Source organism: Suncus etruscus, chromosome 14, assembly GCF_024139225.1.
Source record: "Suncus etruscus isolate mSunEtr1 chromosome 14, mSunEtr1.pri.cur, whole genome shotgun sequence".
In the NCBI taxonomy this organism is placed as follows: Eukaryota; Metazoa; Chordata; class Mammalia; order Eulipotyphla; family Soricidae; genus Suncus; species Suncus etruscus.
Genome location: NC_064861.1, coordinates 7083846 through 7228024, shown reverse-complemented (window position 1 = coordinate 7228024; position 144179 = coordinate 7083846). Strand labels below are relative to the sequence as shown.

The 144179-nt window shown below is 45.5% G+C and overlaps 1 protein-coding gene and 1 non-coding gene across 2 annotated transcripts; both read left to right on the top strand.

Annotated features, from left to right (window-relative positions):
• Positions 1–33129: 33129 nt before the first annotated feature.
• LOC126029316 (small nucleolar RNA SNORA57) lies at positions 33130–33278 on the top strand. The gene has a single exon (XR_007502933.1). It is a non-coding gene; the product is annotated as a small nucleolar RNA SNORA57 (small nucleolar RNA).
• A 4957-nt stretch (positions 33279–38235) lies between these two features.
• Positions 38236–123891, top strand: ELOVL6 (ELOVL fatty acid elongase 6). Its single transcript, XM_049786954.1, has 5 exons — positions 38236–38243; positions 38685–38806; positions 100625–100756; positions 119354–119505; positions 121385–123891. The coding sequence occupies exons 2-5, from the start codon at positions 38718–38720 to the stop codon at positions 121807–121809; spliced, it is 798 nt and encodes a 265-aa protein (XP_049642911.1). The 5' UTR covers positions 38236–38243; positions 38685–38717; the 3' UTR covers positions 121810–123891.
• Positions 123892–144179: the final 20288 nt, after the last annotated feature.

The following is a 144179-nucleotide window of genomic DNA, read 5'->3' as shown; positions in this document are numbered from 1 at the left end:
CACATATTGTTGGGTAAAAATGAAATAATAATGAGGTATTATAAACACCTAAAAATAAATATATAAGGTTTTAAAAGGAAATAATCAAGAATTTAAAATATTAAGGTTCAGTTTAAAGGTGTTTAAAAAAAATAGTGATTGTTAATTGTAAATTTTTAAAAGTCTAAAGTCTGCCAGAAAATTTTGTAAAATATAAATTGCTGGTGTCTAATGTTTTCTACTTTAAGCTGAGTCCAGAAGAATAAGCAAACTTCTACTCTCTGTACGTAAATTTATTTGCTGCCAAAAATATTAATAAGTGTATCACAAGGAACTTTATGAATATAGTCATGGTTTAAAGAATTAATAATAATATGAAAAATCGTATTGTAAAAGCCTCCAGACAATAATCAGGTTTAAAATTTTCTGTGCAAAATTAAGTAACATTTGCTTTTTCTCTCTTCCTAGCACCTTTTAATATCATTTTTATGTCATGGCATCAGTTTACATTGCATAAAATACAAACAGATAAATTTCCTCTCTGCATGAGGAGTAATCCCCGTGCAAACAGGGAATCTTAAAATTAGTAAGGGAACCCCAAAGCCCTCTTTTGGGAAAATAATCAGGCTTAAGGTGGTGTGACAAGCAGGCACCTTTAGGCATCTGGCTAACAAAACCAGGAAAACATCAAGATAAATGGCCTGAAAAAGGAAATGGGAAATTTCCTAGAAGTTTCTGGACCTGCACTAACTGGCCACGGCCACTCTCACCTTCCACCCTCAGTCACAAGAAAAGAGGACTTGAGGTCAGAGTCTCTTCCAAGCCTGAAGAGGAGTGGAACAGGCTACCTCTAGGAAAATCCTGCAGTGGGTGAGAAGACAACAGCCATCCTCGAACCAACTCGTTCCTACATCAGCCTAGCCTAAGTGACTGTAACGTGACAAACCTGCTGTGTCCCCACCCTATCCTCAAAAATTCTCTGTGAGTATTGGGGGTGCCCCAAATGGAGATTTCTCCAGTAGTATTGTGTTTATGCAAAGAAAAGAGCCAAAATTTTTTCAAATATCTGGTAATGTGCAGGGTGGAGGTGGAGAGAAAAATAATTTTTATAGTTAAAGTAAAGTAACCTATGGGTGAAAGCATTCTCATTAATTGTACAGGAACAGATCATAAATTATAAATGCAAACATTAGTCTAACTAAAAATAATTCAAAGCTGTTTGTTAATAATGCTATGATGCTTTGATTTCTGTTGTTTAACTTGTGTTATCATTAATTGTTACACACTAGGTGTAAAAGACCTTAGATACAGAACAAGTGAAAAACCCCCCAGGAACCTCTTCATAAGTCTTTTTCAGATACTTCTCAGAAGCCCACAGCTCGGGTGGTCAGTGGCCTGGACAGACTATCTGGTGACCTCAAAGGACCCCCCCCCTGCATATCCATCTGACTCAACTTCCTGGACCAGGGCAAAATGAAGATCACCTACTGTACCAGACACAGTTTAAAAAATTAGAAAACAATCAACAAAATGAACCAAAAATAGGCAGATGAAAGAAATTAACAAAGCTCAGAGCAGAAATTAATGAACTGAAAACCCAAAAATCAGTCTGAAAGATCAATAAAAGCAAGAGTTGATTCTTTAAAAATAAAATAAAATAAATTGATAAACTACTTGCAAGACTCACAGAAAGAAACATAATATACCAAATTAGAAATGAGCAGAGGGAAATTACTACAGACACTACATAAATTCAAGATAATCAGAGATTACTTTGAGAAACTCTATGCCACAAAACAAGAGAACCTAGAAGAAATAAATAAAATCTTGGACTCCTATAATCTCCTAAGGTTGAATCAGGATGATATGGCATATCTTAACAGACCTATCACTAATGAGTAAACTAAAATGGTACCCAAAAGTCTTTCCACGGGCTTGAGCAATAGCACAGTGGCAGTGCGTTTGCCTTGCATTAGGTCAACCTGGTTGGATTTCCTGCATTCTATATGGTCTCCCAAGCCTGCCAGGAGCAATTTCTGATCCCAGAGCCAGAAGTAACCCCTGAGTCCCACCAGGTGTGGCCCAAAAATTAAACAAACAAAAAAAAGTCTTTCCAAGCCCAGGTTTGGCAAATTCTGCCAAACTTTTCAAGAGAACATATTGTCAATACTTTTCAGGAAATTGAAGAAATCAGAAACATTCCCAAATCGTTGTTACAAAGTTAATATCACTCTGAAGCCAAAAGCAGACAGAGATGCCATGAAAAAAGAGAACTACAAACCAATATCCTTGATGAACACAGATATAAAGATCCTCAACAAAATCCAAACAAATAGGATTCAACAGTTCATGAAGATCATACAATATGACCAAGTAGGTTTCATCCCAGATATTCAAAAATGATTTAACATATGTAAGTCAATCAATGTAATACATCATATCAACAAAAAAGAAAATAAAAACCATATGATTGTGAATAATGTGGGTATCCCCTCCCACAACTTCCTGTTTATCCCACCTAGATGGTCAGACCCACTCTGGGAGGGGTCTAGAGTTTGAAATAAAAGTGTTGCCTAGGGCAGTGGTCAGCGAGCCACATGAGGCTCTTTACACTTTTAATGTGGCTTTCTGTGTGCCGGGCGGCTGCTCCAGGAGTCAGGACTCTGCTCCTAGCCTCTGTCAGTGCGCGCCCTCTGTGCAGCCCCGGTGGCAGGCTCCAAGAGTGTAAGATGATACCCAGTATCAACCCCAAAAAAGGTGTTTGTCATCCTTTCTTAAACCTCTTCCTTTGATATGTAAAAGCCCACTGAATATGTACTTCTCTCTCTCTCTCTCTCTCTCTCTCTCTCTCTCTCTCTCTCTCTCTCTCTCTCTCTCTCTCTCTCTCTCTCTCTCCTTTCTTAAACCTCTTCCTTTGATATGTAAAAGCCCACTGAATATGTACTTCTCTCTCTCTCTCTCTCTCTCTCTCTCTCTCTCTCTCTCTCTCTCTCTCTCTCTCTCTCTCTCTTGATCTGAAGCCTCCTGGTATTGGGAATTGGTTTTAATAAAGAAAGAGGTGTTCTAGCTTTTTGGGCTGGAGGCAGAGAGTACAAGGTAAAAGGCCATGAACTCCATGATCATCCTTTCCTGGCTAGCTTGGTTTATTATTTCTTTCCTGCTACCCTGCTTCTTCAGACCAGATTAGATGAGGTTTAGAAATACAGTGCCTGGAGTGATCTTAAAACACATATTTTATTTTGCACTAGAGTGTGCATCTTCCATGAAGGGATTCTCAACCCAGAGTTTTCTTTTCCGTGGATTCTCATGTTCAGAGTACTCATGTTTAAAGTTGTGAGCTAATGCCCTTAAATGTTGTTTTTCATATTGATTATGACTTTCTGCATAAGTGCCAATCAGAAATTTTTTGCAAGAGTGGAAACATTTCAATATCTCCTTCTCAGACACAGCTATCCCAGAATCAGGTTCTTTTTTGAACACATCCATCTTATGTCTCACTGTAAAAACTACTTGTGAAACTCCCCTGAAGAGAAATATTAAGTTCACAGAGAAAATGAACAATGTCTGCCAAATACACAAGCTTAGCTACCCATTCCTTGTCCAACTGGGGCTGTACAAAGTCAGAGTTCTGCTCTCACAGGAACTGCACTGCTTCTTCCTGCTTGCCAACAAGACGAGAGAGCACCCTTCCCCTGAACAGCCACTACTTCACTTCTTCATGGAGAAGATGCTAGTAGTGGGTATCCATACTCTCACCCAGGGTGATGAATAGCCTGGATTTGATTGCAATTGTAAATTTCACAAATTATCTTTACTGTGTCATCTGTCACAGAGTTTAGTTCAGCAGGGAGTTTTTTTGAATCCAGTCTATCATACAATGAGTGGATACAATGTACGGGAGTGCAACTTCTGTTTTTTGTGACTACACAAAAACACTGAGTCATGCACAGTGCATCATCTGTACATACATCAACATATCAAATTATTATTCTGAGTGAAATGAGTCAGAAAGAGAGTTGTAGACACAGAATAATCATTTGTGGCATAAAATAATAATAAATGGCAATATGCTAATAATATCTAGAGAAAATAGGGATGAGGGACAGGAGGACTAGTCCATTATAGGAAGCTTGCCATAAAAAGTGGTGTGTTCAGTTAGAATAGAGAAAGGTACATTATGACATTGATAGTTGGAACTTATCACTCTGGACAAGAACTGAATGCTTAAAATGGATAAGTATGGTACCCTTTAATTAACAATATTGCAGACCACGGTGCCATAAAGGAAATTTTGCAAACCTCAGTGTCACAAAAGAAAAGAGAGATAGAGAGAAAAAAGCAAAATGCCTGCCCCTGACATAGGCAGAGGAGGGGAAAGGGGAAGGAAACAAGGGACATTGATGGTGGGGAAAGTGCACTGATGAAGGGTAGTGTACATTCTATGATTGAAACACAAGTATGAATAATTTTGTAACAAATATGCTTAAATAAAAAATTATTTTTAAAATGTTTCAGGCACTCTATCATAATTCCTTTATGGTATGATATCATATGCCTTTAACAAAGTGCCATTTTTGGTTTTGTGTGTATTTTAGTTTGGTTTCTTGCAGCACACACTAAAGTGTCAATAGATTTTTTTTTTTTTTTTTGGTTTTTGGGTTACACCAGGCAGTGCTCAGGGATTATTCCTGGCTCCAGGCTCAGAAATTGCTCCTGGCAGGCACGGGGGACCATATGGGACGCCGGGATTCGAACCGATGACCTCCTGCATGAAAGGCAAACGCTTTACCTCCATGCTATCTCTCCGGCCCCTAGATTTTTTTTTTAACATAGTTTTTATTTTGATCATAGTGGCTAGATTTTTTTTTCCTTTCAGTGAAATCACTACTTTTCTCTGTTCTTGCTTTTAAAGATTGTTAAAAGATTTTTCCTTTTACCTGTTTCATCTCCATATTGTAGGGTTTCAAATTTTCAGCACATTTTGGTTATCAAGAGGAAATGTTTTGAAACGTTTTGTTTTCTTATTATCAGAAATCAAAGCATTTTTCCTCGAGAAGGGTGTTCACTATCCAGAATTAACAAATTGGATTCAAAAACTGTATTTCATGGTGGATGTTACTTCACATCTAAATCAGCTTAATCATAAACTACAGAAAAAAGGAAACACATTTTTTTCTTTTTTTTTTTTCTTTTTTTTGGGCCACACCTGGCGGTACTCAGGGGTTACTCCTGGCTGTCTGCTCAGAAATAGCTCCTGGCAGGCACGGGGGACCATATGGGACACCGGGATTCAAACCAGCCACCTTTGGTCCTGGATCAGCTGCTTGCAAGGCAAACGCCGCTGTGCTATCTCTCCGGGCCCGAAACACAATTTTTTCAATGGTAGAAGAAGTTATTTCATTTGAAAACAAATTATCTGTTTTTGCTCAAGATTTTGACAGAGAAACTTTGATTCATTTTTTAAGCCTGTTGAAACATCACCAAGAAAATAATTCTGATATTGACATTACCTATTTTAAAACAGCACTTTTAAATATGAGGGAAGCTTTCCTCAAGAGGTTTCAGGATTTCAGAAACAGCAAAGCGACATTGGCCTTTGTTTAAAAAAAAAAAAAAACAACTCTGGATGCCACTGTAACAGAATTAAAATTTTCTCCCTTTAAAATCAACACTGGCAACTTTGAAATGCAATTGCTGGGTTTAAAAAACAAAGAACTGTGGAGCTCGAAATTTGAATGTCTTTGTGCTAATTTAGAAAGATTGAAGAAACACAAATGTGAACTTAGTTCACAGCACAAGTGGTCTGCTTTTAAAGACCTGAAGAAGGAAGATATGTTGATTTTTAACACCTAGAATAGTATTCCTGACTCATATAATCAACTAAAAAAGCTAGTGTTTGCTGTTCTTCACTTGTTCAGGTCTACATATTTATGCAAACAATCATTTTCAAGCATGAATCTTATCAAGAGTAAATTGAGAAATTGTCTTATCGACGAGAACCTGGAATCGTGCCTAAAATTAAAAACAACAACATACAAAGCTGACTTACTCAAATTATCCAAGGAAATGCAAGGCCAATGTTCACATTAGTGTTGTGACTTTGTCAGTCATTGTCAGGATGTAATTTTCTCTACATTGTAAGGCAAATTTTAAGGAATTTAACATTATCGATAAATAATATCATTCTAAAGTTTTTGTTTTATTAGTTGTGTTATTTGTATCCTCCTGACCTATGTGGATACTTGCATGCAGAATATTCTCAATAAAAACTTATTGAAACTAAAAACAGTGTACCATCCTATGTATTTTTGGTTTTAAAAATGTGGCTCTCAAAATAAATTTCAATCATGGTTTTGGCGAGATTTGGCTCAGTTTTTAAAAAAAAAAAAGGTGGGCCCAGAGAGATAGCACAGCAGTGTTTGCCTTGCAAGCAGCCGATCCAGGACCAAATCCCGGTGTCCCATATGATCCCCCATGCCTGCGAGGAGCTATTTCTGAGCAGTCAGCAAGGAGTAACCCCTGAGCACCACCGGGTGTGGCCCAAAAACCAAAAAAAAAAAAAAAAAAAAAAAAAAAAAGGTTGCCCACCACTGGCCTAGGGGGAAGGAGAGGCAGACAAAGGAGCAAGGGATCATGGAGGGCAGCAGGAAAAAGGCTGCATGAAAACTTAGCTTGGAAGTCATGCAGAGAAATGCAGATGGCAATTAGGCTCATGTAATAAAGCTGGCTTTCTCCTGAAACTTCATCTGACTGCTTGTGAATCTTTTTGCCATTATCCTGCAAACCTTCAGACCAGCCAGCCAAGGGACTAAAGGTGCCGTGCCAAGAAAGGCCTCACCCCAACACTAGGACTCTATATCTTCTATTTATACAATATATGATCATATAATGTAGATAAATCTTATATTTATACAACATATGATCATATGATGTAGATGTAGAGAAACCATTTGCAAGGTCCAACACCCACTCTTGATAAAAACTCTCAGCAAGATCAGAATTGAAGAAATTTTTCTCAATATAGTCAAGGCCATTTATGGCAAGCCCATGACAAATATCATACTTAATGGTATAATTGAGTATATAAATGAGTATAAAAGGGGCCCGGAGAGATAGCACAGCGGTGTTTGCCTTGCAAGCAGCCGATCCAGGACCAAAGGTGGTTGGTTCGAATCCCGGTGTCCCATATGGTCCCCCATGCCTGCCAGGAGATATTTCTGAGCAGACAGCCAGGAGTAACCCCTGAGCAATGCCGGGTGTGGCCCAAAAACAAAAACAAAAACAAAATAAATGAGTATAAAATTGAGAAACACTAAAAGCCTTTCCTCTAAGATCTGGCACAAGACATGGTTGCTCCCTCTCATCACTTCTATTCAACAATTACTGGAAGTACTTGCCATAGCAATTAGGCAAGAAAAAGATATCAAGGACATCCAGATTAAAAAAAAAAAAAAGAAAAAGTTAAACTCTCACTGTTTGCTGATGACAAAATACTATATTTAGAAAATTCTAACGACTCTACTAGAAAGCTTCTAGACACAATATATTTGTTTTTTATTTGTATGGTAAAGTAGCAAATTAAAAATTAACACTCAAGGGCCAGTGAGGTGGCGCTAGAGGTAAGGTGTCTGCCTTGCAAACGCTAGCCAAGGAAAGATCTCGACCGCGGTTCGATCCCCTGGCGTCCCATATGGTCTCCCCAAGTCAGGGGCAATTTCTGAGCGCTTAGCCAGGAGTTACCCCTGAGCATCAAATGGGTGTGACCCGAAAAACAAAAACAAAACAAATTAACACTCAAAAATCCATGGCACTTATATATACAAATAATGAAAGAGAAGAAAAGCACATTACAAAAACAACCCCATTCACAATTGTGCCTCAGAAAATCAAGTATCTTAGAGTCATCTTGAGTAAAGAGGCAGAAGACCTATACATAGAAAACTTTAAAACTGCTTCAAGAAATAAAAGAGGACACAAGAAAATAAAAATATATACCCTGCTCATGGATTGGGAGGATTAAAATTATTAAAACAGCAATACTTCCCAAAGTATTATACAGACTTAATGCAAACTCTCTAAGTATACCATAACATTTCTTTCAAAGAAGTGGATCAAACACTCATGAAATTCATTTGAAACAATAAATACCTATGACTAGCTAAAGCAATCCTTGGGAGAAAGAAGTTTGGAACATCACTTTCTCCAACTTTTAATTGTACTATAAAGCAATAGTAATTAAAACAGCATAATATCAAATAAAGACAGACATTCAGATCAATGGAATAGACTTGAGTATTCTGAGACTGACCCCAAGTATACAACCAATTGATCTTTGATAAAGATATCAAATACAAGATGGAGCAAGGAAAGCTTCAACAAGTGGTATTGCAAAAACTGATCAATTACATGCAAAAATGTAAACTCAGACCTTTCTTTAGAACAAAGGTCAAGTCAAAATTGATTAAACACCTAGATATCAGACCTGAAACCATAATGTACATAGAGGAAAACATAGGCAAAACACTCCATGACATTGAGACTAAAGGCATCTACAAGGAAGAATATCACTGTCCAAGCAAGGGGAAGCAGAGATACCAAATGGGACCACATTAAACTGAGAAGTTTCTGCACTACAAAGAAAACAATAACTAAGATACAAAGGCTATCTATGGAATGGGAGAAACTATTCACCAAATACCCATCTGAAAAAGGGCTAATATCTAAGATATATGAAGTACTGACAGATCTGAACAAGAAAAAAATCATCTAAAACATCAAAAAATGAGAAGAAATGAAAAGACATTTCCTCAAAGAAGAAATACAGATAGCCAAAAGGCACATAAAAATTGCTCCACATCACTAATCAAAGAGATTCGGGCCCGGAGAGATAGCACAGCGGTGTTTGCCTTGCAAGCAGCCGATCCAGGACCTAAGGTGGTTGGTTCGAATCCCGGTGTCCCATATGGTCCCCCGTGCCTGCCAGGAGCTATTTCTGAGCAGACAGCCAGGAGTAACCCCTGAGCACCGCCGGGTGAGGCCAAAAAAAAAAAAAAAGAGATTCAAATTAAAATAACAAAGAGGTATCACCTCACAACATAGAGAATGGTATGCATCACAAAGAACAAGAACAATTACAGTGATGGCATGCATGTGGAACAAAAGGACTCTCAATCATTGCTGGTGGGAATGCCAACTAGTCCAGACTTTCTGAAAAACAATATGGATATTCCTTTAAAAATTGGAAATTGGTGGGGCCGGATTTGTGGCGCAGTAGTAAGGTGTTTGTCTTGCACACATCTGACCTAGGACTGACCAGAGAGTAATTCAATTCCCCAGCATCCCATATGGTCCCCCAAGCCAGGAGCAACTTCTAATAGCATAGCCAGGAGTAACCCCTGAGCATCATAGGGTGTACCCCAAAAATAAAAAAATATATATATACATATATATCATGATTTTATATATATATATATTGGGACCAGAGTGATAGCACAGCGGTAGGGCATTTTTCCTGCACGTGGCTGACCCAGAACAGATCCGGGTTCAAATCCCGGCATCCCATATGGTCCACCAAGCCTGCCAGGAGCGATTTCTGAGCACAGAGCCAGGAATAACCCCTGAGTACTGCTGGTGTGGCCCAAAAACCAAAATTAAAAAAAAATGAAAATCGAGTTTATGGGGCCGGAGAGGTGGCGCTAGAGGTAAGGCATCTGCCTAGCCTGCACTAGCCTAGGATCGACCACGATTCGATCCCCCGGTGTCCTATATGGTACCCCCAAGCTAGGGGCGATTTCTGAGCTCATAGCCAGGAGTAACCCCTAAGTGTCAAATGGATGTGGCCCCAAAGAATGAGAACAGTGTTGGCGGGGATGTGGAGAGAAAGGAACTCTTTTTTTTTTTGGTTTTTGGTTTTTGGTTTTTGGGCCACACCCGGCGGTGCTCAGGGGTTACTCCTGGCTGTCTGCTCAGAAATAGCTCCTGGCAGGCACAGGGGACCATATGGGACACCGGGATTCGAACCAACCACTTTTGGTCCTGGATCGGCTGCTTGCAAGGCAAATACCGCTGTGCTATCTCTCCGGGCCCGAGAAAGGAACTCTTATTCACTGCTGGTGGGAATGCCATCTAGTTCAACCTTTATAGAAATGCTTTATGGAAAGCAATATGGAGATTCCTCCAAAAACTGGAAATCAAGCTCCCATATGACCCAGCTATACCACTCCTAGGAATATACCCTAGGAACACAAAAATACAATACAAAAACCCCTTCCTTACACCTATATTCATTGCAGCACTATTTACCATAGCAAGACTCTGGAAACAACCAAGATGCCCTTCAACAGACGAATGGCTAAAGAAACTGTGGTACATATATACAATGGAATATTATGCAGCTGTCAGGAGAGATGAAGTAATGAAATTTTCCTATACATGGATGTACATGGAATCTATTATGCTGAGTGAAATAAGTCAGAGAGAGAGAGAGAGAGTAATGCAGAATGGTCTCACTCATCTATGGGTTTTAAGAAAAATGAAAGACATTCTTGCAATAATAATTTTCAGACACAAAAGAGAGAAGGGCTGGAAGTTACAGCTCACCTCATGGAGCTCACCACAAACAGGGATGAGTTTAGTTAGAGAAATAACTACGTTTTGAACTATCCTAATAATGAGAATGTACGAGGGAAATAGAAAGCCTGTCAAGAGTACAGGCGGGGGTTGGGTGGGGAGGAGGGAGATTTGGGACATTGGTGATGGAAATGTTGCACTGGTGATGGGTGGTGTTCTTTACATGACTGAAACCTAAACACAATCATGTATGTAATCAAGGTGTTTAAATAAAACATATAAAAAAAAGAAAAGAAAAGAAAAATGGGTGTGGCCCAAAAAACAAAAACAAAACAAAAAAAGAAAGAAAGAAGGAAGGAAGGAAGGAAGGAAGGAAAGGAAAGGAAAGGAAAGGAAAGGAAAGGAAAGGAAAGGAAAGGAAAGGAAAGGAAAGGAAAGGAAAGGAAAGGAAAGGAAAGGAAAGGAAAGGAAAGGAAAGGAAAGGAAAGGAAAGGAAAGGAAAGGAAAGGAAAGGAAAGGAAAGAGAGAAAGAGAGAGAGAAAGAGAGAAAGAGAGAAAGAAAGAGAGAAAGAGAGAAAGAGAGAAAGAAAGAAAGTTGAGTTTATGATCCAGAAATACCACTGCTAAGGATATATCTCGGAACACAAAAACACATTCTAAACTTCTATGTACATCACAGCACTATTAACAATAGCCAGAATCTGGAAGCAGCCCAAGTGCCCAACAAGATATGAATAGCTAAAGAAACTATGGTATATTTAAACAATGGAATACTATGCAGCTATTAGAATTTTGCTTACACGTGGATAGACATGGAGCATATTATGCTGAGAGAAATGAGTCAGAGGGAGAGGAATAAACATAGAATAATTTCTTTCGGGGCCGGTGAGGTGGCGCTAGAGGTAAGGTATCTGCCTTGCAAGCGCTAGCCAAGGAAGGACCGCAGTTCGATCCCCCAGCGTCCCATATGGTCCCCCCAAGCCAGAGGCAATTTCTGAGTGCTTAGCCAGGAGTAAACAATGAGCATCAAATAGGTGTGGCCCGAAAAAAAAAAAACAAATAAAGAATAATTTGTTTCATCACTGGGTGCAAGGAAAATAAAAGACAGTGTGGGATGATATCCAGAGACAATACAGATGAAAATCAGGAGTGTCATTCCATAGCAGGTAGCTTGCTACAAAGAGCAGAGAGTGTAGTTAGAGTAAAGAAGTTCTAATATGGAAAGGACATTCATGGCACCCCTTCATTTGCAGTAGCACAAATCACAATGTCACAAAAGAAAAGAGGGAGGAGAGCAAGTGAGCAAAAGAGAGAGAGAGAGATAAAATGTCACCCCAGAGGCAGGCAGGGGAGGGTGGGTGAGAGGGAAGGAAGAGTGTCCCAGGGAAGGTGAGAGAAAAACTGATGACACTGTTGGTGGAAATGTGCACTGGTGAAAGTTGTACATTGTATAACTGTAACTCAGTCATGAACAACTTTATCTGTGGAGGGGTAAAGCTGTATTAAGAACAACCTTGTAAAAAAAAAAAAAAAGAACAACCTTGTAATCATGATGTTTACATTTAAAAATTTTTAAATAAAAAAAAGAAGGGCCAGGGGCCAAAGAGATAGCATGGAGGTAAGGCATTTGCCTTGCCTGCAGAAGGCCGGTGGTTCAAATCCTGGCACCCCATATGGTTCCCCAAGCCTGCCAGGATCAATTCTTGAGCGTAGAGCCAGGAGTAACTCCTGAGTGCTACCGGGTGTGACCCAAAAATCAAAAAAAAAAAAAAAAAGGGCCAGGGAGAGATAGCACAGCGGTATTGCTTTTGCCTTGCACATGGCCAACCCAGGACAGACCTAGGTTTGATTCCTGGCATACCATATGGTCCCCTAAGCCTACCAGGAGCGATTTCTGAGCACAGAGCCAGGAGTAACCCCTGAGCACTGCTGAATGTGACTCAAAAGCCAAAAAATAAGGGGGGGGTACTGATTACAAAACCAAATAAGAAAATTTGGATAAGTAAGTTTCTTTTTTAATTTTGATGTTACATCTAGTACTGCTTGAGAGTCACTCGTAGCTGTGTTGTGTTGTGTTGTGTTCAGAGGACTTTGGGTGCTGGGGCTCATATTCAGTCCTTTGAGTCATTTCCTGGCCCAAGATTAATGAGTATTTAATATGAAAATTGAAGTTTCAACATGGAATATTGGCTTGGAGCATGTATCACTAATCATACCTGGATCACACTTGGTCACACTTAGGAGATCCTAAGAAACACAAATTACAGAGCCTATGAACAGGTTTCAACTCTACCTAGTTTTTGTTTTTTGTTTTTGTTTGTTTGTTTGGAGGAGGAGTAGGAGGAGGAGGCACACCTAGTACTGCTCAGGAGTTACTCCTGGCTCTGCACTCTGCACTTATCACTCCTGGTGGGACTCAGGACCATATGAGATGCCGAGGATGGAAACTGGATTGGCTATGAGCAATGCAAGTGCCTTCCCTGAAATAATCTCTCCCTAATCCCCAGTTTAAAATCCTAAGAACAGTTCCCAGAATTCAGTTTTGGTAACCCCAAAGCACTGTGCTTGTGAAGGAACCAACTCATGTCCCCCTTCCAAACCCCACAGACAATGAAGGGGCAGCAAAAAAGCAAGGTTAGAATACCTTTCAAGTTTCAAAAATACTCTAAAACTCCCCCCAAGCCAGAGAGATTTCTGAGCCCATAGCCAGGAGTAACCCCTGAACATCATCAGGTGTGAACAAAAAAAAAAAAAAATTCTAACATTGTGTGTCCATTGATAAGGTGCAAATGGTCTGCAGGTAGAAAGGAAATAAAGAAGGAATTTGGGGGCATTGGATTGTGTTAAACTTATGCTTTATTTCTACCAAGAAAAAAATCAAGACAACATATACTTGATGAAACAATAATTCTCTAGCTACAGAAATATTTCAGAATCATATACACTGTATTAACAAAAGCAGATTAGTAAACTATATTGTCAAAGTCTATCCTTTAATCTTTTCCCTTTTTTGGTGTTTGGGCCATACCCAGTTATGCTCAGGACTTACTTCTGGCTCTGAATTTAGGGATCAATCCTGGTAGGGACTGGAGGACCATACACAGTGACCGGGATTGAACCTGGCCCAGCTGCATGCAAGGCAATCACCCTACCTGCTGTACTATCACTCCAGCATGTCATTTCTTTTTAAGTCAGCATTCGTGTGTGTGCTCACACACACATGCATGCTGCTGAACAGACCCCAAGCATAACTTATATAAGACACATGCTCCAGCTCAATTGGTTTTCTCACAAAACAGAAGGTTCTAGGGTGATAGCACAGCGATAGGACGTGTGCCTTGCATGCAGCTGATCCCATCTGGGGCAGATCCGGGTTTGATTCTTGGCATCCCATATGGTCCCCCAAGCCTGCCAGGAGCAATTTCTGAGTGAGCACCACCGGGTATGGCACAAACACACACACCCAAAAAGATCCAGAAGAAACTATTCTCTGGGTTGGCTCCATGACTAAGAACAATTGGACATGTGTTTTACGAAGAAGAAAAAAAAAACACTGGGTCTGGAGAGATAGCATGGAGGTTGGGCATTTGCCTTGCAAGCAGAAGGACAGTGGTTCAAATCCTGGCATCCCATATATTCCACCGAGCCTGCCAGGAGCGATTTTTGAGCGTATAGCCAGGAGTAACCCCTGAGCCCTGCCAGGTGTGACACACAAAAGAAAGTAAAGACATATTGTAATAATGACCAGAGACAATAGAAATGAATACCAGAAGGACCAGCTCACAATGTGAAGCTCACCACAAAGGGTGAAAAGGTGGTGAGTACAGTTAGGAAAATAAATACAGTAACAACTAGCATGACAACGTCAATGGGTGAGAGAAGTAGAATGCCTGTCTTGAGTACAGGCAGGGGTGGGAAAGCAGGGGAGAGTGGAGGGGGGATTGGTGGTGGGAATGTTGCACTGGTGAAGAGGTGGTGTTCTGTGTTCTGTTTATGACTAAAAACCAACTACAATCATGCTTGTAATTGTGGTGCTTAAATAAACATTTTATTTTAAAAAAGAAGAAAAAGAACCATTGGAAGCTGACTAGGAGAAAAATGGTGGGCATGCTGGAGCTGTGGGTGGCATCCCTGGCACCATAAAGTTCCTGGGTAGCACTGAATGTGTCCCAAAACAACAACAGTCCAAAGGCTCCCAGCCTCCTTTTTGGGTGGTATTGACTCATTTATCCTGAAGGTGGCTACAGAGAAGGCAGCTCCGGGTTGTTGTGATTTGTGATCTGGAGTCAAGCTCAGACCGAACCCAGTTCTCTGCAGTCAGTTCCCTTCTGCTTAAAAGGTTTTGAGAGACATAGTCAGAAGGGTCAGGATACTGGACAAAGGGTGATCTTATCTGTGGATTTTGTAAACAAATATTCTTACACAACAGGCTTTCCATTCCTCCTTGACTTCTTTTTTTTCTGTGGTTTTTGGGTCATACCCGGCAGTGCTCAGGGGAAACTCATTGGCTCCATGCTCAGAAATTGCTCCTGGCAGGCACGGGGGACCATATAGGAAGCCGGATTCGAACTGATGACCTTCTACATGAAAGGCAAACACCTTACCTCCATGCTGTCTCTCCGGCCCCTTCTTTTCCTTGTTTCATTTTACATCCTAGTGGAGAGCAGGGAGGAAGGGTAGGGCACTAGCCTGGCACCACAATACCCTCCCCCAGCCCTGCCAGGAGGGAGCCCTGAGTACAGAGCTAGGATTAAGCCCTGAGCATGCCCTGGGGGTGGCCCAATAAAACTCAAAGCAAAACAAAAAATACAATGCCAGAATTTTGCTTAGAAAACTCCAGTCAAGGTACTTAGCCAAGAAAAATACATGCCTATCAGGAAGAAACCAAGTCAGTCACTGGGCACAAATGCAAGGAGACTGGGCTGGGTAGAGAAAACATCTATCAAAGTGCATGTCCCTTTTAGAAAATGCCAGTGCCTGTTCAGTATCAGAGTAGTGTCAGCCCTGTAGGATCTAGGAAATCTGAAGGGAAAGTTCCATAAGAAACTCCCAAGCTCAGGGCCAGAGAGATAGCATGGAGGTAAGGCATTTGCCTTGCATGCAGAAGGACGGTGGTTCGAATCCGGCATCCCATAGAGCCAGGAGGAACCCCTGAGCGCTGCTGGGTGTGACCCAAAAAAAGAAATAAAGAAATTCCCAAGCTCAGTAAGCCTAACCAGTAATACAGAAGGCTCAGATAGCACCAACTGCAGTCAATAAAATCTCAAACACTGGCATTAGTAACACCATGGAGAGATAGAACAATCACTTCAAGTTGACCCTTACTGATCTAAGTTTTGATAATTCCATTTGCCTGGAGTTACAGCCAACAGTATGAAGGGGCTGGAGAGATAGTAGAGTACGTAGAACTCTTGCCTTGGATTTGATCCCTGAGACCCCAAAAGGTCTGCCAAGAATAAGCCCTAAGCAGCACCAGGTGTGACCCACAAACAAACTAAAATTAATTCCCTACTAGCTAACATAAGGTCTAGAAGCCTAGCATGGCATAAATGCCCCTTCATTTGCCTTTCAAGTGACTACACCAAGTTTGCCTGTTGGAGGGATTTGTTTATTTGTTTGGTTGTTGGTTGGCAGCACTCAGGGGTTACTTCTGTCTCTCTGCTCAGAAATCGCTCCTGGCATGTAAAATCACAATTGTCCCTTTTTGTTCAAAAAAATTGGGAGTACATAAACTATGTTCTATTGTTCTCTGCTAAAGGCAGAAATCCCAGATTATAATTTACAAAAGTGGTTATTTTGCATAGTCACAGTAAAAGTTGGCTGTAATAGCATCAAAGTTCAAACTGTATACATCATTCCCAAAACAATCAGCTTTTTCCATATCTTTATCTTATACATCTCTTTTTCTTTTTTTTTTTTTTTTGGATTTTGGTCTTTGGGTCACACCCAGCAGCGCTCAGGGACTACTCCTGGCTCTATGCTCAGAAATTGCCCCCAGCAGGCTCAGGGGACCATATGGGATGCTGAGATTCGAACCACCATCCTTCTGCATGCAAGGCAAATGCCTTACTTCCATGCTATCTCTTCGGCCCCTCACAACACTTTTTCATAGACTTCCCTGAACATAAATGTTAGAACATTTCTGCAGATATTAATTTGAAAATTCTTAAATCTTCTTACACCAAGCATTGTAATACAAGTCTAGAACATCTGAATTCCTTTCCATAAACTTCCTTAAAAAAAATCACAAAAACATTTTCACAGATATATACACAGTTTGAAAATAAGTTTGCTAAAATATTCTTATTATAAGCAATGTTAAGAAGAGTCTATAGTACCTAGTTCCTTTTCCATTGACTTCTGTGAACAAAAAGATTAGAACATTTTTGCAGACATAATTTGAGAATAAATTGCTACATACGATACACAATAAAAAATCCTAGCAATTGAGGAACATTTACAAGAATAGCTAAGAACTTTTTAAAATCTAACAACATGGAACCAGAGTGGTGGTGCAGGCGGTAGGGTGTTTGCCTTGCATGCGTTAACCAAGGATGGACTGTGGTTCGATCCCCAGAGTCCCATATGGTCCCCCAAGCCAGGAGTGATTTCTGAGCGCATAGCCAGGAGTAACCTCTGAATATCACCGGGTGTGACCCCCCCAAAAAAAGCTAACAACATTATGCATTTCTTCAGAATTGTGAAAACTAATATTAAAGCTAAATATCAAACTAAAGTTGGATACAAAATTTTCTGTTTGCAATGAGGCATAAAACAAAACAAATAGATCCACACAGATAAGACACATTTTAACTAACAATATAGTGATCTATGCAAACAGGATCTATGCAAGACAATTTAACCAGCAATTTAACACAATTTAACCTGCAATATATATATATGCAAATAAGATTTAATTAACTTGAAGAAAGTTAAATTTTTGGAGGTAACCCAGGTGCAGGAGGTTCTGAAAGCAGTTTCTCCTCAGCTGGTCTTGGATCCTCAATCTTCATCTTTGTGTTAGGCTCCTGGGGTTTCCTTGATAAGCTGCTGTAGGTCTGGGGGCCATGGTACTGGCAAAAAACCACTTCCGGTAGAGGAAAGATAGTAAGCATTGGCATCTGGGATGCTGCCTAGAGTCCTCAGTTCCCTCCTTTTCACTGCCTGCTTCTGTCCTTCCGGAGGGGGCCTCTGCCACCATAGATAATGGGACTGCTGAGTGAGGCCGGGGGAATCTATAGAACCTATCTCGATTTGGAGCATACCTGACACCTTTTACTGGCATTCTGCCAGGTCCAGATACATTAGCAGCTTTTGGACCCCTCTCTACTTTGACAACATCAAACTCCACAGTCTCTCCATCTCCAAAGCTAATAGAAACTTCCTGGGATTGTTTCTCTTAATAGCTGTCCAGTGAACAAAGACATCTTCTTTGGTGTCATTTCTGTTGATAAATTCATAACCATTCTGAACATTGAACCATTTGTCAGTGCCCAAGACTTGGATTGCCAGCACTGGTATGCCTACCTGACTCAGTGCTTGGGGCGCTGGGATTTCTCTGGTTGAACTGTTTTCAGACTCTGTCTACAGAGACAGTAACTAATTCATCGTTCTTCGGAGATGGGAGTCTCTCTGGTTTAGTGTCAGTATTCAATGATAAAGTTTCAGCCCTAAAAAAAATTTCATCTCTGGGAAGGCCTTTAGTTTGAAGACTCGTTACCACTGGAAAGGCACTCTTCCCCTCTTGTGGCATGTATGCAGGAGAATCTCTAGGGAGCCTGGCATGGGCAGTCCAGAGTAAGAAATGCAGGTGCAGGCGGCCAGACAAGGTGGGTGTCAGGGGGGTTCCCTCCTGGATGGGGTCCCGAGCTTTCCCCGCCCTTCCCTCAGCTCTAGGGTGGGAAGGGCACAGGGTGTAGGGCGTGCAGATCCTGGCTTCCGGCTCTCTCTCGATCCTCCCGAGCTGGAGGCTAGCTCTAGCCTGCATGGGGTGGGGGAGACCCCATGTGGAAGGCCTTCTCCCTAACTTGGGTGCGCTGGGAGCCCTGATGGGCTCCCAGCCTTCCCCTCTTCTGCCCCCGGCCTCCAGGCCTTCTGGGGTGGCAGCCCAGGCGGCCAGAAATGGTTGGTCCTAACTTGGGGTGTGCTGAAATTTGCTCGGTTGCGCTAAGTTTGTCACTGGCAATTTCTGACCACTCTGCATATGGAAAACCGCGCCCCACCCCCCACGCGCACTGCATGTATTGAGTATTCCTTATCTTTATGTTATGTTTTGTGTATCCAGAATGTCCATTTTGTATTCTGCCCTTTCCCACACCCCTACTAAGCTCATTTTTACTCCTTAACTCTCTCACCCCCCTCAAACATCACTAACCCACATTACTCTTTTTAACTTCAGTATTGCACAATCCTAATCACAGACCAAAGCCGTGCATTGTGTGTAACAACCCCAAACTATTTCAAAAGACATAAAATGGACACGTATTTCTTTAGAATATTTTGTGTTTTTTCTCTGACAACTATAAATCTTACTAAATATTCTCTTATACAGTGATGATTCTAACCACTTTTTATCTTCTCTTTATGAGCTGTTCAACAAGGAATTTTGGTGAAAGAGTCCCCCAGTTTAATGCTTATGATTGAACCATGTCATGGGGATTGTTGGACTTGTTCTTATGGCCCCCATATGCACCAATAACGCTCCTTTTTTGCAGAGGCACATTAAAATGGGAAAATACTATACATACAAATAAGATCCTATCTAATAGAGATTGGAACACACAAATCTTGTAGTGCAAAGGGACCTTACACCCTGAACATTGACATAATGACCTGGCACAGGCCTCAGAAGAAAGGGCATTTTCCATTCACCCCTGAACCAGGAAAGCCATCCATGAAACATCCAGGTTTGTCTATAACATCACCTGGAAGCAATACTCTACCACGGAAGACCCTACCACTGCTCAGACATCGACCTGCTCAAAAGAGACTTCCCTTAACACTGAGAAGACTTAACAACAATGACCTGCTTATAGGACAGGGCTTCCTGCATTGCCCTTTAATGGTGAGGTGAAACAAGACGATGCTCCACATCCTGACTTCAATGTAGGACATGCAGATTCCAGGATCTTTAATACAGAAACATGATACCAACAACAGAGACTGTGTGAAAAATAAAAGTGTGTTGGCACTACAGACAATGTCTTGGCTTGGACGATCTAGCTTGCCTGGAGTCTAGAGTTGGTCTTATGCCAGGAAACTTCAGGGGTAGGGTCTCTTTGTATTTAGGCCAAGGTTATTCCTTTCCATGCCCCTCATATTTTGGTGAGCCTATGCAAACAACAATTGCCCCTCTAACACCGTTTTTACTGTGCTCCTTTGACTCTAATCCTTAAAAAAAAACAAAAAAAAAAAAACCACTGAGCCCGGAGAGATAGCACAGCAGCGTTTGCCTTGCAAGCAGCCGATCCAGGACCAAAGGTGGTTGGTTCAAATCCCGGTGTCCCATATTGTCCCCCGTGCCTGCCAGGAGCTATTTCTGAGCAGACAGCCAGGAGTAACCCCTGAGCAACGCCGGGTGTGGCCCCAAAACCAAAAAAAAAAAAAAACCTACTTAAAATTTGAGGTTAACTTAAGCTAATATGCATGTACATGGAAATGTAAAAAATACTATGCCTCTAATGTTTAAGAAGTTACATAAGTTTTATGGCTTTAGATTGCCTTGTGTGCTGTTAAGAAATATTATAACGTGTTACAATCTGGGGACTTGAGGGACAAAGTAATTTTACATGGATTCTGTTTTATTTATCTTAATGTTCTTTGGCTGAAAGTTCAAAGTTAAGATATCAGCAAGGGGACTTCATCTGAGAATTATGTTATGGGTGATTGTCCTTCCACTGTAACTTTACCTTATCCTCTTTCTTTGCATTTTTTGTTCTCATAATTAAAAATAAAAAAATAAAAGAAGAAATGCAGGTACATAGACCAGAGCAACATCAAGCCATTCAGAACAGAAGCATGTTCACCAAGGTTCCAGTGAAAGGCACGGCACATTCAGTCCAGCTCCAGGGGGGCTGTCATGGTGATAATCCACCAGAGAGTTAAGTCACTCACCATCGTTGCATTCTTCTGGGGTCCCAGGGTCCTAGGTATTACCCCAACCCCATTCTTCCTGTGTAACCTTGCCTACAAGAAAGACCTGCCCATTTCTGGGAGGGGTCTTGGGGAGGTCTCAAAAGGTTTGGCCGAAAGGCCAGGAGGGGATTGATTAGAGGAGTGAGGGAGGATAGAGGCTGCAGGAGGAGAGATGGCTGAAAGAAGCTAAGACGCAGGGCAAGCTGAGGATAGCATGCTTAAATAGGTTTAAGATTATAGGCCACACATGTTGGTCAGGGCTGAATAAAGATATCTCCTGAAGAAGCCTGCCTGTGAGTTTTCTACCCGCTGCTATCCTGAAAGTTGCTGACCCACTGGCTGGAGGGGGTTGCAGAGATATGTGGTCCTTGGCTGGAGGAGAAAGGCCTCTCATCCCTCCATCACCATCCATCACCATCCAGCCCATCCAAAGGGCTGGTATGCTACACTAGGTTGCTGTTCAGGAGCCAGTGGTAAAATCACACCATGCACTGAATTTCCAAGCCCAGGTGAACAAGTCTGAATCAGGGTCGCACAAGAAATAATCCAGACCAGGATGAGAGTGAAATACACATAGTCTGGCAGTCTTCTACCTAGTATAGAGCCTCTCCTGCCTGCCAGAACTACCATTTTTATTGAGCATAGAGACCACTCCTGGGTGGCAGTAAACCCACCCAGGTTTACAAGTAAAATAATCTCTGTTTGGGAGTAAATCCAAGTTGTAAACAAACATACAAAGAAACCAGGGAAGATCTTTGTTTTGGGTAAAATAAGGTGTAACCCAACACTGGCAGGCACTTCAACCTTATGGGCTGCCGGGATTCAAACCACCCTTGGTCCTGGGCTGGCTACTTGCAAGGCAAATGCCCTACAGCCCCATGTTGAAGGGATTTAATAATAAACCGTAAACCACCCAGATGCAACAGATGAAAATCTTTTGGGAGAAAAAAAAAGAATCACACTTGGCAAACACTGTTCCAAATAAATGTGTGAATAACTAAATGAGGAATTCATTCTTAGCAAATATGTTGGCAGGGGAGAAATACAATATTGTCTTTTGGGTTCCAGAGAAATTGAAAAAAATCCTCTTACTGAATTGACAAACAAATCCTGGGTTTATCAGAGTAGTTGGGTGCTTGTTTTGCAAAAAGCCAGAGAAGTTCAGTTCCCAGCACCCCATCTAGTCCTACGATCCCACCAGCATCCCTGAATGGAGAGCCAGGAGTAATCCCTAAGCACCCCTGGATATGCCCTAAAAGACAGACAGACAGACAGATAGACTTACACACACGCACGCACACACACACACACACACACACACACACACACACACACACACACACACTTTCATCTGTAAAACGAAACCTAACAGAGAAGTCTCAGGCACATTGGTGGTGTTAAGAACTAAATATCCAGGACCAGCGAAGTGGCACTAGAGGTAACGTGTCTGCCTTGCAAGCGCCAGCCAAGGAAGGACCTCGGTTCTATCCCCAGGCATCCCATATGGTCCCCAAGCCAGGGGCAATTTCTGAACGCTTAGCCAGGAGTAACCCCTGAGCATCAAATGGGTGTGGACCGAAAAAAAAAACCAAAACACCTAAATATCCAAGCCAGAGTTACTAACGATGAAATCCTGAGACCCAAACTTTAACAACCAAAATTAAAAATGGGCCTGTGATGAAAGCAGGCTGGGCAGAGATGGGTTTTGGAAAAAGGCACGTGGCATGGAATGGGCTCTGGGAACATTGGTGATCTGGTCAAACTGGCGGTGGGATTAGCACTGAGACATTGTATGTCTGAAGCCCAATCACAATGCTTTTCATAAAAAATTTAAAATAGAAAGAAAAAGAAACCTAATACAGTAATAAAATTGTGAGAATTTAAAGCCCATAAGCTAGCCTTTTAGCTTACTGCCATCTCACATTGAGAAGGTCCAGGTTTGCCCTAACCAAAGCCCCTGGAACTCTGTCAATGTACCCTTACCTCTACCTGTTATTTTATTTTTGAACATGAAAGATAGTACAAATATTGAGATCAAACACTTGCCTTGCATACAGACTATAATTATATTCTGATTTCGGCACCATCTATGGTGCCATCACCACCAGGCGTGAGTAGTGAGCACCACCAGGTATGGCCTAACCCCACCAAATATGTTCGCTTTACAGTCACAAGGCCAGTAGCTGTGCCTTAGACACAGATGCAAAGGGGGTCATTTTAAAGGCAGAGAGCAATCTCACAAGGTGGGAGCATTGATGCCCTTACTTGTTTATTTATCTGGAGGGGGTTGGGGCGCACACCCTGAAGTGCTCAGGAGTGACCCTGATTGAGTTGGGTAGGATGAAAAGGGAAGAAAGAATCATATGCCCACTGTGGATCTAACTAGGGTCGCCTGAGTACAAGACCAGTGCCTTACTTAAACCCCTGAAACACTCTCCCCTCTTAACCTGCCACATAGCAAGTGGAGGCTGTTAGATAATGCCAGAATAATTTCCATGAAACCTCCAAAGAAAATTGAAGGGGCCAGAAAAACGTTTTGCATGCAGGAGGCCTGGGTTCCAACCCTGGTACCCGCAGAAACCTAAACGATACTAAAGGAATTTTCTCCCATCCCAAATTCTCACCAAAACCCAAACCAAAAGGAAACAAAAGGAAAGCCAAAGGACCAGAAAGATAGCACAGCGGTAGGGCGTTTGCCTTGCACACGACCGACCTGGGACAGGCCCAGGTTCGATCTCCAGCATCCCATATGGTTCCCGGAGCCTGCCAGGAGCGATTTCTGAGCACAGAGCCAGGAGTAACCCCTGAGTTTTGCCAGGTGTAGCCCCCATCGCAACCCCCCAAAAGGAGAGCTAAAGCAATAGTACAGAGGAGAGGGCCTTTGCCTCACACATGGCCCACCCGGGTTAGATCCTGGGCAAGACATGATGCTCTGAGCCCACCAGGAGTTAACTCCTAAGAGCAGAGCTGAGTGAACCCTGATGATCATGGTTGTGCCCCCCCCAAAAAGAAAACATACTGAGAAAAGGTAACAGAAGGGCCTTCTTTGGGACAGAAGTCATCTGGGATAGAGGAAAGTAGGGCGGCATGCATCTACGCGAAAAGGGGAGGCTTCAGGAAGGGGGGTGTTGGGGGGCTTGGCTGCTGGGGTCCTGAGCGCACAGGCAGTCTGCGGGGAACTTCTGGGCTGTAGGAAAGGCAACTTGCAAGGGGCACACGGCTGACATTCACTCACTAAAGCCCATTCTGAGGGTCCCACAGGCCCTTCTCTAAGCCCTGCCCGCCCATACAGGCCCCAGCAGGGTTCGGGGTTCGGCTCCAGACAAGGTGGCAGGGCTTAGTGCATGGTCGGAGGGGCTGAGTCGCCCACAGTTCTGTCTGAGCAGTTCCACTGGCCCCACAGCTTACCCAGAGAACGTTTCAGTTCTGCTCACTTGGCATCCTTTCTGGCCCTACTCGAGCCCTTGCCCTTACAGGCTGGGGTGGGGGGAAAATCCCAGGATGCTTTCCAGCACAGCAAAGCGGGGCCAGGGGACACGTTCTGCAGGGCTGTGTGCATCCATGCCACGGCTCCAAGTGGGCTGTCCAGGCGCGCGGTCTTTACGCCAGGTGGCTTTACGGCCGCATGCGCTTTACGGCCATGTGGGCTTCGTGGCAGCACGGGTTGTACGGCAGCGTGGAATGTGCAGCCAGCTGGACTGTGGCCGCGTGGACGGCACGTTCGTGGGTTTACAGCAACCGGGCTTTACGGCCGCATGGCTTGGGCCTCGGCTCCATGAACCGCTGCCTATAGGCTACGCATTTCTCCTAGCTTGTCTTACTATACTTGTCTTACTATGTGAGTGTGATTGCAGGGTTCCATTCTGTGTTCTCTTTAGAGATGGACTTTCTAGGGCCCAGGATCCGGGAAGGCTGGCATTTCCCCCCACCTAAATGATCATAGCTGTTTGGGTTTTTTGTTTATTTTGGGGGCCACTCCTGATGAGGATCAGGGTACCCTAGGGGTGTCAGGGATCAAACCCAGGTCAGCTACATGCAAGACAAGCATCATTCCTACCTGCCGGACTATGTCTCCAGCCTTCTTTGTGTTGTGCCAGGAGAGGGGAACACACTTCAGCAGGTCTCCACTGGGGGTAACTTTTGAGGGACTACTTCCCCGATATTGCTTTTCTCCAGGCCCATCCTGGAGATCACACTCCAGAGATGAGTGGAAGAGGCTTGTCGTCCCTCCAGAGCCCTCAGTCTCGATGGGTCAACCTCGGATATTTTCCCTTAGGTTCCTCTTAGAGATTAGACATGCTAGTCATCTATTCAGCTAGGAATTGAACTTGGAGTTACCCTACCAATGATCTAGGATCTCAGTGCAATCCTAAAGTTGTTCCTAGATCTACAATGCACTTCCTTGCCTTTATGGGTATCGAACTTTTACCGGTCTTCAGTAACTCAGCTCCTCCGTTCTCTGCTGGTAAAGTCATTTCTCAGTCACCTCCTTCTGTCTGTCCTCGTCTTCAAACACAGCACTCACTACACAAATACTTGATTTCTAAGACAATATTAATAACTGCAGTGCCTGGCACAAGAGTAAATGGAGAAGGGGCCGGAGAGATAGCATAGAAGTAGGGTGTTTGCCTTGCATGCAGAAGGACGGTGGTTCGAGTCCTAGCATCCCGTATGGTCCCTGAGCCTACCAGGAGCAATTTCTGAGCATAGAGCCAGGAGTAACCCCTGAGCGCTGCTGGGTGTGACCCAAAAACCAAAACAAACAAACAAACAAAAAACAGAGTAAATGGAGAAGCAAGCTCTGTGAAACCCCCTCTCTTATTTACGCTGCATTCTAATGATTTGGAATTAATTCTCTTCTGATGTCTCTTTGAAATCATACCAAATGGATCTAGATTTAATACTCCTGATTGAGAAATTTGGAGTGAGGGTCACCCTTAACTGTGCTCAGGGCATATTCCTGGCTCTGTGCTCAGGTGGCATGCCTGGCCAAGGTGGGGTTATCTTATTTACAGTCTACATTCCCAGCACCTACAAAAAGAAACCTGAGTCATCTCTTTCAATAATAACACTTCAAGTTTCCTGCACATAGTAATTGCAGCAGTAGCTTATAGATTTTCTTATTCAGGATATTTTATATAGATAGAATCATGATATATATATAGGTACATTATACATATATTTTGGTTTTGGGATCACACCCAGTGATGTTAAGGCTCTTCACTCAGGACTAAACTCCTAGCAGTGCTCCAGGGACCATATGGGATGCTGGGGCTCAAACCCCATGCCACGTGCAGAGCAAATGCCTTCCCTGCTGTACTATAGCTCCAGCTCTAATATATTTTGTAAATAGGCCTTTCACATCGGTTTATTTAGATTTATTCCTGTTATACTGTATGCCAGCATTCCATTCCTTTTATTATTTATACTTGTTGCTTGCTTTAGGGCCACACCCAACAGTTCTCATGGCTCACTTCTACCTCTGTAAATTCAGGGATCTCTGCTGATAGGGTTAGGGGAATGATGTAGGATGCCTGGGTTGAACCCAGGTCAACCTTCTGCAAGGTAAATACTCTACCCAGGTGTACTATTACTCCAGCCCTTTGTGATCCAAATTTTGGGGGAAAAAAATCAAAGTAACAGAATATTCTTTAAAATTCGACTCCGGGGACTACTTTAAAGGTCACACACACACACACACACACACACACACTCCTTTTAATCTAGCTTCCCCAGTGCTGGGGCTGCATGCCCCTCTCCAAATATCTGCACAGAGAGCCCGGGCAGACTTTCACCTCTTCAAGGCCCCTACCTGAGTTCCCTCTTCCTCAAGGACCCCAGGAGAGAGGCAGCTAGCTGGTCCTGTCCGGTTTAGCCACACACAGCCGAGAGGTGTGACCAGGCTCTTTCTCATTGACTATTCATTCCTATGTCTTTTCAGGATCTTTCCCTCACCAGCGAGGACCTGGGGTGCCTCCCAGCCCAGCCTGCAGCATGAATGCTTTCACCTCTCAACTCCGTTGTCACCTGTGCTGCATCAGACAGGGGGTGTTTTTCGTTTCCCTTTATTTAGCAAACACGTTCATCATGTTTCCTGTGTTTCTACTCTCCAAGCACACTTGCAAACATTAGCTCATTGAAACCTTAGGACTTGTGAAGGTAGGTACTGCTTTCCTTTTTTTTTTTTTTTTTTTTTTTGGCTTTCTTTTTGGCTGTTGGGCCACACTCTGCTTTGCTCATGGGTTTCCCTCTGTCCTGCTCAAGGAGCCATGCATGCAGTGCTCGGGATTGAACCTGGGGTTTTCTGGCAAAGCTCATATTCCAGCCCTTGGAGCTGTTTCTGTGAACCCTCTTTTTCACCTGATGAGGTTTATAAGTAATCTGGCTCAGAGATAATACAGTTTGTTATCCATGTCATGTTATTTTTTTCCCCCATGGTCTCTAATGACGCTATGTTGTTTCACCTGCAAAAGAAAGTTATTGTTTGGTTTTTGGACCACAACTGGCAGTGCTCAGAGGTTATTCCTGGCTCTGCACTCTGAAATTACTCTTGGCAGGCGAACCTGGTTTATTCTCCAGTATCTCGCCCAGGTCAGACGTGAAGCTTTATTTATTCCTCAAGGAAACTTCCCTAATTCTCCAGACCCAGTGATTTTAGCCTGAAGCTTCTGGTAACTCTTAATAAGCAGACTGGGGGAGAGATAGCACATCACAGTGGTAAGGTTGTTGGTTGACCCAGGAAAGACCTGGGTTTGATCCCCGACATCCTATATGGACCCCTGAGCCTGCCAGGAGTGATTTCTGAGTGCAGAAATTTCTGAGCACTGCTGGGTGTTGCCCAAAACCCAATAAACAAACAAACAAACAAATAAATAAGCAGGCTGGGGATGGAAAGATGGCTCCGGGGTTAAGGTGCTTGCCTTGCACAGAGATTAAATCCTAGCCACCACATCTGGCCAAGATCTGACTGCCAGCAGTGACCTGAGCTCCCAAAAGAACTAAGGCAACAGACAAAATGCCTTTGCGAAACTTCCTGGGCTACTCTGGATCTCACTCACTGTGTCCTTCCTCCTCCCTCTCCTCCTCCCTCTCCTCCTGCTCCACCAGTCCTCCAAGAACATTAAAAAAAAATGTAAAAGGAAGAAAAACTAAGTAAGGAAAGGGGAAGGCAATTAGGAACAATCTAAGGCCTGGAGTGATAGCACAGGAGGGAGGGTGTTTGCCTTGCTCGTGGTCAACCTGGGTTTATGCAGGTCTCCCAAGCATGCCAGGAGTAATTTCCGAGTGCAGAGCTAGGAGTAACCCCTGAGCACCACCGGGTGTGGCCAAAAAAAAAAAAAAAAAAACACAAAAAGAAAAGAAAAGAAAAAGATGTATTTAGTCCAACAAGTTCCATTTTCGTCTGCCAGTACAAGTGGACTTAGTTTGGTTTTAAAGATGACAGGAGTTTAAGATGACAATGAGGGCTGGAAAGATAACACAGCGGTAGGGCATTTGCCTTGCATGCAGCCAAATAGTACAAATAGTACAAATCCCAACATCCCATATAGGTCCCCTGAGCCTGCCAGAAGCTATTTCTGAGCGCAGAGCCAGGATTAACTCCTGAGCGCAGCAGCAGGGTGTGACCCCTCCCAAAAATAAGATGACACACTGATGTATTTCTATAAAATCTGGGGATTTTGGCCAGAGAGATAGCATAGCATAGCAGTAGGGCATTTCCTTGCATGTGGACGACCCAGGATGGACCTGGGTTCCATTCCCGGCATTCCATATAGTCCCCCGAGCCTGCCAGGACCAATTTCTGAGGGCAGAGTCAGGAGTAACCTCTGAGCACTGCCAGGGGTGCCCCCCCCCATTAAAAAAAAAAAAAAAAAAACCTCAGGATTTACCCCTGGCTCTGTGCTCAGGGATTACACCCATCAGGGTGCCAGGGACTAATTGTGGTGCTGCACATAGATATTGTGCAGATTGATTGACCCAAGATTGGCTGTGTGCAAGGCAAGTTCCTTAACCCTTGTTCTCTCTCCAGCCCAATTCAGGGGTCATTGACAATAAAAAAGAAAACATTTGTGACTTTTTGCCCTCCTCAAAGGTTATCTGGCTTGGAGCAGGCTGAGAAGAGAATCTTTTGGAGTGTACTTGGTGTTCCCGTTAGAAGTGTACGCTATCAAAGTAATATTAAGTCCTTAAGAGCTGTATAGCAGCTTAACCTCTCCACTAGCTAAAGGCCTAGTCACAGTCTCTTGCCCTTCTTTAAAAAATTTAAAACTGGGCCCAGAGAAATAGCACAGCGGTGTTTGCCTTGCAAGCAGCCGATCCAGGACCTAAGGTGGTTAGTTCGAATCCTGGTGTCCCATATGGTCCCCCGTGCCTGCCAGGAGCTATTTCTGAGCAGACAGCCAGGAGTAACCCCTGAGCACTGCCGGGTGTGGCCCAAAAACCAAAAACCAAAAAAAAAAAAAAAATTAAAACTAATGAGATAGTACAGCAGGCAGGGCACCTGCCTTGCATGTAGCCAAGCCAGATTTGGTTCCCCAACATCCCATATGGTCCCCTTAATACTGCCAGGAATGATTTCTGAATGCAGAGCCAGGAGTAAGCCCTGAGTACCACCTACTGTGGTGCCCCCATCCCTCAAATTAAATGTTGTTTTGTTTGGGGGCCATATGCAGTAAAGCTCGGGGATCACTCCTGGTGGGGCCTAGAAGACCCTATGTGGTGCCAGGGATCAAACCCAGGTCATCTACATTCAAGGCAAGAGCCCTCCCCACTGTCCCATTTTTTCCAGCCCTTATCTGCCCTTGGGTAGATCCTGACAGGAAAGGCACCCACTGACACCTGCACCTTTTTTTTTTCCTAACAAGATCATTGTCTCTATCTCATTTAAGAGCCACACTCAGCAGTGCTCAGAGCTCTCCTCAAGGCAGTGCTCAGGGCACCCTGTAAAAGTGGTGCCAGGGATGAAACCGGGTCAGCCACATGCAGCTCAAGTCCTGGACTCTCAGTTCAGCCCCTCTTTCTCGAGCCTTCCTTTGTGCAGGGAAGCCTTGGTTTGCTTGCAAAATTTGAGACAACTTAGTCTACTCGATATTTCCATCCATCTTCCAATCTCTCTTGACATCAAGTCCGAGGAAGTGGAATTTCCAAACAACCAGTTGATTCCTACTGGTGGAAGTGTCCAAGAACTTCCCACTTGTCCTCCAGGGGCGCTATGATCTTAAAACTTTGGGGGTTGGGGCCCAGGCGGTGGCGCTAAAGGTAAGGTGCCTGCCTTGCCTGCGCTAGCCTTGGACGGACCGCGGTTCGATCCCCCGGTGTCCCATATGGTCCCCCAAGCCAGGAGCAACTTCTGAGCACATAGCCAGGAGTAACCCCTGAGCGTTACCGGGTGTGGCCCAAAAAACCAAAAAACAAACAAACAAACAAACAAAACTTTGGGGGTTGGTGTGGGGGGATTGGAGCCCTATCTGGCAACTCCAGGTGCAGTATTTTGAGGTGGGAGTGGTTCCTAGCATTGTTGAAGGGACCATATGGCCCTCCCACATGCAAAGTATGGGCACCCTGGCCTCTGGAGTGATCTGCTTATTGTCTTTGGTTTCTGATGTTGCTGTTACTGGTTTTTTCTGTTTTCTTCTCTGAACCACTACATTCACGACCCTTGTGCTGAAGCTTTTCTAGATGTCTGTTCTGGAATGCTGATTTTATATTGACACCATAAACAAAAACATAAACATCTTCTTGTTTTGCATAAAGTATCTGTTGTCTTTCATATATTTAATGCAAACCTCTCCAAGACCAAGGAGTGCTGAAGGTATAGGACTATTGGGAAGGTACTTGCCTTCCAGATTGTTTTTGTTTTTGTTTTTGTTTTTTGGGGGGCACACCCATTTGATGCTCAGGGGTTACTCCTGGCTTGGGGGGACCATATGGGACGCCGGGGGATCGAACCGAGGTCCTTCCTTGGCTAGCGCTTGCAAGGCAGACACCTTATCTCTAGCGACACCTCACCGGCCCCTGCCTTCCAGATTGGATCCCCAACACCCGATAGGGTCCTGGAGAATCCTAACCTGGGGCAGAGCTGGGATATAGGGCACTGTCATGTGTGGCCCAAAACACAACCAAAGGGACAGTTATCAGTTTGAAGAGACAGTTTACGTGGGATCACTTGGGATCAGGTGTGAGGTGGCCTCATCCTCCCTCCCAAGATGTTCCCATCTTTTTTTTTTTTTTTTTTTTTTTTTTTTGGTTTTTGGGCCACACCCGGTGACGCTCAGGGGTTACTCCTGGCTATGCGCTCAGAAGTCGCTCCTGGCTTGGGGGACCATATGGGACACCAGGGGATCGAACCGCGGCCCGTCCTAGGCTAGCGCAGGTAAGGCAGGCACCTTACCTTTAGCGCCACCGCCCGGCCCAGATGTTCCCATCTTGAGTACATGGGGAGACCAGGTCTCTGGCCTGCTGCCACTGTGGGGTGCTTGGGCATAGCACCCCAAGTGCCCGAGAGCAAGGTGAGAGGGTATGAGAGGCAGGGGTGAAGGTTTGGGCCTGCTCAGAGCATTGCTTCCTGGCCTGCCCAGCTAGGATCTTTCAAAGGGGCCCAGGCCTTGTTTGTCCTGACAAACCCACATGAGGCTTGAGGCTGCCTCTTGTCCTAACCCTTTGATGGCCAAAAACCTTCCGAGTTGTGGAGCTGATAAAGAAATTGCTACTTTTTCCCTCCATTTAGTTTTGGGGTCAGCCCTGGTGGGGCTTAGGAATCCAGCCCAGCTCTTTTACTCACTCACTCACTCACTCACTCACTCACTCACTCACACACTCACTCACTCACTCACTCACTCACTCACTCTCTTTTTGTCTTTCTCTCTCTCATTCTCTCAGTTTTTGGCTAAGGGAGTTTGTTGTGGTAGTATTTATTTGGGGGCTGCCTTGCCAGTGCTCAGGCGGGCTGGGGACATAAGCCAGGACCCCTACAATTAAAGCATGGCCTTCAGCCCACCCCTCCTTTGAGAGATATCACTGTCCTGTATTGGAAGCAAAGGTAACTATCTTCAATGTAGAAATCTGCAGAAGTGATGAAACAGCTGGAGGTCAAGAGCCCTGGGATTCATTGGCATCATCAGCTCAAGTCCCAGGTGAAAAGCAATCGAGCATGTGTCAAAATCACTTCTGGGTCTCTTGGCCACTAAGTACATTAATTATGAGCTAAAGTGCCAGTCTCTTAAGAAAGATACCCCACACATTCTTGGTTCATCTAAATCAACAGTGCCCTGCAGATTTGTTTGTTTGTTTGGTTGGTTGGTTGGTTTGGGGCCACATCTGGCTGTGCTCAGGTCTTATTTCTGACTCCTACTCAGGGATCACTCCTGGCTGGCTCAATGGGGGACCCTAGGAAATGCCAGGGGCTGGGCACATGCATGCCCATTGTGCTCTCTCACTGGCCCTGCAGTGCCAAGTAGATTTTCAGTTCTCAATTATGTGGATCAGGGATTGCTACATCATTGTCTAAGATGAGGGATTCTGAAACGAGGAGTTTTGGGCTTATTCTAAGGGTGTCTCTGAATATATGTTTGGAAACCCAGAAGAGACCTAAAGGGCAGAAGTGTATACACAGGGGCCCGGAGAGATAGCACAGTGGCGTTTGCCTTGCAAGCAGCCGATCCAGGACCAAAGGTGGTTGGTTTGAATCCCGGTGTCCCATATGGTCCCCCGTGCCTTCCAGGAGCTATTTCTGAGCAGACAGCCAGGAGGAACCTCTGAGCACCGCAGGGTGTGACCCCCCAAAAAAACCAAAACCAAAACCGAACAAAACAAAATAACAAGAAGTGTAAACACAGTTGCACCATCACCTTCTACCTGCAGAGAAGCAGTTGTTATGCTATAGGCGTTACCACCTGCTCCTCAGGTATCTGGGGCAGTGGCTAGCTTGGTTAGGAACTTGGAGGTTCTACCTGAGCGGGAGCATATACTGGCTGTCTAGTAACTTTGGAATGATGCTTCCAATTTATTTTTATTTTTATTTATTTGGAGGGGGCCACACCCAGTGACACTCAGGGGTTACTCCTGGCTATGCGCTCAGAAATCGCTTCTGGCTTGGGGGACCATATGGGACACCGGGGGATTGACCCACAGTCCGTCCTAGGCTAGCACCGGTAAGGCAGATGCCTTACTGCTCCGAGCCACCATTTTTTATTTTGGGTCACACCTGGTGGTGCTCAGGGTTACTCCTGGCTCTGTGCTCAGAAATTGATCCTGGCAGGCACGGGGGACTATCTGGTATGTCGCAATTCGAACCACTCCACCTTTGTTTCTGGATCAGCTGCTTGCAAGGCAAACGCCCTACCACTGTGCTATCTCTCCCGTCCTAAAGTTGTTTCTTTCATTTTATAAAGCAAAGGTTAACAAGCAAGGCCTCTCTTTCTCACTGAGGGTTTTAGGAATTACATAAGCCCTCATTTTCTTGGCGAGCATCGGGGGTGCGGTCCCGATACCCGTAATGTCCGGAGGTAGAAGGCAAAGGCTCCGTGCCCCTCTGCGTCATGTCTTCGGTGCCCGTGGTTTGCAATCTGCCGGTTCTATCCTCAAGTGCCGGGACACACGACTTGCAGATCAGAGAGAAGTTGAGGTTTCGGTTCATTCCTCGGTGACTATGAAAAATAGAACCACAGGGCCGGAGAGATCGCATGAAGGAGTGTTTGCTTTGCATGCAGGAGGATGGTGGTTCGAATCCCAGCATCCCTTATAGGCGCCCCCAAAGCCTGCCAGGAGTAAATTTCTGAGCATAGTAAAAAGCCAGGAATAAACCCTGACTGGCACCGGGTGTGACCCTAAAACAAAAAACAAATGAATAAATTAAACCACAATAAGCTTCTCTTTTGATTTCAGGAAAAAAAATAAAAAGAATTACATGGAACAAGGGCCGGAGAGATAGCACAGCGATAGGGCTTTTGCCTTGAACATAGCCAATTCAGAACAGACGGAGGTGGTTTGAATCCTCGTAACTCATATGGTCCCCCGAGCCTGCCAGGAACGATTTCTGAGCACAGAGTCAGGAGTAACCCCAGAGTGCCTCTGAGTGTGTCCCAAAAACCAGAAAAAAAAAAAAAAAAAAAAAAAAAAAACATGAGACAGGAGCCGGAGAGATGTACAATGGTAAGGTGGTTTGCCTTGCACATGGCCAACCCAAGATGGACAGTGGTTCAATCCCTGGCACACCCGGCAGCGCTTAGGGGTTACTCCTGGCTCTACGCTCAGAAATCACTCCTGGCAGGCTCGGGGGACCATATGGGATGCTGGGATTTGAACTACCAACCTTCTGCATAAAAGGCACCTTACCTCCATGCTATTTCTCCAGCCCCTCAATTGGTATTCTTTTTCTTTTTTTTCTTTCTTTTTTTTTTTTTTTTGGTTTTTGGGCTACATCCGGCAGTGCTCAGGGGTTACTCCTGGCTGTCTGCTCAGAAATAGCTCCTGGCAGGCACGGGGACCATATGGGACACCGGGATTCGAACCAACCACCTTTGGTCCTGGATCTGCTGCTTGCAAGGCAAACGGCGCTGTGCTATCTCTCCGGGCCCTCAATTGGTATTCTTTTTTTTTTGTTTTTTTTTTGTTTTGTTTTGTTTTGTTTTGTTTTTGGTTTTTGGGCCACACCCGGTGATGCTCAGGGGTTACTCCTGGCTATGCGCTCAGAAGTCGCTCCTGGCTTGGGGGACCATATGGGATGCCGGGGGATCGAACCTCGGTCCATCCAAGGCTAGCGCAGGCAAGGCAGGCACCTTACCTCTAGCGCCACCGCCCGGCCCCAATTGGTATTCTTAATGCAAATGAGTTGGCCTGTCTTTTCCTTATTCATTTATTGTAACAGTGCAAATTAATTTTTCTTATTTGATTTTAGGGGTATTTTGGGGGGGGCAGCATGCCAGGGAGCGTTTGAGGGTTACTTAACTCTGTGCTGGGGATTGCTTACATTGATGCTTAGGAGACCATGTGGGCTGGGGATATAACCAGTGTTGGCCACACACACATAAGGCAAGTACCTTACCTCATGAATGCTCCTGCTAAAGTTTCTTTTTGGGGGCCCGGAGAGATAGCACAGCGGCGTTTGCCTTGCAAGCAGCCGATCCAGGACCAAAGGTGGTTGGTTTGAATCCCGGTGTCCCATATGGTCCCCCATGCCTGCCAGGAGCTATTTCTGAGCAGACAGCCAGGAGTAACCCCTGAGCACCGCCGGGTGTGGCCCAAAAACCAAAAAAAAAAAAGTTCCTTTTTGATTTTATTTGGGGGAGGGCAGTTGTTTTTTCGGGCCACACGCTGTGGCTCTCAGGGTTTATCTCTTGGCTCTGCACTCAGAAATTGCTCCTGGCAGGCTCAGGGGACCATATGGGATGCCACAGATCAAACCCAGGTTGGCTGCATGCAAGACAAATGCCTTCCTTTCTGTAATATCACTCCAGCCCCTAAAGTTCCATATTTTATTAATATTATTTATTTATTTATTTTGGCTTTTGGAACAGTTTAAGACACCCCTCCCCCTTCGGCCAGGGATCTCCAGTGACGGTCATTTTTAACCAAGTAGATCCTCTTGCTCCACAAGGTGGAAAGGTTCCCAGACATTGGACACCCAGTTAAAAAGGCACATTTCCTTAAGGATAGGAACAGTGACTTACTGATGGCAGCTGTCTTATGGCTGATATGACACTGATATGACTTGGAACAACAGAAGGGTCAGGCACTGCCAGCAGAACAGTGTGGGTTCATTGTGCCTCCGGCCCTATATTTAACCCCTTGCACTGCCCAAAAACTTGTGTGACATTGGGGTGTCTCACCTATCTGGTTTTGATCATTTCCTATTTCCATATAAATTTATTTAAAAAGTAAGTCTTTACAAATCTGCACTTGATTTGTTGGTTTCAGAGCTCTTGCCTCCAGAATAAGGTGTGAGTCTGTGTGTGTGTGATTTATTTTACAAAGTCTTTTAGACACTGTGATCTCTAACAGTTTCTTGCATCGCACATCCCAGTATACACCGTCCCCCAATGTCACACATGTTTTTGGGCACAATGAACCTACACTATTCTGCTGGCAGTGCCTTACCCTTCTGTTGTTCCAAGTCACCAAGTTTGTGCTCAGTGTCATATCAGCCATAAGACAGCTGCCATCAGTAAGTCACTGTTCCTATCCTTAAGAAAATGTGCCTTCTTAACTGGGCCTTAAGAATCTGGCCCCCCACCAAGAATCTGCCAACAAAAGATTTAAGTGTCTGAGGTGTGCTGGAGAGATCACTTGCCTTGTACACAGTGGACCCGTTTCAATCCCCAGCATCCCATGTAGTAAGGAGTGATTTCTGAGCACAGAGCCTAGAGTACCACATAGGTGTGTCCCCTCCTTAAAGCTAAGGGGCCGGAGAGATAGCATGGAGTTAAGGTGTTTGCCTTTCATGCAGAAGGTCATTGGTTCGAATCCGGCATCCCATATGGTCCCCCGAGCCTGCCAGAGCCAGGAATAACCCCTGAGTGCCTTCGGGTGTGGCCTAAAAACCAAATAAATAAGTAAATAAGTGCTTACTATTACTAAAGGACACTTATTATTTCCTCTTTGATTTTGGACCAGAACTGGGGGTGCTCAGGACTTACTCCTCACTCTGTGTTCTGGGATCACCCTTGGCGGCGCAGGACCAGGGACTAGAAACTTGAATTTCTCAGACATTATTTTTCTCATTCTTTCCCCATTTTTCACGCATGTCCTCAATCCCCATTTGCTGTAATTATTGATTTATTTATTAAATATTTATTGATTTGGGGCCAGAGAGATAGCATGGAGGTAAGGTGTTTGCCTTTCATGCAGAAGTACAGTAGTTCGAATCCCAGCATCCCATATGGTCCCCTGTGCCTGCCAGGGCGATTTCTAAGCATAGACCCAGGAGTGACCTCTGAGCGCTGCAGAGTGTGACTCAAAAACCAAATATATATATATATTTATTGATTGATTGATTGATGTATTTATTGACTGTTCTCAAGCTCAGGTACTGGACCAAGATCTCTCCCTCAGCAGGCTCCGCTCTGCTTACAGCTCAAACTGGCCAAAAGTCGAGGCCTGGACTTTCTATTCCATTCCTTTCCTCTGAGTCCTGCAACAGAAATCTCTGGAAAGTCTCAGCTATGCAGAAATGAGCAAAACCTTGGAAATGCCACCTCTCACATTAATTTGCTATTAATTAACCAGGTAAGGCTTGATTTGTAGAATATTGTATTGGAATTAAAAACAACAACAAAATTTTTAATTTCTGGGGCCGGAAGGACAGTACAGAAAGGAGGGCACTTGCCTTGCGCATAGCCTGTCTTGGTTCAATCCCTAGCACCCCATATCACACTGCAGGAGTAATCCCTGAGCACAGAGCCAGAAGTGTAGACCATGAGCTTTGCCGGGTTTGCTCCCCTCACTCTCCCCCACCAAATAGCAACTTTAATTTCTGGGTATAGTTTCTTCTCAGATGGCTCAATACGCCTGGCTCTTCACCTGAATGAAAATGAAATACCCTCTTTTCTGGACTGAATTAGTTGTCTGAGGGACCCACGGGGAAGAAAACGTTCCGCGTCTTAATGTCCAATCGTACGGTTTCTCTGCATGATCCTTAAACTTTATAAATGCGCAGGGGATTGGATACCTGCATGTCTCCCGTTTCATTTTTCCTGACGGGGTTGGGGGGAGTGTGTTTCAATGTCAACATCTTGGGGAGAACGAGCCTCCTTCGCAAACGTGCATACCCCTTCCACACAGTAAGTAAAGTGAAAATTCTTTTGCAAAACAAAACTGGACCAGTAGGTCCAGTTCTCCTATCAAGACTTCCTGCCCCCTCCCCCGTCGTCCTTTTGTCTTCCCTAGATTAGCTCGACCCCTGCGGGTCACCAAACCCTCCACCCCACCCCGACTGCCAGGTTCCCCGTCCCTGGGGCGAGGGTGGGGGTGGTCAGGCTACAAGTTCCCCACCTTCTGCGTCCTCAGCATCCCTGGCCCTCGGGACCTTGGGGGAGCTCAGGTTTAAGCAGAACGGCGGGGTGGGGTGGGGTGGGGGGCCCTAGGGTCTGCGCGCACGTGTGCGCGTGGGTGGAGGGAGAGAAAGAGAGAGGGAGAGAGGAGAAAGAGAGGAGAAAGAGAGAGAAAGGGGGAGAGAGAGGAGAGGGAGAGAAGAGAGAGGAGAAAGGAGACAGGGGGAGAGAGAGAGAAAGAGGGGAGAGAGGAGAGGGAGAGAAGAGAGAGAGGAGGAAGAGAGGAGAGGGGAGAGAGAGGGGGGAAGAGGAGAAGAGGAGAAGAGAGGATAGAGGAGAGGAGAGGAGAGAGCGAGATAGCCGGAGACAGGGCAGGGGAGGCCGGCCGGCTGCGGGTGGGTGTCCCGCTCCCCGCCCGAGGTCACCGCGCCCGTCCGCCCGGCCCGGTCCTTGCCAAAGAGCTGGCAGGCAGGCAGGCAGGCAGGCAGGGAGGCCGGCCGGCGGAGCCCCGCACGCCCGCCCGCCCGCTCGCTCTCTCGGTCGCACTCGTCTCCCATCCCCGGCGCGGCCCACGAGGTCGGGGGCGGCGGGCTGACCTCCGGGGCCCCTCCCGTCCGCGCGCGCGGCGCCCCCGGCCCCATGCCCCGGGGCGGCCGGGCGGGCGGCGCCGCCGCCAAGGGTTAATTCCCGGCGATCGCACGAGGGGGAGGAGATTCCCCCGGCGAGTGAAAAGGGGCGATGGGCGCCGCGCGGGCACTAAGACCGCCAGGCATCCCGTCCCGCGCCGTCCCTCCCCGCCCAGGTGCCGGCGGACGCGGGCGCGGGCGCGGGCGCGGGCGGGCGGGCAGCGGCGGGCGGGCGGGCGGCGGCGGCGGCGGCGAGCCCGGAGCGCAGGCCCAGGCAATGCTCGGCGGCCGGGCGGGGAGAGCGCGCCGCGGCCCGGGCAGGCCGAGGGGGGCGGGCGGGGAGCCGCGGCGGGGCCAGCGCTTGACGTGCCCCCTGTTTTATCTTGTGCAGAGCGCACGCCAGCCGCTCCGGCCCGCCGCCCCCATGAACATGTCAGTGCTGACCCTGCAGGAATACGAGTTCGAGAAGCAGTTCGACGAGCATGAGGCCATCCGCTGGATGCAGGAGAACTGGTGAGCGGGGGGCGACGCCGGGGACAGCCGGCCGGGCGGGGGGGTGGACGGCGGCGGGCTTCGTGGAAGGGCTTCGGCCGCCCGCGGGACGGGGCGCCGACGGAGCCCGGAGCAGCCGGGGGCGCGCGGGGTCCTGGCGCCCCGGTCGTGCGCCGCAGCCCCACTTGCACATTATTTTGGGCCTCGACGCCGCTTACATAACGTGGGACCCGGTCGTGGGGTGTGCGGTGTGTGTGCGCGTGTGTTGGTGTGTTTGCGGGCGCCCCGCTCCTCGCCCGCCCGCGCCCCATCCCGCCGCGTGCCCTTCCTTTCTCCTTGCGAGCGAGGGAGCGCGCTGGAGCCCGCCGATCGGCCCTGGAGCCCCGGAGCCCCGGAGCCCGCTCCGCCCCGGCCCCGCGCCGAGCCCCTTCCCCTTCCGGCTCGGGAGCGAGTGGGGGGCGGGCGGGCAGCGCAGGGGACAATGCGGGCGGCGAAGACGCGAATGAATGAACCGGGGCGCGTGCGGCCGCGCCATGATCCAGTGGCCGGGGCTGGGCTGGGGTGGGGGGACGGGTCGGGGCCGGACGGAAATGCCTTTTGCAAACGCCTCTTGCACCCCGGCCGAGTCGAGACCTACTGACACCGGCCTAGCAGGCCACCGAACGCGAAACCCAAGACCTGGGGTGGTCTGCAGAGCCCTTGGCCGACGAACTGGGTGCTCGGGGCCGCGTCTTCCTCGGGTCCCCACTTTCCTGGGCCCGAGCTTTGGAGGACCCCGGGTGGGAGGCAGCCGTGTCACCTTGCGTCGCGTCGTGGGGTCGTGGGCGGGTGGGTGCCCGCGCCTCCCTCGGACCCGAGCCTCTCGTGCTTCCAGGCCGGCCCCAGGACGAGTAGGGGGACCTGGCCGGGTTGGGGAGGTACGGGGGGCCCTGGCTGCCCCTCGGCGTGTGCTAGTGTAGATCCCCCACCTTTGGCATCAATGGGATGAAGGCATCCATGGCATCAGAGGAGATGTGGCGTGCGGGCGGGGGGGGGGGGGGGCGTGATCGTGATCCGGGCTCTCCAGTGAGTTTGCGAGGAGGGGAGCAAGGCTGAGGGCCGGGCGTAGCACCCCAGAGTTAGGACGGTGGTGGGTGGCTGTTTGGGGACAGCCTGGGGTTTCCCCGCACTATTGACGGCTGAGGGTGGGGCCCTGGCTGCGAGAAGGGCTCAGGGCTAGGAGGGATGGTGGTAGTGCCACCACGTGGGGCCCCTGAAGCAGGCAGGGGCCATCCTGGGTGGGTGCCCCTGGAGATTGGACCCATCAGGCTTTGGTCCCTGATGACCCACGAACGAGTCTTTCCTCCCCGCATGGCAGGGGTGTGGGGCCTCTTGATCCCAGCTGCCAGCTCCCACCGGCCCTGGACGCTCCTCCCCTCGTGCCTTCTGCCTGGTCTCCCCAAACTTGTTGGACCACGTTAAGCCTGCCTTTCTGGATCTACCCTTCCCAGCTCTGGTCCCCTCCCAGCTCAGAGTTACTTCTCTTGCCCCATCTTTGAGGACGCACGCCATGGGCCCTTCCTTTCCACTGTCTTTTCCCGACTCGTTCACTTGAATCTGCCCCAGACTGGACTGAAATGGGCCAAGCCTGGTGCCCACTGAGTTCCCCTTGAAACTCAGACGCCAGTGACAGGCTTGGTCTCTGTTCCTCACCACCCAGGTGTGTGTCAATATGTCCTGCCTGCCAAGGAGCACTGCAGGGCATAGTTCTTGCTTTCCTCCCCTGTGTCACTCCTGGATGTCATGAACCATGCTTTCCTGTCACGGGCCACCCATTTCATTGCCAGCACTATCTGCCACTACCAGAGGCATGACAGCTTACTACTGTGTGTTCTCTCCTGGGCTCCAACTGCAGCCTGGCTTTCTTCAATGAGGCTTAGAAGAAAACAAAGTTTTCTTGGGGCTTACTTATTAGTTCAGTGACTTTAAGTTCAGTCCCTTGTCATACACACAGTGGGTCCCCTGTGTGTCAAATGCCTTTCTCTCTACCCCCCCTTTTGGGGGGGGGTTGTGTCACACCCAGCAGCGCTCAGAGGCTACTCTGGAATTATGCTCAGAAATCACTCCTGGCAGGCTCTGGGGACCATATGGGATGCCAGGATTCGAACCACTGACCTTCTGCATGCAAGGCAAACGCTTTACCTCCGTGCTATCTCTCTGGCCCCATGTTTTTTTTACATTTCCCTTTGTTAACAGAAGGGAGCTCTGTAACCAAGATTTAGGAAACCAAGAGGAAACGTGTGTTTGTATCTGTGTGTGTCTATATGCATACAAGGCCCTAAGCTTGAACTACATCTTTTGTCAAGCTCACTAACTTCAAATGATTGGAAGTAGCTATTGGAAGTGAAGTGCCTGCTCTGGACTTTCTGCTTAGCATTTGAAGAAGCCATTGGCTGCTGTGCTGAAGACGTCTCAGACCCAAAACATTGCTGCTGACTTAAGAGCACTGTAACTTCTCTCTGCTCTGAGCTACTGTCTTTTGAAGACTTGAGAGGCCCGGGGTAGGCTTGTCTACCTGATCTCTGCAAGGCCTAGTGTCAATTTGGAGGCCCTTAGGTAGGAATATTTTATCCTATCCAGCATCAAGTTCTTGTAAGTAGCATATGTATTATTGTATTAAATAATGGAGTTCCCTTGTTCTCAGGGGTGTTTGTGTATGCACAAAAAGGTTTGATTGGCGCTAGTTTATCACGTTTATTGTTGCTCTCACAATGATTAACCTTACATTCGTTGTCGACACAGGGTAAAATAAACACTATAGACTTTTGAAACTTTCCTTGAAAATGAGTTCTAAACAAATGAGGAAAACAATTGGATGCAAAGTAATGGACAGTCCCTTGGAGAACCGCCTTCATTTTCAAAACCACATGTCAAATTGAGAAAATTTTGAATACCTGTAAAACAATAAGGGACCTTACTGCACGTGGGTAAAGGAAAAATACCTGTTTCTTTCTACCCAGTTTGGAACAGCCTTGGTAGTGTTACAACACCCAACAGAGGCATCCTGTTCTTTTCGGAGATGCCTGACCATTAATTACCTGTTATTTATAAACTTTGCAAGCCACGGATCAGAGTCGCCTGCCTGCCTGCCTGCCTGCCTGCCTTGGTGGTGGATAGGTGAGGCCACATAGAATTCACTGAGTGAGGAGCCCAGCTGGGCTTCACCGGCTTCTTGCCACCCTCCTGCCTGCCAGGTCTCTGCATCCTGGTGGCGGTTCCTTGCTCCAGTTGTAATCGTCTGGCCAATGGTGATTATCTTCTGATGTCTGCTGACTCCGTGCTCACCAATCGCAAGGCAGGAGGCCTGTGCTGACTGCCGCAAGCGGGTGTGTGTGAGGTGACGTCATCAAAGGGCTTGCCCAGAACCCCGGGCCCCGCCTCTCCCTCTCTGGCCTCCTCCCCCAGCCAGCAAGGCTTTTGTATAATTTCTGATTTTATTTCCCCCAGTGGGGATCATTTTAAGGTTCCGCCCCCAAAATTTGTGTTTTGGGGTCTGGAAGATAGTGTTTGTCAGTCTAGCTAAGTAAACCTAAACTAGGCTCGGTGTTTTTTGTTTGTTTGTTTGTTTTGGTAAGGAAAATGAAAAAGAAAATTAAGGGGAGTGTACATTTATGTACATGGTTTTGTGCAGGGGGTGGGCTTAGAAACGAATCCCTTGTTCAATTTCAATATTAAACACACACAAAAGCATCATAAACTATTACCAGTGCTTTTTTTCCCCAAGAATAGTCATGTCTATCAGACTTCCTAGATATTGTATTTAATTCGATTTTTTCCCCTGTAGTGACCATTTTTCCCCCCATTGATTCCTGAAATTCTCCTTGTAACTCTGTGTGAGAAGAATGAAGAGTCGTGTAGGCTGAAAAGATAAAACAGAAATGGCCATTTAACTGGGGTTTTATTTTATTTTATTTTATTTTGTTTTTTGGGTCAAACTGCGGCACTTGGGTTACTCCTTGCTCTGCTCTCAGAAATTGCTCCTGGCAGGCTCGGGGTTCATATGGGCTGGCCAGGATCGAGCCCAGGTCAGTTCCAGGTTAGCTGCATGTAAGTCAAACCCCCTACCTCTGTGCTATTGCTCCTGTCCCTAGACTTTATTTTTTTTGTTTGTTTTTTTTTTTAGGAATATCTGTACATATTACCTTACTTGCTGCTTATTTTAGAGAGGCATTGGGCCTGCTGTGCTCCAGGGTAAGAGAAGAGCCCCTAGTTGGACTTTGGTTCCGTTGCTTCAGGGAGCACCCAGCCAGAAGAAGCCCTGAGTACCCCTGGGTGTGGTAAGCAAGACAAAGAATAGGAAGCTTGAGGAAATGTGTACAGAAAAGAATGTAATCTGTGTCAAGATTCTAGGAAAGAGTAAAATGTTGTGTGAGAGATTTATTCTTTTTTTTTTTTTTTTTTTTTTGGTTTTTGGGCCACACCCGGCGATGCTCAGGGGTCACTCCTGGCTGTCTGCTCAGAAATAGCTCCTGGCAGGCACGGGGGACCATATGGGACAACGGGATTCGAACCAGCCACCTTTGGTCCTGGGTTGGCTGCTTGCAAGGCAAACGCCCCTCTGTGCTATCTCTCCGGGCCCGAGAGATTTATTCTAAACTTTAGTGTTCTTTTAAAATAAATAATAGAGGGGCCGGAGAGATAGAATGGAGGTAAGGCGTTTGCCTTTCATGCAGAAGGACAGTGGTTCGAATCTGCCAGGAGTGATTTCTGAGCATAGAGCCAGGAGTAACCCCTGAGCGCTGCCGGATTTGACCCAAAACCAAAACAAAACAAAATAAAATAAAATAATAATAATAGAGAGCCAGAGAGATAACACAACAGTAAGGCATTTGCCTTGCACGCAGAAGGACTGTGGTTCGAATCCTGGCATCCCATATGGTCCCCTGAATCTGCTGGGGGCAATTTCTGAGCATAGAGCCAGGCATAGGCCCTGAGTGCTGCCGGGTGTGAGCCCCCCCAAAATTAAATACTAAAGGGAAAGCACATGACTAATTGGGGCGAGCTCCAATTATCATCACTTATGAAGTACTGTTAGCCCCACCAGGATTGAGCTCTTCAGTGCAAAGCAAGGGACACAGCTGGGTGTAGCATCAAACCGAACAAAACCCCAGATCTATGTTCTTGCAGTTCTAAGTTGTTGTATTACTGTTTTGGGGTCTTAACCCGGTGGAGTTCAGGATTCTTGGTGGACTCATTGCTGGTGTTGTGTATGTCAGAGAGATTGGGGGAATCCAACCTTGACCCCCACATACAAGTTTTTCAGCCCCCTTACCTTCCTTTTTTTTTTTTTTTTTAAGCCCCGGCACCCTCCCCCTTACCTTCCTTGCTCAAGACAATCTAATATTTTCAATATTCTCAGGAATGAAAGAAAGGAAGCTGAAAACTATATACTGATTAAGTCATTCCACTTGACACTTACATTAGTTATAACAAATAGAATATACTTTTGACATAAGGTGTTTTGTGTAAAGGGGCTATTTCTGTTAACTCTTACTTTTACTGTTACTTTTTACTTTTTTAACTTTTACTGTTACTAAATCTCAAAGTATCCAGGATAACAGCGATATTTAGTTATTTAGTTAAACCACTTCAAATCTAAGCATTACTTTATACACCTCTTGAAAGAAGCCCTCTTTCAAGCTGGTGGAAAAACTGTTGCAAGGGGTGAGAGATACTCAGGCAAGCATAAAATAACTTAGTCACCACACATAGTAAGTGGAAGAGAGGAACAATTTATCTTTCTCAGTGCTTTGTTTTTTGTCCCCCTTCGGTTTTTCGACACACCCTGTGACACTCAAAGGTTACTCCTGGCTATGTGCTCAGAAATCTCTCCTGGCTTGAGGGACCATATGGGATGCCAGGGGATTGAACCGCAGTCCATGCTAGGCTTGTGCACGCAAGATAAACACCTTAGGGCTTGCCCTACCGCTCCGGACCTTCTCTGGTATTTTTTTTTTTTTTTTTTGTATTTTTTGAGCCACACCCATTTGATGCTCAGGGGTTACTCCTGGCTATGCGCTCAGAAATCGCCTCTGGCCTGGGGGGGCCATATGGGACACCGGGGGATCGAACTGTGGTCCATCCGCTTGCAAGGCAGACACCTAACCTGTAGTGCCACCTTCCCGGCCCCTCTCTGGTATTTTCTGAGGCAAGTTCTCAACACATTGTCTTCCTAGTTCCAAAATGCCTTTTCCGATTTACCTAGAAAATTGATTAATAGCCCCAGTAAATCTAGAAATACACCAAGATCATGTTGAAATGTTGGCCTTACACATAATCCTTGATCTTCATCCTGACTGTATATGTGTAATATTGACTTAGTTACTCTAACCCCCTACATGCACACCAAAAAGCATTCTTAAATATATTTAATTTACAATAATTTTTTTTTTTTTTTTTTTGGTTTTTGGGCCACACCCAGCGGTGCTCAGGGGTTCCTCCTGGCTGTCTGCTCAGAAATAGCTCCTGGCAGGCACGGGGGGACCATATGGGACACTGGGATTCGAACCAACCACCTTTGATCCTGGATCGGCTGCTTGCGAGGCAAATGCCGCTGTGCTATCTCTCCAGGCCCATAATTTACAATAATTCTTTAGAGATAGATAAGTTTGACCTTTTTGGGGGTGTGAGCACACCCAGTGATGCTCAGGGGTTATGTATTCATGGTTCTGCAGGAATGGTTATTGGTTTTAGTTAGCTTTTTTTTTTTTTTTGGTTTTTGGGTCACAGAAATCGCTCCTGTCAGGCTCGGGGGACCATATGGGATGCTGGGATTCGAATCGCTGGCCTTCTGCATCCAAGGCAAATGCCCTACCTCCGTGCTATCTCCCTGGCACCCTAGGAATGTTTTTTTGTTTTTGTTTTTGTTTTTTTTGGGGGGGGTCACACCCGGTAGTACTCAGGGGTTACTCCTGGCTCTATGCTAAGAAATCGCCCCTGGCAGGCACTGGGGACCATATGGGATGCTGGGGTTCCAACCACCATCCTTCTGCATGAAAGGCAAATGCCTTACCTCCATGCTATCTCTCCACCTCCCCCAGGAATGTTTTAATTCTCCAGGAATTATTCCTAGTGGGCTCAGGGGACTCAGGGGACCATATTAGGAGGTCCTGGGGGTTGAAACCGGGTTGGTGCTGTGCAAGGCAAGCACCTTATTTCTATACTATTGCTCAGGCCTCTAATTAGACCTTTTTTTTTTTTAAATATGTGCATATATATGTATATGTATATATAAATAATGTCCTTGAGTAAAGAAGCTTAATATGAAGTTCATTGAATAAACCTCTCCCGAAACATGGGATGACATGAACCTTCTAAGTCCAAGCGGATGCATTTCTGATGATGCATTAAATGCTTGTCTGTCTCTAGTCTGGACTTACTAGAAAGACCTTCTCTTTAGGAAGTTTTTTGTACTTGTATACAAGAAACACAATACTTGATTAGATAGAGACACTGGAAAACTCCCACACTTCCACTCAGATTTCATTTCCCCTGCTGTGAACTTTCTAAAATGTAGCTTTTAGCCTGTCTGCCAAAAGAAAAGTTGGAGAAAAAGGTATCTGAGAATCTCCACTGAGCTAAATATAATAAAGACTGATTGGAAGCATTTTTGCTGGAGTTCTCAATACTTATAATTCTTTTACAATTTCATAAATTAGTTCTTTCTCAAGCATTTCTCAGAGTTTCTGATTGTCATTTGAGGAGGATTTTGTTGATAAATTTGTTGTTGTGGTTGTTCTGGGGTGTGCTCAGGGCTTATTTTTGGCTCTAAGACAGTGGTCCTCAAACTATGGCCCCTGGGCCACATTGTATTTGTATCTGTTTTGTTTCTTCATTGCAAAATAAGATATATGCAGTGTGCATAAGAATTCGTTCATAAGTTTTGTTTTTACTATAGTCAGACCCTCCAATGGTCTGAGGGACAGTGAACTGGCCCCCTGTTTAAAAAGTTTGAGGACCCCTGCGACCATAGGTCACTCCTGGTGAACCCAACTATATGTGTGCTGCTAAGGATTGAACCCAGATCTGGCATTTACTTGTAAGGCAAGTGCCTTCCTTGCTGTACTATCACTGTCTCCTGTAATGTATTTTGGGGACAGTCTGAAGAACTCTTGGGTTCATTTTATAAGTTAAAAAGAAATTGGTTAAAAAAAAAAAAGAAAGAAAGAAATTGGTTATAGAGCCAGAGTGATCACAGTGGGAAGGGCATTTGTCTTTCACACACTGACCAAGTTTGATTCGCTGCGTCCCATATGGTCCCCCATGCACCATCAGGATTGATTCCTAGGCTCATAGCCTGAGTAACCCCTTCAGTACTGTCTGGTGTGCTCTCATCCCCCACACCCCTCCCAGTTTTGGGTATTAATGGATTCTTTGCCAGGGCTTCCTGTGTGCAGTTTGTACAAACACATACATCCCGACTTATTTTAATTAATGCTTGTTTGGGGGAGGCAATCTGGGCCATGATCAGAGACTGCTTTCAGCTCTCTGCTGGGGGGTTGGTTCCCAGTGGGGCTCAGGGAACCGTACCCCACATGCACTCAGCCCTTTGAACTGTCTCTAGTTTCCAGCTTCCTGTTTTGATGTGAAACTTCTGTGTACCTTTCAAAGCAATGCAACTCTGATCTTGCAGTGGCTTTTCTGACAATGAAAGGGGTTCTTACGTAGAAAGACCTATGAAACCTATGGTTTCCTCCGTTTGAAGACTAGGTGACGCAGAAATTTGGAAAACTGGCATGATTTTCTTCCTTTTGGAGCCCAGAAAGAGCCCTAAGAGGACTAAGGTCTCGGATAGTTAGGTTAAACAGATTTGTTGGCTTTCTCCGAGGGATGCATACTTAATTGTTACAAGCTCACTACAGGCCTTTGATAAATAATATCTTTTCTTAGATCTTCACTAATAGGCCCCCTGAGGTGAGAACAGTGGAAATTGCTAGTTGGGATGCAGTGGAGAAAAAGTCCCCCCCCTTAAGTGCTGGGCCAGCTGGTGCCAATCAGTTTCTTATTTGCATGTGTATGTTATTCAGTCAGTGGGATTCTGAGAACAGTTTAAGACACCCCTACCCCTTCAGCCAGTGATCTCCAGTGACTGTCATTTTTCACCAAGTAGATCCTCTTGCTCCACAAGTTGGAAAGGTCCCCAGACACCAGGCACGTGCCTCACCTATCTGATTTTGAACATTTTGTGCAGCGGTCCCTGCCCGAGACCTGCTTCCCTGGTGGGATGACAGCTTGTGGAGTTATTTACAGCCTCCCAAACCCTTTACCCCCACCAGGCAGAATCAGACTTGAACCTGGTGCCATGTCCCTTGAGCTCTCTTCCCTGTCTTTTATTCATTTTAAGTGGTTTTCCTATAAGTTTAAAGGTTGGGTATATTTGTTTGTTTTTTGTTTTTGGGTCACACCCAGCAGTGCTCAAGGGTTATTCCTGGCTCTACGCTCAGAAATCACTCCTAGCAGGCTCGGGGGACCATGTGGGATGCTGGGATTTGAATCACTGTACTTCTGCATGCAAGGCAAACGCCCTACCACCATACAGTCTCTCCGGCCCCAACTTTGAAGTTTTTGACTTCAGGGCAGAAGAAATAAAAGTGTTTAGAGGTAACATTCTGAAGGCTGGAGCTGTCGGTAGTACAGAGAGGGAAGGTATTTACTTTTCTTGCACGCGACCCATCTGGGTTGGATCCCCAGCACCTACATGTTCTCCCAAGCACTGTTAAGAGTGAGCCCTGAGTCCTGTGGGTGTTACCCCAAAATAAAATAAAATGAACATTCTGGAAACAAGACACCTCTAGCCCTTAATCAGATATCCAATTGCCTCCTTTTAAACGTTGCTTTCAAATAAAAATAAAATAAAATGAACGTTCTGGAAAGAAAACACCTCTAGCCCTTAATCAGATATCCAGTTGCCTCCTTTTTTTTTTTTTTTTTTTGGTTTTTGGGCCACACCCGGCGGTGCTCGGGGTTACTCCTGTCTGTCTGCTCAGAAACAGCTCCTGGCAGGCATGGGGGACCATATGGGACACCGGGATTCGAACCAACCACCTTTGGTCCTGGATCGGCTGCTTGCAAGGCAAACACCGCTGTGCTCTCTCTCCTGGCCCCAGTTGCCTCCTTTTCAACATTGTTTTCTTTCTTTTTAAATGTTGAATAGACTAGATCAGTAGCTAATGTTCTGTATGAGAAATAGTCCTCAGAGACATCTTTTGTATATTAATCTTTTTACTTGCTTTCCTTTGGATAGATACAAACTAAAAGGTTGGAGTAATGGCTCTTTAAGGATCATGTTTTCTGCATCTGACAGACCACCAATACTGACACAGTTTAATCTCCAGGAGAGAAGAGTGTCCACTCCCTTTTGAGCCTTGGAGATGATCATCTCTAAATACATTTTTTGTTGTTGTTTATTGGTTTTTGGGCCACACCCGGTGGCGATGCTCAGGGGTTACTCCTGACCTTGTGCTCATAAATTGCAGAAATCCTGACTCTGACCACATCGGATGCCAGAATCAAGCCCAGGTCTATCCTGGGTCAGCCGCATGCAAGGCAAACACCCTACTGCTGTGCTATTTCTCCGGCCCCTTCTAAAGTAAATCTTCGATAAGTTCATGGCAAAGAGACACCCCAGTGCGTTTATTTGGTTTCTTTTTTTTTTTTGGTTTTTGGCCACACCCGGCGCTCAGGGGTTACTCCTGGCTATCTGCTCAGAAATTGCTCCTGGCAGGCACAGGGATATGTGACTTGGGGATTTGAACCAACCACCATAGGTCCTGGATTGGCTGCTTGCAAAGCAAACGCGGCTGTGCTCTCTCTCCGGCAGTTTATTTAGTTTCTGCATTCATTTGTGCTTGTTTCCTATTTGCCTCTGAATTATCTGTACCTGGACTTTTTTGTTTTGTTTTGTTTTTGGGCCACACCCTGCAGTTCTCAGAAGTTGCTCCTGGCAGGCTCAGGGGACCCTATGGGATGTAGGGATTCTAACCAATGACCTTTTGCTGCAAGGCGAACGCTTTACCTCCATGCTATCTCTCCAGTCCCTGTACCTGGACTTATAATTAGCTCTTTGCTTACACATGTGATTTATTTTGGGGTCACACCCGGTGGCACTCAAGGGGTACTCCTAGCTCTGTGCTCAGAAATCACTCCTTGAAGGTTTGCGGGGGGGGGGGGGGTGAGATCATATGTGATACCAGGGATTGAACCTGGGTTGACTGCATGCAAGGCAAACACTATCTGCTGTGCTATTGCTCCAGCTCCATGTGTCCATGTGTGATTTCTACAAGCTGTCAGAGAAGAAGACATCGAGTAGGCACTTGCACTTGTGGTCAACTCAGGTTTGATCCCTAGCACTCCTTAGGCTCCTCTGAGCACGGCCAGGAGTGATTCATGAGGGCAGAGCCAGAGTAACCCAAACCCAAACTGAACAAATAAAAATACTGATTTCTACAGTCGCTATTGTGCTCACTTCCCATAGCTAATATAGATAGTTTAGCTGTGAATGGAAAATGTATTTTCCATCTTTTCCAAAACTAAGAGAAACCACTATGCCTCTCTTTCTCTCTTCCTCTCTCATGCAAGGTTTTTTTTTTTTTTTTTTTTTTGGTTTTTGGTTTTTGGTTTTTGGGCCACACCCAGTGGTGCTCAGGGGTTACTCCTGGCTGTCTGCTCAGAAATAGCTCCTGGCAGGCAGGGGGGGGGGTATATGGGACACCGGGATTCGAACCAACCACCTTTGGTCCTGGATCAGCTGCTTGCAAGGCAAACGCCGCTGTGCTGTCTCTCCGGGCCCTCATGCAAGGTTTTGCTGCTGAATTATGTTCTTTGCCCCGAGCTTATTTTTCTTTTTCCTGAGCTTGCCTCTTATAAATAGTCCATCGCCTCCTAGTTTGGGAAGGAGGAAGGCGGGTGGCGGGTGAAGGGGATTGATCCAAGTGAGGGGGTTTCTGGTGTTCCTTCCGAGTTACTGAGTCTCCCATGGGTCTCCCCAAGGACTAGCCATGAGTATGTTGTGACCTGTGTGTTGTGGGCATATCCGTGAGCATTGCTATGGTCTTGTGTGTTGTGTTTCTGTGCTTGCTGGAACTACAGAGGTCTGAGTTCCGATCTTGGTTTCTTGGGTTCCTTTACCAGCAGGTCAATCACTTTTTCCTCGGTTTACCTATCTGAGTTTTTTTTTTTTTCTTTTTTTGTGGTGATGATGGTTTGTCCTTGGCAGCCTGTGCCATTGAAGTCTTCACTGCCTGCACATAGAGTTTCATTGCACCTTTATGTTGTCTACATCTTAGAGTCTCTGGGGTCCACGAGGACAGGAGAGGCTGATGAAATCCTCACGAGGTTTCTGTATCCCCCCACAAATGGCCATATAGCCAATCCTCAAAGACAGGACATGCTCCAGCCCCAGGATCTATCGCCATGAGGGCATTATCGTGGAATGGATGAAAAGGTACCCATATCCTTTATTTTTATGACATCCATTATGGGCTTTAAAGTACCTGGCATAGAAGGAATAAGAAGCTTAGGGACTGGGGATAGCACAGTGATATCACAGAGGGGAGGGCTAACTTGGATTCCATCCCCAACATCCCATATTGTCCCCCAAGCCTGCCTGGAGTGCAGAGCCAGAATTAACCCCAGAGTATCACTGAAGGTGATAAAAAAAAGTGTTGGGGGGTGGGTGGAAGGATGGTATGGGGTGAAGGCATGTACATGCTTTATATGCACTTATATGGCATTCTATGCAGTCAGCCCCGGTTTGATCCCGCCACTTCATATAACCCCGGCTCAGGAGTGATCCCTGAGCCCTTACCAGCTTAACCTTACAGCAGGGGTCGGTCCACAAATGGCCCTCCATACAACATTTTGTGGCCCTGCCCTAGAGGAATCTTTGTTTTGTTTTGTTTTAGTTGTTTGGGTCACACCCCCCAATGTTCAAGGCTTACTACTGACTTTGCACTGTGATCACCCGACTTGCCTCCTGTGGCCCCCAGGTAAATTGAGCTTGAGATCCTTGCAGCCTCATCCACCAGCTCCCCTCCCCCCCAAACAGCTGAGGGAGTGGCTTTGCAAAGACAGCCCCTAGAAATATTTCCCAAAGCTAGGCTTGAAGTTCACACACAGATAGTATGCAGACATTTCTGGAAATCCACACTGATGACTAATTTATTTCCCAGAAAACACCTGAGATTCTCTTCTTAAATAATTCATCAGCTAAAGTGTGCTGGTGTTATCTAGTCAGAGAGGGGGGTGTGTGGTGTGGTATGGTGTGGTGTGGTGTGGTGTGCGGTGTGGTGCAGTGCGGTGCGGTGTGGTGCGGGGTGTGGTGTGGTGTGGTGTGTGTAATGGGATTTCAAATAATGAACTTGCCAGGTTTGACTTCAAGTTTAGGCTTTAGGCTTTGCTCCTAGTTCAGTCGAGGCTGGCCCACTTAACCCTGGAATTGCAAACTTGGAATGGAGGAAGCCTGGGTCTCCACATCTGGCTCTGTGGTCTGGGGTAGCTCCTGGTGGGCCTGGCGATTGGTCTGGTGCTGGCCGCCCATAAGGCCACTGACCTCTCTCTCTAATCGTGCACTTCTTGAAAAAATGAAGCCTTTCAGTGACAACGGGCCCTTGGCTTTGTTCTCAGCCTGCCGTCCCCAGAAGTCCCCTGGAATTGGCCTTCCCCGGAAGAGTGGGCTGTTTTCTTTGTGATGGGGTTATGGGGTCAAGTACTGAACAGCCCTGAGCTCAGAAATAACTGCTTCTTCCTGTTCTAGGTCAATCCGTCAGTACCCTGCCCCTTCAACAATGATTCCTTTTCCTCTCTAGCCATTGTTATTATCAATTATGAGCATATGATTTCAGCATACCAGTTTGGAGGGTGCTGGAGACTACACCCAGTAACACTGGAGTGTAATGTGGTTTTAGGGTGGGCCTTACCCATAAAGACAGGGGGAGATGGCAGTAATGAAAAAGCGAGGGACCTTATTAAGTTACCAGCATGCTGGGGCCACACCTCTCCCAGATGGGATTCATAGAACTTTTATAGGACTGCGAGGGCTTCAACCTAAAGATAAAAATATTGATTCTTAGTACATCATCCAGGTTTAAACTGGTTGGCTGAAGTGGTAGAGGAGGAACTCCATTGCCTGCTGGGTACCCATGACCTTGGCATGCAATTACATAGGCATATCACTCGCAGGTTCCTCCACCAGTGTTGCTAGTTTATCTAACTGTCCTGTTATGTGCCCTCGAAGTTCCTGGGACTGGATGTTTTGGCCTAGTCCCTTCTGCCACATATCTGAGGCCTGTCATGGCAGTCCTATGTCTAAAGCAAAGGATGGTTACAGAAGTGAAACAGCAGCAGTTAATTGTAAACTTACATTCCCTTCTAACAGGCTCAGTGTCAGTCTCACCAGGTATGTACGTACATAGGGGCTTTGGGGGTTCTGCAGTTGAGGTGTGGAGAATGGCTTCTTTGTTCGTCGAGGTTGAGTTTGCTGAAAACTCAATAGCCCAGGGCATCTGTGTTGTGGGGTTTTGCTATCTGGTGGGTAGAAAGGAATCTGTGTTCCACATAGAGACTACAAGGAGAAGTTTGAAAAATGGCCCCACAAAGGAATGGAGGGAACATGGAAAGGGGGACAGAGCGATAGCACAGGGGAAAGGCATTTGCCTTCCACATAGACATCCCTGGTTCAATCACTGGCATCCCATATGGTCCCTGAGTCCCATCACTACAAGTAACCACCTCCCAGGTTCAAAGCCGAGCAGGTAGTTCCCAAGTGCCGTGGGGTATGGCCTAAAAACACAACCAACCAAACAAGGGTTAAACAAATGGAAGATTGGGACCCCAAGAGATAACATGGAGGTAGGGCATTTGCCTTGCATGTAGAAGGCCGGTGGTTCAAATCCCGGCATCCCATATGGTCCCCCGAGCCTGCCAGGAGCGATTTCTGAGCATAGGAGTAACCCCTGAGCGCTGCTGGTGTGACCCAAAAACCAAAAGAAAATAAAACCAACAAATAGAAGATTGACACAAATACATGCCAATGAGCTAGTGTAGAAGTGTAAGGTTCAAGGGGGTCTGAGGGAACGGCTTGAAAGGACAGGCAGGGGGCCAGAGCAGTGGCACAGCGGTAGGGCATTTGCCTTGCACACAGCTGACCTAGGCCAGACTGTTCGATCCCCCCGGCATCCCATATGGTCCTCCAAGGAAGGAAGGAAGGAAGGAAGGAAGGAGGGAGGGAGGGAGGGAGGAGGGAGGGAGGAAGGAAGGAAGGAAGGAAGGAAGGAAGGAAGGAAGGAAGGAAGGAAGGAAGGAAGGAAGGAAGGAAGGAAGGAAGGAAGGAAGGAAGGCTAAAAATATCTGCGCCATGGTACTTCCAAGACTGACAAAGCTGCTACTGGATGTGACATTCTGGAAATTTGAGTTTGGTTTTGGTTTGGGGCCACACCCAGTGTGCTCAGCGTTTACTCCAGGCTCTTCACTCAGGAATTACTCCTGGGGGGCTCTGAGGACCATTTGGGATGTCAGGGATCAAACCTGGATACATTCTAGAAATTCCAGGAGCCACCAGCAGCATCCTGCATAGTCATGAGTTTTCAGGTTGTCCTTGCATTCACATCTGTGAAAAGACCCTCAAAGCAATGTTTGGTAGATTGATCCAGTTGTGACTGCACTTGGACTTATCTCCACTGCTTTTATTATTGCTGAGCTGATTTTGTTTGACTGACCCCTGGGCAGTTGGAAGTGTCTGCAATTAGCTTCACTGTCTTGGGTCCTTCACTGAATAATTGCATCAGCTTCTCCTTGGAGGTTTTCTTTCTTTTCTTTTCTTTTCTTTTTTTTTTTTTGGTTTTTGGGTCACACCCGGCGGTGCTAAGGGGTTACTCCTGGCTGTCTGCTCAGAAATAGCTCCTGGCAGGCACGGGGGACCATATGGGACACTGGGATTCGAACCAGCCACCTTTGGTCCTGGATCGGCTGCTTGCAAGGCAAACGCAGCTATGCTATCTCTCCAGGCCCTTTTCTTTTCTTTTCTTTTCTTTTCTTTTCTTTTCTTTTCTTTTCTTTTCTTTTCTTTTCTTTTCTTTTCTTTTCTTGTTTTTGGGTCACACCTGGCAGCGCTCAGGGGTTACTCCTGGCCCAGGAGGTTGTATTTCTTGCCTGAGTTGACAGACATCAGCTCCATCTCAGAAATTCCTAGAGGGGAATTCCTAGAAGTTCCTAGAGTGGGGGACCCAAAGATTGAAACTTTTTTCCAGAAGTTTCTTCGATTTCCTTTGGGAGTGGGGGTGTGGATGGGTGAGGCTATATACCCAGTAGAGCTCAGGACTTTTTGTGCTCAGGGATCACTCAGGGTGGGGCCTTTTAGGGCCTTAGACTGTATCCCAGTGCCTCTGGCTCCCCTGCTGTATCTCTGGCCCTCCCCTCCCAGGTAGTTCTTAACTAAATGGCACCAATCCCATTCCCGTGCTGCCCTGCGGTCTGAATTCATAGATATCCCTAACCACATTCCTCTCTCTTTTTTTTTGGGGGGGCACACATGGCGATATTAGAATTACTCCTGGCAGGCTCCAGGGACCATATGGGATGCTGGGGATGGAACCCAGGTCATCCTCATGCAAGGAATACACCCTCCCCACTATGCTATTGCCCATGCTCCTTCTCTTCTGCTTGTCCTGCTCCACCTAACTCACCCGCTTCTTCTCCCCCTTTCCTTTGATGCCATTTATATTGAGTTTCCCTGATTTTCCATCTGTTCACCCAACTTTCAGACACATACCAAAGCCCCTGCCTGACGTCAGAGTGAGTGCCCATTTACCCCCTGTCTATCCAGGGGCACAAAGACAGGTCTGCCCAGTCCCCTCTCCTTCCCCATCCCCTCTCCCACTTTTTTTCTGACGGCCCTTCACTTCCTCACTTCCGAGTCCTCCTCCCCGCTGGGCACATTCCAGTGCTTTGTGGTTTGAAAGCCCTTTGAGAATTGGGCTCCAGCTGCCCTTCCTTAGATTACCTATTGAGCAGCCCTGAGCCTGTTCAGCTGTCAGTTTGAAAAGCCCCTCTGCTCCGCTTCTCTATGCTTTGGAATCCTGGTGCTCCTCTGCGGTTTGCTGGCCCTTGGTTCTGAGTTGGGAGTCGGTGATGTGCCCCCCTCAGCAGCATTTGGCCCCCCACCCCTTTCTCAAGCATGTGATAGTGAGTTCAGCAGCTGTTCATCTACTCTCAGGTCCCCTGATAAGCTGCTCTGTGTATCTGCAGGTTGAAACCACCCGAGTCTTCTTGAGTCAACAACTCAAGGCAAGAAAAATACCCCACATTTTATTCCTTCATCTCATTGTATTTTGAAGAGGGACGGTGTTCATGCAGCAGGACTCATTTTTAGGGAGCTGACAGCAATGACTGGGGATCAGTTCTCTTGGGGACACTCCAGCCCTTCATTGCCACCTGAAAGGTGAAAGGAATCTAAGACCATTATTGAGAGGAGCGCCTGAGATCCTGTCCCCACCAGAGGAATCTAACGAATGATTTGATTTTTCAAAAGCACTGTAGGAAGGTGTTAGAAGTGGCAGCTTTTTTTCCTGTTCCCTATAGTCTGGTTTGTGTGTATGGGGGGAGTGTGAAGGTGGGGGTCAGGATCACACCTACAGTGTTTGGATTTTCTGCCCAGCTCAGTAATGGATGGGGACCACAGGTGGGCGGCCTGCCTCTTTTCTCCATGCACTCCAACCTTATGGGGGTCACCTTCCCTTGTCTAGCACCAGAATTTTACATTTATAGTCTGGATATGTTGAGATGGTGAAATGATGTTGTGGTCTTCTTTTATCTTAGTTTATTTTTGTATCAACTCTACTGTGTTTTTATAAGGGTTTCAATTTACAACGATGACTTTTCTGACATAAGAGTTATTTTTGGGGGGGGATTTGTTTTGCTTTTTGGCATACCAACAACAGTGCTCAGGGGCTACTTATTTCCAGTTTTGTGTTGGGTCGCTTCTGGCAGGTTTGAGTACTTGGATCTTTAAGCCCCCATATGAGATATTTTAAAATAAACTTTGAAATAAAAGGTAAGAGTCTTAAAGGCATTTTGTAAAGACATTGAACTTCACATTCTTCTTTTGATGTTTTCTTTTTGCACCACCCTCAGCCATACTCAAGGGTTACTCCTGGCTCCACATTCAGGAAATCACTCCTGGCAGTGCTGAGGGAACCATTTGGGATGTTGGGGACTGTGGGGAGCCTAGCTGATGAAACCTAGAACATAGGACACCTCAGTAATTCCTAATCTTGTTACCCACGTGACCAAAGGCGCCCATGCCTTGAGAACAAAGGAAATAGACAAATACTAAAGTAATTCAAAGCAGCCCAATACATCCAGCCAGAAAGAAAAATATAGAGCAACTTGCCTTTGTGTTAGCAAAAGGTTATTAGGATTACAGCTGATGTTCTATTTATGCTTGTTGAGTAAAATTTATAGAACTCTGTTTTCTAAGGGAGGTTGAGCAAAGGCATTTAGGAAGGTTCTTCCTACCCTCAGGGTTCAGGTTCCCCAGGGACAATAGTCTTCTAAGCTAATAGAGACAAAGGATTTGCCAGAAACATCCCCTCAGGAAAATGAATAGGCCAATTACCTGCTGAGTCCTGCTTGCAGATGTCAGATGTCACCCGGTACCTTGGGGTGGGGGGGTCCAGTGTGCTTGGGCAGCCCTGTTGGTAGAAGGAACCTGGACTCTTTATTTTATTTTTTAAAAACTATCAGTCCTGAAGGCAGGCGAGGTGGCGCTAGAGGTAAGGTGTCTGCCTTGCAAGTGCTAGCCGTGGAAGGATTACACGGTTCGATCCCGATTCCCCGCTGTCCCATATGGTCCCCCCAAGCCAGGGGCAATTTCTGAGCGCTTAGCCAGGAGTAACCCCTGAGCATCAAACGGGTGTGGCCAAAAAAACAAACAAAAAAATACCTCAAATTATCAGTCCTGGAGTGGAGCAGGATTAAGCCACTTGTCTTGCATGTGACTGGCCCCTGTGTGATCCTTTCTACAGCATATGTATGGTCTTGTGAGTAAGCTAGGTATGGGCCCAGTCCATCCCAACAAAAATTATCTATTACTACTACTACTACTACTACTACTACTACTACTACTACTACTACTACTACTACTACTATTGTTGTTGTTTCTGGTTTTACCCAGTGATGCTCAGGGTTTTTCCTGACTGCACACAGTAATCATTCTTAATGTGCTCAAGGGTCCATATGGGATGCTGGAATAGAAAAATGTTTCACTTTTTATTTTTTATTTATTTGGGCCACACCTGGTGACACTCAGGGGTTACTCCTGGCTTTGTGCTAAGAGATCGATCCTAGCTTGGGGGACCATATTGGACACCTGGGGATTGAACCGTGTTCCGTCCTGGGCTAGCATGGGCAAGGTAGATGCCTTACCACTCTCATTGCTGCTCCAGCTCCTCACTGTTTATTTTATTAAGAGAACTATGGTTTACAAAGTTATATATAATTGAGGCTTAGGCATATAATACCTCAACATCAATCCCACCACCAGAGTCAACTCCCATCACCTTGTGCCCCACATTCCATCCTGTCGTTCCCTCCCAACCCCTGCCTGCCACCTTGACATGTACCTATCCAAGTTCAGTAGTTGCAGCTCAGATCTTGTGTTTTCAGTGGCATTGATCCTGTGCTTTGGTTTTATCGTTACATCACTCTCCCACGTTCCCAGCCCAGCCCCTGTTTCCCCATTACTTCCCTTTCTCATCTTCTTTCCTACATTGATTTTTTTCCTTTCCTCCCTATGTTCTGGGGTCAAGAGTGATCTAGGCATCCCCTCTGTACTATATTACATTTCCTCATCCAGTTATTCTGTAGACCATAGATAAGTGGGATCATCCGTGTTTGTGTTTCTTCTTCTGGCTTACTTCGTTCAACGTGATTATCTTTCAGTTCCTTCCAGTTGCATAGACCATTGTGTACTCTATCCCCATCCCCATAATTCATTATCTGTGGCTGGACACCTAATTTGAGTCCATATCTGTTGTTATTGTACTAAATGCAGTCATGAATAATGATGTGTGTATATCTTTTTGAATGAATGCTTTCTAAGTCCTGGGGGTAGATGCCCCAAAGTGGAACTGCTGGCAGCTCAATTCTAAGTTTACCAAGTTTTCTTCATATTGAAGAGATGCTTTTATTTAAAATTCATTTCTTATTACTGGGGGATTTGTGGACCATTTGCAGCGGTGAGTAGAGCCTGCTCTAGCTGCAGGGGTGCTCAGGTGTTCTGTACTTGGGGATCCTTTTGGGGTCACATGTTGGTCTGAGCCTTTGGCATAGAAAACTTGGCCCCAACCAGCCTACTGAGCTGGGCCCATAGAAATAGTCTGGGGAGGGGCCTGGGGGGGTGCGGGACTTGGGTGACCCCAGCACCCCTCTACTGCCCTGCTTCTGATCTCCAGGGCTTCCCCAGGCCACATGCCTTCAAGCCAGCAAGGTGGGTCCCTCAGTGGAGCTTGAAGGTTACCCTAGGTTTTCCCTCATTCCCCCCCCCAAAAAAAAAGAAAAAAAAAAAAAAGAAAAATCTGGTGGGGCGGAATGGTTGTCTAGTGGTAGGGAGGCCACTTCCCTTGCATGCAGCCAAACTGGGTTTTACTCCTGGCGTCCCAAATGGTCCCCAAATTCCTAAATGCTGTGATTTCTGATTAACCCCTGAGCACCACCAGGTTGGCTAAAACAATTTTTTTAAAGAAAAAAGAAAAAAATATATATATATTGAAAACTCCCATATTAAAGCATAAGCAATTGTACATGGTTTTATATTCTAGTAGAGGTTCCTAAGATTATTTGGCCTGTGTTCAGAAACAGTCATTCAGCGTGTGCTCCTTTGGAAAATCTTCCTTTAAGGGAAGTTTGGCAGGAAAATGGCAAGCCTAGCATTTCTGTGAACCTTCTATCAAGGTACCACTTCTGAGGTAAGCATCAGAAATCAGACTTGGTGGGCCGGAGAGATAGCATGGAAGTAGGGCATTTGCCTTGCATGAGGAAGGACATTGGTTCGAATCCCAGCATTCCATATGGTTCCCTGAGCCTGCCAGGAGCAATTTCTGAGCATAGAGCCAGGAGTAACCCCTGAGGCTGCTGGGTGTGACCCAAAAACCAAAAAAAAAAAAAAAAAAAAATCAGACTTGGTCTGGAGAGCTAGTACAATCTCTGGTGCCCCATAAGAAAGATCACACACATATTTCTCTCTCTCTCTCTCTCTCTCTCTCTCTCTCTCTCTCTCTCTCTCTCTCTCTCTCTCTCTCTCTCTCTCTCTCTCTCTCCCTCCCTCCCTCCCTCCCTCCCTCCCTCTCTCTCTCTCTGTCTCTTTCTTTCTCTCTCTCTCTCTGTCTCTTTCTCTTTCTTTCTCTGTCTCTGTCTCTTTCTCTCTCTCTCTCAACAGTTCTTGAGCAAACAAACAAAAAGGTCTAACTAGTTTGACAGTCTGGACTGTGTAAGTCAGTAGGTACAGTTCCTTCCAGCAGGAAGGGGCCTCTCCTGGTATTTGACCTCGGTTTTGTTATTTGAGCTTCGCCCAGTTCTGTGCTGGAGGTAGGTGGGTGGGTGGGGCTCTGTTTCCAGAAGCCTTGGGGGACAGTGCAGTCAGTTCCTGGAATCCATGGTGGGCTTCCCTTTCCAAACAAGGCATGCACCAAGTTTGTCAAGCTTGGTCTCTCTGACCCTGGTATTTGGGGGGGGGGGGGAGCGGGTGTCACACCTGGCAGTGCTCAGGCTTTACTTCTGGTCTATGCACATAAATTGCTCCTGCCGAAATTTGAACCACGATCCTTCTGCATGCAAGGCAAACAACGCCTTACCTCCATGCCATCTTTCCGGCCTCGACCCTGGTATTTCTATGCAAAGTCTAGGACTGGCAGAATATAGTATTTTGACAAATAATGTGGTTATAAATTAGGCTTTCATTCATCAATACCTTGTGAGTTGTCTTCTGCAAGTAGCAGAAATGTGTTTTATTTATGTGAAATTGCAAAGCAGTGCTTCTGGTTCATCTGGTTCAAAGGCGGAAGATATAGTGCTATGCTATTTTCTGAAACTTAACCATGTATAGTGTTTTTCATCAGAATTTATCTCTGGGATCTAGAAATGTGGAGATAGTCTTACGATCTTTTCCTCCCTCTGGAAGATTTTACTGACTGTAAAAAGTATTAGGAATCATGTTGTTAAAGCAAAGACATGTACTGTCACAAATACTTTAATGTGAACGTGTTCTGTCATTTGTAGTTTGTGCTTTCATTGGAACAAGTAGGTGTCACCTATTTCAAAAAGTTACGAAACAGAGTCAAACAATGTTTACTTAAAAACATTCTCGGACTGGAGGGTGCTTGGGGTTAAAGGCCTTGAGTTTATGTGGTTGACCCTGGTTCTCTCTCCAGGGTCACTGGCAGTGCCCCCTCCCTCAAGTCCTGAGCTTTCCTGGGTGTGAACCCCACCCCTGGCCCCACCCCCACCTTGAGATTAACTTTTATATTTTGGTGCAGATCTTTACTTTCTATCCATAAGGTGTTCTGTTGTTTGGAGTGAAGGAGGCAGTGAGGGAGTGAGGTTTGGCCTCAGCTGGCAGAGCTGGAGTGGGGCCCACAGTTCAGGTCAGTGCTGAGGAGACCAGGTGATGCTAGGGATCAAAGGAGGCTCATGCATGCAAGATCACTATGTCTGTGATTCTGTGGTTCACAACAGTTTTCTGTAATTTAACCTTTTTGCCTGTATATGTGTATACATATAAAACAGACTTATTTATCATAGTGCTATAAAATTCTTTCCTTCCCCACGTAAACCATAAATGAAGGAATTTGATTTGTTGCCACACTTGGTAGGGATCAATCCTGGTAGGGCTCGGAGGACCCTTTGGGATAGCCAGGGGATCAGACCTGGCTAGGCTGCATGTAGGGCACATACCCTGCCTGCTGTACTATCTCTCCAGCCTCAGAACTTCTCTTCTTTATCCAGGGTAGATAAAAAGGGGCCATATCTGACAATGCTCAGGGATCAGTCCTGGCGGTCCTGTGGGGGACGGGGGCGACCATATGAGATGCTGGGGATCAAATCCAGGTCAGCTGCATACAAGACGGGCACCATCTCCACTTATTGGTCCGGCTTCAGAGCTAGGCATGAGTGCTGAGCAACAACAGGTCACCAGAGTTTGGCCCCAAACCCAAAAATAAATGAGAAAGTTATTATTGGACTCATGCATGATAAGGGATAAGGATATGCTTTCGCCCAGCATGAAACTTTTCTCATTGGGTTGCTGTGAATGGACTGTGAGATGCTACATAGTGACGATAGTAACTGTTTCATCAGTATAACATTTTCTGTTACAGAGAGGGAAACTAAAGCTTAAAAACTACAAAGACCTTGCTGGAGCAACAGGGCATTTATTTTCCTTGTACCTGGCCAAGTTGGTTCAATCCCTGGCATTCCATAGGGTCCCCTGAGCCTGCCAGGATTAACCCTAAGTGCTGCAATGTGTGGCAAGCCCTCTCCCAAAAATACATAGACCATCTTATGGCAGGGTTGGGTACGTAGTTTGGGCCACTTACTATCTCTCCAACTTCTTTTTCTTCGGCTTTTACTTGTAAATTTTATATGGAATTTACATTGGTCTTAAATTATGGTCAATGAGATCACATTAGAAAGTAGAAAGAAGAGAGAGGAATGATTGACTAGATTAACTGGTCTCCTAGAAATTAATTGCATTCAAAGGAATAATTACATTCACACACTACACTAGATTCTTGGGGTGGATTTAGACATAGATAAGCTAGAGTCAAGTGTGAGATGAGTACAAAAAGGGGGTGAGAGTGATAATGTAGATAAGTCTGGGGCTGGAGAGAGAACACAGTGGGGATGGGACTTCTGTCTTTCATTCAGCCAACCAGCTTCAATCCACAGAATCTCATCTAGTCCCCCCATACTGCAGAAGTGATTTCTGAGCTCGTAACCAGGGAGTAAGCCCTGAGCATTTTCAGGTGTGGCCCCAAAACCAAAAAAAGAGAGAAAAGATGGGTGGATATAAGTTGTACCAGTTCCTTGCAGGGCCTGTTCTGAACTGTAGATTTTATCAGTGAAGGATTGATTTCCTAGAGGGGTGGAAGGATCCATTTGAATTATGTTCACCCAAGGAATCAACCTTCCAAAGCAGGGAGGAATCCAAGGATAAGAGAAAATTATCAGCAAATTAATCCAGTCTGATACTGTGGGCCAAGGAACCAACCTACTTTGTATCATTTCTTTTGAGTCATGTTCAGAAGTAATACTGTGTATCTTTTTTTTTTTTTTTTTTTGGTTTTTGGGCCACACCCGGCGGTGCTCAGGGGTTACTCCTGTCTGTCTGCTCAGAAATAGCTCCTGGCAGGCACGGGGGACCATATGGGACACCGGGATTCGAACCAACCACCTTTGGTCCTGGATCTGCTGCTTGCAAGGCAAACGCCGCTGTGCTATCTCCGGGCCCCAATATTGTGTATCTTAATGGAAAAAAATATTTCCGAATGGACAAATGGCTTTAGATCCTTCAGCCCTAAATCATTTTGAAGCTTGCACTCAAGGTAATATTTTACCTTGTTTTTCGATCTGACGAAGTGTGAAAAAAAACATTAGTTAATCCAGGATTTTTTGCTTTGTTTTGTTTTGGGGCCACACCCACCTCAGGTGTTACTCCTGGCTCTAAACTCAGGAATCACTCCTGGCAGGACCATGTGGGATACCAGGGATTGAGCCCAGATTTGGCAGTGTGCAAGGTAGACATCCTACCTGCTGTGCTATTGCTCCGGCCCCAAATCCAGGAATTATTTTTCCTAGTTCAGGGAGTTGTTTTAGCAGAATGCAGTTGTAGGTTAACAACATGGATTCTTTAAGAACAAGGTATCTGGCATTGCAGCTCTAAAAATAAGGAGCTGATTCCCTGGTCATCAGCTCTATTGTGTTCAAATTTTAGTTGTAGGCTGGCAAGTCTTGAATTGTTGAGTGATAATGCCCGGGAGTGATAAAATGCCTGGTGGGGGGAGCAGAGGGGAATATCTTTCTGGGCATTAGAAAAACTCTGAGAAGTTATTCCTGTCCTGACCTCAGCACCCAGATTTCATTCTACCTGGCTCCAGTCCTCATCTTTCTGTTTGTGTTCTTTCTCACGCTTGACTAAGTTACACCCAGCAATTTGTGTTGTCTGGGTGGAGAAGCAGGTTAGAGGTGCTGTGAATACAAAGATAAGCAGGTAATGGCAGTGAGTGAAATAGTATATATGATTACAGTACAGCTCCGAGCCTTTCTGGACTTTCTTACATGGGGGCCACAGCTTTACCTAGTTTATATAGACATTAAGTCTATAAATTCTGTCTCTGCTCTTTTTCTTAGAAGCTGAAGAAAGGGGAGAGAGAGAGAGAGAGAGAGAGACAGAGAGAGAGACAGAGACAGAGACAGAGACAGAGACAGACAGAGACAGACAGAGACAGAGAGAGACAGAGAGAGAGAGACAGAGAATGAGTGAGAGAAGGCATTAAATAGTAATAGAACCAAAGGCCCTTGGCACAATTTCTAGTTTAAAATCAAGAAGCCCTTGAGGGAATGGGGGTACATGTGCCTGTTGGGGAGGTGCTGATCTGTTTTTGTTCCAGTGCTTAGAGGGGCAACCAGTGGGGAAATGGACTCCCTGGCCTCTGTTCCCCATCTTCGCATAGGGCACAGTGGAGAGTGTCTTAGTGCTCCTGATATTTTGTAGAAGTGACCCAGGCACCTCAGTCTTCTGGGCAGTCCAGACTATCTGGTAATGACTAGCCAACCAGATTTGCAAACAAATGAAAAGACAAAGATGGAAGCAGTAGCCTTGGAGTGGTAGGCAGACTCCTATACCTGTCTCAACCTTGTCTAAATGATGCTCCATTTGGAAGGACCAAAGTTGGGGAAATTCCATTAAGAGACAGGAATAGGACCGGAGAGATAGCACAGTGGTGGGGTGTCTGCCTTGCACTCAGCCAATTCAGGACGGACAGTGGTTTAATCCCAGCATCCCATATGGTCGGTCTCCTGTTCGATTTCTGAGTGTAGAGCTATGAGTAAGCCCTGAGCATTGCTGTGTTTGACTCAAAAACCAAAAACAAGGAAATGAAGAAATGTGAGCCCAGGGAGGTCTGTCCCTGTACCCGAGAGCTGCCAAGTCGTTAGGTGGCAACAGGGAATGGAAACCCAGGCACCAGGATTCACAGGTGCTCCAGCTGCTGCTCTGTGGGTGAGGTCAGGGCAGAAAGGAAGCATCTGGTTCAGAGCCTGAGCCTTGGAGGCACTTGGTCAGCATGATCGCCCAGCTCCGCACCACAGCAGGTGCCCATAGAGAGTCCGGGAAGAGTCCAACAAAGCAGAAACAGGCAGACAGGCAGGCTGGGACATCTCACTTCGGAGGCAAAGTTGCCAACCTAGGACAGCAACCATTGGAGCCTTTCTGTGTGCTCACCTGCTTCAGTGCTGCTGAATCTGGCCCCAAAACAAAACAGAAGTGCAGCTCAGTGGCAAGTGCCTCCAACATTCTGCCAGTGAAGGAAAAGCAAAAGGAGACAATGGTCGAAGCAAGGCCAGGGACGCATTTTGAGCTGAACCAGGTCATACTTTTAATTTCAGGGTCAGAGCATTTACATTGGCACTGCCTTCGGACTTACTCTGGACTCGAGTCTGAGCACTGCAAGTCACTCTGATGTAGCTTTCTTTTCTACCTGTCTGGCCTTTCTTCCATTTGGAGTCCAAGCTGCTAACCTGTTCCCTGGTGTCCGATCTCCATTGCTACTACAAGCTTGGATCGTGCCATCAGTCAGGCCTGGCAGAATCCCTGCCAGCCACGAAGGCTCTGCCAGGGGCAGGAAAGCAGCAAAAGATGGAGCACATCGCCTCAACCCTGAGTTTGGTCCCTGGCATCATGTGATGCCTCAAGCACAGGGCCATGAACACCTTGTGTTATTTTTAGAAGCAGACCTCAGCTGCAAGCTTGTTGCTCTGTTTCTTGTCATCAAGGACCACCAGCCTGGGCTCCCCTTGTGGGAGGAGGGGCATGGCATAGAGGCCAGGCAGTGCCCTCCCAGAGCTTTACACACACACACACACACACACACACACACACACACACACACACACACACACACACACACCTGTGAAGAATAGGAATGCATTCCTATTGGGATTATGAAATCGAGTCTGTGGTGGTTTCCATGGGACTCTGACTTTGAGACACCAAACGTTTGCCCTCACACCGGGGACAATCTCAGTGTGCCAGCAGGCCAGGACTGTGCCACAGCCTGGAGACTGGACAAGGGGGCTGGCGGGGGGGGGGGGGTCAGTGCTGGGGGAGCCTCTATGAACAAGGCCTGTTCAGCCTCTCTGTGTTCCTCACTGCTAGTGAGCCAGTAAACCTAGCCTACAACCATGACACGAGTCCCCTGCGACATCACTGCAGCTCTCCCTGTCCGTCACTCATGGGCCGATGCAGAGATGCTCTTTAATTAGGATGTCTTCAGCCCAAGACTGTGGTATAGCTTCTCTTCAGCAGTAATGTGACAGTGCCTTCCTTTCCTTATCCTTTTCCCTCCTCCCTCCCCCTTCCCTTCCCTTTCTCTTCGCCCCTCCCTCTTCCCTTCCCTTTCTCCTTCTTGCCCTTCCCTTTCTTCCCTTCCCTCCCCCCCTCCCTCCCCTCTCTCCCCTCCCCGTCTCTTCCCTTCCTTTTTTTTTGGGGGGGGGGTAGGTCACACCTAAGAGTACTTAAGATTTACTCCCAGCTCTGCTCAAGGATCACTCCACTATCACTCCTGCCTCTCTGGGCTCTCATTTTTGTTGTTGTTTTGGGTCCACCCCTAGCAATGCTCAGGAGTTACTCCTGCCACTGCACTCAGGAATCACTTCTGGTGGAGCTCAGGATAACTACATGGGATGCTGGGGGTTGAACCTCTGTTGGCCATTTGCAAGGCAAGTGCTCTCCCTACTGTACTCTCCCATTTCTAAGTGTGAAACTGGAATTACCCAATTGCACTGCTGTAAGAATTCATCTAGAGGGGCCGGAGAGATAGCACAGCGGCGTTTGCCTTGCAAGCAGCCAATCCAGGACCTAAGGTTGTTGGTTCGAATCCCGGCGTCCCATATGGTCCCCCATGCACGCCAGGAGCTATTTCTGAGCAGATAGCCAGGAGTAACCCCTGAGTGCCGCCGTGTGTGGCCCAAAAACAAAAACAAAAAATTCATCTAGAGAGGGCATAAGATGATAGCTTTCTGTGTTTGAGGTCTTGAGGCTCCTTCTCTCCCTTCAGCCGGTGACTCTGAGCCACCCTGGCAGCTGGAGCCACTTCCTGCTTCTCACCTCTTTCTGCCCTTTGTTTATCTCACCTCTGTCTCTTTCCCCAGTTGGGAAGGAGGCATCCAAGGACAAGAGAGAAAGCAACATCAGGAATGTGTTCGTTGGATGTGGGAGTCCTGAGTTCTAACCCCCAACATCATGGTCCCCTGAGCACTACCAGGAGCACTACCAGCAGGCCAGGGGTCATTTCTAACCCAAGAGGCCAAATCCCCAATCATACCCACAAAACCTTGCTTGATTCTATCCACTCCCTGATCTTCACAAACCCCATGAAGTGCAGTTGGAAGGAGTGGAGGAGGGGTTAGAAATGCCCAGATGTACTCAGGGATCATTCCTGATGGTGCCAGGGGGGATTTTATGTGGTGCCAGGTCAGCTGGGTATGAGGCAAAGGTCCCCCATAGCCCCCCACAGAAAAGAGTCCGAGAACCAAATGCAGTTGTTTCCCATGGCCAACACATTGTTTTCGGCTCCTGAGTACAGTAGCTGATGGAATCTGCAAGGTCAGTGGTTCCTTGATACACACACCAGGGGAAAGCCTAGAAGGCTCTGGCCATTAGTTGTTGATCACCCTTTGAATCAGAGCCTCCAAATTCTCCTTGGCCAGCATGGGATTTGGCTTGGAAGCCAGGTGGCACCTGAAGGGGGTTTTGAGGAAGAATTTTGAGGTCTTCCAGTGGTTGTTGCTTTCAGGATACATTTTGGCTCTACAGACGCTGACTAATCAGCTGTTGAACTGGTTTACCTGGGGAAGACAGACACTGCTTGTGATTTTAGTCCTCACTCATCTCTTGGTTGAAAAGGAAGGGTTTTTTTGTTTTTGGTTTTTGGGTCACACCTGGCAGCACTCAGGGGTTGGTTACTCCTGGCTCTATGCTCAGAAATTACCCCTGGCAGGCTCGGGGGACCATATGGGATGCCAGGATTCGAACCACAGTCCTTCTGCATGAGAGGCAAATGCCTTACCTCCGTGCTATCTCTCTGACCCCTGAAAAGGAAGTTTGTGGGGTTTATCCCCCTCACACAGGGGAGCCCTTTGTGGCTAATAAAACTCACAAGACATGAGATTCTTTTTCTTTTTTTGGTTTTTGGGCCACACCCAGTGACGCTCAGGAGTTACTCTTGGCTATATGCTCAGAAATCGCTCCTGGCTTGGGGGATCATATCGAACCATGGTCTGTCCTGGATCAGCCAATGCCTTAACGCTGCACTATCTCTCTGGCCCCAAGAGATGAGATCTTCATTGAATGCAGGTCAGCAACTGTCCAGCACCTTGAAAGAAAGAGCCCTGATTGGTGGTCAGGGCACAGGGCACAAGGTCCTTGTCACCTATCCTCCTTTTTTGGACACTTTCTGATGCTTCCAACTGTAGTAGGTGAATTTACTTTTTATTTTTATTTTTCTTTCCTTTTTTTGTTGTTTATGAGCCACGTCCATGGTGCTCTGGCTCTGCACTCAGGAATAACTCTTAAGTGGGTAGGGGTGAACATATGGGATGCCAGGGATCGAACCTGGATTGGCGGTGAGCAAAGCAAGTACTCTGCCCTCTGTCCTACCACTCTGGCCCAATCCCTGCCTTTTCAACATGTGGATCTGATGGCAATTTAACTTTTGCAACAAGTTTTGGTTTTCTTTGATCTTACTCTGGCTTTCTGCCTGTTCTGGATGTTAAGAAAGGAAACGGTCTTTATAGAGGTTCATCTACAAGCCCTTATCCCAGGCACTGCCCAGTGCCCTCCTTGCATGCCTATGATTTGTTAGACGCTGTTACTGGGGAGCAGTTCTTAAGATGAAGGTTGGTGGATCTTAGCATCTTGAGTAGTTACTTCCCAGGCTGTCAGTACCTGGGAATCTTTTTCTTTCACTCATGCAGTGGATGGGAGATGAGATAAGAACACATGGCCCAGGAAGATACTAGAAACAAAGGGTCTGTGGCTCAGTTCAAGTGACAGAGCAAGGAGATGTGTCTGATTTTGAATATACCTGCACACCAGGATAGTTGAGTTTTCTGACTCCTCAGATAGAAACAGCGATTCCAATGATGCATGGAGGCAAGGCATGCAGAAGAACAGTGGTTCGAATCTCAGCATCCCATAGGGTCCCCCAGCCTGCCAGGAGTGATTTATGAGCGTAGAGTCAGGAGTAACCCCTGAGCGCTGCTGGGTGTGACCCAAAAACCAATGATGCACTTCAACAGTATAATGACATCCAGATACTGTCTTAAATTTTGATTTTGTGAAATACCCACTTTTTGATGATGTATTGAAAAACCTTCTTGTTGGGGTATTTTGGCAGCCAGAAATTAAATGAGTTTAGCTCTTTCTTTTTTTTTTTTTTTTTCTAATATTGGGCCACACCCAGTAACGCTCAGGGGTTACTCCTGGCTATGTGCTCAGAAGTTGCTCCTGGCTTGGGGGACCATATGGGACACCGGGGGATCGAACCGCGGTCCGTCCAAGGTTAGCGCAGGCAAGGCAGGCACCTTACCTTTAGCGCCACCGCCCAGCCCCCAAAAAGTCCACTTTTTTTTTTTTTTTTTTTTTGTGATTTTTTGGGTCACACCCGGCAGTGCTCAGGGGTTATTCCTGGCTCCGGGCTCAGAAATTGCTCCTGGCAGGCACGGGGGACCATATGGGATGCCGGGATTCAAACCGATGACCTCCTGCATGAAAGGCAAACGCCTTACCTCCATGCTATCTCTCCGGCCCTAGTTTAGCTCTTTCTGCCTTCTCCCTCATCTTAAATTATCTGTGGTGGTGAGTTTTATAGTTCCAATTTTGAGTGTCCTTTGTTCTTCTCCTTTCTATTTTTTTCTTTTTTTTCTTTTTTTTTTTTTTTTTTTTTGGTTTTTGGGCCACACCCGGTGACGCTCAGGGGTTACTCCTGGCTATGCGCTCAGAAGTCGCTCCTGGCTTGGGGGACCATATGGGACGCCGGGGGATCGAACCGCGGTCCGTCTCCTAAGCTAGCGCAGGTAAGGCAGGCACCTTACCTCGAGCGCCACCGCCCAGCCCCTCTCCTTTCTATTTTTGATAGAATTTTATGTGAACATTTCCCCCACTCTTTGTTCCCAAGACAAAATCAGTTCTGGTGCCTGTATTTTCAGATAATCTAGTGATCTATTAATGCTATTAAACTAATGAACAGTGACTGAATGCCAGATTTCCTAAACCATGAAGTCATTAATAACTTCATTAGTGAAGTCATTGATGTAGGGATATGATTTAGTTCTAAACAAGCAGTTTATAATTTGAAAACTAGTAGGAAGTAAAATGTTGCTTTTAGGGGGGCATGTCTGATTCAGGGGCTCTTCACCCTGGAATCACTCCTGGCAGCACTCAGGGGACCATATGTGATGCTGAGGATCGAATTCAGGTCGGCCATGTACAAAGCAATTTCTTGCTGATCCAGACCTTCAAATTTTAACTTCTGTTTAAAAGAGTTGTCACAGCCTGTGAGATACTTCAGTGGGTAACATCCATTTGGACCCCTGAGCATCACCAGAGTGATCTTGAAGCACAGAGCCAGGAGTAGGTCCTGAGTACTATTTTATGAAGTATATAAAGTAGTTAATCAGATATGCCCTCAATTGCCAGAAGTGATTGGAGTAATAAAGTAGACTTTACATAATTCACTAATAAATCTGTGAGATTCATTTGACAGATACTGAAAAATTCTAGCCAGGGTCACAAAGAAACAACTTTTTTTTTTTTGGTTTTTCAGGCTAAGCACTCAGAAAGTGCCCCTGGCTTGGGGGACCATATGGGATGCCGGGGGATCGAACTGGGGTCCTTCCTTGGTTAGTGCTTGCAAGGCAGACACCTTACCTCTAGCGCCACCTTGCCAGCCCCAAGAAACAACTTTTAAAGAGGTACCTACTATTAGGATTAGGATCCCATCTGGGTAAAGGCCTTGGTCTTCTTCCCCATGTTTTCCTCCCGCAGTTGTACCATCAGCCAGCATACATAACATTTCTCTCTTCCAAGTTCATTATATAAATTGTTTTGGTGTGGACTGTGTATGTAGGATGGCTATTGGGCCACACTTTGCAGTGTTCAGGGATCACTCCTGATAGGGCTCTGAGAACCCTGGGGCATGCTGGAGATTGAACCCAAATCAGCCACATGCACAGCAAGTGCCCTCCCTACTATATTATCTCTCTAAACTCTTTCCAAGTTAATCCCGAAGAGATGCAACTGGCTCCAGGGCCTCCAGTGGAGAGAGGGAGGCAGAAGTCAGTAGCTGATAAGAAATGCAGACTTTGAGTTTGATGGTAGTAAGAACATTAAACACAGCAGGAAGAAGACTGGTCAGATATGAATCTTGACATCCAGCATGGAATATTGATGATACAGAACTTTGGTATTGTGTACATTTTGGAACTTTTCTACATGAAAGAATTGGTCCTTTTTAATAGACAAGGTCAGTGCCATAAGATAAAATTGTGGCTGGAGAGAAAAAAAAAACGAGGTAAAAAATGCAGTTGGGTCAGCGACAGCTAAGCTATGCCAAGCTGCTTGCTTTGCATTAAGAAACAGCAAAGGAAGAAATAGCCCATTATTCTGTCTTTTGAGTTATTTCAGGAATGGCATTGGGAAGTTCAGTGGATCCTATTTTAAACAAAGGTCTACTTGCTTGTTACAATATGGAAAACTACCTTTGAACATTCAGAATGGCTCTGTTCAGTTCCTTATTTACATGGAAGCTTACTTACCCTTTAAGAGTTTTGGTTTTCAAGACACCGAAAATGAAAGCTGTGTGCTAGAGAGATGAAATGTACACAAGGGATGCATGTTTCAAGAACCTGTGAATCTTAAAGGATTATTTATTGTATTTTATCCTCTTTATCTAGGGATTTTCACATAACCATCTGTGTAGATTTATTTTAGTAGCTTTGTGGTGGAGGGGAGACCTGCTTGGTTACTACTGAATGCACTCAGGAACCTTGGTGGTGCTTGGGAGAGCCCATGTGGTCTGTCTCACTGACATCAAACCATGGTTGGCTGTTTGCAAAGCAAAAACTTTAACCCCTGTACTGTATTACTGGCCGTGTGTGTGTGTGTGTGTGTGTGTGTGTGTGTGTGTGCGCGCGCGCCCGCGTGTGTGCGTGTGTGTGTGTGTGTGTGGTGTGTGTGTGTGTTTTGATTTTGATGTTTTTTTGTTCGGGGCGTGGGTTATAGCAGGCTGTGCTCAGGGCTTTTGTCTTTGCTCACTCTTGGCAATGCTCAGGAGGCAATCTAGGGTGCTAGTAATCAAAGCCAGTTCATCTATGTGCAAGGCAAACTACCCTACCCTCTGTATCACTCTGGTCCTTTGGTTCTCTTTTTCCCTCAAAACTTTATTTAAACACCATGGTTTACAAAGTTGTTCATAATACAATTGTTTCAGATATTTAGTGTTCCAACACCAAACCCAACACTGGTATGACCTTCCCTTCCTTCCACTAATGTCTCCAGTTGCCCATTCATCCCTCAGGCCTGCTCTTTTCTCCATGTGAACACAAACAAAGTTTGAAAGAATCACAAGTGCCTTTAGATATGTTTCTAGGACGGTGTGCAAAAGTGCTCACTCTTCTCAAGTTTTCTGAAAACCTTTTAGCTTTTGAGAACACACACACACACACACACACACACACAACCACCATACACATACATAACCTAATTAGTTTATCAGTTCTCATGGTGTCTTGGCCCTCCTCCACCTGTTGAAGAGCAGCCCATGTTTTAGTTGGTCGGTTGGTTTGGGGATGACACGGGACACTCCTGACTGTGCTCACTGGCTATTCCTGGCCGTACTGGGGTACCATACATTACTGGGGATGGAACTGGGGTCTTATGCAGAGTCTACATACTAGATCATTGACCTAGCTTCCCATCCAGGCCTTTTCTGTAAGAAAATTCGGCCATTTCCAAGCTAAGACCAAGCAAAACATCTGCAGTGCTTTACATTTCCATGGAATAAAGGTGTTCCACATAGAGCACAAATCCTTTATTTTATCTTTTCTAAAACAAGGATCTTCCTGGGCTAGGATTTGTGTGAAAGCAGGTGAAAAGTCAAATCCGTGGGGAGGGAAATTCATGGGGCTCCAGTCACATGAGAATTTCTTCCTGAACCTTTCTTTTTGGTGGGATCGTCCCTTACTGTGCTGCAGTGAGAAGGGCCCTTCGTGGGGATTAGGTTGTCTCATGATGTGATCTGGTCAGGTTGTCTTGGGAAAGTTTTTTTCTTGGACCTGGGACTCAGATAGGTCATCAGAAGGGCCTTTTCTCTTTGCATTTAGGAGCCGTGTTCAATCAACAGCAGCATATGCTCCCTAAGCACCAGGCTGGGAGTATTTAAAAGCCAAGAAAGCCATTTTTCTTGGTTTGTGATCTAATCAGCTTTAAACGTATTTAGGGGAGGCCTGCGGGAGTGTCAGGCACAACATCAGAAGGTCCCCACTATTAGGGCTGACTGCTTGTGGGTGTGTTCATGACCCACTCACTGCTAGGGTTTCAGACCAGTTAGGTTCTGCACAGATCTGTTTTCAGGTAAAGGCGTACTCTGGTGGCTTTATCTAATTAATAAAGTGATTATGTGGCTAATTAGTCACTGTCTTGCACAATCTGTTCAGGTTCTCAATACTCTTAGGCAGCCAAAGAAGTCTTAATTTGTTTGTTTTAATTTTTTGTTGATTAAATTTTGTTGTTTTGTTTGTTTGCTCCTGGCCACACTCAGCAGTGTTTGGGACTTAACTTCTGGCTCTCTGCTCTGGGATCATTCCTGTACAGCTCAGGTGACCCGGGATTGCCAGGACTTGAATCCAAGTTCACGTTAAACTTTTATAACTATTGATTATAAAATTTTTTGCAACTATTAGGAAATCACTTTCTTCAGAAATTGGTTGTTAGCAATGGGAAGGGAATTTTTTGTTTTGGTTTTTGGGTCACACCGGGCAGCACTCAGGTTACTCCTGGCTCTATACTCAGAAATCGCTCCTGGCAGGCACTCGGGACCATCTGGGATGCCAGGATTCAAACCACCGTCCTTCTGCATGAAAGGCAAACCCCTTACCTCCATGCTCTCTCTCTGGCCCTGGGGAGGGAATTTTAAGATCACTTCTTGCCAGATAAGTTTATAGTAACTTGTAGTAAAATAACATTATTATCGTGTTTTATTTTAAAATGCCAGTATGTATATTTGTTGGAACACAGAAGGAACAGATAGACATTAATCTGTAAGCTAAGACTAAGACTCTAAAACTTGAAGGTTCTGCTGACTCTTTGCATCAAGTGCATCTGTTGCGTTTGGCTCACGGAAGAGCATCTGAGCATCTGGGGACGTGCCTGAGCTCTGGCCTGGGGCCACTGCAGCCTCACACCTATATCTTGTAGTGCTTAGTGAGCCTCATAGCTCTTTTCACTGGTGCCCACACTTACCTGGCTAGTTGGAGAGAGTTTGAGGCAGAGAGTTGGAACACATGAAATGTGTTCTTGTTTCCTGGCGGTGGCCACTGTGAGTGAGAGTGGATGTCCCATACTATGTAGTGTCTGTTGCTGTAAGTGGTACCCTGGGTTGCAAAGGACAAATAGTCACAGAGGGTGCTGCTGTGACAGTTAGCTACTAGAGTTTCCAGTGTCTGTTGTTAGCTTAAGAATTCATAAAAGGTTCCCTCTTGATTACAATTAAGAAGGGCTCAGGGCCGGAGAGATAGCATAGAGGTAAGGCATTTGCCTTTCACGCAGAAGGTCAGTGGTTCAAATCCTGGCATCCCATATGGTCCCCCATGCCTGCCAGGAGTAACCCCTAAGCACTGCCCAATGTGACCCAAAAGCCAAAAAACAAAACAAAACGAAACAAAAGGGTGGGGGCTCAAATTGGGGCCTGAGAGATAGCACACACAGCACAGCAGTAAGGGCCTTCCCAGGTTCAATCCCTGGCATCCTATTTGGTGTCCTAAGGCAGAAGTAACCCCTGAGCACTGCTGAGTATGGATGAAAAACCATTTCCCCTGCCAAAAGTAAAATAAAAAGAAAGAACTGGAAGCTTTATCTATTTTCTGGTGAACCGCCCCAGTCCAGCCTGGAGTCTCTGTGAAGTGAGGGGCACGGGAAGAATATAGGACACAGGGCACACTGCATCCGCCCTCCTGAGCAAATGGGTAGATGAGTCAGCTTATGGGTGAGGGGGGAAGGTGGGTAGCACCCTGTACAGTGCAGTACCGGGTGTATGTGGTGACAAGTACAAAGTGCAGGTCAGATAAGGGATTCTATCCTGCTGAGGGAAGAAAGGACAAGCCAGTTGCATCAGATGCACATTACAAAAGAGTTTGTTACCAAATGACAGATTTTAATACTCTGGTTTGAAAATTCAATCATGAGAACAGTTTGAGTCACGGTAGATTACCTGGGCAGCTGTTGGTTGGGCAAAGTGGACTTAGGAATTGGGGCAGAGTTAAAAAATCCAAGGGTGAAATTAAAAATAAAAATCTTCCATTGGCAAGCTGTCAGAACCTAAGGCTGGCAGGAAGGGTTGGGGCCACAGTATTTTTTGCTTTTCTCCAGAAGGAGGCAGGAAAGACAAGTGGGAGAAGAGCGTGTGGCCAACAGAGAGCCCAGAGGAGATGTTGAATAAGTAAGGTTGTCTTCCCAAAAAGGAATCCTCTTCAACGGCAAAAAACTGTTCTCTAGACACATCCCTGTAAGCCACCAGAATAAAAAGGAATCCTCTTCAGTAGATAGAAAAGGCTGGAGAGGGGATTGATGAGCTATCTGCCTGCATGCCTGCCTGTCCTCTCAGGGAAATGTGTCTTGGGAATAATGGTTGGTGCTAGGACAGACGCCACACAAGTGGGGATCGGTGCACCACATGGCCCCATGAGTATCTTGATGCCGAGTTCTGCTTGCCCCTGTAGCATCTCCACGAGAGGCCCCTGCTGGCAGTGCTTGTGCAGGCCACGTATTTCCAGGCCGACTGCTTGACCCCGTGTCCTGCTTCGGATCCCCACCCCCATGTGTATCCAAGCTACCTGTAACTAACATTCCTGGAGTCATTTAAATTTTCAGCACTTAGGGCCGGAGAGATAGCATGGAGGTAAGGCATTTGCCTTCCATGCAGGAGGTCATCGGTTCGAATCCCGGCATCCCATATGGTCCCCCGAGCCTGCCAGGAGCGATTTCTGAGTGTGGAGCCAGGAGTAACCCCTGAGCGCTGCTGGGTGTGACCCAAAAACCACAAAGAAAAAAAAATTTCAGCACTTGAAATTTTAATATACTGTAAAAGATTTTTTTAATCCAGGCTTTAATTAAAAACAAAAATTTGTTTTTTTTTGTTTTTTTGTTTTTCATTTTCCCCCTTCAGTCTCACTCCCCAAACCCTGTCAGATTTCCCCCCAAAGTTCCTGCAATCCCACCTCCCTCCCCATGTAAGATTTCTGTTAATTTCCTTCCAATTTAGTCAGCCGCCCTCTCGCCTTGATAATGCTTTCCTTAGAGTCATAGTAGATAACTCTGACCATGGATATGTCAGTATTTCTCATACTGATTCAGCCCAATGGAAGTTTTTGTGAGAGAGATAAGAGAGCTGTGCTTCCTCTGGTCTAGGCGGCCTTGTCTGCTCTATTTTCAGTCTTGTGAATTTTTATTGTGTTTGTGTCCAGAACATAGCACAGCAATGTTTTAAGTTGTGGCTGATCCAAGAACTGCAGTCAATGGAACTAGCCCCTTGGGGCCCTTATTTTCCCTTCTGATTTTTGGTTTTAGGGTCACACCCTGTGGCGCTTAGGGATTTCTCCTGGTTCTGCACTCAGAAATCACTCCTGGCAGGCTCAGGGCACCAAATGGGATGCTGGGGATCGAACCCAGGTTGGCCACATTTAAGGCACATGCACTGCCCACTCCTGGGGCGCCATTCTGCTTCTTCGAAAGCCCATTCTATCAACTTGGGATCTCAGTCTAGCTGAGAACTCCCTTGCCCTCCCTCTGAACCCCTTCAGAGCTGCTGGCTTCACTCACTCATAGGTTAGTGCCTCTCTTCCTCCTCACTCCTGCCAGCATGGGAGTCTCCTGATGCCCTTTCTTTTCATTACTGTGCAACCCAGCACCTGCTGGGAAGAGGCCTGTGGTATTTGACAGCTACTGGCAGACACATGCATTCTTATCACACATCGGCAAACTTTGTGTGACTCACTCTACAGCTCGAACCTGTGAAAAAAGATAAGGTTGCTCCTTGTTTTGTGTCTTTGTGCTCTGCCAAATGAAAGTTTTAGTAAAGCCTTAAGGTGGTTCTATTGGTAGTAAAGTAAAGGACAGCAGGGGTCAGGCCATATTGCTCATATGGGTGAAGACTACTCTTGAGAAATCTCTGGCTGGGGAGACAGTTCCTTTGTGCATTCCAGGAGTGACGTGAGCAGAAACTGTCTGTAGGTCGAAAGAAAGAATTAGCTGTCCTTTGATCCTGGCTTCACTCTTCAGGAGTCACTTATTAGGAAGATTCTTTTTTTTTTTTTTTTTTTTTTTGGTTTTTGGTTTTTGGGTCATACCCGGTAGTGCTCAAGGGTTTTTCCTGGCTCCGTGCTCAGAAATTGCTCCTGGCAGGCACGAGGGACCATTTGGGATGCTGAGATGCGAACCGATGATCATCTGCATGCTATCTCTCCGGCCCCAGAAAGATCTTTTCCTAATTAATCTCTCAGGCCAACACCACCCCCCACCCCACCCCTGTTTTGTCCCTGTCGAAAGCAGTAGTCATTGCTTATCCAGAATAATGGATGTGGTACGGGAGATGCACTTAAACCTGGCTAGGATTCTAGAATGAGTGAGCGAGCTCAAGTCTCATGATTTGGAGAATTTCTGCAATGAGGTGTGGGGACCGGGAGTCCCCATAACTCACTGCCTGAGAATTCCAACTGTCTGGATTTTCTGCATTATAACTACGAATTTATGGTCTTCCAATTTGATGGCTGGAAACAAACTATTTTATTAAAATATTCATTTAAAATTTTACTTTATTTTATTTACTTATTTTGGTTTTTTGGGGTCATACCTGGCAGTGCTCAGGGGTTACTCCTGGCTCTGCACTTAGAAATCACTCCTGGCAGGCTCAGGGGACCGACCATATGGGATCCTGGGATTCAAACCACCATCCTTCTGCATGAAAGGCAAATGCCTTACCTCCATGCTATCCTTCTGGCCCCATTAAAATTTTATTTTTAACTTTGATTTTTTAGACTTCTAATTTACCGTGATTATCTTCCATTTTTAAGTATAATACACAGAAGTTTTTAATGTTACTGAATTTAATTTATCAATTTTTTTTGTTGTTTTGTTTTTGTTTTTTGGTTTTTGGGTCTCACCCGGCAACGCTCAGGGGTTACTCCTGGCTCTACGCTCAGAAATCGCTCCTGGCAGGTTCAGGGGACCATATGGGATGCCGGGATTCAAACCACCATCTTTCTGCATTCAAGGCAAACAAACCACCTGTGTGCTATCTCTCTGGCCCTTCTTAGATTTCTTCAGTACAAGTATGTTTGAACTAACACGGATGTAATCATATTTAGAGTGAAGTCAAAACCGATATTATTAAATTTGGGCTTAAAGTGATGCTTCATAATGAATCAGAGAAGGTCTCTTTCCTTCAAGAGCATTTGTTGTATTGCTGATGTACAGGGTCCCCTGCTCCAGCACTGTCCCAGTGACTGAGATACCTTGGGGCCAGAGTGATAGCATAGTGGGTAGGGTATTTGCCTTGCATGTGGCCAACCTGGCATTCCATATGGTTCCTGAACCTGCCAGTATCAACTTCATATCATTTCTTTTTTTTTAGTTTTGGGTTTGTGGTTTTTTTTTTTGTTTTTTTTTTTTTTTTGGGTGGGGGGGTCACACCCGGCACTCGAGTTATTCCTGGCTCAGCGCTCAGAAATCACTCCTGGTAGGCTTGGGGCACCATGTCAAACTGGAGTTCATCTGCATTTGGCTGTGTTCAAGGCAAATGTCCTACCAGTATGCTATTGCTCCGGCCCCCCAGTGTCGACTTCTAAGAACAGAGGTTGGAGGAATAACCCCAGGTGAGGCCCAAAAAAACAAAAAATTAAGAAAGAAAGTAGATGCCTTTCTTGATATTGATACTGCACTTATCCTCTGTCCCAACCTCTGTGTGCCTTTAAATGCCAGTACAAGAACATACCTAGGCATGGATAGAAATGTGGAGTCTTTTATATCGTAAAAGGACTTAGAGCTTCAAGAACCTAGTGCCAAGTTCTGGAGCCTGCCAGGCTGGTTGCATCCTCACGTAAGTAGCTGATGTGACCTAGGACCTCGGTGGCTGTTGCTCTATGCAGCCCATCCAGATTCCTTTGCTGGGCTGCAAAGTTTGTCATTATGCAACTACTCGATGGACCTGAAATGGTCTACACAGTTACCATGGTTTTTATCTTGTTTTTTGTTGCTTTTTGGGGAGTCAGTCACCTGTCCTGGGGATCCGGTCTGGGTTCAACACCCAACAGGCCAGTCATTTTCTATATAAATGAGTTAAATCATGCACAATAGAGCAGAAAGGAATATAACCCAGATTCCTGGCAGGGCATGGGAGAACTATAAGTCTCCTTTTCCAACCCATGGGGTAACAACTGTTATTCAGACAACTATGATCTTAAAAGGAGCTCTCACACCTTGCATGAAATGTGGGCCACTGGCTTCAGAGACGCATCCAGTGAGATTGGGGCACTGAGTATGTTGGACTGGAAGTAGCAGCCGAAAGATGAGTCTAGGGAGCCATGGTGAATTGTGGGCAATTTCCTTCTGGTGTACAGCAAACATCTGGAACATTTAGTCTAGAGCAGATAAGGTTGTTCAGTAAGACTAGATTTTCCTCTTTATTTTTTTGTGGGTTTTGTCTGTTTTTGTTTTGGGGCCATACCCAATGGTGCTTAGGGCTTACTGCTGGCTCTATATTTTGAAATTCCTCCTGGAAGTGCTCAGGGGACCATATGAGAAGTTGGGAATGGAGCTCAGGTGGGCCACATGCAAGGCAAATGCCCTATCCACTGTGCTATCTCTCTGGTCCCTGCACGTTAGTTTTTGTGTGGGGTTACTCCAAGTGTGTTCTGGGAGGAAAGGGGGTCATTCCCAAGAGTACTGGGGGAGGGGGTGTTGGCACCAGGAATGAACCCAGGGCCTCCTTCCTGCACACATCATGGTTCAGCCCATTGAGCTAAGACTCCAGGGCCTCAGGTTTTTCTCTTTCTAGATACTTGGGAGATGGTCCTTCCCAGACATCTGAGCTGTGAGGTAGGAAAGAGGCCAGTGAGATCTGTCAGGCTTTCCAACAGTCCCTTTTGGCCACTTCTGCAACTTGGAGCAGCAATACTAGAAACAGAAGCCTGGGTGAGAAGGACACCATTTAGTCCTGCCCGGGATTCCAGCAGCTCCCTAATCTCCCACACCCACCCAATTAGGCTCGGGCCACTTCCTCTGAGGTCTGCCTTGATGTGAGGCATCCTGAAAGGCTCTTAGAACAGTGGAGACACCTGTCCTCTCAGTTAACAAGAAGGGTCTTGTCCAGAATAGGTGCTTTTCAATTGAGGAAATACGTAATGCAATAACAAGATTTGCTCTTGATAATCATTAGGAAAGTCCCCAAAAGTTTTTAAAATAGACTCTCTTATGCGTGAGCACACGTACATATATTCTTTACTGGTAGAAATCTGTTTCATAAGACCGTCACATTTTGAACAGTTTATTTTACTTGGAGGCAAGATTAGAAATCTTGGTGGCAGAGTTACACACTTCACTCTGTGGCGGCTTTCCTGGGTTGGCGAAAGCACCTTCCATATGAGACAAGAAGTTTCCTCACACAAGTTGTGCCTTGCTGGTAGAAGAGATTGCTGAGAAGGCCTGAAAGGGCCAGCTCAGTGGTTGATGCACGGTGGGAGGGGACTGTGGATATAAATTCCCAGCCCAGCCTGGTCCTGTGCCTTCTGCCCTGTCGTCATACCAAAGGAGTGTGAGCCTTTGCAGGGAGTTAAGGGGGGACACGGACCTGGCCAGCCTTCCGCACCCAGTATCAGATGTGCATACCTGGTGTAATGAACTACTAGGCAATGACTCCTCCTGGGAAAGGGAGTGGGAGGATACCCCAAGATTTCCTGGAACACCATTCCAGACCTGCTCTGTCCTCAGCCCCAAGCTGTGCCCTCATTGGAAACCTCAGGCTTGCACTTTGATTTTATCAGCAAGCCATCTCCTGTCTCAGATGCACCCTGAGTCCATTCAGCTACTGCAGTGCTTTCCCATCTACTGCTGAAATGGAAAAGCAACATTGACACAAGCTCCTCAAGAGCCCTCCTCACCCGACTTTCTCTTTCTGGGACCTTCCACTCAGCCCTTCCAAACCTTCCCTTGAAAGGATCTCAGTCTCAGTTCTATGGTTCCAGGTGGTCAGTTTTCACTTGTCTACAGTGAGGGGCTGGAGCTATAACATAGTGCAGCAGGCCCGGGTTCAATCCTTAGCATCCCATACGGTCCTCTGAAAGTGGTGATGTGTGGCCAAAAAATAAACAACAACAAACATTATTCTAGTTCTGCCAGTCTCTTCTCTTTACTTTCTGATAACTATGTTCCCCCAAACACTTCATTAGAAGCAAAATTTGGCAGGAGAGGTTAGTATATTTGTGTCACACCTGAAATTGCTCAGCAGCCACTCCTGACAGTGCTCAGAATTGATGTTGGGACCGTGTGATACATGCAAAGCCCACTGAATCACTATTGAACTTCTGAAAGTGTCCACGGAAGGGCAGGAGAGACATGTTTGGGTGCTCCTTGGTACCTTAGTGACATTCTGGCAAGTATGTGTTGAAATCATTCTGCAAGGATGTGCAAAACCAGAATCCTGGCGGTTGACTCCATGGGCACAGAGGCTGGGCTCAGTTGTGTTTAATCCTTGTCGAGCTTTCGAAGCTCATGAGATGCCGCTTTACTGTCTCTTGGTCCTGGCACAGCTGAGGGACTCTTGTCCTTTATCCGCCATTGACACTCAGTAACCCTGTGTTGCCAACGTAAGAAAGGAATCACCAGGCAAATCTCATGGCTGTGGGTTGGTTGCGTGTCAGCATAACCAAACAAACATACATGGACAGCGGGCACATCTGGCCAGGTGTGCAGAGCCTGAGGGGATGCTCTCTCCACCTGTGACTCAGGGCTGGAGATGGAGCTACCACAAGGAACCACTAATGTGCTGACGAAGGTTTCAATAAATATGATATTAGCCAGAAGCTTATTTCATGGCTGGCTGGTTATACTTTGACCATGCAATATAATTATGTGTCTTGGGGGGTGAGAAATCCAAGAATCCAAAGGTATAGTGATGGCTAGAGATAGAAAGGAAGTTATGTCATTGTAAAGATCTTGAAATGGGTCAAGTTCAGATCTCAAAGGTTGCCCATGAATCCATGCAGCATGGTGGGGCTGGCTATTCTTCATTTCCTGTCTTTTGGAGCACCTTTTCAATTATCTTTTACATTTTTTTTTTTGGTTTTGTTTTGTTTTGTTTTGGGGTCATACCTGGCGGCACTCAGGGGTTACTTTTGGCTCTGCACTCAGAAATCACTCCTGGCAGGCACAAGGGACCATATGGGTTACCTGGATTTGAACCACAGTCAGTCGGCTGCATGCAAGGCAAACACCCTACCGCTTGCTATCTCTCCAGCCCTGTTCTTTTTTGTTTTGTTTTGTTTTGGGGTCACACCCGGCTCAGGGATTACTCCTGCCTCTGCACTCAGAAATATCTGCTTCGGTCTGGAGGCCAGGAAACCTAAAGATCAGAGTGCCTGCAACTTGGTTTCCTGTGGGACCAGCTTCCTACCTGGACTGCCCTGACTTAGCACTTACAAACAGTGGACCAAGGCCTCTGGGGTGGGTTGGGGGGGGGTCATACCCGGTGGCCAGGTGGACAGGATTACTCCTGTCTCTGTGCTCAGAAATCAGTCCTGGCAGGCTCAGGGACCATATAGGATGCCAGGATGGGTGGGTTGGGGGGGGGGGTCACACCCGGTGGCCAGGTGGACAGGATTACTCCTGTCTCTGTGCTCAGAAATCAGTCCTGGCAGGCTCAGGGACCATATAGGATGCCAGGATTCATATCACCGTCATCCTGGTTTGGCTACATGCAAGGCAAATCCCCACCACCGTACTATCTCTCTGGCCCCTCTTTTTTTTTTTTTAATTTATTTTTAGCACTGTGGTTTACAGAGTTGCTTCTAATATAGTTAGGAATATGAATTTCTTTTTTTGTTTGTTTTTGGGCCACACTCAGTAACGCTCACGGGTTACTCCTGGCTCTGTGCTCAGAAATTGCTTCTGGCTTGAGGGACCATATGGGACTCCAGGGGAATCGAACCTCGGTCCATCCTAGGCTAGAGCAGGCAAGGCTTGTGCCACTACTCTGGCCCAGGAATATGAATATGAATTTTTGGCATTTTTGTACCAGTGCCAATCCCACTATGAATATGACCTTCCTTTCACCATTGTTCTTGTTTCTCACCCTCCCCCATGCTTGTCCCTTGGCAGGTATGCATACTACAAGGCCAGATAAATAATACAGTGGGTAGGGCATTTGCCTTGCACGTGGCCCACCTGGGTTTGATCCCTGGCATTCCTATGGTAACATGAGCCTGCCAGTAGTCTGTGAGCATTACTGGGCCCAAAAACAAAACAACTATATATATATATATATATATATATATATATATATATAATATAGGGGCCGGCGAGGTGGCGCTAGAGGTAAGGTGTCTTCCTTGCAAGCGCTAGCCAAGGAAGGACCACAGTTCGATCCTCCAGCGTCCCATATGGCCCCCCCAAGCCAGGGGCAATTTCTGAGCGCTTAGCCAGGAGTAACCCCTGAGCATCAAATGGGTGTGGCCAAAAAAAAAAAAAAAAAAACACCAAAACTGTGACACAGATGCATCCACATGGTCCAGGACTTCAACGATCTGTGGAGCTGGGCCATATGGTGGTGGTGGCTCGAGGACTTGTCTGCCTGGGGCTTCCAGAATTCCAGAGCCAGGATTGGGACTTCTTTTATGAGGAGGCTGATTCCATTCTGGAGAGTTTTCACTCCCACACACACACCTATAGGATGGGATGGGGGAGCAGGAGCACACTATGGGGGTGTGGATCGGATCCAAGCATTGGGCCTACATTCTGAAGCCCTGGGAAGGACAAGCCTCTGTTTCACTCATCTCCAAGAGGCTGTGCTCCAGACAGTGGTCCCCATCCTGGGAAACTGACAACTAGCTGGTGAAAGTGCTTAGGGATCCTGTTCCCAGATAGAAGAGTTTGGACAGACCTGGCACTGAGCTGATCAGTGATGCTTCGGGGTGGGGGGGATGAGAGACCACGCCATGACAAGGATTGAACTGGGAGCCACCGTCATGCTGTTGAGCTGTCTGTCTGGGGATCTCCTTGAGTTACAACTAAATCGTTGCGGTAGTATATTCAAAGGGAAAATCACTTTGTTCCTCTTTTAATGTAGATGTTTTGTTTGTTTTCATCACATTCATTTTTCATTCCTCCCCAAAGAATTTCTGATTTCTACACTGCCAATAGGATTCTTTTTTTTTCTTTCTTTTTTTTTTTTTTTTAAGGATTTTTCTTTATTTAATGTACATCTAGAGAATCGTGTATTGGAAAGGGATCTGGGCCTTACACTGCCTCCCTGAGCAAAAAGAAAATGCAAAACTTGCTTCTTTGACCTTATGAAGAGTCATTATCTACCATCTTTTTTTTTTCTTTTTTGCAACTTGTACCTAAAATCAGTTTGCAAGAGAAGTAATAGAACTTATGTGTTTTGCTACAATAAACTCATTGCTGCCATTGAGGAAGCAATTTCTCACCTGGCAATTTCTCTTGGAACCTGTCTTTGTTTTCATGTTAGGATTTGCATGGGGAAATCCTACAAGGATAACACAATTCTATAGGACAGATTAACTACTTTGATCTCTGGTGTCAACTACTTTTAGTCTGTCTTAATTCTAGGCTCTACCTGGATACCTTGTAATCTTTCTGACAACAAAAATACCTTCATTCACAAGAAGTGGGATAAGAAACTCATAAGTTCTGGATTTCTTCATGACCTAGGTTTACTATTATATTGATGCTACGCCTGAGTAAAGTTTGGTTACGCACACACATCAATAAACTCTTTGCCACAGTTGGGTTATTTCCATGCACATTGGATGCAGGTGAGGAGTTACTGAAAGAAGCAGAAGGATTGTACAGATGCACGTCAACAAGCTGATTCTCATAGTAGCCTGGTAGTTTTCCAAAGACAACATTGGCCTAATCTGGTTCACTTCTACCTTAAGATAGTTCTTATCCAGGCTCTTCTTCACGTGCCATTCTTGCATTTCAAATTCACCTTTTCAGTTTGCCAGCCTATTGGCTCATTTGAAATGGGGACCAATCCCTCCCTTTCCACCTCACTTCCAATGTGTATTAACTTTCTTGCTTTGGTGTCAGAGTTTCTTCTTTCCCTGATTTGTGTGATCTCACTCACCATATGAGTGACTTGTCTTACTTTTGGAGATCCATGGACTCGTAACCTTCATAAGACCCTGATCTTTTGTCTGTTTCATTCACTGATGTGTTTACAAAGCATGGAACACTTGTAGGCAAATGACTAGGTGATGAATTAATACTTCCTGGGTGAATAATCAAGAGTTGGGAAAGATTGTATTTTTCACCCCCCAGCATGGCTATTTGTGCTGTCAAATCAGACAGACAGCTGGGGCCGGAGTGGTGGCACAAGGGGTGGGGCATTTGCCTTGCATGTGGCTAGCCCAGGACAGACCTCAGTTTGATCCCCCAGTGTCCCATATGGTCCCCCAAGCCAGGAGCAACTTCTGAGCACATAGCCAAGTGTGCCTGAGCATTTGAGTGTGGCCCAAAGGGCAAGGGAAAATAAACAGCTGATTTTTCTGTGCTAAAATATGCTACATAGGAGGGACCATAATGATAACACAGCTGGTAAAGCATTGCACACAGACAACCCGGGTTTGATCCCCAGAATCCCATACCAGGCCTTACAGGAGTGATTGATGAGTGCAGAGCCAAGAGTAACCCCTTAGCACCCCTAGGTGTGGCCCAAACCACCTCAAAAGCCACATAGATTTCAGTGAATTCAATCTTTCTTTCTCTTTCTTTCTTTCTTTCTTTCTTTCTTTCTTTCTTTCTTTCTTTCTTTCTTTCTTTCTTTCTTTCTTTCTTTCTTTCTTTCTTTCTTTCTTTCTTTCTTTCTCTCTCTCTCTCTCTTTCTCTCTTTCTTTCTTCCTTTCTTTCTTTCTTTCTCTCTCTCTCTCTCTTTCTTTCTTTCTTTCTCTCTTTCTTTCTTTCTTTCTCTCTTTCTTTCTTTCTTTCTTTCTTTCTTTCTTTCTTTCTTTCTTTCTTTCTTTCTTTCTTTCTTTCTTTCTTTCTTTCTTTCTTTCTTTCTTTCTTTCTTTCTTTCTTTCCAATTCAATCAATCTTTTGGTTCCCCAAATTCATTGAATAGAAGTCAAAAACATCCTATTTGGATCCTTATGCTAAATCCCCTGTTTTGTTTGGTCATATATAGTAATTATGGATAAAAATTCCTAGGGGCTAGGAAGGAAGCCCAGCAATAGAACTTGTGCCTTGCATGTGTGAAATCCTGGATTCAATTTACCCTATTGCTTTAAAAAGGAGAAAAGCATTCTGGACAACAGTGTATGTGTGCCATCTGGCAATCTCCCATCCCTGCTGCGTCTTCAATGAGGATTTTATTGATGGCTACATCCCAGGGGACTTAATGACCAATGAGTGTCTGGCTGGGCAATAGATTTTTATTGTTAACTTTTACAAAGGGATTTGCCATCTCACCAGCAGCTCCTGGGGTTGGGGTAGACTTTTCCCTAATGGTGTGGTTTCATAGGTGCTGAGGTGGTTGTTCCAGTTCCTAGTCAGCTGAAAAGGCAGTTTGAGCTCTGCACCTGTACACATCTGCCCAGAGCAGATAGCATCAGAGTCTCTCTGACATCCACTCCTGGAATAAAACACTGAGGGGAAGTGGGCCAGGAGTGGAAGGCAGAGCTTAGAAGAGGAAACCCAGAGTCTGAGAGGAGCTGGTGGCAGCAGAAAGGGAGAAAGAAGGGGTAGACAGCACACACACACACACACACACACACACACACACACACACACACACACACACACACACACACACACACCTTGTTCAGCTGAAAGCTGCTGGGTCAGGGAGCTGGAAAATATTGACTTTGGACCTGTTGAACTCACCCAAATCCTAGCCCATTGCCTCGAAGATGCTTTGTGTGTGAGGATCAGATCTGTGTTCTGCAGGTAATGTCATTGAAGAAACAATGCCAACATCCAAGCTGGGTGGGCCCAGACCTTAGCCCCATGGTCAGCCATGCCTTTTTTTTTTTTTTTGGTTCTCTTTCCGGCCCCCAGCCCTGCCTTTCACCCACAAGAGCGCTCTCCTATAGCACTAGGGGATGGGATGGTAAAAAGGGTAGTAGAGTAGAAGAAAAAGACATACTCATCACACAGGTGCTCTTAAAGCCAAAGTCAGCTGACAGGTGGGATGTGGGATCCTTTTTATTATTCCTCTAGTATCCAGATAACTAGAAGGGACATGTCTTCTTCCTCTGTAAAACAGCCAGATTGTTTTGACTACCTTTGATGGTTTTTTAATGTATTTATTTAGGTTTTGGGGGCTACATCCAGTGATGCTCAGAGCTTACTGGCTCTGCACTCTGGAATTACCATATTTTCTGGTATACAAGACGACTTTTTAACCCATGAAAAACTTCTTAAAAGTTGGGCGTTGTGGGGCCGGAGAGATAGCATGAGGTAGGGTGTTAGCCTTGCATGCAGAAGGATGGTAGTTCAAATCCCAGCATCCCAAATGGTCTCTCAAGCCTGCCAGAAGCGATTTCTGAGCATAGAGAGCCAGGAGTAACCCCTGAGCACTGCTGGGTGTGACCCAAAAACCAAACCAAAACAAACAAGCAAAAAAAGAGTTGGGTTGTCTTTTACGCTAGTATACAGCATGCTGAAACTTACCATATTTTCTGGCATATAAGACGACTTGTTTTATTTTTTTTTTTTTTTTGGTATTGTTTTTTTGGGTCACACCCTTTTGACGCTCAGGGGTTACTCCTGGCTATGCGCTCAGAAATCGCTCCTGGCTTAGGGAGACCATATGGGACACTGGAGGATCGAACCGCGGTCCATCCTATGCTAGTGCTTGCAAGGCAGACACCTTACCTCTAGCGCCACCTTCCTGGCCCCATAAGACGACTTTTGAAACAAAAAAAAGTCAACCAAAAATCGGGGGTCGTCTTATATGCCGAGCATATCCCGAAAAATGTTTCAATGTGCTGCTAAACGAAAATTGTCTGAATACTGCCACAAAACGAATTTTTCAACTCGATCCTGCACCAATCACTGCAAGGCTGCTCGGACTGCCTCTCGAACTCAGCCAATCCAAGCAGGCGTTTGATGCATGCAAATTAGACAATGTTCTGGACCGAATCTACACTGTCAAAAGCCTGCTCAGATTGGCCAGAGTCAGAGAGGAAGTCTATGACAGTATAACCTCTAAAGTCTAAACCTTTGCTTGTTGTGATTGGCTCACTGTGGTACATGCAGTTGCAGCACAGGAACGTTCTGTCTTATACAGTGAATATAGGCCTAAACCTGTGTTTTTTTGTTGTTGTTGTTGGTTTTTTTTTTGGTTTTTGGGCCACACCTGGCAGTGCTCAGGAGTTACTCCTGGCTGTCTGCTCAGAAATAGCTCCTGGCAGGCATGGGGGACCATATGGGACACCGGGATTTGAACCAACCACCTTTGGTCCTGGATCTGCTGCTTGCAAGGCAAACGCTGCTGTGCTATCTCTCCGGGCCCCGTAAACCTGTGTTTTAACTGTAAAATTAGGGGGTTGTCTTATACGCCCAGTCGTCTTATATGCCGGAAAATATGGTACTCCAGCTTCAGGGATGAGTGTGATTCTCCCCCCTCTTAACGTCCTCATCAGTCTTCTGCTTGTCCTGATTAATCTTTCAGGGCACACAGAGGAGCTGAGCTACCGAGTGCTGCATCCCATCCAGCCACCGGGTGTTATCATTGGCTTTCCCGTGCTCAGTCCTCTGCTTGTCCTGATTATAATCTTTCAAGGCATACAGGAGCTGAGTTAACATCTCATCCATCCACTGGGTATTCAGCTTTCAGGTGCTCAGTCCTCTGTTCAGCTTTTATGGAACACAGAAGAGGTGTTCTGTCTCCCTCTAGCTGTCCTATTAATCACTGCACCCCAGCCAGCTGCTCTTGGAGGAGCCCCCTCTCCCTGCGCTCAATGTAGATCACAAAAAAATCACAGTCCCTCGCTACAAATGACAATGTAAAATGATTGTTGACACTAATCTATTATTAAATCTTTATTAAAATATACTGTTCACCTTTGAGGGTTCTATTATTTTCTCTTATGTTTTTAATTTTTCATTTGGTGTGCATTAAAAGAGAGGTAGTCTTATATGGGGAATATCGCCCAAACCCTATATTTTAACAGGAAAAGTAGGCGGTCGTCTTACAGGCCTAGTCTTCGTATACGCTGGAAAATATGGTATTCTTGGCAGTACCTAAGGAAGTAGTGCCTTTCCATCCCAACCCACCCCCTTTCTTTTAAATTCCAAAGAAGTTACTGAGTAGATAAATGATAAATTTGCTCCGGGTAGCTGAGCCAGTCTGTGACAATTAACTAAATAAACGGGGTGTTTGTGGGCCCATACAGAGGGAGGAATGATCTGTTTTACCCAAGCTAAATGCTTGGTGTATGGTTAGCATTTCTGTCTATTACAAAATAAAAGCATTTAAATTAAATTTTTACTGTAAATTTTTATTTCTCGATGTTGCAGTATACAATAATAAAGCAAGATGCATGCATAATCTTGCCACCGAGAAGTAACACGTAAGGGTATTTCTTATATTTTTCCTGCTATTGCTCAGAGGATCATACGTTGTGCTGAATCTTTTCAGCTGTTTGTAAGGGCCTTCACCCCTGTACTATATCTCCCTAGCCCCCCATCGTACATATTTACAAATGAATGTACATAACATAGAGGGACATACATGGTTAGCCTCATCATCATCTCCTAAGTGGATATGCCCTCATACCTCCCAGACTCTGATTCACTTGTTTTCACTGATATCTTTGACCTTTTCTGGTGCTTGCTGTAGACAGTTTCTTTTTGTTGTTTTTGGGTCATACCCAGCTGCACTCCTGTTGGTTACTCCTGGCTCTGCACTCAGAAATTGCCCCTGGAAGTCTTAGGAAATCATATGGAATGCCAAGAATCCAACCATCTTCCATCCTGGTTTGGCAGCATGCAAGGCAAACGCTCTATTGCTGTGTAATAGTCTTCAGCCCCTGTAGACAATTTCTTAAAGTTGAATTGCTGGACTGAAAGATGCTTATGTTTAAGATAGATTTTTTCTTTGTCCTTCCCACTAGTGAAACTGTCACCTTATCACTTGTTTCTTTGCCTGTCAGTAGATAGCAAGTAGTTTCTTGAGCTTTGCTTATAATAATATAAATCATCCTCATCAAAATAGACACATTTGTCTTTTTACGTTGTTTGTTGGCATTCTTTTTTGAAAATCAAACCATCACACAACTGATTGCAAAAGAATCCGAATAGTTCACTTTACTGGTTGTAGAAGGGAGCAGTTATTTATAAGGGAACTTAACGCAATGTCACCACATTTTTCACACTTTATATCTGTACTTGGCCGTTGGCTTAATGCAAACAGTTCTACCTCTGAGGAAAAAGAACATTGGTCTCTGGCCAGCAAAAGCTAAAGACATTTGAACACTTATTTTTTCAGCATTCCTGAGCGATATTTGATACAGCATCGCCTTCAAGCAGCTGATAGAAATGTTGATCGTATTTTTAAAGAGGTTAATATACAAAAGATCAGTAGCCTTGAATAACTTTTAATTTATCGGATTCTTTAAGCTCCTGAAAACAGAAAAATAAATCTATTACTTAGTTAGATTCTGAATTGAGTAGCTTTGGAGCACAGATTTATAAATGACTTTGTTTGACAATATCTCCTCTTCCGGATTACACTCTTGCATATGTGTAAGTTTTGAGGGAAGACTAAGCCGACCACGGGCATGGGGAGTCTACAGAGGTGATGAAAGAAAGGGCATGAACCTGGAGTGGTTGGGGAGCACCCTCCCAGAGACACACAGAGTAACCAGCAGAGCTGAGAAGGTCATTCAGGCGTGTGCGGAGTGTTCAAGACTTGCACAGCGTGGATAGCATAGGGAGTTTGTAAGGCAGTTCCCCGTTAGGCAAAGGTGACGTTATGGGGTCAGACTGAGCTTCGGGCAGATGCTGAAAGAGTAGGTCAGATCTGAACATGTCTCTGTGGAGCTTGCATCCTTCGAACACTGATAACTTCTTTTTGAAGCCACAAGGCTGTGAGGATCTGGACACTTGGCCTTCGGTGCTTGGTGTTTGCACTTCTTCATTTCTAATATCATAACATTCACCCTGGAAGGTTTCTGATACTAGATTTTCAGCTCAGGATCTCCAAATGTGTCCAACTATTGAGTTATCCAGGCCCACAGGAAACAGGTTACCATGATGCTGTGAATGGGGTAGTGGTCTATACTAGATGACCTTCTCCTGTCTTTTGCCCGGTTAAAAGTCAATCACCAGGTGATGATAATGACTTCAAGGGAAGACACGCTTTCTTTGGGGGGAAATGTGGGGCTTCCTGTGTAATTGATAATGACACTCCTGATTATTGGGAGAGGCAAAAAGAGGCCCGGGGAGCTGGGAGGAGCAGTGAGGAGCAAGGTGCCATTGTGGGCAAAAGGGCAGTGTGGGTAGAGGGATGGAGAGATGGCTATAGGGGAGTCTTGAACTCACCAATGAGCAGCTATGGATGTAGGGTTCCGGGACTATAGTAACTACTCAAGTTAAAAAAAAAATTTTTTTTTTCTTTTGGCCAAACAGACAGTTTTTTTTTATTTTGAGTGGGCTGGTGTGAAAGCACATTCCCAGCCAATTGCAAGGCCTCAGCTGTGTGCCTAAAATGGAGCAAAAGTACTGGACCAGAAATGAACGTGAACTGGGGCCAGTTCACGATAACACCTAGGAGGGAGGATGTTTGTCTTGTACACAGCTGACCTAGATTTGGTCCCCGGCATCTCATATCCCTGAGCATCACTGGGTATGACCCCAAGGCAACAACAACAAAAAAATGACTGTGAACTGCAACCTGCAGATGACTCCAGTTGTTGCCCTTATTCTTCCAGTTTGAGGGCCACATTCAGCAGTGTTGGGAGAGACATGAGAGGATACAATCCCATGTGTGCAAAGCCAGACCAACCCTCAGTGAACAAACCCTGGTAACTGGAGTTTTAGGTACAGGCAGCTAGAATTTCTCAAATGGAACTAAAAGGTGCTTTTACTCCAAGAAGCATCTTTGATAAGTGAGCTAGTTCATCTTTCTGCAGGGAAACTTTCTGTGGACACATAATTAAGTAAAGAAAATCCTCACTCTCGAATCTTGTCACTGAGGAACTTAACCTTGATAAATCAGCAGAAAAGCAAAGTCTTGACAAACACAGAGACATAGAAGGACAAGCAAAGATGCAGACTGTCTGTTGACGAGTATCTGTATATACATGCCAGCTGACGATTTTGCCAAACATGTCTTCCCCCACATGCATGTTTCCCAGGGGGGCCCTTGGGAACATGGGAACACCCACACCCATACTGCCTTTCTGGCTTTCAAAGAAGCCATGAGTCAGCGCCTCCTCTCCATGCTTCTGTTTCCTCCTGAGACAGTCAGATTGAAGCAGAAGATGAGCGCTGGTCTTTTCAGGAGCTTGTTCTGGATGGGAGAAATGGATTTATTTCCTGTACCTGTGATTCCTAAAGACAAAGAAGCTTCTAGAAATAAAGCAAGCTCCTCTTTCAGTCTCCTCGTGTCCATGTCTCCATATCAGGCATCTTGAGGTATTCCTATCATCCACTCACACAAATGCACATAAATGCACATTTCATCTCCCCCTCCACCCTTTGGCTCTCAATCTGCAAATGCAGGCGCAAGCAACAGGAATGTCACTCAGGGAGACAGACCACAGTGACAGATGTCAAGATAACAGAGTTTCTCAACCAGCTTTAGACACTCAAGCAGGTTGTGAAAGCCAGTGGCACACATGCCACTCAGGAGGGAACAGTTTCCTGTTTAGCTCATTCAATCTCATCCACAGTCACAGATCGCATTACTATATCTGCCAGCAAGGCCAAAGGCAGAGCAGCCAGAGGCTTAGAATCATGAAAAAGAGAGTGGTTTTAGTGCCAAGGTTTTAACACCCCAGAAGGGGATTGGCTCCTCGTCCCAACTGGTGGCAGTTTTCTCTTACCTAATTCTGAGACCTGGCACAGATGGGAAGGCCTACTTTCTGTAAGCTGGTGTCATAAGAACACCCAGTTATCAAATGGTCATACTTCCCTGTCTCAGAAGCAATGATTGGGCAAGAGCATCGAGATTGGCATGTGCCAGTCAATGCTACATTGTCCTAGCATTGGCCCATCAGGACCCAACACTGTCTGCTGTGGAATTATCTCTTACTCTAGGGTTGCTCAACCAGAGGTGACAGAAATAAGTGGAATTTTACTCAGAGGACTTGGGCTCTTTCAAGAAGCCTTAGGGTGACTGTCTCTCACTCCAGGTTCTTACTGTCCCTTCCCTGGATGGCTTCTATGAAAAGGCCAGGATGCCTGACCTGAAGAGAAGGGGGAAAAAAAGTTTTTGTGTTAACCCTTAGGTGACTACAGAAACAGTCATCACTAGCTTTCTGTAGCTGCTAGTTTTGGAAGAAGAAATTGGGAAAACTGATCCTGAATGTACTTTCTGGGCAGCAGAGACAAGATATGGGGAGTGCTGCAGTTTTGGTTACTGGAATTTAGTTGACGGGAGAAATGAAGCTGGCCTGGAAATCACTCTGTCAAGTCCATGATGTGCTATCTCTGGTCACACTGTTCTCCAGCTCTCAGCCTCTTCCTGAGATCTCAAAGCTTGTCGTTACAAGGGCTACCCAGGGATAGACCCTAGAAATGTGTTCCAAGATCAAGCAGCCACTGTCAAATGTGATGAGACAGGACCCAGCCCACATTCCAGAAGAATCTCATTTTAAATTCTTTCATCTGATCACCCTCTCAAGAAGTTTCTTGTCCCTGGAGATACCATAGAATCACACATTCCAGGGATGAAGACACAGACAAGACTGGGACCGTGGTTCATCTCTGCTTGGACGAGCTTACCTGGACAACACTGCACTGTGCTTCAAGCCCTTTAGGACAGAGGGCTTCGGGGCACACTGCAATGCACCTTTCTGCTTTGGTCTAGGCTTACTAGCTCCAAAGCTAATGCTTGGGCTCCCATTCAGGCCTTCCCAAAAGTAGAGGCTATAGCTGCTGCTAAGAAGTAAATTCACACATTCCAGGATATGAAGCTGTGATATGGGGCAACTGCACACCTCACAAGGAATGAGCGCAAGCCTAGATCATCAAGTTCAATATGTTACTGTATTAGAAACTGGCAGTAGGTACTTCTATTCCATTTAACCCAACTACCACTATAGCCATCTTAGAGTTTTTTGGGCAAGATTATTTGACCATCTTTTGAATTTCGATTTTAAAATATGGTACAGGACTGGAAAGATTTAGCACAGTGAGGAGGGCAATTGTCTTGCTTGCAGCTGACCCAGGTTCTATCCTGGCATCACTTCTGCTTCCCCAGGCACCGTCAGAAGTGATTCCTGAGCACAGAGACTAGACTGGAGTAAGCACTAAACACTGCTGGATGTGACCCCAGGACCCACAGACTCGACTTCCAACTGCTTGGAAGGAATCATGGGTCTGAATTAAAGAGAAAAAAAATCTTATTATGAATCAGCAGTTCCACAAATAACTAAAAGCAAACAATGCTCCTCCCCTTCTTTCCAGTGTTTCCTAGCTTCTTCACAGTTATCAGAAGCATTGATTGCAAATGAGTTTCTCTGCATAAGTGGGCACCAGGTGTTTGCATGTTTGCATATACTTATGTTTATTTGTTTTTGTTTTGGGGGGCCACACCCAATGGTGCTCAGGGCTTACTCCTGGCTGTGCACTCAGAATCACTCCTGACAGGCTCTGGGAATGCCTTATGGGATGCCAGGAATCAAATCTCAGTGAGCTTAGTACAAGGTAAACATCCTCCCGGCTGTGCTATCATTCTTGCCCCAATATGCTCATTTCCAAGACTTGTCTTGCCACTGTCATTTTGATTTAGATGGGAGGTGAGTAGGATTTCTCAGTCAAAATCAGACCTAATCTTGTAAACCTGAAGTCCAGCTTCCATTCCAGTCTTGACTTCTGGTTTAGTCTCCAGGCTGCAGATAAATGTCTTATCTACTGAACATGTGGGTCTCTTTGGACTGAAGGAGAGCCTAACTGGATGTTTTTCCCTTGGGTATTTTCTTACTGTTTTGTTTTTAAAGTACTTTATATTTGGGAATTGAACCCCAAGAACAGCTCAGTGGGGGCCCTGGGTCTCTCCCAGGGTACCCTACCCCTCTGCAGGCTGAATGATTCAGTGCTGAGACAGGGCCCTGTGTCTAGAGCAGGCCAGGCACATGCTCCACCCAGACCTTTGAGCAATTAGACAGTTTTTATTTAGAGTGAATGACGAGATCAATTCTTTTCTTGCTTTGGTTTAGAATTGGAGGTAGCTATAACCTGTCAGTGCTCAGTGCTAAAGGAGACAACTCTCTGCTCAGGGCTTGTTCTAGGGAATTGAGTGCAGGGCCTGACTAAGGCAAGCCACGTTCACAGCCCCAAGATCATTTCCCCCTTAAACTTTTTACCTGTTTTGTGTTTTGATTTGTTTGCTTGTTTGTTTTAGGGCTACACCCAATGATGCTTAGGGCTTACTTTTGGCTCTGCACTCAGGAATGACTCCTGACAGTGCCCTGGACCCTATGGGATGCCAGGGATTGAACCCTGGTTGGCTGTGTATGTGCGTCCCCCTGCTGCCCCCCCCCCCATGTTATGGCTCTGTCCCCTCAACTTTTACTTTGACACAAGCCAATAATTAAGTATGTTATACATCTTCAGGTCCAAGAAAATGTCCTGTCTGGGAATCACTTAATGCCTTATTCACAATTTAAGATTTCTACATAATGATGTTAAGATTGTAGGAGGTTAAGTTTAACCTGGTGACGGGGCACTCTGAGTCCCTGATTCAGAATGACGCTGTGTTCATGCTTTCCTGTACTGGCGATTATATTTTATAGTCTGAACAAGAGACCATTTCTTAGCTGGCAATTCAGATGAAAGCTTTCTGTCTCTTAGGACAAAGGGCATTTCTTTAAGGGAATTAGCACAGAGCAATGTTTTCACAAATGACACCAGTTCTGGATTGTTTTCTGTTGCTGCTTCTCCTTAGAATTCACTGTTTCTCTAAGAGGCCAGAGTTGAAAGGCTTCACCATGACCAATCTCAAGAATGGATAGGGTATTTAAGAAGCCCTAAAATGCGATGGCCAGAATACTCTTCTCAGAACCTTCATGCGAGGTCTCTGTCTCTGTCTCTATCTCTTGTCTGTCTGTCTGTCTCTCTCTCCCCCCCCCTTATCTCTTCCACCCCTCTCTTCCGAGTTCAAAGCCAGTTATCCTCATTCAGGTTTTATTATTATTATTTATTATTATTCACTTCATGGCACTTAACCCACACAGCAAATGAAAACAACCAATGTCCATTTTATTATAAACACCATAAGTGCTGCCATTTTCCATCAGTAACTTATGACCTCTTGGTTGTCTTGGGTAATGTTTTTTACTACTTTATTTTTCAGCCCCAAATCCCACTGTAAAGTGAAAGCCAATTAAGAAAGCACAACCCGGGGCCGGTGAGGTGGTGCTAGACTAGAGGTAAGGTGTCTGCCTTGCAAGCTCTAGCCAAGGAAGGACTGTGATTTGATCCCCTGGCGTCCCCCCAAGCCAGGGGCAATTTCTGAGTGCTTAGCCAGGAGTAACCCCTGAGCAAGCATCAAATGGGTGTGGCCCAAAACAAACAAACAAACAAACAAAAAAGCGCACAACCCACCCAGATTTTTAAGGTGCCAAAAGTGGGCCTCTAGATTGACAAAATGAACCCAAGAAGGAATGGGGGGGGGGGCGCCCAGATCATTGGATGCCTAGTACTGAATGTGGCTTTTTCACCTTACAAGAGAAGCAGACTCACAAATGAGTGATTTTCTCACCTCTCCTAAAAATAAAGGAGAACAGTTTGCATCTGAGGGGGGAAAACAGGAATCTGACAGGAGTATTTGCAACCAAAAGAAGCTCAAAATTCACAAGTTATTTGGTTTCCTGGGTCAGACACCTACAGGTTAAAACAGGCTTTAAAACAGCGCCTTTTTTTGTTGTTTAATCTATCCTTTGTATATCTTACGAACTGATTGCTATTCTTTGTCACCTTTGCCATTCTTTGTTATTTGTGAAGAAAATTTGAAAGTTTCCCATTACTTTTTTTTTTATTGTGTTTTTGTCATACAGTGTTCCAACACCCAGTGCACACTGCTGGCCACCCTTTTTCTTTCATCTCTCTACTATGGCAGATGCTTTTCTTTTTTTTAACTTCCCTTTTCCTTTTAGGCACTGTGGTTTGCAATTTTGTTACTGAAGATGCATCAGGCATCATGCCTATCACTTTCTCACTCAGTTTATGTCCAGAATGATCATTCCCAACTCTCGTTGTCCTAACTGCACTCCCTTGCTCTTTGTAATAAGATTTCTCCTATGAACTGGTCCTCTTGGCCCTCTTATCTATTGTTTCTGGGGCTTATTTTCATCCCAGGTACCAATTTTATACCTCCTTCTGAAGGCCATCTTTCCTCCTGGACATGCATAGATAGCAGTCGCAGTGGATAGTCTGATAGTCCTTTTCTCATCTCACAGATTACTTTCTCCTTCATTAATTCATCATGACATGAGGGTCATGATTCACAGAAGCACTGAAACAGGGTCAGTTAGGCATAAAGGAGGTCATTCCCCAAGCTCTGTACATTAGCAATTATCCAGTGTTGAAATACTACCCACATGAAAGTTGCTCCATTCTCAAACAAGCGTTTCTAGCTCTGGTACAGTCATCTGGAAGCGACCTTGATGTGAGCTTTAAGGAGCAGCCAGCTAAGTACTGGTTTCAGGGGGTACCTGGGAGTCAGAGCATTTGAATGAATGCACAATCTATTAAGTATTATTGAGTAGAACAATAAACACAGATCTTAAGTAGCCACTCATGGAGTGTGTGTGTGTGTGGGGGGGGGTGGGTGAATGTGGGATGCTAGAGAAATCCAGTTCCTTGAAGGATAAATGTTCAAGCCATTCTTGGTCTCGCTTATGGTCTTATTTTTGCCATTCGCATTGACAGAAAAGGAAAAGAAAATAATGACCAATGAGTAAGCTCTGAATAGACAAGGATTTCATTTAGGTGTCTTTTATTTGGCTTGGCTACCTTGTCATTAGAGCTACATAGTCACCATCCTCAATAGTACTAAGTACCTACAGGTGACGCTTTTGCTCTATGATGTATAAGATTCATTGAACAGGAAGAATACAGGTCATCTGGAAATTGCTAGTTATCTGATAATAAAACAATGTTACCACAATACCTAGCCATGGAGGCCTGACAGGATATAAAGTATTATTGCATTATTGCCACATTAGGGAAGCCATCGATCCACATTAAATTGTAAGCAAGCTCAACAGCAAGTCATTATTTATCTTGACTATAATAGAACCTTTATCAAAAGAGATGCCAGGACAGGAAATGCAGGTTTTTATTTTAATCCATGAACTTTGCCTCATATGTTCACTTGTGCTTTTTTTTAATTGTCTTTATTTAAACACCATGATTACAAATATGATTATAGTTGTATGATTACAGTCATGTAAAGAACACCCCCCTTCACCAGTGCAACATTCCCACCACCAATTTCCCAGATCTCCCTCCTCCCCACCCCACCCAACCCAACCTGTACTCGAGACGGGCTTTCTACTTCCCTCATTTATTCATATTGTTATGGTAGTTTTCAGTGTAGTTATTTCTCTAACTGCACTCATCACTATGTGGTGAGCTTCGTGTCATGAGCTGCACCTACCAGCCCTCATCTCTCTTGTCTCTGAGATGCTGTTAAAAATATCTTTCATTTTTCTTAAAACCCATAGATGAGTGAAACCATTCTGCGTTTTTCTCTCTCCCTCTACTTACTTCACTCAGCATAATAGATTCCATGTATATCCATGTATGGGAAAATTTCATGACTTCATCTCTCCTGACGGCTGCATAGTATTCCATTGTGTACATGTATCACAGTTTTTTTAGCCACTCATCTGTTGAAGGGCATCTTGATTGTTTCCAGAGTCTGGCTATTGTAAATAGCATTGCAAATGAATATAGGTGTGAGGAAGGGATTTTTGTATTGTATTTTTGTGTTCCTCAGGTATATTTCTAGGAGTGGTATAGCTGGATCGTATGGGAGCTCAATTTCCAGTTTCACTTGTGCCTTTGGCATTTTGACATTTTTGGCTTTTGACATGTTTATGTCATGCCCTTTCCCCATTAAGCAGATTGAGCTTTGAATCCTAATAGAGACATTGCTCTCTCAGAAAGTATACTTAGCCTTTTTTTTTTAATCTTATTAACAAGGTCTTGGTTTCTTTAAAACACAAGTGTTGAGGGGTCAGAGCAATTGCACAGAAGGTGCCTTGCACACAGCCAGCCTGGGTTCAATCCCCAGCATCTCATGTGGTCCACCAAGCCTAAGCCTGCCAAGAATGTTTTCTTTTTTTTGTTTGTTTGTTTTTGGGCCACAGCCTGAGACACTCAGGGGTTACTCCTAGCTATGCACTCAGCAATCGCTCCTGGCTTGCAGGACCATATGGGATGCCATGGGATCGAACCTCGGTCCATCCTAGGCTAGTGTGGGCAAGACAGACACCTTACTGCTGGCACCACTGCTTCAGCCCCAAGAGTGATTTCTGAGTGCAGAGCCAGGAGTAACCCCTGAGCATTGTTGAGTGTTGCCCTAGAACCAAACAAAACCAAAAAACCCACCACATTTTGATTTTTGCACTTTGGGCATTATCAGCTCTATTTATTCACTTTTATTTTTTGTTTGTTTATTTTGTTTACAGTAAGGAAACATCAGCCAGGTACAGCTCCCAAATAAAAACCAAACAAAAGGCCTCTAATGGATTTTCCTGGGGATCATTTACCAAGGGGGAACTGTTGGTGTCATTGAAGGCAATTAAATTGTTTGCTTACAGGTGTCTGTCTTTTCTGCCTGTTCCCAGGAAGAAGTCTTTCCTGTTTTCGGCCCTGTATGCTGCCTTTATCTTCGGGGGTCGGCACCTCATGAACAAGCGGGACAAGTTTGAACTGAGGAAGCCGCTAGTCCTCTGGTCACTCAGCCTCGCGGTCTTCAGGTAGGTCTGAAATCTCCTTCCATCCCCCTGCGTCTCTGCTGGAAGCAGGTGGTGACCATTTTTATTTATCACATTTGCGGGGGGTGGGGGGGTGTCACACCCAGCGGCACTCAGGGGTTACTCCAAGCAGACACAGGGGACCATATAAGATGCCGGGATTCGAACCACCATCTTTCTTGGCTTGGCTGTGTGCAAGGCAAACACCCTACCACTGTGCTATCTCTCCGGCTCCAGCTTTTTATATTTTTAATGATTAATTGTATTAGGACCATCAGATAGAGCCATGGAGAGGGGAAGCTTTCATGCAGTCAGATCTGCCAGCATGTTGGGAAGACTTGGATCGGCTCCTCTCTTGGCCACACTGCTCACAGGGCATCCAGCACAGCACAGCATCAGAAGCTAGACTTGTTTCCCCAAAACACCTCCCCAGTACTTTCTGGCTGCCTTTTTTTTTTTTTTTTTTTGGTTTTTGGGCCACACCCGGCAGTGCTCAGGGGTCACTCCTGGCTGTCTGCTCAGAAATAGCTCCTGGCAGGCACGGGGGACCATATGGGACACCGGGATTCGAACCAACCACCTTTGGTCCTGGATTGGCTGCTTGCAAGGCAAACGCCGCTGTGCTATCTCTCCGGGCCCCTCTGGCTGCCTTTTAGGTGGTTGCTCAGACCACCACTTTGCTTTGGGTCAGACTCAAATGAGGCAGCTGCAGATGTGCAGGGCCACCAGCCAGCCAGCACTTGGGCACATTCCAAGAGTGTTTGTCATCTGGCCAGTGGCCTGATCCTTAACACACAGCGTCCCTCACAGGTGCCAGCATTATCCTGCAGCTCCAGGAATGTCTGTTCTGGTGTGTGTTCATCTGGTCCAACCTGCAAGGCTTCTTGGGGGGAAGAGGGGAATGGGATCACGTGTTCATAGTATAAAATGGGGAGGGATCTCGTGTTTCTGAAATATGTGAACTTTAATCTTTCTTTCTTTCTTTCTTTTTTTTTTTTTTTTTTTTTTTTTGGTTTTTGGGCCACACCCAGCAATGCTCAGGGGTTACTCCTGGCTGTCTGCTCAGAAATAGCTCCTGGCAGGCACGGGGGACCATATGGGACACCGGGATTCGAACCAACCACCTTTGGTCCTGGATTGGCTGCTTGCAAGGCAAACGCCGCTGTGCTATCTCTCCGGGCCCTAATCTTTCTTTTATATTTTGTTATTTTTGGGCCACACCTGGTGATGCTCAGGAGTTAGTCCTGGCTGTCTGCTCAGATATAGCTCCTGGCAGGCACGGGGGACCATATGGGATTCGAACCAACCACCTTTGGTCCTGGATCGGCTGCTTGCAAGGCAAATGCCGCTGTGCTATCTCTCCGGGCCCAAACTTTAATCTTTCATAATGGGCATTAGCTTTTCTGCCATTGAAGAGAAATAAGAGTACCATATTTGCCGGCGTATAAGACGACCCCCTAATTTTGCAGTTAAAACATAGGTTTAGGCCTATATTCACTGTATCAGACAGAACGTTCCTGTGCTGCATGTTCTGCATGTGTTCCTGTGCTCATGTACCACAGTGAGCCAATCACAACAAGCAAAGGTTCCAAGGTTCTACTGTCATAGACTTCCTCTCTGACTCTGGCCAATCTGAGCAGGCTTTTGACAGTGTAGATTCGGTCCAGAACATTGTCTAATTTGCATGCATAAAAAGCATGCTTGGATTGGCTGAGTCAGAGAGGTGGAGGGTCCGAGCAGCTTTGCAGTGATTGGTGCAGGATCGAGTTGGAAAATTCGTTTTGTGGCAATATTCAGACAATTTTCGTTTAGCGGCATATTGAATATATAGTTGGTGTATGAGATGACCTCCGATTTTCAGTTGACTTTTTTTTTTGTTTCAAAAGTCGTCTTATACACCGGAATACGGTAATTTATTTTTTTGTTTTGTTTTTTTTGTTTGTTTTTTTTTTTTTTTTTTTGGTTTTTGGGCCACACCCGGTGACGCTCAGGGGTTACTCCTGGCTATGTGCTCAGAAGTCGCTCCTGGCTTGGGGGACCATATGGGACACCGGGGGGATCGAACCGCGGTCCGTCTCCTAGGCTAGCGCAGGTAAGGCAGGAACCTTACCTCCAGCGCCACCGCCCGGCCCCTTTTGTTTTGTTTTTTGTTTGGGGGGAACCACACCCAGAATAGTCAACCCTGAGCACTGCTGGGTATGGCCCAAAAACAAATGACTCCAGCAAGGGTAGAGGATGACTTGGGGGCCCAGTGGACAGCTAAGGGTCATCACTAATCACAGATGCATGAAGACTCCCTGAATGGTCTTAGCCCGTGTAGGCTCAGCTTCCTTTCTTTGAGGCAGAAAGAAGTGACTTTACAATAAGAAGGGGCTTGTGAACTGGACTCCAGGCATCGTGGTCTGCTTGAGGTGACCTTCACTCTCTGGCCACATACACATTCTCTCTCTCTCTCTCCCTCTCTCTCTCTCTCTAATTATTAATAGCTCCGTTTTTGTGCTAAAAAATGTTCCTGTTTGAATGGTAAAGGAAAAGGTTATACCATTTATAGTCCAGGAGGAAATTGTGTTAGTTCATGGAAATAGAAGGGGAAAATCCCAATTGTCATTGACTTAGTCACCTTTTCGTTTTGTCTCATTTTCTTTTTCTTTCTTGTTTTTGTTTGTTTGTTTTGAGGGTCACACCCTCAGAATAACTCCTGGCAGCCTCTGGGGACCCTATGGGATGCTGGAGCTCAAACCCACGTTGGCCACACGCAAGACACATGCCCTCCCTGCTGTGCTAGTGCTCTGTCCCAAGTCTTACTTTTTTTTACTGTGGTTATTCTGATTTACAAAATGGTCAAGTGCTGTTTTTCAGGGCACAATGTTAACATCTGACAACCTGTTTATCGGTACCCACCCCATGTTCCATCTCTGGTGATCTCAGCTCAGGAATTAGCTCTCAAAGCCTTGTTTTTCATGGCCCCTGTTTATTTCCTTGACACTGGCTTTGATTCTTTGTGGGCATACATGTGAGAAATCATCTGGTGTAATTGTCTTTTTCCTTCAGACTTAACTCTAGTTCCATCCATGCTTGTCCCACATACACATGAGTTCATTGTTTAAATCTTTTGTCTCTATAGATCACACCTTTATCTGTGCATTACCTTTCAAATGACCAAGATTTGTGCCCTTCAGTTAAATATCTAAGATTAAAATTGCTGGATATAATAGTAGACCCAGCTTTCATTTGTCGAAAAGTCTCTATACCATTTTCCAGGGCCTTGAAAAGTTTGAATTCCTACACCATTGAGTGTGGGGCCCTTTTTCACACACCCTACCACCACATACAGACTTAACTCTGACTTTTGATGCAGGCCCTTCTCACAGGTGGGAAATGATTTCCTATTGTTTTGATTTGTCCATAGTAGTAAGCGATCTTGAGCAACAAATTATTTATTTGCTTGGTTTTGGTTTGGGGCCACACCCAGCTCAGGGGTTACTCCTGGCAGGCTGGGGAGAACATATGGGATGTTGGGGATCCAACCTGGGTTGGCTACATTTGTAAAGCAAATGCCCTCCGCACTGTGCTATTACTCCAGCCCTTCATTTGTTATTTTAATGTTGACCTCTCTTCTGAAACTTCCTCTCTTACCTGGTGTATTTGCACACACTTGACTTTTTGTCACTCAACTGTTCATTTTTGAAACCAGTTTTTGGTTTAATTTGTTTGTTTGTTTGTTTTCTGTTTTTAATAATCCTTTAAAATTTCCTCAAACCTGGGCCCAGAGAGATAGCACAGTGGTGTTTGCCTTGCAAGCCGCCGATCCAAGACCAAAGGTGGTTGGTTTGAATCCCGGTGTCCCATATGGTCCCCCGTGCCTGCCAGGAGCTATTTCTGAGCAGACAGCCAGGAGTAACCCCTGAGCAAGGCCGGGTGTGACCCAAAAACAAAAAAAAAAAACAAAAACAAAAAAATTTCCTCAAACCTAACCAAGGAAATGAAATTGTTCCCCAGCACTTTGGTCTTCTCCTGGAGGACACCCTGTCACTGCCCACTTGTTAGATCTACTTATTTTTAAACAAACATTTCGGGGTCAGAGTGATAGCACAGTGGGTTGGGCATTTCCCTTGCACAGGGCCAATCTAGGTTCAACCTATGGCATCCCAAATGACCCTTCAAGCCTGCCAGGAGTAATTTCTGAGTGCAAAGCTAGGAGTAACCCCTGAGTACTCCTGGGTGTGGCCCCCAAAACAAAAACATGAATATTTAAAGGATCGATACATAGTGTAGTGTGGAAGTTCATGTCAAATAAATGTCCGATCATGTTTGTTCTAGGTGTCAATGTACAGAGAAGCAAAACCAGAGCCATGAATGGGCAGAAGGAGAGGACAGGCAGACCAAGGGCTGGCTCCTACAGCCACAGTTTATGGCAACTGCTCTTGGCCTGTTTTATTGGTTTTTTTTAGAGAGCCACACCCAGCAGAACTCCCAACTTTTCTTGGCTCTGTGCTCAGGAGTGACCCCTGGTGGTGCTAAAAGGGTCATATGTGATTCTGGGAATTAGGGTCAGTCACCGGAATGCTGGACAAATTTCTTTTTTTTTTTTTTTTTTTTTTTCTGGGCAAATTTCTTAACTCCTGTACTGTCTCTCCAGCCCCTGAAATTAATTTGCTTTCAAGTAATAAGAGTGAGAGTTCTTGCTGCATGAAACTAAACCACCAAAGAGAAAACACTGAAGCTTTTATTCTTTCTTCCCACTGATGTTACTGTTCACACTTTGCTGAGTGCCTTTTTAATAATTAAAGTTGGGTTTGAGACTCTTATCATACTTTTGTTTGTTTGTTTGTTTGTTTTTGGGCCACACCTACTGACACTCAGGGGTTACTCCTGGCTATGGGCTCAGAAATCGCTCCTGGCTTTGTGAGTTTTTGAGAACTCCATCAAACTCAGGTCTGTCCTGGGTCAACCGCGTGCAAGGCATATGCACTTCCGTTCCAGCCCATGTGATCATACTTTTAATTCTCTGTAATCCAGGTTGAATTCAAAATTGAATCCAGTTCAATTTTTTTCTTTTCTTTTTTTTTTTTAGTTCAATTTTTATTCAAACTGAATTTGGACCAAAATTGAGGTTACTACATTACAAGAGGTTTAACAATATGAAACTGTTGGCATGTGATGTTTTATATCCTGTTACCAAAATGAATTAGTATTTAAATAGCTGGAATACTGTAGCTTTTCTAAAACTTAGTGAGCCTCCCCCTCCAAAAAAGAAAAAGCATTCTTGAAGAGATCGCCTGCTAATTGTCTTTCTAACGCCTACTAGAGTATCAAGGATTATGTTGTATCAGGACTAAGTTAAGAATTACTGTACTGTTAATTCCCTGTGCAAACAAGGGTTTTTTTCTTTTCTTTCTGTCATTTCCTTACCAGTGACACAATGGCAGGCAAAGATGGCTTCTGTTTTTTTTTTTCCATTGGGGTGGGGGGTGAATAAGCATCAGCAGCTCAGAAGTGGAGGTGCAGAGTAATAAGAGAAAATCTGCAGCATATTTACTAGACATTTGTGTTAACCTAGAATGATTGCCTGACATCTCAAATCCAACCTACAGTTAGGTTATATCAGTGCAGCCGAGATATATATATCTGTGATATATATATCACAGAGCCTGAGAGATAAGAGTGGACAGAAAATGTGGAAGGGTTGGGGCTGGAGTGGTAGCACAGCAGTAGAGTGTTTGCCTTGCAGGCAGCTGACCCAGGACCTATGCATGACCTGGCATCACATATGGTCCCCTGAGGCAGGACCAATTTCTTCTTTTTTTAATAATATCTTAAAACACCTTGATTACAAACATGATTGTGATTAGGTTTCAGTCATGTAAAGAACACCCCTCCCTTCACCAGTGCAACATTCCCACCACCAATGTCCTAAATCTTCCTCCATCCCACCCCACCCCCACCTGTACTCTAGACAGGCTTTCCAGTTCCCTCATTCATTCACATGATTATGGCCGTTCTAGTGTAGTTATTTCTATAACTGCACTCACCACTCTTTGTGGTGAGCTTCATGAAGTGAGCTGGAAGTTCCAGCCCTCTTCTCTTTGTCTCTGAGGATTGTTGCAAGAATGTTTTTCACTTTTCTTAAAACCCATAGATGAGTGAGATTTTCTGCGTCTATCCCTCTCCTTCTGACTTATTTCACTCAGCATGATAGATTTCATGTACATCCATGTATAGGAAAATTTCATGACTTCATCTCTCCTGATGACTGCATAATATTCCATTGTGAATATGTACCACAGTTTCTTTAGCCCTTCATCTGTTGAAGGGCATCTTGGTTGTTTTCAGAGTCTGGCTATTGTGAATAGTGCTGTAATAAATATAGATGTGAGGAAGGGATTTTTGTATTGTATTCTTGTGTTCCTAGGGTATATCCCTAGGAGTGGTATAGCTGGATCGAATGGGAGCTCAATTGGAAAGACCAATTTCTGAGCTCAGAGCCAGGAGTAATCCCTGAGCATCACTGGGTATGGCCTAAACGACCCCCCCCCCACCAAAAAAAGAAATGTGGGAATGCCCCTCCAGCACTGCCCTGAGCACTTCTGGGATGGTAAAAGAAAAAAAAATAATAAGATGACATTTCTGCTATGAAAGAAACATAGTTAAATGTGACTGAACTGTTTAGATAATTTCTCAAACTGTTAGCCCCATCTTTCTTGACAGTGGGTGCTCTCAGATCTGCTAATTGCTACCCCTCGGATGTAGATGAAATTACATGAAATAAAATTTTTTGTTCTTTATCTGTATATGGCCTCTATCTAATTAAACTTCCTTTCTTCCCTCTTTCCTTCATCTTTTTGTCTTTTTTGTGAAGCTAGATAATTGTTTGTTTTGAGCCATACCTGGTAGTCCAGAGGGCTTACCCCTGGGATCAAACCCAGGTCAGCTACATTGCAAAAAAAAATGTCCTACCACTAGGGCTACTGAGGCTAAATACAATTTTTTTTGTTTTTTTGTTTTATTTTGTTTTGTTTTGTTTTGTTTTTTTTGGGGGGGGAGTCACACCCAGCAGTGCTCAGGGGTTGCTCCTGGCTCTACGCTCAGAAATCGCTCCTGGGGCCCGGAGAGATAGCACAGCGGCGTTTGCCTTGCAAGCAGCCGATCCAGGACCAAAGGTGGTTGGTTCGAATCCCGGTGTCCCATATGGTCCCCTGTGCCTGCCAGGAGCTATTTCTGAGCAGACCGCCAGGAGTAACCCCTGAGCATCGCCGGGTGTGGCCTAAAAACCAAAAAAAAAAAAAAAAAAAAAAGAAATCGCTCCTGGCAGGCTCAGGGGACCATATGGGATGCCGGGATTTGAACCACCATCCTTCTGCATGCAAGGCAAACGCCTTACCACTGTGCTATCTCTCCGGCCCCCTAAATAAATATTTTTATTCCAAACAAAATTGACTTTGATGTGAATGTGGAAAGAGGAAAGGAATACGAGTTCTAGAGTATCTCCCCAAGCATGCATGCAAAGAGATACAGAAAGATGCATGTTTGAGAGGACTGAGGCTTGAAAGGAGCAAGGCTCCCAAACCATCACTCATCCTATCTTTACAGTTACTTAAACACACACTGTGTAATTGGATCTGGAGCTCCTTTTCCTTGGCTGATCAAGGCTTCCCCTCCTGTGACTGAGATAGGGATGGTGTCACCCATTGCCATGTGACACCATTGCAGGCTCCAAGGATGTTCACGATTGTGAGTAAGGTAGTTCCCAACCACATGTGCTGTGATGCTGATTGCAAGGGCTGACAATCAGTTACCCCATTTCTGGAGTTCTGGTTTACTTATATATGACCAGGAACCCCCAGTTTCGTTCCTATTCACACAGAGCAAAAGGTTCCATGTCAAATTATAAAAACAATTACTTCTGACTCTATGCTCAGGTGTGATGGTAGCTTCATGTTTCAAGACCAGGACATTGGAGAGACACAGGTCTGGAAGCAAACACCAACACAGGAAATATTCCACACACTAAAAGGGGAGAAATGGATTCAGGAATCCCAACACACAAGCCTTCTGTTCCTAAGAAGCAGATAGCTCAGTGGAAGAAAGCCAGAAATGCAAGACAGTGTTTCCCTGAAACCTGGGATTTTTATTAAGAAGAATACAGATCACACCTTGGGTGGAAAATAGGGAGCGGCCTGGGGAAGATACTAGGGAAAGAGCCTGTTAATCCAATATCTTCCCCAATTGACTTTATATAAAAATGCAGATATATGAGGTAAAACAAAGTAATTTGCATCCCAAAGTTCTAAGAAAAGGACGGATGCCTCTAATCAAAAGATAAAAGGGGTTGCAAAATTTTTCATAGGCACAACAAAAGTTGGAAAGAAAACACTTGGCCTAAAAATAGGGTGTCCTTACCCACTAAGTATCTTGCCATAGACCAACTACAGACTCCAGACATACTAATTTGTCTAACCCCAAAGTCTTTCTTCAGAATCCCAGAAAATGTTCCCCTCAATCATGGTTTTCACTATCAGGCATCAGTAATTGGAGATCTTAGTGTTAGCACATATCCTATGTTGAAGTCAAGATGACCTGAGGTGTCTCCTGATTTTATCTCATCATTATGTGGCAAGGCAGGGAAATCTGGGGCCAGGCGGTGGCGCTAAAGGTAAGGTGCCTGCCTTGCCTGCGCTGGCCTTGGACGGACCTCGGTTCGATCCCCCGATGTCCCATATGGTCCCCCAAGCCAGGAGCAACTTCTGAGCACATAGCCAGGAGTAACCCCTGAGCGTTACCGGGTGTGGCCCAAAAACCAAAAAAAAAAAAAAAAAAAAAAAAAAAAGGCAGGGAAATCTACCTTCAAATCATTGCTGATTTCCAAGCCTTAGTCAGGTTAGCGTGAGAGTTCATCCTGGGGCAAATATGTGCCAAGCCAGTTCCAGGGTCCATCCTGGTAGAAACCAGTGGCCAAGAGCAGCGGCGACATTGGTGGCATCCCAAGCAGCTATAACTCAAAGTCCCTAGGGCTAGTGCTCCTTGCAGAGTCTCCTTCACCACCAGGAGAGCGAGCTCTGGGCATCAGCTGCATATACTCCAGAAAGCTGTGAGAGGGTAGTCTGAAGCAAGTTTAACAGGGTTGATTTATGTTGATCCTTCAAACTTATACTGGAGAGGCACCATAAACAGCAGTGGTGGCATCTTCTTCCGAGGACAAAGAAAGAGCCATATACAAGAAGGAAGGAGTATATACAACATAGACAGGCATTATGTACAATATGGACAGATATTAAACATAGTGGTGACCACCACACACACACACACATACACAGACAAACAAAAAAGATCAGTCCATAGGTTGCATTTACAAAACAAACCCAGGTGGAATGGGTCAAAGCACTTCAAAATATAAAGCCAGCATGTCAAGTGGACAAGTTTTCCAGTTCCTTAGAGTAATCAACATTGGTGGAGGAGAACTGCGCTGAAAAAGGCTTCATGGTTTAAAATGTGCATACAACATTCTTGAAACAATCCTAATATTCAAGGCTAAAATACTAAGTAATATGGTGGTGAGCATTGCCAACAGTGTCTACACCTTGGAGTATTGTATCACATGTCTCGAATATCCAGGTTCCTTTCATGAAGGCAAAATGAGAACAAAGGCATATGATATAGTATAAACTAGCATGGATTAAAAATAAATTGCAAAAACATACTCAATGACTGACCACTGTAGCAAGAGTCCGTAGCATTCAAATGCCTTATCCAAGGATATCTGTAAAGAGTGACATTACATCTACAAGCAGATATAATCTAATAGAAAATGAATAATTAAATATATGTGGGGCCAGAGAGATAGCATGGAGTTAAAGAGTTTGCCTTGCATACAGAGGGTCAGTGGTTCGAATCCCAGCATCCCATATGGTCCCCCGAGCCTGCCAGGAGCGATTTCTGAGCATACAGCCAGGAGTAATCCCTGCGCGCTGACAGGTGTGACCCAAAAACCATATATTTGTTAGTGGGCCAGAGAGGTGGCACTAGAGGTAAGACATCTGCCTTGCAAGCATTAGCCTAGGACGGACCACAGTTCGATCCCCCCAAGCCAAGAGCGATTTCTGAGCACATAGCCAGGAGTAAGCCCTGAGCATCAAATGGGTGTGTGTGTGGCCAAAAAAAAAATATTTGTTAGTACATTATATTATGAGCACTGTATGAGGAGTTCAACATCACTAGTGCAAAACTAGGGCATCCAAACTATCTAAGGATCAATGTGAACAAAAACGTTAAAAGGTTATTATAAACAAAACAAATTAAGATTGGGATGGGTTCTGGGCGTTTTAACCCAGTGGTCTCAATTTAAAAGGTGAAGCCTCTGAACTAGTGTGCTGGAAAGGGTTTGTGTGAGGGAGGCCCCATTGCTTATACAAATCACACCCGCATAGGTCCATTTTGAGCTACGTACGGTAAGGAAACAGCTTGTTGATTTTCCAGTCCTTTACACTTCAGGAACCTAGCACTCTGGTGAATGGAATCTGGGGGCAAGATCCCTCCTATTCTTTATAAATGTGGCCAAAATTTGATCCAGATTACCAAGACTTTGGCCCCAGAGTTAAACCTCACTTCAGAATTCCTGCCCAGGGCTATATACAACATAGACAGGCATTATGGACAACATGGACAATATGTACAATCCTGGGTTCATTTTGAATTTTCATCTTTAAGCTTAGCAGTAAAAGTTGTAAATGGATTAAGAGAAGCCTCAGGGTTTGTACTTTCAAAACACCATTCCCTGTTCTGAGTTGCCGTGCATAACATAAGAAAGTAACAAAATTTGAGCTAGTTGTACCTTTTATAAAATTCCATAATGCAGGCACAGAAACAAGAACTATTATTTCTCTCTCCAACATGGTCAGAATCTATAATTCCCAGGTGAATAGTGATATCTTGAAGTGTTAAACTGCTTCTGCCTAAAATCATTCCTGGAGGTATTGGCCCTGTTAGGCTAGATCTAATCTTGTAAAGGCATTGAGCCCGGATCTCGAGACCACTGCTTCCTGAAGTGGCAGGCTTTAATGAGCTTAAACTATGGAGTTCTCTTGGTCTGGGCTGGGAAGGTTTCCTGATTTTGAGAGGCCAGGGATTGGCCCTTGATCCAGTTTACCTAGGCAAGTTGATGAAGTCTTGATCTCCAGGAGGTGGGTCCTTGAGCCAGAGCAAGAGAGGATTGCATCCAGCAATGTTTTTGTAGATGCCCCACTTGTGCCACAGTTCAAGCATCTGATATGAGCCTGGGACTGGTTTTAGACCCCTCCCCCTTTTGCCAGGGAAATAATAAGGAACCGAAAAACAGCCTCTTGCACAATAAAATCCTTTGCTGAGCCTCGGGTGAGGTTCAGGTCATTTCATGTCAAATCAAATCAAGTCACTGATTTGATAGCCCAGAGTCTGCATCTGAAGAACTGTGCTATTAAAGGTGCGCAGGGTGGGGGGTGGGGATAATTATAAGCTCCAGCATTTCTACATGCGTTTAGAAATCCCACGACATTTTCTCCCTAATTGGACATACAATGATATATAATATAATATAATATAATATAATATAATATAATATAATATAATATAGCCTGACAATATTCATTGGCATTATCAAAGGCTAAGGTTTTAATCAGGAGTTTTTGAACTTCCTTATCTTCAATCTGCCTTTTAATTGTCTGTGTAAGTTTCCCCAGAAAATCTGCATATGGCTTCATAGCTCCCTGAAAAATCTTTGTATGGCTACCCTTGTACTCGGTTTCTGAGTCAATTTTTTACCAAGCCTTCAAAGCAAGTTTCCTGACACATTTCAAAACAGTACTATGAAGTAATTTTGCCTGTTTATTTATTCCTGTGAACTCCCCTTCTCCAGTCAGCATCTCATATAACAACATGACTCCTGCAACCATCCTTCCAGAGTGATATAGGATATTAATTTTCCCTTAGAGCCTTCAGAGAATTACATTTTTCACTGTAACTATTGAGAAGTACTCAAACAGACTTTTGCTACAGTGTTGAAATCCTGGTGGGTCCAAAACCTTCAGGTACCAAGGAATTCAACACAAAATGGAGAAAGTGGACCATCATCCAATTTCTTAAATTATCCAAGGCAATCCATATTCAAACCCTCAGGTTGAAGTTTAAATTTTTTTGGTTGGGGGAATTTATTGACAACTCTGTATTATTGCTAGTCTTAATAAGTAGCCTCTGTGGGGGAAGTGGGTCCACCTCACACTCTAAAGAGCTGCAGTGGATGGGAGTGATAATCTTACATATCTGCCTTCTGATTCATCTTCTGATTGGGTCGTTTTAATGTTTTTTTTTTTTTTTTTTTTTTTTTGGTTTTTTTTTTTTTGGTTTTTGGGCCACACCTGGCGGTGCTCAGGGGTTACTCCTGGCTGTCTGCTCAGAAATAGCTCCTGGCAGGCACAGGGGACCATATGGGACACCGGGATTCGAACTAACCACCTTAGGTCCTGGATCGGCTGTTTGCAAGGCAAACACCCGCTGTGCTATCTCTCCGGGCCCGTTTTTTTTTTTTTTTTTTTAAGTTTGTACTGATTTGAAAGCCAGTATCAGTGGGTGAAGCAACTGGAGGCTCCTCAGGCCTAGCACTAGTAGGGGAACTGTGGAATACCAACTCAGGGCTTTTGGCTTGGCCACATGTAATAATCAGATATGCCTTTCTAATTTTCGACGTTAGAGGCTTTTTAGAACCAATAGAAAGCACTTCAGTAACTCTTAGTGCTGAATTATTCAGCCCTTATTTTTCACACCTCACGATACATGTGAACTAAAAAAAATAAAGGAAAACCACTATCAAAGCCACTAATGCATAAATTACTGCATTAGTCTGTTTTATCTTGACTGTTGGAATAAAAAAGGTAGCAATTTGCCTGAGGAAAAGCCAGCATCCCTCAACCATAAACCAAGCCCTTGTCACAACTTTGAACCCAATAAATAGACACAGCTTAAACTCACACTAGTGAAATCCACTTAAAAACCCACAGAATTAATATCTCCAAGACCAGGTCATTGGAGAGACATGGGTCTGGAAGCAAACACTGACACAGGAAATAATCCATACACTGAAAGTGGAGAAATGGTTTCAGAAATTCCAAATTAGAAGTCTTTCACTCCTAAGAAGTAGATAGTTCAAAAAAAAAAAAAAAAAAAAAGGGGGCCGGGTAGGTGGCGCTGGAGGTAAGGTGTCTGCCTTGCAAGCACTAGCCAAGGAAGGACCGCGGTTCGATCCCCCGGCGTCCCATATGGTCCCCCAAGCCAGGGGCGATTTCTGAGCACATAGCCAGGAGTAACCCCTGAGCGTCAAACGGGTGTGGCCCAAAAACCAAAAAAAAAAAAAAAAAGAATTCAAAAAAAAAAAAAGAAGTAGATAGTTCAGTGGAGGAAAGCTGGAAATGCAAGACAGCATTTTCCTGAGACCTGGGATTTTTATTAAACTGAATCCAGACCACACCCTGGGGTGGAGAATAGGGAGGGACCTGGTTAATCCAATGTGCAAGGGCAGATCTTTCCTGGCAGTGCTTGGGACCTGGGACCCCATGTGGTGCCAGATCAAACCCAGGTTAATCGCATATAAATCAAGTGCCAAATCCACTGTAATATGGCTCCAGCTGTATAATGGTAAATAGCTTTGTCAAAGTGGATAGTTAGTTCTCTTGAGCAAAAAAGTTCATAATCTGCAGAGGACATGATCAGCTAGTGTATATTTGATACCCAGTTTTTAGGCAGTCTTGGGAAAGTGGTAGTCAGAGGTATGTTTTAATATTTCTTTGCCTAGAATTCTTCACGAAAGGACTCTGTTGGTTTAAGAATATTGTTCTCTTGGGGCCCGAACCATAGGGCAAGCATAAGCCTTTCACACAGCTAACTTGGGTTTGGTCCTTGGTATCCCAGTTCTCTGAAACTGCCAGTATTAATTTCTGAAACACAGAGCCAGGAATAACCCCTGAGCACCACCGAAGTTACTCCCACTCCTCTCCCCCCCAAAAAGAACAAAATATCCTCACTTTCAGACAAGATCCTGTGAGATGTTCTATATTACCTACATATAAATTACAATTTAAATCGCTCTTCCCAAAGTTTACAGATCGTGTTTTATCTGTAACCTTTATTCCAAAGGGCAAAAAGATGACAGAAAGAAAGGAAAAAAACACACTGAACTTAAAAAAAAAAAAAAAAGAACTTTTTTTGACCAAAAATGGCTCTAAAATCGTTTGTTAGCTCCTCATCCATTCCACCTTATGTTTGAAATTCTAGTTGGTGCTAAATTGCTTAACAGCCTTGGGACATAGTAAGGATGAATATCTGCCATGATACCAATCACAGAGTACTCAAGTATTTTTCTTTTTTACACCTGACCAAGTATTTCTTCAGGACAGTCAGGAACAGTCATTAGGCTTCTCAAACCCTCCTATTGTTTCCTGCCCTGGACCGAATCCAAACATGAAGGAAACTCTTGAGGGCTGCCAAGCTCTTGGGCTCATTCAGATAACCCTGGTTTGGTAAGAGGAAAGAAATGTGAGCCAAGGTTCAAGAATAGGGCCTGAGTTTTATTAAAAATATCTCTGGGGGGGGCAGCGAGGTGGCGCTAGAGGTGAGGTGTCTGCCTTGCAAGCGCTAGCCAAGGAAGGATCCCCCGGCATCCCATATGGTTCCCCCAAGCCAGGGCCAATTTCTGAGCGCTTAGCCAGGAGTAACCCCTGAGCATCAAACAGGTGTGGCCCGAAAAAACAAACAAACAAAAAAAAATATATATATAGGGTTAGGGCTGGAGTGATAGTGCCTTGCACGTGGCTGACCCAGGACGGATCTGGATTTGATCCCCAGCATCCCACATGGTCCCCCAAAGCCAGGAGCGTTTTCTGAGCACATAGTCAGGAGTATCCCCAGAGCATCACTGGGTGTGGCCCAAAAACAAAACAACAAATCGCTAGGAGGGACCAAACATGTAGCTCAAGTAAGCAGTGCCTGTGTGGCATGTACAAAGCAAGCTCTGGATGGGCTACCCAGGAAAGCTGTGTCCTCACACTGGCCACCAACCGCCCCCCACCCCCACCCCAAGAAGCACCTCAGTGGCCAGAGATATAGCATGGAAGTAAGGTGTTTGCCTTTCATGCAGAAGGGTTTTTTGTTTGTTTGTTTGGTTGGTTGGTTGGTTGGTTGGTTGGTTGGTTGGTTGGTTGTTTGGTTGGTTTTTGGCCCACACCCGGCGGTGCTCAGGGGTTACTCCTGGCTGTCTGCTCAGAAATAGCTCCTGGCAGGCACGGGGGACCATATGGGACACCGGGATTCGAACCAACCACCTTAGGTCCTGGATCGGCTGCTTGCAATGCAAACACCGCTGCTGCTTGCAATGCAAACACCGCTGTGCTATCTCTCCAGGCCCATGCAGAAGGTTGGTGGTTCGAATCTCAGCATCCCATATGGTCCCTGAGCCTGCCAGGAGCGATTTCTGAGCCAGGAGTAACTCCTGAGCACTACCGGGTGTGACCCAAAAACCAAAACAAACAAACAAGCACCTCAGGCAGTAGACTCCACAATAAGAAAAATATTTAAGTTAAATTGTACATATATATGTTTTTTTTTGTTGTTGTTGTTGTTGCTTTTTCTATGGGGCCACATAAGATTTACAGTGCTCTGGACTTATTCCTGGCTCTGTACTGAGGAATCACTCCTGGCAGTGCTTGGGACCATTTGGGGTGACGGGTTGAACCTGTTTGCAGCATGCAAGGCTGACACTCTCCCTACTGTGCTCGACTCCAGCCCTTAATTTCTGTTCTTATTGTGGAATCTAGAAGTTAAACCACTTTACCAGAAGACCTACAAGCTAAATTCTAATTCTTTTTGTTTGTTTGTTTGTTTGTTTGAAATTTGGATTTTGGACCACACCTGGCAACTCTCAGGAGTTACTCTTGGCTCTGTGCTCAGAAATTGCTCCTGTTAGGCTCAGGGCATCATAGGGGGGGTGCTGGGAATCAAACGTGGATTTGTTCCAGGTTGGCTGCGTGCAAGGCAAATGCCCTACCACTGTGCTGTAGCTCCAACCCCTAAATTCTAGTTCTGACAGTAAAGAATTTTCTGAAGAGATTTGAATCAGAAAAAAGAAGGGAATTATCTCAAAGCTATAATCTAGAGCTGAATGTGATTTCTCATTTACTAGACCAGAAAAATAACAACAATCTTCACACTCTTCTGGCATGTGGCATTATTACTAAGAAATGTGTTTTTAGCCAACGTGAACTAAGGACAGGTTAACTAAACTTGCTGAGCCCAGACTTCTGGCTGGGCCAGAGTAGGGTATTACCAGATGGGTCCAGGTTGTGGGCGAAGCAGAGTTGCCCCAGGACCAGCACTCAAGGCGTGTGCATCCTCCCAGCAGTGGTGAACATTCTCTAATGGTATTTCATTGATCATCTTCTGGAGAGCACAACAGTGAGTGACAGTCAGTTCCAGTTCTGGGACCAGGAAAACCCCAGTGCTCACCTGCACGCATAGAACCACCACTCTGGGGTCAGAGAAATAGCACAGCAATAGGGTGTTTGCCTTCCATGCAACCGTTCCAGGATGGACGATGTTTCGAGTCCCAGCATCCCATATGGTCCCCCAAGCCTGCCAGGAGTAACCCCTGAGAGCCGCCAGGTGTGACCCAAAAGCCAAAAAAAAAGGAACCACCACTCTGGACATTGCTGATGCCATATCTTGACAAGATACTGCCAGAGAGGGGAGGCTACAGGGTTCTCAGCACCACAGGGCAGCCAGGAAAACTCCTATTGGAGGAGCAATGTGCAGAGACAGAACAGTAAAGTCCAGATGGCTGTAGACAATCACATCCCCCAGACACTTACCATCCTTTATGTCCCATCACAAGATGCCATGTCTAGGGATGGAGAAAAATCTAAGGTCATACATGTTGTAATGATCTCATGGATAAGGTCACATGTTGCTGAGGCTCCAGAGTCTTAGCTCTGAGCCCAAGGCCCCCTTACCCATCTTGTCCCTAGCTGCCCCCTGCACTGGCTTTGTCGTGCCAGCAAAGCGCTTTTGCCTGTAGCAAAGAAGAAATGGCTGGGACAGCCTCGTTATGTGGACTTTAGGGTGTGGGGCACCAAAGGGGGAAGGGGATCCAGTCCACAGGCCCACACTGTGCTCTTTAGTAATGTCATGTCTGTGCAGGGTCAAATCCTGAATATCCATTTGTGCCTCATTCCTGCTCACACCATTTTTCTGATGCCTTCCACTCTGTGTACCCCACATCCGAGCTGGGCCCCTGCTTCTTGTCACTTCAGTTTCTGTAGCATCTCCAGAGGCTGAGTGAATCTCTGCTGGCCCTGAAGGAATTGAATTCCGGCTGCAGCTACTGGCTTGAGAGGCCAGAAGATGAAGTTCGCTATCAAAGATCTGTTTAGGGCTTTTCCTCTCATCCCTCTCCATGGCTCTGCTTTCCTTCTAGTTTGGTGGGCAGGAGACAGGGAGACTGACTGCTTCTTGACAGGTGCTTGAAGTTCAGGAGATTCACACGTGGAAAGTTAGAGAAATGGGGGTCAGATGTGCACTGAACGTCGCTTTGCTTTGGGCTTGCGAGAGTCTCCCCTCTCATCTCAGAAAAGCTCAGCTAATTGATGTAGTAAGAAGTTCACCAGGAGCCGGAGCGATAGCATAATGGGCTATGGTGTTGGCCTTGCATGTTGGTGACCCAGGTTCGATCCCCAGCATCCTATATTGTTCCCCAGGAGGAATTCCTGAGCACAGCCAGGAAGAAAGCACTGAGCACCACCGGGGATGGCCCTGAAACAAAGAGAAATTTACCAGCCGTGTCTGTCACTAGAGGTGTTTTATGGTCACAGAACATTAACTGGGGTTCAGGAGTCAGCTAGAAACCAGATCTGTGTGGCGTGTCCTGCACCGTCTGGGACGACAGGTATAGAAAGCAAAGTTTCTGAGCTGCCCATTATCTCCTGTGCAGAAATGTCTCAAGAGGGTCGCTTTGAAAGGCAGGTCTTTTTGGCTCCAGAGTTGGGGTCCAACCCCCAACACAGCAACCCCTGGGTCAGGGTCACGCCAGTCGACCACCAACCAGGAAACAGGCTAATACCTACTTTGGTGACTGCCATCAGCTACAGGGTGTTAGGCATGATTACTTCCTTTGTAACAATCACAGGGGGCAAAGAACGGGGTGTCATAAGTCCATGAGCTTTTTCAGCCCCCTGAAATCCAGCCCCCAGGGGAACCTGTGCTGGTGGAATCTCATGATGGGAAGACAGAAAAGGCATACTCATGGCGGGGTGAGGGGGGGACAGGTTACTGTGACCCAGGCTTAAACCTTATTACCATCTACCTGAGCACAGAGCCAGTGGTTGCCAGGCCAGTGCTTTCTTCCCCACTCTTTGGAGAACCTGTGACCGGGATAGTTTATTGTCAACAAAGGCCAGGTTCCTTCTGGATGTACAAATGCAGATGAGTATTAATTAGATTCATATTTGTTCATCTTGATGTGCTTCCTTCTTGCCCAGAGTGACACTGTTGTCCTAAAATAATTTTTTTTTTTCTCCTTGTGCTGTGAAGTATATTCGGTGCTCTTCGAACTGGTGCTTACATGCTGTATATTTTGATGACCAAAGGCATAAAGCAATCTGTGTGTGACCAGAGTTTTTACAATGGACCTGTCAGCAAATTCTGGGCCTACGCGTTCGTGCTGAGCAAAGCACCAGAACTCGGTGAGTTTCTTCTTCCTCCCTGCAGGATTCACAAACAACCCCCCGAACCTCATGCCAAGCCCCCCAAGTTTTGTTTTATGGAGGAAAGTTTTAAAATCAACAACTCCTTGCAAGGCCCTGAATACATCCTACCATCTTTGCCCTCTCAGCACCCTCCCAGCAGGGGCCTCTGAAGGTGAGGAGGGCTAGTTGGCTGGGTCTGTACCAGTCTCCAGGCCCTGCCAGAAATTTGCATCCAAGGGCACACAGCCCATCTTTCTCTCTGGCCCAGGGGGAGATACTTGGGGGAGGCAGCACTTAGACTCCTTTCCAGCCTGAATGAAGCTTCTGTTTTGCTGTTAGAATTGAATAGGGATACCCTCATGTTCTCATCAACAAGGCTCAATTGGCTTCTGGTGATGTTGGATTAAAACATCCAAGAGACAGACAGACGTCTGCCTTCTAGAGATTCACCTCAAAACCGGCCTTTTTTTTTTTTTTTTTCTTTCTTTCTTTTTTTTTTTTTTTTTTTTTTTTGGTTTTTGGGCCACACGCGGTGCTCAGGGGTTACTCCTGGCTGTCTGCTCAGAAATAGCTCCTGGCAGGCACGGTGGACCATATGGGACACCGGGATTCGAACCAACCACCTTTGGTCCTGGATTTGGCTGGATCGCAAACGCCGCTGTGCTATCTCTCCGGGCCCAAAGAAAGTTGGATTTCGTTTTGTTTTGTTTTGTTTTGTTTTATCTGGGGGAAATGTTGGGTCACACCCAGCCATGCTCAAGTGCTGCTCGTGGCTCTTTTTTTGACCAGAAAAGGAATGTACCTCGGTCTTCGTTGATTCCTGAAAAGCAGCTTCAGTTAGACAGGATTTACCACTCATATAGAGATCCTTGGATTCTGCCTTCAACTGGGGTTACTGTGCTACCCTCTGCAGAGCAGGAGGCCTCAGGAGTGATTGCCTGGATGTGTGGGGTCTCTGACAGGCCACAAACACCCTGCTCTGGGGCTGGAGAGACAGCAAGGAGGTAAGGCATTTGCCTTACATGTAGAAGGACGGTGGTTCGAATCCTGGCATTCCATATGGTCCGCCGAACCTGCCGGGTGTGACCCAAAAACCAAAATAATATTAATAATAAATAATAACAAACACCCTGCTCTGGTGGGGTGTTTGTTTCAGTCTCACTTCCTGCCACTCCCAGCATGAGCCATTCCCTGCTATCTGCCATCTGGAGACTATCAGAGCCCAGAGCCAGAGCAGAGGACAAAAGGAGCTCAGAGAACATTTTCATACTTTCTTTCTCTTCCTTCCTTCCTTCCTTCCCTTCTTCCCTTCTTTCTTTCCATCCTTTCTTACCTTCTTTGTCTTTTTCTTTTCTTGTCTAGTGGCAGACATACAAATATGTGGCCAAGTTGGGAATTAGTCCACATGGTTACAGCTACCTCTTCAAGATCCAAAGTCCATCAGAAGGGCCAGAGAGATAGCACAGCAGGAAGGGCACTTGCCTTGTATGTGCCCCCTGAACACCGCCAAGAGTGATCCCTGAGCATCACCAGGAGGGGTTGTCCCCCAAAAAAATGCATACGATTTTGTATACAGAGGGCCCCACATCGTTGGAAGCCACATGGATTGTGCTCAGAACTATCCCTCATTTCCTGCTCAGACACTTCTAGGTCACTGAGATTATACCTCTTTTATGGGGGGAGGAAACCAGAAGACAGTGAGGGCCAGTGGGTCACTCAGGGACACACCCCCATCCTGCCTGAGCTAGCCAATAGCTGTCTGCATCTGCGCGCGCCCCCCCCCCCCGCCCCCATAGGTCACCCTCAGTGGGCCTCCCTTCTTACAAGGTTCGAGGCAGGGACACTCACAGCCACCACGGCTGTCTCTGTCTTTCAGGAGACACAATCTTCATCATCCTGAGGAAGCAGAAGCTCATTTTCCTGCATTGGTACCACCACATCACTGTGCTCCTGTACTCCTGGTACTCCTACAAGGACATGGTGGCTGGGGGCGGCTGGTTCATGACCATGAACTATAGCGTGCACGCCGTCATGTACTCCTACTACGCCCTGAGGGCCGCGGGTTTCCGCGTGCCCCGCCAGTGTGCCATGTTCATCACCTTGTCCCAGATCTCCCAGATGCTCATGGGCTGCGTGGTTAACTACCTGGTCTATTACTGGATGCAGAAGGACCACTGCTACTCGCACTTCCACAACATCTTCTGGTCCTCGCTCATGTACCTCAGCTATCTTGTGCTGTTCTGCCACTTCTTCTTCGAGGCCTACATCGGCAGAATGAAGAAAACCAGGAAGGTGGACTAGCGCATGGGCCAGGGGGGACTGAGGAGGAAGCCATAGCTCAGGGTCACCAAGATAAAAAAAAATAAATAAATAAATAAAAATAAGCAAAACACAGACACACCAACAAAACAAATACAAGACAAAAGAAAATGGCACAAGGAATCCCATATATGGTGCAGCTACAACAAAACACGGGAGCAAACAAGCCCCCCCCCCCCACGGCAGCTGAGTGAGAGTTAAAGGTTGGCTGGATCCAGTAAGTTGATGATCCTTTTTTAAATTAATTTGGGGGGGGGGGTGAGGACTCACTGAGTATATGCCCATCTCAAATGACCGCTGCTAGAACACCCTGCCCACTCTGCCTGTCAGCAGTAGGACACAAGAGAGAACAGAAGTGAGGCAGAGACAAAACCATCCAGAGAGCAAGCAAAAAGTTAGTAACACTAGATGAAAAAAGTATTTACTAAGAGTTCTATTTCTCTAAAAATCAAAGAAGTTTACTTCAACTCTGCCAGCACATGTGTGCATACGTTTGCGCACATATCCTTTTTGGTTTGGGGGGGGGGGCATGGAACCAGAGCCAATAGAAAAGATTTAAACCTGGAAGCAACACGGTGTTACTCGAGACCAATAATACTTTTGAAAAAAAAAATAAAAGACTTTGAAAGCAGAGCGTAGTCACAGCAGCCCTGCCTGGAAGAAAGGGACTCAGAAAGCAGATGCAGATGCTGAGGAGTGAAAGCCCAAAGTTGCCCTTTGCAAATGCAGCTGGGGTGGGAGGACAAGGTGAGTAGGGTTTCTCCCGGAAGAAGGGGACAGCACAAACTGGCTGCCCAGTGGGTCTCTGCCCACCAAGCCTCGCTCAAATGAAGGAGGAAAATGCTCCCACAGTGGCTCGGCAGCTCCCCAGGCCTGCGAACACAAGGGCAGGTGCAACGCAAGAAAGCTAAAAGCCCGGCAAACGATTTGAAAACAGCTTCTGTACCCACAAGCCATTGAAGAAGTTTCCATTCAGCCCGGCATCTTCCTCCTCACACTGGGAAGGACAGAGCAGGCTGAAGATGAGTGTCAGAGACGCGTAGCACCCTCTACACTGCCCCCCCTTCCTTTCCTCTCACTTCTCACACACTTCCTGGTTCCCCAAACAGAAGCCCTTGGTGTGATCCATATTTTCTCTATTTTTTTGTGACACTCACAAAGAATCTTGTAGGGGTCCTCCTAATTTCGGGTGGTCTCTTCTGCACCCTCTGTGCTTGCACCCATCCCCAAGCCAGCCCCCAAAGCATTATTGGGGTGTCTAAAGTGTTCTCTGCTGTTCAAGTGGAGATATTTCTACAAACACTTCATGGTGAGTTGGGTTGGAACAATTAGTTGACAACCAAGGGCCCCTTCTAGATTTATCCTTAAAATTTTTTAAATGATAGAAAAAAGCTTTTCTTTTCCCTTTTTTTGGCCAAATCAGAAGACATTTTATTTGCTTCAAAAGGGACTTTCTTTTTTGCGCACTAGAACTCAGAAAAAAAATCAACTTATTAAGAGCCATATTCTTTAAGGAGAGAAGAAAAAATCTAAATATATTACATGTGATATTTCAATCCTTTCCAAGCCAAATGTGTAAATGTTCCTAGTATTTCAAAAAAAAAAAAAAAAAAAGGCAATGACATCAAGTTGTTCAATGTGATATAATAGTATTTTAATTGGTTAAATAGCTTATTGATTAGACCAACTAGATGAAACATTTTAGGGACTACGCGATCATACCACCTAGATTATTCATGCATTATAACCATGTAACACACATGGATGGAGGCTGCCCTGATTTTAAAGCCCAAACGAATAGAAAAACCTATTTTCTGATTAGCAGAAATAAGATACTGTTGTTCAAAAAAAAAAAAAAGATTAAAAAAATCCTACTTGCTTTATTTGAAAGTGTACAGAAAAGGGATTTTTCAAATTATTTTTATATTATTTTAGCTTGACCGAAAACGCTGTCATTCATGAAACAGAGTCTCTCTGCTGGAGATGACACGGGCTTTCTCTGCATCTCATTTTATGTGTGGAAACCTGAATGAATAAAATCCGTATTCCATCCTGTGTGAGGGGCATGAGCGCCGAACAGAGTTGTTGGGAGGATGGGAAGGGGCTGGAGTGGGGCTACTGGCTGCTATTACCTGTCGGTAATAGAATGTGTCACTCAGGGCAGAAGAGAGATGCTCATTGGCTGGAAAGTCACTGGGTCATGGCTAGGTGAGTCTTAGGGTGCAAATCATGTGGTTGTGATCTTGGGAAATTCCTGGTGCTTCAATACACTTCTTTTTCCCTTCAGACAGTGAACAGGTTCATGATGAGGTAAAGGCCAAGAAAGCCTTGTTATAAGTGCAACTGAAGGGCCCATTTGAGCTCCCCGGTCGATTTAATTTTCATTATTGAGTCCCATCAATTTAACATTGATTCTCTAATGCAGGTCAGAGAATGAAGTAAGCAATAAATAAATAAACTAAAGATGCTTCTGATCACTTTTCATCTTGGTACCTGTTCCCACCTGTGTTCACTGGGGAGAAAATTTAGGATATTTGAAGGAGGTTTGAAATCTGAGAAGCCATCATATCCTTTCATCCTCACTCTAACCAGTGATTTTAAGTGGAGCAACAATGCAAACTCGTTCAAGGGGATCAGGAGCTCTCCTAGCCCTCTCTCCTTGACCTTTCTTAGCTAACATGGCTCTAGACCCAGACAGAAACTTCTGAGTGGGGCTGTTGTGGAACTAAAGTTTTAGGAATCCCCCACAGCCTTTCACTTGAGGCATCTTCAGGATAAAAACCTGTTGCCTCTGAGTAATGAAGAGCCTGGCGACATTAGCATATGCTGTAGCAGCTCTGTCCAAGAGAACAACCTTCTCTGATGTGCCCCACAGCTCCGTGTCCCAGACTTGTCCCCAGACTCAAGATGGACTGGTCTTGAGATGTGGCAAATCAATGAGTGAGCCAAGAGGGCTTGTGTCTGACACGTGCACACCCTGCAAAGGTATGCTGAGGGATACAGCTGTGTGCATGTGCACTGATGGAACTCCAGTCTTTGGCAATTGGGGTGCGGGACCCATCCTGTCTTCTGTGAGTCCCACCATTCTGTCCCTTGGACCTGTTGGAGCCAGGACTCCCTCATGTGGAGCTGAATAGAAGCTGTCACAACAGCAGGAACCAGTGTCAGTTATCAGAACCCCAAGGAGCCCAGTGGTCTTTCCATGTCCCTGGTCCTTAAGCAAAGGTTCTGCACACTTTATTTATGGAAACTTGGGGGACAGCTGCTGGGTCACTGGCTCTGCTTCCACGGGTCCAAGGACCTGTAGTTACTGGCGAGCCCCCAAATCAGACACTACTTAGCTTCCTGCGAAGCTTACAAGTCATAAACTTCCTGAGTTTCCAGGCAGACACGAGTTCACACTATGAACCCCAACTTTCCCCAAGTCCCAGGAACTTACAAGCACTAATAACAGCACGTTTGTCGTGGCTGGGATGGGAAGTCCCTCCCTTGACCTTAGTACCAGCCCTCTTGTCTTTGACTGGAAACTTTCCAAGGGCATCTCTGCCTTGTCCCCTACCTGTTCCAGTATCTACTTTCTGGAATCCTGGTCAGATGGGGCCAGAGGAGACCTGGCAGAGGGTTTAATCCTTGACTAGGCAAACCTTCCTTGATGGTTTCAGTCAATGCATATAAATGTGCCTAGTCAAAGCATATATATGTGCCTGATGTTTTCAAAAAATTCCTGCTGATAGGAACTCCCCCCCCCCCTTTTTGTGAGTATAAATCAAGCACCATCAAACACCCCAATGGCTGTCCTGTCTGATCAATTCAGAAGGTTTGGATGGAAGGAGAAAAACTAGCCTAATTTCCCCCAAGGCACTTGACGATAAATCGTCCCTTGTTTCATTTTTCTTGGGCTTTTGCATTAGGTTTTCCAGCCGTAAATTTGCTGGTTCTCCTCTTGGTTGCCACCTTGTCATTATCACACTACCAGCCCAGCATGACACCTCAGTGTCAGGGGAAGTTGAGCATGGTGCCTCCCTGAAGACTCCAGTCCGGTTTGCTCCCCTTCTGCCAGTCAGCTAATGTCTTGTCTCCGGCTGTTCCTTTCACCCCTCCTTTTCTCCCATCACAGTGCCTGCCCGGGTGCAGAGCTGGCCCATCCATCGCACACAGCTCTGCCTATCGCTCCCCTCTAGGTCATTTCATACTGGTCCAGGGACCTCTGAAGGGCCCAAGGAACCCGCTCATGGCCAGCACCAAGACAGACGCCTCTTAACCAACTGTCACTGAACTTTGCTTTTCTTTGGTGCACATATCTCAGTATGATTAGGCGGAGGATTTTCTCTTTTAATGAATCTTTATTTTATGTTTGTTTTAGTTGCCACCCCAGCAGTGCTCAGCTCTACTCAGGGTTCATTCCTGGCAGTGCGCAGGGGACCATATAAGAATGCTGGAGAACGGGCCGGGTAGGTGGCGCTGGAGGTAAGGTGCCTGCCTTGCAAGCGCTAGCCAAGGAAGGATGGCGGTTCGATCCCCCGGCGTCCCATATGGTCCCCCCAAGCCAGGGGCGATTTCTGAGCACATAGCCAGGAGTAACCCCTGAGCGTCAAATGGGTGTGGCCCAAAAACAAAAACAAAAAAAAAAGAATGCTGGAGATCAAACCGGGTCAGCCGTTTGCAAGGCAAACACTGTGCTATTGCTCTGGCCCAGAATAAATTTTTATTTTTAACACAATCGTTAAGGACATAGCAACCACACAGCCACCTGATTTGCTCCCTCAGGTAGACAAACACAGGATCCATAAAGGAATCCAATTCTCTGAGAAGCTGTTTGCAGGGACCTGGCCTGGCCTGGCCAAGAGAATAAGGAATGTGTGAGCATCCAGGTGTGTCGTGCCCATCTGTGACTCAGTGCTGGCTTTGATTTCTTCCTGTTGCCGGTGGTGCTCACTGCCTCCTCAGGAGACAAACTCCAATTCTCAGGCAAGGCCGGACACTAGTCCGGCCCCATCCCTGACTCCCCCAAAGGAGAACCATCACATCTTGTCAATGCCTCACCCACCTCTGAAGCCCACTAGCCCCTCAACGCCAACACAGTTCAAGCATGAAGGGCTGACTTTTCCAGCAGTTCCCCCTCAGACCCTGAGGCAAAGCACTAGTGACAGATACTTCTAGCAGGCCTTTTCCAGGGAGCCCCCACGTAGCTGTCTTTCATCACAACTGGGCAGAGCCCTGATTACTCTAGGGCCTGCCTGGCTCAGCCATGCAGCCTCCCAGGCCACACTCACCTCCTTGGCATCAGCTCTACTTGTGGCAGAAACTGGCATATGAAATCTAGAAAGAGATGTGGGAGCCACATCAGCCAAAACCCCCACCCTTCAGTCCTTAGCCATGGTTGCCCCTGTTGCTCAGAACTCAGGGTGTCAATGAAGAACAAACACTTCCTCTGCCCTGGATCCAGGTGCAACAGCAATTTCATCAGGAAATTTATAAGTGGATTTCACTGGGTACAGAATCTCCACCCGCACCCCAGTTTCTTCATGCCTGCTAAGAGGAGAAAAGCAATCACCTTATGAAAAGCTTTTTTTTCTTGCTACTGAATCTGAATTAAGACAGTCTGCAACTAGGACATGCTCGAGGCAGATTTATCTGTAGACTATAAAGAGATACACATGTATGGCCAGAGAGAGAGAGGCTTCCCAGCAGCTTTCAGAGAAAATCAATTTCTCAGGTGCTTCGTAAAATGATGGAAACAAAAATCAAGGAAGCAAAGGCTCTCTTGTCACAAAAATGTTTGTGAGCTCTGGCCCAGGACCCTGCCAATGTGCTAGGTGATGCTTCATCTCCAGGCTAGTTAGAAATAAGGGAACAGGGGCCGGAGAGATAGCATGGAGATAAGGCAAGCAAAAGGATGGTGGTTCGAATCCCAGCATTCCATATGGTCCCCTGAGCCTGCCAGGAGCGATTTCTGAGCGTAGAGCCAGGAGTACAGAGACACACCCCTGAGTAAAATTTAAAAAGGCCAGATTCTTACCTCTAAAGTCAAAATGTGAGGGGGTGTGCTCCAGCACCTTTAGATAATGAAGAGAGCAGCACCCCCAGTGAGCCCCGGATTAGCAACTCTGCTGAACACATAAATGCATCTGCCCTTTTCCTACGCAAATTACAATGCTGGTCTGCTAAGACCTAGTGCCAGGAAAACATCACCTTTTGTGGAAGAAACCACAATAATAAGGAATAAGGAATGTGTGAGTCTGTGCTTCGTCAAGGCTTGCAGGCAGGCATTGTCCAGACCCGGCGTGTAGGCGGCTGCGCACTCTGCTCAGTGTGACCTACTGCTGTCTGCGGGGAGTGATGGGGCTTCTCTGCATATTCCCCTGACCCTGGGGGCTGGCGGGGTTCAAATCCCAGGAAAGGAGCAAGTCTGAGAGAGCAGAGGGGAGAAAAATAGAAAGCAAGAGAGAGACCTAGCAGAACACTCAGTGTCATCCATATAGTGAGTGAATAAGCCAGATGCAGCCACGGTTGATCTGACTCTAGAGCTTGGACTTTTAATTATCATGTTATTGGGTTTTTTCCTTCAAAAGTTCCAGTTACTTGGGGCCAGAGCGCAGCCATCCCAGGTTTAGTCTGGCCTCCCATATGGTCCCTCGAGCCTGACAGGAGCTGATTTCTGAGCAGTCAGGAGTCAACCCTGAGCGCCAACAGGTGCGGCCCTGAAGCAAAAGCAAACCAACAAAAAACTCCAGTTACAGTTTTAGGAGTATCTTCTTACGCTAAAAGAGACTTTATTTGGGGTCCATACCAGCAGTGCTCAGGGAACCACAAGCAACGCCGTAATCAAGCCTAGAAGAGCCATATTGAGACACTGCACTGCCCACTGCTTATCTCTCTGGTCCCTTGAAAGAGAATCTTAATTCCCTTTTATTTCTTACAGCCTTAAAAGTTCTGCTGAGTTTGGAAAGAATATTGTTTCACAGGCCTGTTTCAAGTCTTATTTACAGTACCCCAAAACACATGAAGGAAAAATACTTCGCCTACAGTGGTATAACAACCAATAAAAGCAGGGTCCCTTTTCAGTTCTCTTCCTCTACTGACCTCTTACTCTTCCGTCTCGGAAATTGCCTCATTTGTTGTTATTTTAAATGGATCTGGTCACATGTCCAAGGCCCTCTCGCATGCTAGCTGTGTTTTTCTTTCTTTTTGGTTTTTGGGCCACACCCGGCAGTGCTCAGGGGTTACTCCTGGCTGTCTGCTCAGAAATAGCTTCTGGCAGGCACGGGGGACCATATGGGACACCGGGATTCGAACCAACCACCTTTGGTCCTGGATCGGCTGCTTGCAAGGCAAATGCTGCTGTGCTATCTCTCCGGGCCCTTTTTTTTTTTTTTTTTTTTTTTTTTTTTTGTTTTTCGGGCCACACCTGTTTGATGCTCAGGGGTTACTCCTGGCTAAGCGCTCAGAAATCGACCCTGGCTTGGGGGGAGCATATGGGACGCTGGGGGATCGAACCGTGGTCCTTTCCTTGGCTAGCACTTGCAAGGCAGTCACCTTACCTCTAGCGCCACCTCACCTGCTCCCTACCTGTGTTTTTCACACTGAGTTACGTCCACACCCACATCCCCCATTTCAGTGATTTAAACTACCAAACAAATGCACAATAATCTCAAGTGTATTGAAAACCAAATATATGCCAAGCACACGTTAAGTCATAGGGAATTCTCAGTTCCCTGTTGCTAGTTAAGTTCTGCAAGGATCCCCAAACCTCAGCTGGGCGAGGTTTGCCCAGAGTCCACCATGCTACACACCTGCTAATCCTGCTCCTGCACCCCCTTCATTACTTCCTGTTTTCTCAGTTCTGCTGAACTACACCCATCCAGGCTACTTCATGGTCAGCAGCCCTTTGGGTCAGGCATGAGTTTCCTGCTGCTCGCCGTATCCTCCTGACTGAATTTCTTCATTTTAGGAGTGGTGGTGTCAGGGATGGAACCAAGGTCTCAAGCATGCCAGATGTGGCTTTCCTCACTGAGCCACTTTCATCACCCTTTGCTGCCTTCTTGCTCAATTCTTAGTGTCCAGGTCAAGGAATTCTATTCTGGCCTCTGAGGGCATGTAGATTCCAGCTTCTCACGTAGTACCTGTGCTCTGGGAAAATGTCACCCACTTCCTAACCCCCTGCCTGTCTTCACAGATGGAAGGAAGGGAAGTAATGTGCCATACCCACCTGCCATTTGAACTTTCTAACCTTAGAAGTGCCTCTTTCTCTCCTTTTCCCACTTCCTTGTCTCTTTCTCTTCTCGCTCCTTCCAAGTGTGTGTGTGTGTGTGTGTGTGTGTGTGTGTGTGATTTTGGCTGGCACACTAGGAGATGCTCAAGAAACCATCCTTGGTTGGTTTCTGATGCAGTAGTCCCATGAGACTCAAAGCCAGACCTTCTGCATGCAAAGATGTGCTCGGCCTGCTCGGGTGTCTCCTCCATGCCATCATCTTTTCCCCAATGTGATTGCTAAAAAAAAAAAATGACTGAAAATGAAGAGGTGGAAGCAGTAGCAGAGCAGGTAGAGTGCTTGCTTTGCACACTGCCAACCCAGGTTCCTCATGCCATATGGTCCGCTGAGCATACGAGGAGGGATTCCTGTGTACAGAGCCAGAAGTAAGCCTCAAGCACTGCTCAGTGTACACCCCAACCCTCTGAAATTCTGAAAAATTAATCCCATCAATATTTTTGGGGCCACACCCAGCACCGTTTGGGGGTTATTTCAGTTCTATGCTCAGGAATCACTCTGCAGGCTTGGGGAACATCTGGGGTGCCGGAGATCAAACTCAAGTTGACCTCCTGGAAGGCAAAAATCCCCACTGTGCTATCGCTTCATCTTCTCCAATCAATTTTTTTAATTACTAAGGGTCAGAGAAATGGATCGAAGGCTGGATCATGTGCACTACATGATTCCCTGAGCAGTGCCAGATGTGGTCCCTAAACCAGAAGTCATCATTGAATCAGGGGAGAGAGAACAACTCATAGCAAGAAAACACTCGAAAAATCATTACATCTGATCATTTTTTTTACTGACTTCTGCCCAACTACCACCACTATTTTTATCCTTTTATTCCATGGTACAAGTGAGTCAGAGTGAACCATCAGTCACTAGCTCCAGGTTCCCTTTTCAGCATCCCCTTGCATAAGAGAGACCACCTTTTAATGCCAAGTTCCCTCCATTACTTCCAGTGACCTTAGGAACATATAAACTGTCCAAATAAATAAGCCCATTATCTGGTTTCACAGCAAGACGCCATAATCACTGATACTTGGTACCAAACAGTTACTAAATACAGACATAGTCATGTTGGACTCATTCTGTGGTAGCCCTGGAAGGCACTTTCTCCAAATGGCCACATTATCTTCACCAGTATTCCCAAGACACTGTCGGCCCATCAAGAGATGACAAGGATTTAGTCTGCAGATAGATGTGAGGGTCATTAACAAAGACATGGAAAAGTACTGAGCCCACAGGACAGAGTCAGGAAATCTCCAGAACAATATTCAAGGAGGGAGACAGGAAAAGAGAAAGGGGGGGTGGGAAATAGCCCCAAACCAACCAATCAAAATCAACACAGGAAAAGTAAACTTATGATGTTGAAAATGAACTCAGAAGACTGGAAGTGAGGTGGCATCAGGAACTAAGGAGAAACAGGCTTTGGAGCTTTCTGGGCTAATGGTAATGTTCTGCCTTGTTCTTCTCTCTCTCTCTCTCTCTCTCTCTCTCTCTCTCTCTCTCTCTCTCTCTCTCTCAGGGCTACTCTCAGTGGCGCACAGAGGTTACACTCAGGAATCACTTCTGGCAGGTTTGGGGGACCATACGGGATGCCAGGGATCAAATTTGGGTTGGCCGCCTACAAGGCAAATGCCCTTCCCACTGGGCTATTGCTCCAGCCCCCATTCTGCCTTGTTCTAGCAGTTTCCACTGTAGATGCTTGTGTCAGCAAATGGAGAGGTTCAGATAATTGAGAGCCCATCTAGAATGCTCATGGAAGATATACACAGAGAAAGGTTTTTTACAGGGAGAAGATTCTGGTGTCAGACTTGGAAATAAGATGCATGAATGAGGGGCCGGGAAGGTGGTGCTAGAGGTAAGGTGTCTGCCTTACAAGCGCTAGCCAAGGAACGGACCGCGGTTCGATCCCCCGGCGTCCCATATGGTCCCCCCAAGCCAGGGGCGATTTCTGAGCACATAGCCAGGAGTAACCCCTGAGTGTCAAACGGGTGTGGCCCAAAAACCAAAAAAAAAAAAAAAAGATGCATGAATGACACAAGCTAGTACCAAATCCACTGGACAGGTAGAAGTGGTGGAAGGGATAAGCCCAGAGTGAAAGGATCAAGTTGACTTACCACGGAATTCTTTTCCCTCTGGCTGTATGCAGAAACTTCTCCCATCAAAAAATGTTGATGAAAGGTCAGCCCCTGCCCAGTAAATTAAGCTGGTTAAGGTGCCCCTTGGAAGGACCTTTGTCTCCTTCCCTCCAGCACATTCGCCGAAGCTGAGACTCCCTGTTCTTGCCCTCTTAGAGTTGCAAACCAACCTCTGCTTAAGCTTCCGTGGCGGAGTGAAAAATAAATGGCTTGGTTGCAGATCCATGGCTCTAGTTTTTGGTGTGTGTTTAAAATAAATCGCGCTTTTCCTGTCATTTGTCTCAATTCCCAGCCTTTCTGGCACAAAGGAGCACTGAGTCAACGTGACTAACCTTCCCAAAGAACACTTGAAGAAAAAGAGAGGGGATTGCCCCTCTGGAAAGCTCCAGTATTGCACCAACTTTGTCTCTAATTTAAGGGCACATTTAAGGGAATGATGAGAGGGAAAAATTAAGATCAAAGCTACCGGGACCGGGGAGATAGCATGGAGGTAAGGCGTTTACCTTTCATGCAGAAGGTCATCGGTTCGAATCCCAGCATCCCATATGGTCCCCCGTGCCTGCCAGGGGCAATTTCTGAGCACGGAGCCAGAAAAACCCCTGAGCACTGCCGGGTGTGACCCAAAAACCACAAAAAAAAAGATCAAAGCTGCCAAGATGTGGAGTCACATTCTCTAGGTCTAGGAGATTGGTTGAGGTTTAATTCCCACCGAGCTCCCAGACAGGAAAGGCAGTTCCCATTCTTGTCTGATTAGGATGAGGGAACAGTTCCAGTTGTAGAGAGCCGCAGGAAACAATTCACATAGTGAAGAGTTACAAGAATGGGCTCAGGAAATCCAGTGCTCAAGCAAGGGATTCAAATCACCCAAGCTTTCTGCTCCTAAGATGGAGTGCAGCTTAGTGGAAGAAGACCGAAGAATGAGCCCCAGCCTTCCTTAGACCCTTGCTTTTATTGACAAAAATCAGGTCCCTCTCTAGGGTAGGAGAAGAAAACCAAGTAAGGGATAATCCAATATACTAACACCAGATCACACCCTAGGGTGGAGTTCAATTATTAATTAGGTTAGGATCAGTGACCCAACAAAGATGTAGGTTGCAAAGTGTCAGCAGCAAAGGTGGAAATGATTGTGGGCCATCAGTTATCTGTGTCTGATGACAACAACCTACACCAAGTAAGAGTGACTGGGTTAAACTTCGTGTGTGTGACAGAAGTCATGACTAGGAGTCCTCAAACTTTTTAGACATGGGGACAGTTCACTGTTCCTCAGACAGCTGAAGTACTGGACTATAGTTTAAAAAACAAACAAACAAACCTGTGAACAAATTTTTATGCACACTGCACATATCTTGTTTTGAAGTAAAACAACAAAATGGGAACAAATACGATATTTAAAATGAAGAACAAGTAAAGGGTTTTTTATTTTGTTTTGTTTTGTTTTATTTGGGACACATTGGGTGACACTCAGGAGTTACTCTGGATGATGTGCTCAGAAATTGCTTCCGGCTTGGGGGACCATATAGGATGCCGGGGGATCCAACCTAGGCTAGCTCCAGCCCAGAACAAGTAAAGTTAAATAAACAGATTATGGGGACTTAGATTCTGAACAAAAAGAAATGCCCTTTGTAAAGGTTACATGTCAGGCTTCTCAGTTTTTAAGCAGGGAGAGATACCATTTTGTAAGGAACACCTGGTATAAGCTACATGCTATGTTTCCTCAAGCCTATCTCCATTCACACCACCCCAAGATAACTGGCCATACCAGGTAGGCTATCAGGGAAGGCACAAGGGAGCCTAGGCACCCTAGATAACAGCCAATTATTTAAAAAAGCTAGAAATTGGGGCTGGAGAGATAGCATGAAGGTAAGGCATTTGCCTTCCATGCAGAAGGACGGTGGTTCGAATCCCGGCATCCCAGATGGTTCCTGTGTCTGCCAGGGGCGATTTCTGAGCATAGAGCCAGGAGTAACCCCTGAGCACTGCCGGGTTTGACCCAAAAACCAAAAAAAAAAAAAAAAGCTAGAACTTCCCTATATCCCTGGTCCTTATATAATCCTCTTCATGACCTTGGCAGGGTTTGTATCCTGCTAGAGACATCCCTGACCAGCCGGTTGGGGGTTGTTGGCTTATGGATTAAAGTATTCAGCTTTACTCCAGTTGTGTGGTCTTGTCCTTTGACTCTGGACCCTAACAACACATACCAGTATTTCAATGGGCAGTATGGGCCTGCTTTTAGCTCACAGAAATTCCTGAAGTTGTCTGTGGTTTAGTGCATTAGCTCTAATGAAGATACCACAATTTTCATCCCACTTCAGTCAGTCCCACTTCAGAGTCCCACTTCAGTGATTTACTAAACTGTGCTTGTTGGTGGATGAAGCAGTGTATGGCTACTGGATGAGAATAATTATGTCTTTCTCTTGGTTAATGTAAGCAATTACTCCTTTCTTAGCCCCACCAAGCTAGGAGCACCATCAGTGGTCACACTGGCTAGTTTAGCCCATTCCAGCTCCAAACCATTCACTGTTTGGCAAAAACTTTTCATAGATATCCTCTCCTGTAATTGTTCCTTTGATACTTTGCAGTACAGTAAGTTCTTCTGTGACTTCACAATAGTTATTTGTCCCACGAATAAAAATTAGAAATTGTGCATAACCACGAACATCATTGCTTCTGTCAAATGCCAGGGAAAAACAGGAAACTAGTTTTGCAGTTTTGCAACTGCTGATGCAAATTGACTCCTATTCAGTCCAACAGCAGCAAAAACACCTGGCAGGCTGGATAAATGTCCTCAGCGGCTGCATGAGTCCTGCGGGCCATAGTATGAGGACAATCATTGAGGACAATCATTCACAGGAATAATCATCTTTCATCAGAAGAATCTGAAAGGGCTGGAGCAATAGCACAGAGGGAAGGGCACTCCCCTGACATGCAGCTGACATGGGTTGAATCTCTGGGTTCCCTGAATTTGCTGGGAGTAATTTCTGAGCACAGAGCCAGGAGTAACCCCTGAGCACTGCTGGTGTGGCATAAATAAAATAAAGAAAAATCTGAGGGGCTGGAGTGATAGCACAGCAGCAGGGTGTTTGCCTTGCAGGCAGCCAATCTGGAATGGACCTGGGTTTGATTCCCAGCATCCCATATGTTCCCGCTGAGCCAGGAGCAATTTCTGATTGCAGAGCCAGGAATAACTCCTGAGCACAGCTGGGTGTGGCCCACCCACCCCACCAAATAAAAATAAAGAATCTGAGAATGCTAGAGCAACAGAGGAAGCAAGTGAAATAAAAAAGGAGGTTTGGAGCACAGGCAGAATAACCAAAATTATTTTTAGTAATGGCAATGAAAAGCGGTATCTAGAGCAAAAAAGCACTAGTGACAACCAATATTCATTGTCCAAAAGAGTCTGAATAATGATGAATAGAGATTCAGTTTGAGGAGAGAAGAAAAATGGTTCATGGATTTCTACAGGCTTCCCCATATCCAATATCCAAAAAACAAAAAATTACCCACAATAGCAATTATGATGACACTTTATTGCTATTTTAATGTATGTACAAATGTGCACTTGACATGCACTAGCATTCAAGTGAATTAATCGATTGCTGTCAGAAAAAAAATACTCCAGGGGCTGGAAAAATAGCATGGAGGTAGGGCATTTGCCTTGCATGCAGAAGGAAGGGGGATTGAATCCCAGCATCCCATATGGTTCCCGAGCCTGCCAGGAGCTATTTCTGAGCAGACAGCCAGGAGTAACCCCTGAGCGCTGCCGGGTGTTACCCAAAAACAAAACAAACAAACAAAAAAAATACTCCATAATGCTGTCTGCATTAATCTATTAATCTGCCTCTATGTATAAACTGAGGGTACACTACATAAAAACACTTTGTGTTCCTTCCTCCCTCCCTCCCCTCCCTCCCTCCCCTCGCTCCTTCCCTCCCTCCTCCCTTCCCTCCCTCCCCCCCTCCCTTCCCTCCCTCCTCCCTTCCCTCCTTCCTTCCTTCCTTCCCTCCTTCCTTCCTTCCCTCCTTCCCTACTTCCTTCCCTCCTTCCCTCCCTCCTTCCTTCCTTCCTTCCCTACTTCCTTCCCTCCTTCCCTCCCTCCTTCCTTCCTTCCTTCCCTCCTTCCTTCCTTCCCTCCTTCCCTCCTTCCTTCCCTCCTTCCCTCCCTCATTCCTTTCTACCTTCCTTCCCTCCTTCCCTCCCTCCTCTCTTCCCTCCTTCCCTCCCTCCTTCCTTCCTTCCCTCCTTCTCTCCTTCCTTCCCTCCCTCCCTCCCTCCCTCCTTCCTTCCTTCCTTCCTTTCTTTCCTCCTTCCTTCCTTTCCTCCTTCCCTCCTTCCTCCCTTCCTTTCTTCCTTCCTCCCTTCCTTCCTTCCTCCCTCCCTCCCTTCCTTCCTTCCTTCCCATTTTCACACCCCAAGGTGTTTCTATAGTGCCAGGCAACTTGTTGGTTTGGGGTTTTTTTTACTTTTCTTTATTTTTGTTTTGTTTTGTTTTTAGTTTGGTTGGTTTTTGTTTTTGTTTGTTTTTTCTTTTAAAAAAGTATTTATTAGCTGACCATAATAGAAACAGAGATGACTATTTCCTGGCAATACACATAAAAGCATACAGATGGTAAAGAATCTATACCAGGAAGCAAACAAGACAAAATACAGCAAAGCCAGAACAACCAAACCTGGAGTAGGGAAAAATATGAAGCAGTGAAGGAAGTTCAACATGTTCGTTTACCAACCACAATGGTTTTTGTTTGTTGCGTGTTTGTTTTCATAGCTGCTGGTTTTGGTTTTTTATTTGTTCCTTTTTTTAGGTTTCTTTTTTTGCTGTTGTTGCTTTGTTGTTTTTTGTTTTGTTTTGTTTTCTTATCTTTTTCTTCTTTTTTCCCTTTCTTCTTCTAAATTGATATTTAGATGGATCCTCCAAGTTTTTTTCTTCTTCTTTTTTTTCCTTTCCTTTTTATCTCCATCAGAACCACATAACTTGAATCATCTTATTCAGCCTCATAAATTGAAGGGGGAAACTAGATGGTACCAGGACCAGACATTTAGTGGAAATAAAAAATGATCAGATGTTGTGTATGTTAACATTTCCATGGGATTATTATGTTACTGATCCTACCCTGATCGTGATTGGGTGATTGTGTCCTACCCTAGGGTGTGACCTGGCATTCTGCTCCCACCATAGGGTGGTACCTGATTCTGCTCCTACCCTAGGGTGGTACCTGATTATAATGTATAAAAGCAAGGGTCTGTGGAAGGCTAGGGCTTTTTTCCAGGGGCTGATTCTGAGGCTATTGGCTTCAGCCTTATACACAGAATAAAGCTGTTACCTTCAGAAGCCTGACTGCCTGTTAGCTTTATACCCGCCACATTCACCTCAAAACCGCTGGCTGAACAGGGTAGCAGACATGTGGTCTGAGCTGGAGGAGAAAGACCTCATCCTCCATCCCTCCATCAATCAACCCCATCAAGGGTCGTTCTGCAACAATCAGACTCGGGCTGGAGAGATAGCATGAAGGTAAGGTGTTTGCCTTGCATGCAGAAGGACTATGGTTCGAATCCCAGCATCTTGTACGGTCCCCCGAGCCTGCCAGGAGCAATTTCTGAGCATAGAGCCAGGAGAGTAACCGCTGAGTGCTGCCAGGTGTGAGCCAAAAAAAAAAAAAAAAAAAAAAAGGATCAAACTTGAACACCAAACCCAAAGTCAATGACAACAGAAGAATCGCGACCCAATCTACAACAAGCTGTAAAGTGGGGACCAGTTGCACTAGCATTCTGGGAGGGGAAAGGAGGGAGGTATGGGGTGTATGCTGGGAACAGGGGTGGAGGGAGGACAACACTGGTGGTTAGGAATGCCCCTCATTCATTGTCACTATGTACCTTAAATATTACTACGAAAGATTTGTAATTCACTTTGGTCACAATAAAAATTAAAAAAAAAAACTGAGGGTAGAAATCAGAAGAATATTTGGTCTTCTCATATTTAACTGAAACTATGGATTTCTTTCTTTTACATTTGCGGGGGCCACACCTGCCTATGCTCAGGGCTTACGCCTGGATCTAAGCCCGCGGGCCTTTTGCGGCCCTCCGTACAACTTTTTGTGGCCCGAGGCCGGCCTTCGAATATTGCAGTATTCGTGATTATTCGCTTACGGAATAATCGCAATAAAAATCGCATTAGTAAGAAAAAAAATCGCATTAAACATTCGCATACCCCGAGCAGTTTCGTTCGGGGTATGCAAATGTTTAATGCGATTTTTTGCGATCTTTTTTCTTACTAATGCGATTTTTTATTGCGAATATTCGGTAAGCGAAATCCCTTATACGGCCCTGCCTCACCCCGACTTTGCCTCTTGCGGCCCCCAGGGAAATTGAGTTTGAGACCCCTGTAAACTCAGGGATCACTTCCAGCTGATAGGATTTAGGGAATCATAAGGGGGTGTTGGGATCAAACCTGTGTTGGCCCCAGGCAAAGCGAGCATCTTACCCACTGTACTATTCCCCCAGATAATAAATAAACATTTATTCTCTACCTAAAAGAAATAAACTTTTAGATAATAAAAGCAACCTTGTGAAAAAATTAAGATCTGTAATTCAAGAGTGATCAGCCCATATTTTTAAATTAATTTCAACTTTAATTTTAAATTTATTCATTTGTTAGCCAACATTAGACCTTCCCTTAACATTATTGCAGTGTTCATGTTAACCTTATAATATTTATAATATAAAATAAACAATTCAAGTTTTTATATATTCTATTGTTATCAAGCTTTCACAGAACATATGTGCAAACTTGAGGATCCCCATCTCAAACTTATTCCTTTTTTTTTTTTTTTTGGTTTTTGGTTTTTGGGTCACACTCAGCAACACTCAGGGGTTACTCTTGGCTCTGCACTCAGAAATTGCTCCTGGCAGGCTCAGGGGACCATATGGGATGCTGGGATTCAAAACACCATTCATCCTGGATAGACAAATGCCCTACCACTGTGCTATCTTTCTGGCCCAAAAACTAATTGTTTTTTGTTTGGTTTTTGGGTCACACCTGGCAGCACTCAGGGGTTACTCCTGGCTCTATGTTCAGAAATTGTTCCTGGCACGCTGGGGGGACCATATGGGATGCTGGGATTCGAACCACCATCTTTCTGCGTCTAAGGCAAAAATGCCTTACCGCTGTGCTATCTCTCCGATCCCTAAAACTAATTTTTTTGTTTTTGTTTTTAGGGCCACACCTGTTTGATGCTCAGGGGTTACTCCTGACTAAGCACTCAGAAATTGCCCCTGGCTTGGGGGACCATATGGGACGCCAAGGGATAGAACTACGGTCCTTGCTAGCGCTTGCAAAGCAGACACCTTACCTCTAGCGCCACCTCACCAGCCTCCCTAAAACCAATTTTTAAACACAAAATAAATTAACCAAAAAAGTCTCAAGTCATATACTTTTTTTGGTTTGTTTTTTGGGGCCACACCTGCTAACACTCAGGGATTACTCCTGGGTATGCATTCAGAAATTGTTCCTGGCTCGGGGGACCATATGGCACACCAGGGGATCGAACCATGGTTCATCCTAGGTTAGCACATGCAAGGCAAATGCCCTACCACTTGCACCAGTGCTCTGGTCCCAAATCATATACTCTTTCAAGATTTATTTATTTATTTATTTATTTATTTATTTATTTATTTTTGGTATTCTTTGGATCACACCCGGTGATGTTCAGGGGTTACTCCTGGCTCTATGCTCAGAATGCAGGCTTGGGGGATAATATGGGATGCTGGAAATCGAACCAAAGTTTGTCTAGGGTGGCTGCGTGCAAGGCAAACACCCTACCACTATGCTATTGCTCCAGCCCCAGATTTATTTTATTTTGACTTTTGGACCAAAGCCAGTGATGGCTTAGGGGTAGATACTCCTGGCTCTGCACTCAGGAATCACTCCTGGCTATACTCATGGGACCAGAGGAAGGTAAGGTCTCCAAACTTTGAAACTTAAAGAACTTCCAAGGGTTCAGCATCATCTTGAGATAAATGGCAGCTCCAAGACCCAGAAAGACTCCATTGCAAACCAGAGTCAGCAAAGAAACTAGGGAACATAGCTTCCAGTTGGCAAGAGTGGGAAACACTTGGAGAAATGGTGTGACAAGTTGAACAGCACAAAAGTGGCTAGAATTCCGAATCCTCCAGGCTCATGCAAGGACACTTCAAGGACATTTCCACTTATTTGTTCAGGGTCTTTGAAAACTGATCTCTGCAATGGGAGTTTTTCTGTGACCTAACAAATCTCACAGTACTTCTGATTTCTTTTGCCTCCAAAATCAACTTGCCGTGATGGACAGATCTCTTCACTGACAACATGATGGAAAAAAGAAGCCAAGTTTCTGATGAACTGACTGTCCTGTGCTCAGAGTGATGGAAGGCCTTTTCTGATAACCCCAAATGGAGCCTCTGGGTTTTTTCCAGCACTGGATTGTTTTTTCTTTTTTTTTCTTTTTCAGACTATGAATAAGCTGTAGGGCCAGCCTGGACAGTCCTGAGCTAAAATGGATCTCAAGTGGATTTTCTTCTAAATGCCCTGAGCTAGAAACATTTCTTTGTCCACCTCACTATTACCCCCATCTCATGCCAAAAAGATTTTTCATCACTCTTATCTCTCCCATCCCTGCCACCCCATCCCTTCAGGGGCATTCCTTCAAGGTTTTGAATCTCTAGAGCCAGAGCATGGTACATAGGTGAGGGCATTTGTACGCAGTGGATCCATATTTGATTCCCGGCATCCCGTAGGATCTCCTGAGCCACCAGGAGTGATTTCTGAGTGCAGAGCCAGGAATCAGTCCCGAGCACTGTAGCTAATAACTGTAAGCACACACCCTGTTTTAAAATCAGAGCACCAGGATTTACATACCCTGCTTCCCCTAATTCCCTTACCCTGTCTTCTCTAAACACAGAAACACACACACCCTGTCATAATCCCCTCTCACATCCGACCCGATTGGCTGACACGGAGTCCACACCTTACTCTTTTTTTTTTTTTTTGGTTTTTGGGCCACACCCAGCAATGCTCAGGGGTTACTCCTGGCTGTCTGCTCAGAACTAGCTCCTGGCAGGCACAGGGGACCATATGGGACACCAGGATTCGAACCAACCACCTTTGGTCCTGGATTGGCTGCTTGCAAGGCAAACGCCGCTGTGCTCTCTCTCTGGGCCCCACACCTTACTCTTCCCTAATATAAATATCCATTTTCCACCTACAATAAACTGAGTTACTCTCCCAAAGTGGCTGGTGGGTGCTTCTTTGTGAGTGTTGTACTCTCCTGAGATCCGACCTCACCAGTGATCTCTACATCTTGAGATCTGACCTTACCAGCCTCATTTACAGAGCACCACCAGATGTGGCTCCAAAACAAAAGCAAACAAAAATAAATCCTTAAAAAATGGCACCAAAATGAAGGGGGAGCTTCTGAATGAAGGCCAATGGGAGTTGAGTGGACTGGGAGGGAGCACAGAGGAAGAGGACATGCCTTACATATCGAGGGCCTAGGTTTCATTTCTGACACCAAGGAAAAAGGAACTTTTTTTTTAAAGCAAGAATGAAAATGCAGGGGGCTGGAGAGATAGCATGGAGGTAAGGCATTTGTCTTGCATGCAGAAGGATGGTGTTTGAATCCCGACATCCCATATGGTTCCCTGAGCCTGCCAGGAGCGATTTCTTTTTTTTTTTTGTTTGTTTGTTTTTGGGTCACACCCGGCAATGCTCAGGGGTTACTCCTGGCTGTCTGCTCAGACTAGCTCCTGGCAGGCACGGGGGACCATATGGGACACCGGGATTCGAACCAACCACCTTTGGTCCTGGATTGGCTGCTTGCAAGGCAAACGCCGCTGTGCTCTCTCTCTGGGCCCCACACCTTACTCTTCCCTAATATAAATATCCATTTTCCACCTACAATAAACTGAGTTACTCTCCCAAAGTGGCTGGTGGGTGCTTCTTTGTGAGTGTTGTACTCTCCTGAGATCCGACCTCACCAGTGATCTCTACATCTTGAGATCTGACCTTACCAGCCTCATTTACAGAGCACCACCAGATGTGGCTCCAAAACAAAAGCAAACAAAAATAAATCCTTAAAAAATGGCACCAAAATGAAGGGGGAGCTTCTGAATGAAGGCCAATGGGAGTTGAGTGGACTGGGAGGGAGCACAGAGGAAGAGGACATGCCTTACATATCGAGGGCCTAGGTTTCATTTCTGACACCAAGGAAAAAGGAACTTTTTTTTTAAAGCAAGAATGAAAATGCAGGGGGCTGGAGAGATAGCATGGAGGTAAGGCATTTGTCTTGCATGCAGAAGGATGGTGTTTGAATCCCGACATCCCATATGGTTCCCTGAGCCTGCCAGGAGCGATTTCTTTTTTTTTTTGTTTGTTTGTTTTTGGGTCACACCCGGCAGTGCTCAGGGGTTACTCCTGGCTGTCTGCTCAGAACTAGCTCCTGGCAGGCACGGGGGACCATATGGGACAACGGGATTCGAACCAACCACCTTTGGTCCTGGATTGGCTGCTTGCAAGGCAAACACCACTGTGCTATCTCTCCGGGCCCCAGGAGCGATTTCTGAGCCAGGAGTAACCCCTGAGCACTGCTGGGTGTGATCCAAAAACAAAACAAAACAAAACAAAAAACAAAAAAGTGAAAATGCTGTCATGAGTTTCAGTAATATAGGTTGAGAAAACTGCATGTACGTGGGAGTAAGGAAAAGTTTCATGCTACATGGCTCTTTTCCCCAGTGCTTTTTTTTTTGTTTGGGAGCCAAATCCAGTAATGTTCTGGGGTTACCCCTGGCTCTGCACTCAGGAATTACTCCTGGCAGTGCTTGGGACATTATATGGAATGCCAAGGATAGAATGTGTGCTGGCCACATGGAAGGCAAGAGTCCTACTCACTCCAGCCCTTCTTCCCTCTTTCTTTGTTTTATTTTGTTTTGGGGCACATGGGGAGTGCTTAGGGGCTACTACTGGTTCTATGCTCATGGGTCATTCCTGACTGTGCTAGGCAGTGAAGCAGGTGACAGGGACAGGGGAGAAACTATATGAAATGCTGGTGATGAAACCTGGGTTGGCTGTGTGAAAGCAAATACCCTAGCTGCTGTGCTATTACTCTGGCCCCTCATTTTTCTTTCTTTCTTTTTCTTTTTTTTTCTTTTTGGTTTTTGGTTTTTGGGCCACACCCAACAGTGCTCAGGGGTTCCTCCTGAGCTATCTGCTCAGAACTAGCTCCTGGCAGGCACGGGGGACCATATGGGACACCGGGATTCGAACCAACCACCTTTGGTCCTGGATTGGCTGCTTGCAAGGCAAACGCCGCTGTGCTATCTCTCCGGGCCCTCATCTTTCTTTCTTTCTTTCTTTCTTTCTTTCTTTCTTTCTTTCTTTCTTTCTTTCTTTCTTTCTTTCTTTCTTTCTTTTTTCTTTCTTTCTTTCTTTCTTCTTTCTTTCTCTTTTTCTTTCTTCTTTCTTTCTTTCTTTCTTTCTTTCTTTCTTTCTTTCTTTCTTTCTTTCTTTCTTTCTTCTTTCTTTCTTTCTTTTTTCTTTCTTTCTTTCTTTTCTTTCTTCTTTCTTCTTTTTTCTTTCTTTCTTTCTTTCTTTCTTTCTTTCTTTCTTTCTTTCTTTCTTTCTTTCTTTCTTTCTTTCTTTCTTTCTTTCTTTCTTTCTTTCTTTCTTTCTTTCTTTCTTTCTTTCTTTCTTTCTTTCTTTCTTTATTTCTTTCTTTCTTTCTTTCTCTTTCTTTTTTTCTTTCTTTCATTCTTTCTTTCTTTCTTCTTTTTTTTCTTTCTTTCTTTCTTTGTTTCTTCTCTTTCTTTCTTTCTCTTTCTTTTTTTCTTTCTTTCATTCTTTCTTTCTTTCTTTCTTTCTTTCTTTCTTTCTTTTTTTTGTGGTTTTTGGGTCACACCCGGCAGTGTTCAGAGGTTATTCCTGGCTCCAGGCTCAGAAA

Bases quoted from the DNA above. Each gene is read 5' to 3' on its own strand.
- ELOVL6 (XM_049786954.1), top strand. From the start codon at position 38,718: ATGAACATGTCAGTGCTGACCCTGCAGGAATACGAGTTCGAGAAGCAG. The intron at 38,807-100,624 runs GTGAGCGGGGGG...GCCTGTTCCCAG, and splicing joins CGCTGGATGCAGGAGAACTG to GAAGAAGTCTTTCCTGTTTT. The intron at 100,757-119,353 runs GTAGGTCTGAAA...TGTGCTGTGAAG, and splicing joins CTCAGCCTCGCGGTCTTCAG to TATATTCGGTGCTCTTCGAA.